Consider the following 144,179-nt stretch of genomic DNA (forward strand, 5'->3'; position numbering starts at 1 on the left):
TAATGAGCTGAGAACTATGACTAACACCTTTGTTAATAGGGATACCTTGGTTGGGAAGTTATCTTCTTTTGAGCTTGAGGAATTTGGACCTTTTGGAGCTATACAATCTGAACTTGCTTTTCATGCATCTATATCATCTACCGACAAGAGTGATTAGAAAACTTTATATACAAAGGAACTAGAGGATATGAAGAAAGAAGATGAAGAGTTTGAGCAACTTGAAGCCTTATTTGTTACAAGAGTACCTAGAGGACCCACAGGAAGTAAGTATGAAGGAGAATCACCTTTTAAATGCTTTGCATGTAATAAGATAGGCCATTTTGCATCTAGATGTCCTGAAAGGAATTAAAGATTTGAAGAAAGAGCTGGAAGATCTTTTAGGCCTAACCATGATTATCAGAACAAGCATAAGTACACGAGAAACAAAGACAAATCATGTTACTATGCGAATGAGGAAGGTGTGATTGATTCCGATGATGAACTGACACCAAATTCAACTAGTGGATTCGACAATGGAAAGGAATGGGTATTTTTGGCTATCAAAGAAGATGATTCAGTACCTGAAGAGAAGGCCCTTGCTGCTAAAATTGAAGACAAGGATGAATGGGTAATCGACAGTGGATGTTCACATCATATGACTGGAGATAAAAGGAAGTTCTTATCTATGCAAGAATTCGATGGTGGTTTGGTTAGATTTGGAGATGACAAAGCATGCATGATCAAGGGCAGAGGAACAATATCATTGGATGGTAAGCATAACACTGATAATGTTTATTATATCGAAGGTTTAAGGAATAATCTTTTGAGTGTAGGACAGTTGGTGGATAAGGGATTTTAGTTACAGTTCAAGGATGGAAAATGCAAGATTATCAACAGATCTAGATTGGAGATCACAACCGGTACACAGACTAAAGGTAATACCTTTCATTTGAACTCTTGTGAAAAGACATGTTTGATTGTAGAAATTGATGAGAGTTGGCTATGGCATAAGAGGTTGTGTCATGTGAATTTTGATTGCATTGTGAAGATCAGTTCTACTAAGGCAATTAGAGATATACCTAAGATTGTAAAGACCTATAATCCAATATGTAAGGAATGTCAAATGGGAAAGTAAATTCAGTTTTTCTTTTAAGAGTATTCAAGACAAATCTAATGATGTTCTTGATCTTATTCATACTGATTTGTGTGGTCTTGCTAGAATTAAAAGTTTTTCAGGGTGATAGATATTTCATGCTAATCATTGATGACTATTCAAGAATGATGTGAGTTACTTTTCTAAGAGAAGTCTGAAGCATTTGAAAAGTTTAAAATCTTTCAAGTTAAAGTTAAGACAGAGACGGGATTGAAGATCAAATATTTAAGGTCAGATCAGGGTGGAGAATTCACATCCGGTGAATTTAACAGCTATTGTGAGAAGAATGGGATAAGGAGACATTTGTCTGCACCCCAGACACCTTAGCAGATGGAGTTGTGGAAAGGAAGAACAAAACTATCTTGGATGCAGCTATAACTATGATGATGGAAGTTAATCTGCCTCATATCTACTGGAGAGAAGTTGTAAGCAAGGATGCCACTAGAACTATGATGATGGAAGTTAATCTGCCTCATATCTACTGGAGAGAAGTTGTCAGCAAAATGGTATACACATTCAACAGAGTTCGTATCAAAGGAGATACCAGTAAGACACCTTATGAGTTATGGTTTGGTCATACACCGACAGTTAAGTATTTCAGAATCTTTGGTAGTAAATGCTATATCAAAAGAGATGATTCCATTGGAAAGTTTGATGCTAGATGTGATGAAGGAATATTTCTTGGTTATTCTAATGAAAGCAAAGCATATAGATGTTATAAAAAAAGATTGTGGATAATTGTGGAGAGCACAAATGTCAAGATGGATGAGCAGAACAGAAGTCAAATCAGAACCTATGAAAGAACTGACAGTGGAAATTATCAGAACTAAACCGACAGCACCTATGCCAGAACATAAAGTTGAACCAGTTACTCTGACAGTATCATAAAATTCAACAGTAACTAAAGGTTAGGACAGAGGAACAAAAAATCAGAAGACTCCTAGGTATGTAAGGTTGAATCATTTAGAAGATCAGATCATTGGAGACAAAAACAAAGGAGTGATGACAAGAAGAAGGTTGGCAGCTGATAAGGTATGTTTTATTTCTCAAGTTGAACTGACATCAGTAATTGAAGCTTGTAAAGATGAAAGTTGGATGAAAGCTATGGAAGAAGAATTAGATCAGATAGAAAAGAATAACACATGGACTTTAGTTCCCCGACCTAAAAATAAGAATGTTATTGGAACTAAATGGGTTTTTAGGAATAAATTGAATGAAGATGGACAAGTTGTGAGGAATAAATCTAGATTGGTTTGTAAAGGATATTCTCAGAAGGAAGGAATTGATTATGGTGAAACCTTTGAATCGGTAGCTAGGATTGAAGTTGTGAGATTATTTCTTGCTTATGTTGCACATAAGAACTACAAGGTTTATCAGATGGATGTTAAGTGTGCATTTCTGAATGGAGATCTTAAAGAGGAAGTTTATATTGAGCAACGTCATGGATTTTCACTTTCAGATGAAAAAAACATGGTTTGCAAGTTAAAGAAGCTTTATATGGATTGAAACAAGCTCTTAGAGCTTGGTATGAAAGTCTGGATAAATATCTTTTGAAGCTTGATTTCACTAAAGGTAATGCTGACTGTAATTTATATTATAAGATCACTGATGATGACATATTGATTATTGAAGTCTTTGTTAATGGTATCATTTTTGGAGGTGAAGATAAGTTGTGTATGGAATTCTCTAACAATATGAAGAATGAATTTGAGATGTCTATGATTGGGGAGATGAAATTTTTCTTAGGTTTGCAGATTACTCAGATTGATAAAGGATTTTTCATCTATCAAACTAAGTATGCTAGAGAGCTGTTGAAGAAATCTGGTATGGAAAATTGTAAACCGGTTAGTACTCTGATGGTTACAAGTGAGAAATTGACTAATAATGATGCATCTACACCGGTAAATCCTACAAGGTACAAGTCTATGATTGGAGGTTTGTTATATCTGACTCGGACTAGATCAGATATAATGAATGCAATTTGTATTGTACCAAGATATTAGAGTGATCCTAGAGAAAATCATGAGAGTGTGGTGAAAAGGATTTTCATGTATTTGCAGGGAACAATTGAGTATGGTCTATGGTATCCTAGAAATGATGACTTTACATTATGTGCATATACAGATGCAGTTTGGGCTAGAGATGTTGATGACCGGAAGAGCATATCCAGTGGAGCTTTCTTTCTTGGAAAGAAACTTGTTTAATGGATCAGCAAGAAACAATCGTGTACTTCTTTATCTACTACTGAAGCTAAGTGTGTTGTTGTTGCTACTAACTATACACAAGTTCTATGGATGAAACAAATGTTGAAGGATATAAAGGTGGATTGTAATGAACCGATAGTTCTTCACTGTGATAACTCTGTTGCTATTGATATATGAAAGAATCTGGTATTTCATTCTAAGACAAAGCACATATCTATCAAGTATAACTTTTTGAAGGAAAAGGTGGAAGAAAAAGAAGTCAGACTGGTTTATGTGAACACTAAAGAGTAGATTGCAGACATCTTCACTAAACCTTTGCCTAAAGAATCATTTGAGTACTTCAGAGACAAATTAGGGGTTTCTGCCCCTCCGGTACAGACCTGAGTGATGTTTTTTGGCATCTGTTTGGTATGCATTATCAGAGCTATTACTCATTCCAGATTGATGTGGTGGTGCTACTACTCAGGGGGAGTAGTCAGCTGTAAGATTCAAAAGATTTATAATTTTTTATTGATGTTTATGTTAGATTTCTGACATTGATGTCAAAGGGGGAGATTTATTCTCGTGAAAAACATAAGGGAGAGATATATTCATTAGGGGAGTTTGGTTCAGAGCTTCATCGCTATATCATTTTGTGGGAGATTGTTGGTTGTCTTCCATAGGGGGAGACCTGTTTGCCATTTCTTAGCACTTGGATTTTTTTCACATCTAGTGTTGTCATCAATGCCAAAGGGGGAGATTGTTGGCAATTTGGAGGAATTGATTATGTGTTGCATTGATGGCAACACCAACTATTTTGGTTGTTTACTGGTTTTCGGTTGGTTCTGGTAGAGTGGTTGGATTATGATATTGATCTGGTATGCTTCGATATGTTTTGGTTTATGGAATTGGTTTGTATCTATCATTCATGCTATTCAGATGTGTATCATGATCAGTTGCTTCAGGATTTGATGACTCAGGAGATATCATTTGTTCTAGTAAGCCTTTTGGTCATCGTTAAGGGTTTTACCGGTAGAGCTTTGTTGAAGATCTTTTGATGCACATGATAAGTGGTGTTGGTGCGGCTTCTAAATGGCTTTTAGGATGTTGTTGGTTATCTTTTTCATGTTCCTGTTGATCGGTGGTGTTGAATTTGGTTTATGATGACCTATTTTGCATCTGGTGCTTTCTAGGTTATGGGTCGATTTATGTAACATGTTGAAGGATGTACCTGATGCATTATCGATGGGATTTAATCATTGGTTTACATTGTTTTTGACCTAAGACACCTTGGTTGATCATTGGATTGTAGGTTTATGTTATGAACTTATTGTATTATCTTTTAGGTGGCTCACCTAATTGTTTAGGTCCCGGGTTGGTATAAATATGGTGTAAGATCTCTTTGTAGATCATAGGTCAAGGTTATGGGATGATTTGTGTGCGAATAATGTTGTAATCATATGCAGAAGGTTTGGTCGATCATACGTGATTGAATTGGGTTTGTGTAAGAGGTTTAAGACCTCTGGTACTGAGCTTAATCAGAATTGTACTCAGGCATAAGAGATGCTATACTTGATTTTCATTCTTCTTTCCGGATTGTAGTATGGATTTATTTTGTAGTCAATGAGGCTCCTTTAGTGATGAGCAATGCGCTATAGGCTTTTGGCCTTCCTGCATGTGCAAGCCCCTCATATTGTAATCACACACTTACTGCAAAAGTATTATCTGACTGTGGGTAGGCTTCCCACCCTAGTTTTTCCATTTACCGTGTTTTCCACGTAAAAATCTTGGTGTCATGGGTTCTAGATGGATGGTAATTGTTCTGTGATTTATGTTTATGTTTAATTTCTACATCAGTTATTCCAGTATTTGGTTAATGCATTCTGGTATTGTGTTTATGTGTTCCAATAATAAGGTTTTGAATGCTTAAAGTTCTATAATCCGGTGACAACTGATTCACCCCCGCCCCCCTCAGTTGTCCTTTGGTTATCTGAGTTGTCTAACAGACTTGACTCTGAAACACACTCAGAGTTGACATTGAAAGGGGCCTATATTAGCCCAGATTTAATTCGTATTAACAGATAAAAAAAACTCTTTTGAAGCATGCATTCCCTAGGCTGGAAAGATGATTCTACTTGCTTAGTCCTCACTTGGATTTCTCCAAATATTGAAATAATGCAGATAGATAGATATTTTGGTAGCATTGGCTCTCCCTTACACAACGCATAATTTTTGGGCATACCAAAATCTTGTTGGTATTTTGGTATGGTTTTGTCATTGATGTCAACACCTACTAAACACTTATCAACTCTGGCACTTTGGAGAATCAACAACATTCACCGGCAAGCAAGTGACTCATGCACAGTCACCGGTATCTAGTACACCGGCAAGATATAATGATCACCGACACTTGGAATGATATGGAAAACATATGGTTATGTCGAAGACATCATTTGGACATCATGTCCTGGAGTTTTGTTTATAGGTATATTCATATTTGCATATTTGTTGTTACCGACAAATAGGTCCAGGGTTACACCGACAGATTTATCTTTTCCAGATTAGCATGAGCACGCTATGGAGATGATTAATTATTGTTGTAAATGCATTAATCTGACATGTTCAATCGGTTATTGCATCAGATATTATATTGTTTGTAAAATTTTTTTATTGTAATATCTTATAGAGTCGACCTACTAAAATTGGTCTTAGGTCATGGTATAAATGTAAGATCAAATGTGGAATGCAAAAAAGGATTGTGTGAGGGTATATGCGAGAATAAGCAGAGCTATACACGTAGACATCATTTGAAGATTGAAGGAGGGTTTTTGTGAAGACAATCAAAACTACATCGATACTGAATCCAGCATATGAAGATGCTATTTTGTGCAGTACATTCTTATTGGATTTAACCATCCAACTGTAGTTAGTGTGACTCCCATTTTGTGATTGAGCAGTGAGCTCTAGGCAGTTGGCCTTTCTGCATGTGCAGACCCCATTTATGTACACTTACTATCTGCAGTAGTATCATCTAATTGTGGGTAAGGTTTCCCACCGTGGTTTTTCCCCTTACAAATATTGGTGTTATGTGTTGTGGATGACTTTGTGTTTATATTTCATGCACTAATCCTTATCGGTATAGCAATTAACTATTAAAACTGTCTACCGACATATTGAACTGGTTTACCGGTATTAAGTATTAAGTTGGTTAAGTTGTTTTTGGTTTGAATTTATTTGACAATTGATTCACCCCCCCCCCTCTCAGTTGTCTCCGAGACCTAACAATTGGTATCAGAGCTTAGTCCTCTTTTGCAGAAGTTTAACAACTTGAGGAGATCCAATGTCTACTAATTATTTCAGGAAGGGCAGTCCTAAACTTGATGGAACCAACTATGGCATATGGAATATCAGAATGGAGACACATCTAAATTGCATTGGAAAAGACATCTGGGATGTTACAAAGAATGGTTATACTGCTGGTGTACAAGGTCAGCCTAGTCCAACTAACTTGACTAAAGATGAGGAAAATGATTGCAAAGCAAGAGAAGCACTTTTGAGCGCATTATCAGATCAACAAATCATGGGACTATCAGATAGGTCTACTGCTAAAGCTATTTGGGATCATTTGGAAACACTAAATGAAGGAGATTCCATAGTCAAAATTATAAAACTTGAAAGCTTCCAGGTCAAGTATGAACATCTGAAAAATGGAAGAAGATGAAAGGATTTTTGCTTTTATGGAAAGAGTAAATGAAATTGTTTTGGGTATTAAATGTTGTGGAGGAACCTTAAGTGAGGTTGAAATTGTTTCAAAAGTTTTGAGAGGATTGCCACTGGCATATAAAATGAAAGTCACTGCTATAAATGAGTTAAGAACAATGCCTAATACATCAGTTACTAGGGATACATTAATTGGGAAACTTTCAGCTTTTGAAATTGAAGAATTTGGTCCTATTGCTACTATAAAGACAGATTTGGCCTTTAAAGCATCAACATCATCTGCTCCATCATTTGACAAATCTGATTGGAAAGCCTTTTATGCAAGAGAACTTGAAGAAAGTAGGAAAGAAAATGAAGAACTTGAAGAACTTGAAGCACTATTTGCAAGGAAAATGCCTAAAGGTCCAATTGGAAGTAAGTATGAAGGTAAAGCACCCTTTAAATGTTTTAACTGCAATAAGATTGGTCATATGGCTTCAAGATGTCCTGATAGACACGCTAGACTAAAAGTTGAAGCTATAAGAACATACAAGCCTAACCCTGAATATCAGATATACAGATTTAAGAAGAATAAAGACAAATCTTGTTACATTGCTGATGAAGGTGTGACTGATGATTCTAATGAGGATCCAACAGACAATGGATGGGTTTTTGTTGCTATAACAGAAGATCAACCGACACCTACTGCTCAACCAATAGTATAGGCCTTGGCAGCTAAAGTTGAAGTAAAGGATGAATGGATCATTGATTCAGGATGCTCACATCATATGACAGGAGACAAAGGTAAATTCTTGAACTTTCAAGAATACAATGGAGGCTTAGTGAGATTTGGAGATGACAAAGCTTGTTCAATCAAAGGTAAGGGTACAATATCTCTTGATGGTAAGCATAACACTGACAATGTTTACTATGTTGAAGGATTAAAGCATAATCTTTTGAGTGTTGTTCAATTAGTTGAGAAAGGATTTCAATTACAATTCAAAAATGGAAAATGCAAAATCATGAATAGAATTGGATTGGAAATTGCAACCGATAATCAGACTAGAGGTAATATCTTTCATTTGAATAACAATGAAAAGATATGCTTAATTGCACATATAGATGAAAGTTGGTTATGGCATAAGAGACTCTGTCATGTAAACTTTGATTGCATGGTGAAGATCGGTACTACTAAGGCAGTTAGAGATTTACCTAAAATTGTCAAACCTCAGAATACAATATGTAAGGAATGTCAATTTGGAAAACAAGTTAGAGCTAGTTTCAAAAGTATTCCAGAAAAATCAAATAATGCTCTTGATTTGATTCACACGGATTTATGTGGTCAAGCTAGAACTAAAATCTTACAAGGTGATGATATTTCATGCTAATCATTGATGACTATTCTAGAATGTGTTGGGTTACTTTTCTCAGAGAAAAATCAGAAGCACTTGGAAAGTTCAAATTGTTCAAAGCAATGGTAGAAAATGAAACCAGTAAGAAAATCAAATGTTTAAGATCAGATCAAGGAGGTGAATTTACATCCAAGGAATTCAATACATTATGTGAAGTGAATGGAATCAGAAGACAGCTATCAGCACCTCGGACACCACAGCAGAATGGAGTTGTTGAAAGGAAAAACAAAACTATCTTGGATGCAGCAAGAAGTATGTTATCAAAATCAAACCTACCACATGTATATTGGAGAGAAGTAGTCAGTACAATGGTCTATACATTCAACAAAGTTCACATCAAAGGTGAAACTGGTAAGACCCCTCATGAACTATGGTTTGGTAATACTCCTACTCTTAAGTATTTCAGAATTTTTGGAAGTAAATGTTATATCAGAAGAGATGAGTACATTGGCAAATTTGATCCTAGAAGTGATGAATGAATATTTCTTGGTTATTCATCTAAGAGCAAGGCATATAGATGTTTTAACAAAAGATTGCAGAAAATTGTTGAAAGCACAAATGTAAAGATTGATGAACAATTCAGAGGAACTTCAAGGTATATAGACTATGAACCAGCAATAGAAATTTTGACAAATGAACCTACACTGAATCCACCGATGCAGAATAAAGATCCAGTTACCCCGGTATCATCTGAGAATTCCATAGTAATTGAGGAACAACAACAAACAAAGACACCCCGATATGTAAGACTGAATCATTCTGAAGATCAGATAATTGGAAACAAGTTTAAAGGAGTTATGACAAGAGGAAGATTAGCAAATGAAGAGGTATGTCTTATTTCTCAAATTAAACCATCATTTGTTAACGAGGCATGTGAAGATAAATTTTGGATTAAAGCTATGGAAGAAGAATTAGAACAAATTGAGAAAAACAACACTTGGACATTAGTTCCCCGACCTAAAGATAAAAATGTAATTGGAACCAAATGGGTATTTAGAAACAAACTCAATGAAGATGGTAAGGTTGTCAGAAATAAAGCAAAACTAGTGTGTAAGGGATATTCTCAGAAGGAAGGAGTTGGTTACAATGAAACCTTTGCACCGGTAGCTAGAATTGAAGCAGTCAGATTATTTTAGGCTTTTGCAGCACACAAGAACTACGAAGTTTATCAAATGGATATTAAATGTGCATTTTTAAATGGAGATCTTGAAGAGGAAGTATACATTGAACAACCTGATGGATTTTCTTTGACAGATGACAATGATATGGTTTGCAGGTTAATAAAAGCTTTGTATGGTTTAAAACAAGCTCCAAGAGCTTGGTATGCAAGATTGGATAAATATCTTTTAAAGATTGGTTTTACTAAAGGAAATGCAAACAACAACTTATATTATAAAATAACTAATGATGACATCTTGATTATAGAAGTATTTGTTGATGATATAATCTTTGGAGGAGAAGATGGATTATGTAAAGAATTTTCTATTAAAATGCAGCAAGAATTTGAAATGTCTATGATTGGAGAAATAAAATTCTTTTTAGGATTGCAGATCTCACAGATTGATAAAGGACCTAAATTCAGATTGCACTCCGGCCACAAGCAACCTTTTGGCAAAGCCTTTTATAGCAGCCCAAAGAGGGATGCAACTTGAAAATTGTTAAGAGGTGATGAAATCCCCAAAGCTATTCTTGTTTTGAAATACCCTTACGAGGTGATGAAATCCCCAATCAAAGATATCCCTCTACTAAAAAAGAAACATGGGTGTTGTTATCACCTTTTTCTTTCTCCCAAGACCCTGAAGGCGTGTTGAAAGATACTTGATGCAATAATGGGCCCACCCTTCAGAACGAGCAAGTGCTCAAAATATGAAAAACAAAGGTTCATTCCCTTTTAAAGAAAGAAGTTGTGAGCTAAACTAAACATAAGGCAATCCATGTCAATTCCCATTAAGAAAATTCAAATGTGAGTTATTCTAATGGAAAATAAATCACATAAATTTGTTTGAGCATTTAATCTTTGAAAATCGTCTCGCACCAAACAAATTAGTAGTTGGATTTGCTTTGATCTTCATCCCACAGATGCTAAGATGCTACACAAATTGATTAGTAACCCTTGAAATCTTATAACTAAATACAACTGAAAGCCTTGAAAATCAATAGACAAAACCCTAATCTATAAATTTTCAATACATGCCAACTACACAACTCCAGAGACCAACTGCACTATTTCCTTGACCAAGTGCATAGTTTCCTTGACCAACTGCACAGTTTCCTTGACCAACTGCACCGTTTCCTTGACCAACTGCACGACTTCCTTGACCAAGTGCATAGTTTCTGCAAATCAGAGATATTCCACTCAATTTCATAAATTGGTAAGATAAAACAACAAATTAAGCATGAAATAAGTGAAATTGGTGAAACATAAGTGTCAAATCTTATTAAGGAGGTGCAGGAGTTGGTTGAAAAGCTTGTTTTCATTCTTGTTCTTGTTGTCTTTGTTGTTCTTGTTCTTGTTCTTGTTCTCGTCCTCTGCGTAGGTCTTGTTTTTAAAGCTTAAAAAATGTTAACTTAAAATTGAAAGTTCAATTTAGCCTCCTAATTAGGACTAGATGAAGATTGTAACTAAAATGAAAGTTCAATTAGCTTCCTAATTAGGACTAGATGAAGACTGTAACTTGAATTGAAAGTTCAATTAGTCTCCTATTTAGGACTAGATGAAGATTGTGAATTGAAATTGAAATCAATTGACCTCCTAATTAGGATCTAGATGAATATTGTGAATTGAAAATGAAATCAATTGACCTCCTAATTAGGATCTAGATGAAGATTGTGAACTAAAATTGAAATCAATTAACCTGCACGCACAAGTTAGGTCTTCCAAAATATGCAAGTACAAACTAGATAATTAATAAAATTTCTACATGTGATACATCCAATTATCAAAAACCTTGCATGTTAGTCATCAATAATGAAAACCAAATAGTATGTCCTACTACATTGTTTTATTGACCAACTGCATTGTTTCCTTGACCAAGTGCGTAATTTCCTTGACCAAGTGTGTAGGTCTGGGTGCCAAGTGTGTAGGTCTTAACTCTAGAGGCACAAAAGATGAAAGTCTTGATTTTTAATGGAAAGTTGCTTCTTGGGTACCTCCAAATGATCAGAAACTCACAAAGATGTCATAAAATACCTATTGTTCACAAGATGTAGATCGGGAAAAATCGAGTTAAGTTAGAAAACCAAAACCAAAGCATGAATGTCCTATCTAAGCTAATCACAAACTCAAGTATATGTGCATTTACCCTATTCTAACCAACAAATATGTTGAAACAAAATGCAGAAAATGCAAAACGAAACATCATTACGAACACATTCTTTCAATGTGGCCTTGTTGTTTCTTCTTTAACTTTGATGGAGATTTGTCGCTCTCTGTATGCAAGGATACATGAATACAAAAAAAGAAAGTGTGATATGATATCAAGATTTACTTGAAGTATGTGATTATGATGTTAATGCTAAAATGGATGATTGCTAGGAAATTGGCCGAAATGAAATTACTCGAAAAGTTGATTCATTGGACAATTGGACAAAATAACTATGCTAAAGTTAGACTGCTAAGATATTTGGACAGAATAAAATTACTTGAAAGTTAGTTGATTTGACAAAGAAAGAGCTCTCAATTTATAGAAAACTAGGAATTTGATGGACGAACAAGATTGAAAAGATTTTTGATGAGATGGACGGACTTGATTGAGCGCACGACAAAGATGGCATTCGAAGAAGGATGAAGATGATGAAAAAAAAGTGGAGAAAAAGCAAAAAACTGATTTTTTGAGGATACATACCTCATTTTCAAATTTAAAATTAAGATATAATGAGATATTTTTAAAAAGTTGGATTTTTGAATATTAAGGAAAATATCATAAATATCCAAGATACTATTGCCATTCTCGAAAATTAGGAGGATAAATAGGACAAATAATTAAATAAATAAAAATATTTATGCAATTATGACATAAATTAGCTAATTGAATAATTTAAATAAATTATTCAATTATGGGAGATAGAAATTGAACATTTAATTAAAGTGTAAACTTGAAATTAATGAAATAATATAAATGATTTAATTAATATTAAAGGAGATGATTAAATGATGAATGATTCAGGAAGAATAATTAGTAAAGAAGCTTAATTAATTAAAGAATTAATTAAGTAGGTAAAAGGGCAAATTAGTCAAACTGATGCCCGAAGACCTTAAATGGGTCAAATTATGCCAATTTTGGTCAAATTAAGTGAAATTGGGAAGAATTGGGAAGGTTCAGATAAAAAATGGACATAATTGAGCGAAAATGGGGAAATTAGGCCAAATCGTGTAAAACTGAGTAAAAGCGGGCAAGCTAGGTCAAAGAAGGTCAATGGATATAAAAGGGATGAATGTGACACCATGGGGTGGGAGAAGAGGTAAAAATGAAACCATAAAACAAGAATAGGGAAAAAATGAAGCCAATGGGACAAATATTGGGAAGCGAGAACCGATTGGACTAAAAAGGAAGCAAAAAACCCTAATCAAGACAAAACTAGGTAAACTAACACTGCAGAAATGAAAAGGGAACGAACTAACGCCAAGGGGATGAAGATAAGGATAAAATGAAACCCCAAATTCAAAATGAGAAGAAAATGAAATGATCTAGACAAAAAATGAGAAAGGAGAAGCGGGACAAGATAACAAGAATAATGAAGATTACACATGTGATTAGGTTAAAAATGAAGAACTCAGGTGATACCAATTTTTAGTGTCTACACCCATAAATAAAATTGGTTAAATAATAGTTTTATTTGGGAAAAAAAAGTAAGAAAACATGTCCACCTCTTGTCAAAGCCCTATGTATCTTCTTCAAGATTATGCACTGTAATTTAGCAAAGGAAAAAACCAATAGTTTTGAAGAAAAAACATCTAAGTTTTGAGCAGATTATAGTTATTTTGAAGGCCACACTTGTACAAGCAAAGTTGGATGCCTTGGACAACAATACTTTGGAGCAATTTCCAGCACTTTCTTCTTACATCGTCAGCTCCTCATTGTTGTAAAACAATATGTATATGTATGTAGTTTTGTTTGATTTAGCATAATGCCCAAAAGCGAGGATTGTTATGTGTTTTTACCACATAAATTATGCACTTTAATTTGCTAACTCATGCATATGATAGTTGTAGCTTATCCTTGCAAATAAATGTGTTAAATATAAACTGACCTACCCTCTTTTATGTTAAAAAGCCATCCAATCTACAAATCTATGTGAATGTATCATGTCATTTATACGTGTGTGTGTGTGTGTGTGCATGCATATATGTATATATGTATATATGTATATATACATATATGTATATATGTATATATACATATATGTATATATGTATATATGTATATATACATATATGTACATATGTACATATATGTATATACATATACATACATATATATGTATGTATATGCATATATGTATGTATAAATAAATAAATAAATAAATGTGTGTGTGTGTGTGTGTGTGTGTGTGTGTGTGTGTGTGTGTGTGTGTGTGTGTGTGTTTGGCTAGTGTATATTCACTATCATACCAAAAGATTGTAAAAATTAGAATTTAAATTTGACTCATAATATGGATTTATGCATTACATATGTATGCATGTATACCAATATATTTATACATATGAATGACAAACTAACATATGTTAGAATACAAGATAAATGTTTTATTTAAAACATATAATGCATACTTAAATTTGCCATATAGTTATCATTCATAGTAATGTGCATTATATTTGTCATGAAAACTTAGCAAGAACTAAATTGCATTGAAAATTGTGCATTTATCATTGTTGTGTGAAAATAATAAGAAATATTTGTATTGGGCATATGCATGTTATGTCTTATTTTTCTATGTGCGTGATGGTTTACCTTCGAGAATGGGTGCTAAATATGGGTTCACAGAGGGAAAAATATTTGTTTTTCTAGATCTACCTACTATATTACAGTTTATATTCTTGTCCAAGCTATTGTACCATTCAAATAGATGAATGTTATTATGTTCTCACTAACATATCTTGTTGATATGGCATAAAATTTCAAATGCATGTAGATGTAACAGGTTCCATCGAATTCCATCATGCTTGTTGTTCTAGTTGCTATGATTCTTGTGAAAGGTTGGGTGTCCTTCAGGTAGGAAGAACTCTAGGGAAGCGCAAGCTTTGTGGTTGGGCAGAAAAGCACTTGAGCCATGTTTTTGTCTCTTGGCTTGTAGATGACCATTTGGTTAGTGGTAGCTGGAGAATTCATTGTTTATGATTACTTGTATATTTCATATCATTGCATGTATTGCAATGACTAATTGGACATGGAAGTCTAAGTCATTTTCTTGAATATTATTCTGGTACTCTACATTCTGGATAAGATATTGTTACATATGAGATGTTAGATGTTTTACATGCAAGATGCAATTTCATTATTTATACATATATTGATGACGTATTAGTTCATTTCCATATTTAAAGAAATTGAGTTGTTTAATTCTTTTGGTGAGATATTTAAAGATCAAAGCTTACAACGAGCCACTGCCAAATCTAGGGATTAAAGATTTATAGGGAGTGTAGTTGCTTGAACTAGTCCTCACCTTGCAGATGATGTAGCCCACAGAGTCTTATTTTTCTCATCCTTCATCGTTTTTGGAAATTATTTCACGTCCACATGTCTTAGGTCTGTATCTAAAATATCAATATCCTTGGAACCATCTTTTAAGGTGGCAAATACCCCTTAAACTGATACTTCATTAGTGACTCATTCAACTCCTTTTCCTTACTTTTCCTTTGACAATCTTTTTTGCAAAGAAATATGTTAAGTCAGTCAACATAATTTCATATTAGTTAACTATAATCAAATCATTGGCCATCATGATAATAATAAAAGTACATTTATTCCACTATGATAGTGCTTAGAGTTACCAAATTGACAATCTTGAAGTTCTGCACAAGTCTTGAAAAATGACCTTACTCAAAGTCCAATATCAAGGATCCCTTGGGCATTGTTACAATGAAATAGAACCCTCAATCCCTCAAGTTCTCCAAATAGTGGAATGCATTAAAGGTATGGTGGGATTGATGGTTGGGGTGACTAAGCTGAGTTTCTTCAAACTTTATTGAACCTTGGAAAGAAGATCACTAATGGCCAACTAGCAATGATCATTGCTTTATTTCTCTTTTGGGGTTGGGGGTATAGAGTAAGACTTTCCAAACTTTGGTGAATGTGGGAAAGGGCACCCCTAATCCCTGATGTGTGCAATACTTAGGTTTCATTCCTTTGTGAGGATCAGAGGTTGGAGCATCTGAGTTGAATTTCTTCAAACTTCAATGAACTCAATAAGGAGAACCCCCAATTCATAACTACTGATGACCATTTCTTTTCTTTATTCCGAGGTCAAGGATAGTGGTTTCAAGGTTCACGATCTTTTTTCTTTTTTTTATAGTGAAAAGATTATCCCCAATGTCCGATGTTTGTGAATTTAAAGTATAACCCCCTTTCAAGGATCAAGGATCGCAATTACTTTGGACATTACTTTACGCTAATTGAACAAGGAAAAACTTCAAAGTTTGATATTTGAAAGGCTGATGTTTTGCACTTATTTTCCTAAGTCTTGATTATCTCATTAAAACCTTAAGTACATGATTAACATAGTATCTTTATTATGGTTTATTTTGTTTTGGAAGGGTTTGCAAATCAAACCCTAAGTTTGTCCTACAAAGGGGACTAGGACACATGCGGGGTTAGTAGTCTTAGTTAGGTCAAAACGAAAAGGAAGACCAAATAACTATCACCTGATCTTGAGGGATTACTAAGATGACCACACTGAGATATTTGGTGAAAACAAGAAAACCAAAAAAAAGAAGCAAAATAACTCAAAGCCACCAAAAACTCTTAAGGACATCCTAAAGACAACACACAAATAAAACACAAAAGCAAAACACAAAAGCACCAACCTGCGAATATCAAAAAAAAGATCCCGCTCATTAACAGGGAGTAAGCATGAGCTAGAGCATAAGAATTCAATGATAGGGTAGCTAGAGCACAAGCTCGATTGCTAAAAATGCTTAGCTAAATTCGAACACAAACAATGACAAATGGACTTGTTCTCACACCTTTATATAGGTGGGTTGCTTACATAAGCAAGATACCCACCACATTAAATACATTCGGGGTTGGAAGTCGAAGGTTTGAAAGGTAGACAAACACTAAATAATACAATACACTAGAATCAAGTGTTGAGAATTTGGCGTTCACTTGTCACCAAGTGAACACTAAACACATGGCGTCTGATGTTCAAAGAGAAAACCAAGGGTGGGGGTCAGGGATTGAACCTTCTTAGTTCACTTGGCAATAACTGAACACTTAAAGCCTAACATCTAACACTAATAAGAAAGCAAAAGCCAAAGGGAAGAAAATGAAGAGAGAGGGTCGGGGTGTTACTACTTATCAAATTGTCGTTAGTTTCATATCCAAAGTCATACTATATATTCTAGTCGGTTAGTATTACCGAATCATGCAGTCGGTACACTCAGAGAAGTCGGTATGAACAGTCTAGTCAGTTATTGAAGAAAGCAGTCACATAATGCAGTATTCACCGAGCTGTTTACTGAGTAAAGTTTCATGGCTACCGAGTGGTAAAGTTAACTCACCGAGTGAAACGTTTTACCAAATACATTGAACCTGGACATGCACATGAAAACGTGTTACAACATCGAGGCACATCTAACCATTTTTGCATTGGGAATTGCACTATGAGATTGTGTATGATTACAAGGTCAATCTAACCAATGAGATATTTTGTTTAGTTATTCATTCAAAGAATATTTTGTAAGATTGAAGCAATGAATCAGATCATCGCTATAAGAGATCTATTTATACAACATGAGTCTAGGGTTAGATATATGAGATGCAATAAGAGATAACATAGTGTATGCATGAAGGAAGACTGTTACAGAGACACAGAGAGGTCACCGAGAAGGTTATCAGTGAACAGTCGAAGAACAGAGTAAACAGAAGGGTTTACCGAGTTTCATTATGGGTTATCGAGGTATGCTACAAGCTAGGTAATCTTATTCAGAGCACATAGAATCTGCTCTAGCATTTCAGATGTAAAGTTGCAGATATTTGTAATGATTTTATTTTAATATTTTGAAGTTGTAAGAGAAACCTTTAACAGGGTTAAAGACTCTAACCAAGTCTATAAATTCTAAATCCTTTAACTAGGTGCTACACTTATATAGTGTTGTAAAAAAATCCTTTAGTAAGGTAGATCTAACTGATCTTGATACTCCTAACAGGGTAAGCTATCAGAAATAGCTAAATGTAGCTCTAACCGAGCATTCTTTATTATTGCAGTAGTGAAGTTGTGGGTGCCATCCCCACCGCAGTTTTTCTCTCTAACCAAGAGTTTCTGCGTGACCAAAATATATGTGTTGTGGAGTGAATCATGTATGATTGTTATCTATTGATTTTAGTTTTATTTTATGTTATTGCACTATTCTATTTATGCATAACAGTAAGGTTATTATCAGAGAAAAGTTTTGGAGTACTGATTCACCCCTCCCCTCTTAGTACATTAGCTTTCTATATTGGGCCTAACAATTGGTATTAGAGCTTGAATCTTGGAAAACGGTTTAACTACCTAAAGAGAAAGATCTTAGCAATGGAAGGCTACAAACAATCTCGGAGGATTGTGCATCTTCAAGAAGAGCTGGATAATGCAAATCAAGTGATTGCAGACATGCAAAGGCAAATGCAAAAATCTCTAAAAGTAAGGAGAAGATTATCTGGTGACTTGCAGGATTCTCAAGAGCTAGTAGAACAAATCGAGACATCATCTGAGAACAGTATATCTGAAGAGACTAAAGAAATGATTGGAATGTTGAAAGAAAAGAACAAAGCATTGGCTGATCAACTAAAAGCAATGAAAAGAGAACATGAACATTTCAGTACACAAATGACTAAAAATCTAGATGCATTAAGGATAGCTGAGGATAAAGCAAGAAATCTACAAAGAGAGAAACAACAACTTGAAGCTCTAGTATCTAAAAAGGATGATGAAATCATAAGGTTAATTGGTATTCAACAAAATATGGCAGATCAACTAGGTTGTGCACATCATGAAGCAATTCTGAAGAATGATGAAAATCAATCATTGAAACTTGAAGTATCAAGGTTGACTGGTGAACTTGAAATAGAAAATAAATCCAAAGAATCATTAGAGAAAAGTTATGAAGCATCAAAGATGTTGGATGAACAACTGAATACAAGAAGACTCTACAAAAATGGAGGACTCGATTACAAAGGAAAAGACTCTACTGAGAAAGGAATTCATACTACCGAGAGAGGAGAATCATCAAAACAAGCCAAAAAAAGGAATAACATCAAAAGGAAGAAGCCTATTTGCTACTACTGTGGAAATCAAGGTCATACTGCCAACATATGCCAGATCAGAAAAGGTAAGCAACCAAATATCTCTAAGTCCAATGGATATTGTTATAATTGCAATAAATATGGTCACACACCTAATCAATGCAGGACAAAGTCTATTAACAACTATTAGAAGGCAAAATTCAAAGGGTTTTGTAAAAACTGCAATAGATATGGACATAGTAACGAGAAGTGCTGGTTTAAGCAAAAGAACTACATGAAGTATCCACATCGAGCAAACACTGGAGGTTACCGAACTCACACAGATCCTTACCGACAATATGCAGCAGTACCATGGGATTACAATACAAGGATATGGTGCGAATGTTGTGGAAGATATGGACATATAAGTGCCAATTGTTTTATAAGATTTGGAATGAACAACCGAAGATCGTGGAGAAATCCCGGTATGGCATGTTTTCATTGTCACAAAGCTGGACATTTAGCTGGAGATTGCAGAGATCAACCAAGAAGAGACACTGAAGAGATAAAAGAAAAATTCAAGATGATTTGGAAAAAGAAAGAAATTATGTCTGATGAAGAAAGCACCTTACCTACCGAGTTAGGTGCACCTATTTCAAATTAGTCAAGAAAAGGTATGAAGGGATTGCATTCTTTAAAAGTTGAATCATAACAGTTCCTATTCTATTATGTACAAAATTCAAAATCTGCATAGTTAAGATGCAATTAGTCAGTTTATATACTATACAGGAAACCTGTCAAGTCGGTTAATGAAGCTAAGTTGGGTACTCGATGAAAACAAAAAATGGAGTAAATCGGTAAAAGGTGAACCAAGTGCATTTAATATCTTGACCTAGCTTGCACGGAGCCCGATAAGGTATTTTTGAGTACTTAAAAATGTTTTCGCAGTCATTTTCATTCACCCAAGTTTTCGAGAAGCAGAGCAAAGCGAATCAAAGCGATCAAACTTCATTCAGAGTGAATTTCGAGGTATTTACATCAATCTATTCACACTGTTTAGTTGGTTTTTGATCTAGTCAAATTGCTATTGTCTACCGAGTGTGAAGAGTCAGTCACTTGTAAACCCTAAAGGATGACTTGTCGAATCTTACCCGAAATCTACCATGGCGCCCAAGATCCAAGACCCTGTAGTTGTCCAAAATGTGGAGAAGCCCTCGCTGAAATATTCCCTAACTCCTAAAGTTGCCTTAGAACCGGATGATAAAACTGCATTTTCACTCATCCCGGATCGAGTCTTGTTGATAGAAGATGTCAGATTCTTTACCAAATGTCATGTTGAGGAACTCGGTCATGTAGAGATTAGTGACCCATATGATGAACTGTGCACTGATGGCAAACTAGATAGCAAATTCGAGCATATCAGAATCAAGGGATTAACTGAAGCCCTAGTTTATCCCCGTGTGTTCAAACCCCAATGGGTTAAGTTTGTATTGAGCATAGTACATGATGATTTCATGTGGCTACAAGAGCAACCGTTCAATATCACGAAGGAAGTCATTCACCTGATCACCGGATATCCCATCTACGATCATGCTCGTGCACAGAAAATGATATCACAAAAGGAGCTAATCAGTCTAACCGGAGTAGAATCCGATTACCAAGGACTAAAATTGAATAATGTCATTGATGCTAAACTAAAATTTGCAATCAGAGTTATTGGTTACTGTTTCTTCCAATCTGCAAGGGAAAACAGTGTACCATGTGCTGCAGTGGACCTGGCCTACAAAATAGTAAAGAAGGGAATGAAAGTAGACTTATGTGAAGTGCTACTAAAGAACTTATTTGAGAACCTGAACACAATAAGGAAGCCAAAGAAGAAAAACTCGGCAAACACACTAAAGTTCGGTTCACTACTTGTATGTATGTTTTTCTATTTTGAGAAGTTCTTTCCCTTAGTCAGTAAAGTAGTATGGGAGCTACATCGACCTATCACCCATCAAATCAATGACTACATCAAGAAGTTAGGAGATAACTTTAATGATATCATGGATGATTACTTTAGCAAATTCCAAGAGAAAATGCACAACAGGTACAGGATCCCACCATAGCTGGTCGAAAAATACAAGGACAATATATGTTTTGAAGTTGACACTGATTATTGCTATGTAAATGTTGTTGAACCGAGGATTCAATCGTTGCAACTAATGGGTTATGAAATTGATTATGATATCACACAACAACAAATTGATGCCTATCTATCATTGCCAAGGCATGCAACTGAACTAAGGTATGGAACCTATGAAGAGGTGAAGGAGAAAGTAAAAATGAGCATTGTAGTTCCTAAGGCTACAAGAAAAGCTACAAAGATGATAAAGGCTTTATCTGAGAAATTCGAAGAAGAATCCTCCTCTACAACTGTCAAAGGCAATCTTGCCATTACCGAGGAAGAATCAGAAGCACAGGAGGCTGCAATAACATTGAGCATAGAGTTGCCAAAGGGAAAAGTTCTAAAAAGAAAGAAACAGGACATCACAAAGGCCCTACCAACTCCACCAACAAAGAGACCCAACACCAGAGCATCAACTGCATCATCGAGCAAGAAACAAAAGATTGTTGTCGTTCCTAAGGTAACTAAGACTTACAAGAAATCTACTCGAAGACTCATTTTGGCAAAAGAGTCGAGTGATACAGAGTCTGATGATGCAAACAAATTCCAGGTTGTGAAAAGCAAAAAGGTAAACATTCACAGTGTTGAAATTTTTTGTGCCAATCTCAAAGAATACGGTGGATTTGTAGTTTTCAGATATGTTAAGTATGAGTCTAGGAATAATGATGAGAAACGAAAGATTGAAGAAGCTGTCATATGTACACTTCTGAAGTTTTAGTTAGCACCATTAGAACTAGCAAAGTCACTTCCGAGTGAACTCTACTCACATATTGACAACAGATGGAAATATGCAATGGATTTGGAAAGACGAATAAGAGAAAGAAGTCTAGTCCATCTATTTCCTGACATGTCTGTAGCTGAAATCAAGGAGCATTTGTCCACATACAATTCAAAATTTCTTGTGAAACAGAGAGCCTTAAAATTGATGAATGGGCTATATATTGATGTGGAAAATGAGACTAAAGCCAAGTGGCACGAGATCTTCAAACAAAAGGATGTCGGTGAACAATCTCAAATTGAAATTGTTGATGTCACCGAGCAAGGTCTAGACCCGGTTGACACTATACAAATCGATGAAGATGTAATGGATGAAGCAACACCGAAGCAGGAAATGATTGAAGGCACCACTTATGCAAAACTTGTCTCTAGTGAATCTGTCTTAGAACAAGTTCAACCTTATCCGCCAGTGAAGCCACCGGTCTCAACTGAAGCTCCCAAGGACACCGAGCAAGCTATCGAAGGCAACAAATCTGAAGCTGCAGGTGACACAACCCAAGATCAAACATCTCAAGCACAGACAAACACTACAAATATTACAGCTGAGACCCCTAGCACCGAACCACCCAAAGACACTGCAACTACTACAGGTATAGACCAAAGTGTTGCATCTACCAAGGGTCAGCAAGCCTCACAAGCACTTGTCTTAGTGCCACTGACTAAAGGAAAAGAGAAGAAGGTGAGAAAGCATGGTTTTAAATTTGACTTATCTAAACCGATCGTGTTGCCCAATGTAGACATTTCCAAATTGAAAGGGCAAGCACTCACTGAATTCAGTGAACTATACAAAGCAAAGGCCGAACAGGAGAAGAAACTGGCCATACAGAAAAAGAACAAAGTACTTCAGAAGGTTAGGACACTACTCACAAAAATGCTACCATCAGCAATAGTGTCAACTAATGAAGCCATCCATATTCAGTTGGATGAACTCCTTAATCAGATTGAAACATCTCGAGTTGATGCATCTGAGTACTTAAGCAAGCTCAAGGATAAAGAGCTTACAACAAAAATGATAGAGGAAGTACAAAAATCAATTGCTGTTGGCAAGGTAAAACTTGTCAAATTCATTGCTGAGTTGTCCCCTCAACTCAAGCACATTCTTTATTTATTCTATAAATTATGTACATTTTCTTTATTTATTAAAGATATCAGAAATAAAATTGATGCAATTGAGAAAGAGATCACCAATCTGTCATCCAAGTTGACCACTGAGCCTAATTCAGTTCAGAATTTTTACAAAAAGCTACAACAGCTCATGGCTCAACAGTTAGAACTGAGGAATGAAGAGCATAAAATTAGGATGGATATAATGACCCTTCAAACATTATTCCTTCCTCATCTATCATCAGTACAGGAGCAACTCAACTGAGCTACAAGCTTATCAACTACACAAGAGGGAAGCACTCTTGATGGCTTGATATCACTCTTATCTGATATTCAAGCACAAAACTCCCTTATGGAAAGTCTCAAGGCCTCACTCTCAATCGCCCTCACCGACACCCGGACCAAGTATAAGACTATTTTTGATCAGTTACCGCCTCCGGATGGAAATTAAGTTTTTAATGTTTGTCAAAAAGGGGGAGTAATATTATGATACTACAAAGAGGAAAGCCCAGCAAAGGGGGAGTAATTCTACACTTGGAGAGTAGTACAGTTTTGATAACACAATTTTGAGTATTGTATACAAGGGGAGTATACCGAGCAGAATATATAGAGCATTCAGAGCACACAAGTACAGAACATAACCGAACATGCAAAATTCAGAGTTATGTATAGGATAATGATAAGGGGAGTATATCTGCATATACTATTTTATTGACTATTGTACATATTGTCAAGTATAGTCATTTTGTCAAGTATATAGTTTTTGAGTTATGACTTTGTAAGTAGTTTTTGTCAAACATCTCAACTAATGTCAAAAGGGGAGATTGTTACTATTTATCAAATTGCCATTAGTTTCATATCCAAAGTCATACTATATATTCTAGTCGATTAGTATTACCGAATCATGTAGTTGGTACACTCAGAGAAGTCGGTTACTGAAGAAAGCAATCATAGAACGTAGTATTCATCGAGCTGTTTACTGAGTAAAGTTTCATGGCTACCGAGTGGTAAAGTTAACTCACCGAGTGAAACGTTTTACCAGATACATTGAACCTGGACATGCACATGAAAACGTGTTACAACATCGAGGCACATCTAACCGTTTTTGCATTGGGAATTGCACTATGAGTTTGTGTATGATTACAAGGTCAATCTAACCAATGAGATATTTTGTTTAGTTATTCATTCGAAGAATCTTTTGTAAGATCGAAGCAATGAATCAGATCATCGCTATAAGAGATCTATTTATACAACATGATTCTAGGGTTAGATATATGAGAGGCAATAAGAGATAACAGAGTGTATGCATGAAGGAAGACTGTTACAGAGACACAGAGACGTCACTGAGAAGGTTATCAGTGAACAGTCGAAGAACAGAGTAAACAGAAGGGTTTACCGAGTTTCGTTATGGGTTACCGAGGTATGCTACAAGCCAGGTAATCTTATTCAGAGCACATAGAATCTGCTTTAGCATTTCAGATGTAAAGTTGCAGATATTTGTAATGATTTTATTTTAATATTTTGAAGTTGTAAGAGAAACCTTTAACAGGGTTAAAGACTCTAACCAAGTCTATAAATTCTAAATCCTTTAACCAGGTGCTACACTTATATAGTGTTGTAAAAAAATCCTTTAGTAAGGAAGATCTAACTGATCTTGATACTCCTAACAGGGTAAGCTATCAGAAATAGCTAAATGTAGCTCTAACCGAGCATTCTTTATTATTGCAGTAGTGAAGTTGTGGGTGCCATCCCCATTGCAATTTTTCTCTCTAACCAAGAGTTTCTGTGTGACCAAAATATATGTGTTATGGAGTGAATCATGTATGATTGTTATCTGTTGATTTTAGTTTTATTTTATGTTACTGCACTATTTTGTTTATGCATAACAGTAAGGTTATTATCAGAGAAAAGTTTTGGAGGGTCGGGGATCCAGTATCTCTAGGATAAAAAGGGAACAATGAAGGCTCAAAGCTTGAACTTTGACAATCCCCAAACAAGGAAAAAAGGAGGGAAACAAAAGGAAACACCAAGGAGTAGAATCTTTAGTGGAACTATAGAAAATTAAAAACTCGGGTCTCTACTTTACCATTTGGAATAGAGGGGCATGAGTGCGAGACACAACATGACACAAAGAGACTTTTCATTTGTAATAGAAAATTCATGGGTCTAAAGTTTAAGCATGAGAAAAGAGAAGAAGAAAAGCCATATAAACACTAGGAAGAATTGCTTAGGCATGACCAACATTCACAAAGTAAAAAAGGAAAAATCCTTTTGTAAGGTTTAGCATGACAACCAACTAAATCTTATATGGGGCTTGGATTTGCTAATCCATTTACAAATAACACTTTCATGGGGGACCTTGCCAAAATAATAACCAATTAGTGTGAAATGCTCAAGCCATTTACATGTTTCATCAAACTTAGGAATTGTAAGAACAACATCAAGTGGTGGTTCTCGAGACTTACCTTGTGAGACACTTTCAAAACAAATTTTTAAGGTTGTTTGGACAAAGGATCCATTAAATGTCATTGTTAAACTTTCAACTCTGAAAGTAGTAGTTGTGAAAGTATAAAAAGCGAAGACCATTTAAAAGAGCAACAAAAAAAACTCTTAATCCTAGCAAAACCAATAAGACTTCAATAAATACAAAAAATCACATAAAATAATAAGTATGACACATACACATGACAAGACCAAAAAAGTCCTAACAAAACCAGTTCATTTTTTTCCCCCTCAAAATATCAATTCCCTAATCCAACAAAGTGGGGAATCTATTGCATTCAACTTCCCTAGCGAAGGGAAAGTTTTTTTTGAAAGGTAGGCATAAATTTTCTAATCCAACAAGGCGGGGAATCTTTTATGCAAATAAATAATAATAAAAGTACAACCACCAAAAGTCATTAGCGTCTCTTCTTCTAAATATGTTTGGTAGGTTCTATCGTCTGTTTTTTGAAGCCAAATGCTTGCCAGGAAATAGAACTCGGTATCCGCTACCTCTTCAATTAAGCTGAAATGAACGAAAAACTGGTAAAAAAATAGACCATATCTTCTGAAATCGCCTGTATTGTCTCTGAATAGAGAGTCTTGTTGGTGGAATATGGAAAATACACCACCAGAAAAACCCATAAGAAAGGTAACCAAGGGTTCCATCAAGAGCAAATATGATGTCTATTCAAGAGCTGCCTCTGCAACATTCTCAGTGAATGTTGGAGATCTGAAATTGAAGACCACGTGCACTGATGCCACCTTTGTCAAAGGTCCCTGCTTGAATGGTATTGTTCTGGGCGTGGAGAAGCCTGGCTTCTTTATGATGGATTATGATCTGCCCCAAAAGGTAAGGTTCCCTTTTCAAAGTTTTCAATATTTAACGAAGAAACAGTTTGGGATAGATTGAAGAATCTGTATAGGTCTTACTCCTTTCAAAGTTTTCAATGTTTTAAGTAAAAAAATGTTTGGATCCAGGTTACAGAATTGCAAGATTTTTTACCCATGTCAAAACTTCAAGGGAAACAAAAAATGTTTGGTTTAGGTTAAATTTTTTGGTATAAGGTTTACTCGGGTGTTTTGAAAGTTATTAGGTGAGATGAGACTTTTCATGTGCTTTAGGTCAAATGGTCTGTATAAACCACTTCTATGTATCTTGTTATTTAGATGATTGATTTGTACATTTATTAGGTGAAATGAGACTTTCTATGTGCTTTATATCAAATTGGGTTGTAGAATTCATTAATGGGTATCTAGTTGTACAGATGACTGGTTTAGACAATTATTTGGTGAGATGAGAGTTATCGTGTGCTTTGAGTCAAATTTATCTGTAGAATTCAGATATGTGTATCCAGTTATATGATGACTGGTTTCGAAGACTATTTTGCGAGATGACTCTTTTCATGTGAGTTAGATCAAATTGATTTGTGGAATCCGTGATTGTGTTTTCATTTATATAGTTGACACATTCATTTATATAGTTGATTTTTAGTGATTTGTTTAGAAAATTATACTAGGTGAGATGGGACTTTTCATGTGCATTTGGTCAAATCTGCCTGTAGAATCCATGAATGTTTTTCTATTTATTTAGATGATTATTATCTATTATGCACTTAAACAGAGGAGATAGAGATAAGATTCACATAGTTTTTGGGAAGATATATGACATGGGAATCTCCCAAGGTCATCTCAATCTTTGTTCTCCTGCTTTCCTTGTTTGATCCTACTCCAAGGCTGGCCAGGTACGCTGCCACCTTAATACTGGCCCTTATAGTGCGTGCAAGAGAGCTCCTACATTCACTTCTAACATTGGCCTCTTGCCATCAGCCACAATCTTCATTAACCACCAATTCTCAAATTTTGACTTTACTTGCGCTTAATAAATTGCTTTGAGTTGCCTTCAAGTTCGATGCTTGCCCCTCCATTCTCTTTGGCAATCAAGAAACCTTTCCTCAGTGTCTTTGCCTCAACAATGTTATCGGTGGAGATTCCCAAGGCCTCATGGTAAGTTAGTATTAACTCTCCTTTCTCGTATCTGACTGTACCGGCCGGCCTCTGATTGCCTTTCGCAGGACTTTCAAAATTAATTTTTAAGATGCCTTTTTCGGAAGTCCATAGATTTTTCTTCCTCTTAGTAGTTTTCTTCCCAATGCCCTTATCAGGGATGCTCTCCAAGATTCTTTTCCAGTTAAGGATACTTACATCATTCGGGTTGACCTATATCAATTTCTGCACCACTTTCCAGAACTTTTTCCTAAACTCTATCCATACGAATCTACTCTGTGAAGATTCTTTTCTTTCTCTCTAACGATACATTCCAGCAGATTATAATAAGTTAACATATATGCTACAGAGATACATATTTTACATTCCTCTTCCAAGTTAAAAGTAGTGCTTCTCCAAATTCTGGGGATGTTAAAAATTTCTGGACTTTGGGGACAGCTGTTGGGGTGGGGTAGGGAGTGCTGTTTGAAATAATATACACAAATTAATGTTTGACTTAAAATAATTTAGCTGAAAATTAAAAAATTAAGTAATAAACCTCTATGAAATAGTTTCTTTTCAGCTGATTCAGCACAACCATCAGTTTTTCGAGCTTGGAATATTCATGCTTCTTGTTAGCATCTAGGTTTTACCCTTTGCTATGTCTTTCTTGCAATGCAATTTAAGGTAAATTAATCAAATAATTTTAAACTTATTTTTATCTGCTATGATTTGGCCAAATATTGAAGATGGTAATGGTTGCATGTAATTATAAGTCTAATAAAAATCTTAAATCTAGTTGTTTTGTTAAGCTTGGGAATGAAATGTAGAAAATATTGACAAATATATAGGACAAGAGTAAGACAAATATTCAATGAAGTTCATAACATTTATCCACTAGTATATCTATATTTAAAAAATATAGGTAAATAATGCCGAGAGATATCTTATAATAGAAGGAAATCTGACGATTGCAAGAATATTAGTAGTATATAAGAGTTTCAAAAATATGGATAATAATAGAGTTGCTTAAGTATGACACTCTTCCACTATCATTTGAATGTAACATTTTCATATAGTTGGAGACTAATAAAATAACACTTCCACAAAAACCAAATATGGCATATTTCATGCATTTAACCGTCATTTGCATGTCAAATTGTTTCAAAATTGAATTTTTGTTACGGACAATTTGATGTCATTGTAAATGCCTCTCGGCATAATTAGTACATTTATTGCATTCATTAATAAAAAATGTGTTACAATGTACATATTTAACAATATGAAAATGATTGTTTAGTTCATCTTCTGGATGACTTTTCAACTCATAGTGTAGCTAGGAAATCCAAAACATAAAATATTATCCTACTAATAGGATTATGTACATTAGTGTTACATGTCCTGCTTGATCCATAGGGAAAGTGGAAAAACCACTTTGTGTTGCATATTGGGCAATACGTTTATGATACTTCATTTGTTTGATACGAAGCTTCAGTGTTCTGCAAAAAGTATCGTTTGAGTGATAGCTTGTTCCCTTTGGTAGTTTTTCAAGAACCAAGGTATTGACTTGGTAAGACTTGAGTTTGTTTTCTCAAGTTGAGTCAACTTTCTATGATGCTATATTCTATTTGGAGAGAGTACCACCCCTGTTTGTTGTAAAATTTTTACCACCATTTGTAATGTCCCCTTTTTGAAATGGGATTTAATAATAAATAAAAATATAAAAAATAAAAATAAAATATAATATAATTAAAAGATAATAAGTTTAATGAATGGTCGAAAGGCACGAAATAAAGAGTTATGACTATTGAAGTGTTAAAGGTATAAAAGGAAGAAAGGAATCAACCAACCAAGGAATGATCCATCCATCAATCAATGAAGGAAGCTATAGCCAATCGATCAATTTGGAAATAAATGATTATTCTCGAAAGGAAGCAATTATGGGTGGTGACTCCTTCAAGGAATGAATATAAAAAGAATCATCCATTAGTCAAATCAACAATTCATTCAAGCATAAAATCATTCAAACATTAACTTGTCAATCCATCAAGAAATATCAATAAGCCAAAGCAATCAGCAATAATCTAGCAAACACATCAAGGAATCAGTTTTGAATTTGAGGAAGTGTCTTGCAAATGGGAAGGACGAGATCCCCTTCAAGTTCATGAGAGGATAAGGACGAAAACCCTTATTGCTCTTATCGAGTTTGGAGGAAAACCCAAATCTTGGTCAAAGAGGATGGAAACCTGTTGACGTGTATTTTGTACATAGCCAAACACAGAATAAAATACCTAAAGGGTACCTTATCCTCTCTTGAATAAAATCTCCGAATGCTGAAGATATCGCGAAAAGGATCAATCGGGATGACTTCAAGGTTCTTTGCTGTAGGATCTCTACGTGTGGATAAGCTCTTTGTGGTATGATGTGATTTTGCTGGAATCACAAGGGGACTTACACTTGATGACCTGAACGTTTGATTTGCTGGAATCACAGGATCTGATTTGTTGGAATCACAGGATCTGATTTGTTGGAATCACAAGTCCTACTAACTAACTGGAAGAAAAACAAATGGCAAAAGATGCAAGGTTCAGGAAGTCTACTCTACTACTTAGAATGCGAGAAGATGGATGAATGACTAGGTGGAGTCCTATTGGGCTGGGTCTCACCATCAGGCTTGATCAATTCGACACCAACTCAATGCGATCTTCTAATGGATGCTTCCAATATGTTTAAATTGTACACCATCTGACAATGATCACCATTCAAGAAAATGCATGAAACAATAGACGTGTAACGACTTATGATTAAGCTCATTTGTTCCAGTTGACCACGCAAGGCGCACTTACAATCAGTAAGAGGCTAGTGGTATGGATTAAACGGATTCCACACAGGTGCGTTCAACAATTTCCTTCACTCGATCTAATCATCTACCCTCTAGAATTGAAGATTCAACAAGAAACGATGCATATTTCAAGAAACGACACACTTCACCATTACTTTAATGAAAATGGAGTTTGTTTACAAATCAATGGCAACAATTTCTTGCCTTGTCCTCCCTTTCTACTCTAATTGCTATTCTATCAATTGACTAACTATTCACTAACTACCTTCTATTGACTCCCTATTTTCTATTCTCCTCTCTATTAGCCTTTACAAATGAAGAGCTGGGGCTTATATAGTGCCCTTAATACAATTCAATGGCTAAGATCAATTTGAGATCAATGGCCAAGATTCAATAATGAAAACCCTAATTAGGGTTTGTTACAACCATTACATAACATTTAATGCTTGACCAATGATAAAATTACATTTTTAGGACACATGTCTTCTCTGGAAAAATCGACCAATGGATAGCTGGGGTAGGTACATAGAAGTTTGTGCCACCTCCCATGAGTTAGGTACATTGAATCTGGACTTGCTGAGGTGGACCAATCTGACTGGAGGAGTGATGATTGGGATGCCAACTTGTCTGACACTTGGTTGATGCCAATTTGATGTTGCTGAGAAGCTAGCTTTAATTAACTCTTCTGAGACTATCTGCTTCTTCAACGAACCCTTGCTCTAACTTCTTTTGTCTTTGATGTGCAGGATGATGATGCACCTCGCCTTGGAATGCTAGATTGGAAGAGGTTATTCCTGATGATGCTTGACCGAAGAAGGTTGTCCTTGTCGATGCTAGACTGGAGGAGGTCGCCCTTATCCTTGCTTGATCTTCTTTGATGATACTGAGCAGGAGGAGATCATCTTTGTCCTGGATCGGATCTTCTTTGATGAGAACCTGTCGACTTGTAGATCCTCCGGGCTTTGGAGTCGCCATCTTGATACCTACACAACATTTCAAAATTAGTAATATATCTTGAAGTCTAGAAATTAAACTTAAAAGGAAGATTTAAGATTTTAATTAGGAAACTTCATGATAAATCTTGAGTTATCATATCCTTATTAACCATGCAATACTTAGATTTTTCCAAAACAAATGTTCAAAAATCAAATCTTCAACAAGGGTGTCAAGACGATTTTGCCATACCTCCTCTTGAGTATTAAACTCTAAGAGATGATGCAAAAAATGGATTTTGCTAGGCAAAATTTAAATCAAAATTCTCCCTTGGATGAATTGTGCCTCCTCTAGCTTCAAAAAGAATAGACTCCACCCTCTTTAACCTTCAACACTTAGAAGAAATTTGCTCCAAGCAAGCCAGATTTCGCTCCTCCAATTAGCCCTCCAATTTCGCACTTAAGGAAATGATTGAATGATTTGAAATGTGAAACAAAACCCCTCTCTTATAGAGCGCTCACCTTGATTCCTGTTGAGGCCGACTTGACAAAAAGGAAATGAAAATGAAATAAAATCCCCTTTAAAAGAAGGCCGACTTGCTTGTAAAAGCAAATAAATGTATTTGAGCGCTCACCTTCATTTAAAATTTGAAAATTAATTTTAATGCCTCCAAGGTGGATTTTTGATTATTTCAAGGCCTAAAAATTAATTTATTAAATTAAAATGCCTTTAATTTAGTGCAAATTTGATTTAGCCTTTCCAAAGGCCTCAAAGTTAGCAACTTGGTGAATTTTAAGGAATATCAACGCTCAATAATGTAAAAATGAAGGATATCACCAATTTCGCCCTGGACCTTTAGTGAAGGTCAGGAGCGATTTTTCAATCTTGCTCTTAATCCTTCATCTTTTGGATTCCAAATTGCTTCCAAGACATAAAATATCATCTCTTCTTCCTATCCACACAAGATTTGGTCTCAATTCTTCAAACAAAGGAGAGGATCCTGAAAAATCGCTATGGGCCCTCTCTGAGGGTCAGGAGCGACTTTTTGATTTTAAGCTTGATTATCCACCATTTTTCATTGAAACTTCATTCATCACTTGGCAATGTTCTTCCTTTATCCATCTCATCCAAACTCGCTTTGTTGTTGCAAGGTAAAATGAGGATTTTCAATAATTTTGCTCTGGGCCCTCTCTGAGGGTCAGGAGTGATTTTTCGCTGTGGGCCCTCTCTAAGGGTTAGGAGCGATTTTTTATTTTTTGACAAAAATCATCAAGTTTCAAAGGCAAAACAATATTCATCATGTTTTTGGAGGTCTCTTCTCCTTATCCTAACCTTGCCTTAGCACCATTTTGAAGAAAACATGCATTTTTTGAAAATCTCGCTGTGGACCTTTAGTGAGGATCAGGAGCGACTTTTTGGTTTTAGGCAAATTCCTTTATCTTTTAATCTTCAAATCACCTCCAAGGCATAACACATCACGTTCTCCTCCTGTCCAAGCAAGATTTTGTCTCAATTCTTCAAACAAAGGAGAGAAAATTGGAAAATCGCTATGGGCCCTCTCTGAGGGTCCGTAGCGATTTTTGTAATTGCCTTCAAAATTTTGATTCTCAACGATTTCTTTTCACTTCAAGGCTTTTCAAACATTGTTTCAAACCCATGCCTAGCCTTAGCCTTCCTCAAACTTGGATGAAAAATTCCCATTTTAGGTTTCTCGCTGTGGGCCCTCTCTGAGGGTTTGGAGCGATTTTTCGCTGTGGGCCTTCAGTGAGAGTCAGGAGCGATTTTTTCATTTTGGGTTGATTTCTTCTTGTGTTTATCCTCCAAATTATATTCAACGGATAGAACGTGCTTCCCTTCATCCCTTCCAATCATAAAATCACTTTGATCTTGTAAGAATAATGCATATTTGAAAATCTCGCTGTGGACCCTCTCTGAGGGTCAGGAGCGATTTTTGCTACCTGGACCAAAATGCTTCACTTTTCGTCTCAAAATCACTTTGCCAAGGAAGATATCATCTTGTTCTTTGCTATGAATAAAAATTCATGTCCAAGAAAGGTCCAAAAATGTGCACATGAAGAAAATCGCTGTGGGCCCTCTCTGAGGGTCAGGAGCGATTTTACCTTTCCTGGGCAAAAGTCCTTCAATTTATCATCTTTGATCAAGTCTAGATACCTCATTATGTTCATTCTATCCTTCACCATGCTTTTGACATCTTAAATCGACCAAATAAGGCTAGCAATGACCCTTATAAGATTTCTCGCTGTGGGCCCTCTCTAAGGGTCAGGAGCGATTTTTCTGTTTTCAACAAGGTCCTTCATTATTTCAAGTCAAAACTTCTTCAGGTGGGTGGAGAAAGTTATTCATTTCCCCTTCATGATCAAAACTTGGTCTCTTTTCATTGCAAAATGAAGGAAATCAAAATCTCGTTGTGGACCCTCTCTGAGGGTCAGGAGCGATTTTTCAGGAGCGATTTTTCGCTGTTGGCCCTCTCTGAGGGTCAGGAGCGAAATTTGACTTTTTGAACTCTCTGTTAGGATAATTTTATGGAATATAACATTGTATAAGTGACATTTCCTTCTATCTTTCTTCTTTCTTATACTTTAAGTTATATTCCATATATACTTTCAGGATGTTTGAGAGTGGTTTCAGACCTCCAGGAGTTATATTGCAAAATCTAGTTTTTGGAGGTTTTTCAGTTTCCAGACTTAGCCAAATTTCAGGATTAGGACTTTCAGAATTAGCCAAATTTCAGGATCAAGACTTTCGGACTTAGCCAAATTTCTGGATCAGGACTTCACTCCAGCAGGACCTGCTATCCTATTGATCTCCTCGACAGCACTCATCTTGCAAAGGCTAACAGACAAAACCATAAAAGACCTAAAGAACAAACCCTAGAAAGCAAAAAGCAGGGGTCCCCATTTGCAATGGGGCGATGTGTGAAATGGCCACAACAAAACCCTACATGGTGGACTAAGAGCTGGAAGGACGAAAACCCTTTCATGTTCTTGGCAAATGAAGGACATAAACCCTTGATATGGCCATTGTTGAGCTAGGGACATGTTGATGTGTTTTTTATGCACATGCGAACACAGAATAAAATACCTGAAGGTACCTTATCCTCTCTTGAATAAAGCTCTCGAATGCTAAAGATATCGCAAAAAGGATCAATCAGAGAAACTTCAAGGTTCTGTTATGTAGGTTCTCTACTCGTGGATAAGCTCTTCTTGGTGTGATGTGATTTTGCTGGAATCACAAGGGGATTTACATTTGATGACTTGAACGTCTGATTTGCTGGAATCACAAGTCCTATTTACTAACTGGAAGACAAACAAATGGCAAAAGATACAGGGTTCAGGAAGTCTACTCTACTACCTAGAATGCGAGAAGATGGATGAATGACTAGGTGGAGTCCTACTGGGCTGGGTCTCACCATCAGGTTGAACAATTCAACACCAACTCAGTGCGATGTTCTAAGGGATGTTTCAAATATATCCAAATCGTACACCATCAGATACTGATCACCATTCAAGATAATGCGTGAATAACAGAGGTGTTATGACTCGGGATTAAGCTCGTTCTATGCCAGTTGACCACACAAGGTGCTCTTACAGTCAGCAAAAGGCTAGTGGTTTGGACTAGGTAGATTCCACGCGAGTACATTCAATAAATTCTTTCATTCAATCTAATCATTTATCATCTACAATGAAGATTCAACAAGAGACCATGCGTATTGCAAAGAAACGACACATTTCACCATATCTTCAATGAAAGGAGGTTCATTTACAATCAAGGCAACAATTTCTTGCCTTCTCTTCCTACTTTACTCTAATTTCTATTCTATTCACTAGTGATCATTAGCTAGTCTAACCTCTGTGAACTAACTATTAACCAACTATCATCCCTTTACAAATGAGGAGCCAGGGCCTTTTATAATACTCTTAATACAATTCAATGGCTCAGATCAATTTGAGATCGATGGGCGAGATTTTACAATGAAAACCCTAATTAGGGTTTATTACAACAAACTCAATTCTGACCAATGAAATAATTGCATTATTTGGACACATGTCTTCTCTGGAATATTCGACCAATGGATAACCGAGGTAGGTACATCGAAGTTAGTGTCATCTTTGATGAGTTAGGTACATTGAATTTGGACACGCCGAGGTGGACCAATCCGATTGGAGGAGTGATGACTGGGATGCCACCTTGTCCGACACTTGTAACTTGGTAGATGTTCAATTTGATGATGCTGAGAAGCTAACTTTAATTAACTCTTCTGAAACTATCTGCTTCTTCAACAGACCCTTGCTTTGACCTCCTTTGTCTTTGATGTGCTGGATGGATGGTGTACCTTTCCTTGAAATGCTGGCATGGAGAAGGTCGTCCTTGATGATGTTGGACTGGAGGAGGTCGTCCTTGCCCTGGCCTGGTCTTCTTTCATCTGCAAGACAAACCAAAAGATGATTAAGGTCATATAACGAATTCATTTCAACATAGCATTTTCTACCTTAAATCATTAACAAGAAGATATAAAACTGAAGCTTGCTCAAGATTCTCCCCAGGGACAGGCCCTATAAGAATTTCGCCCTGGACACTTTGGAAGGGTCAGGAGTGAATTTTCCATTCCTGGCTCATTTAGACCTCACTTTGCGACTACGCTTGCTTAGATGCATGCCTAAGGATCCCTATATTCTCAACCAATACCAAGCTTGATGTAAATTTGTGGCAAAAGAGAGGTTTTAAGAATTTTGCTCTGGACCCTTTGGGAGGGTCAGGAGTGAAATTTACATTTTAGGACAAAATCTATCATGCCTCTACTCCAAAATGCCTTCCAAGGCAAGCATACTCTAGTCTTCTCTCCACCAAGGTCTGGGAATCCATCTCCTGATCTTCATCATGAGCAATTTAGGTGAAATTGGGAATTTCGCTCTGGACCCTTTGGAAGGGTCAGGAGCGAAATTCAAGTTTTAGGCTTATTCCTCCATCTTTCAACCTCAACCAACTTCAAAAGGGCAAGAACACCAATCCTTACACTCATCCAAGCTATAAAAACCCAAGTTTGACTTGACTTTGCAAGGAAAATAAGTGATTTTAGGAATTTCGCTCTGGACCCTTTGGAAGGGTCAAGAGCGAAATTCAATTTTTAGGCTAAAATCCTCGATTTCCTCTACCTCTAGTCATTCCCTTAGGCAAAAAACATGTCAAACACTTCCATACATGCCTTAGAGACCAACACTTAGCCAAAATTAGGAAGGAAATGAGGGTTATGAGGATTTTCGCTCTGGACCCTTTGGAAGGGTTAGGAGCGAAAATCTTGATTTATCCAATTCTCTCTCAAACTTGATCAATTTCAAGGTCCTTTCAAACTCTATTCATCATTTTAGGCAAGATAGAAGGTCAAATGGAAGATTTCGCTCTGGACCCTTTGGAAGGGTCAGGAGCGAAATTTCCATTCTAGGTTGATTTTCACCATTTTGTAGTCTTAAACCTTCTCTCCAAGGCAAACATGCATCCAAGTCTCCTCAACTATGCCTCAAAATCCAAAACTTGGCCATATGAAAGAGCAAAATAAAGGAAAAGGTGAATTTCGCTCTGGACCCTTTGGAAGGGCCAGGAGCGAAATTCATGCTTTAGACAAAATCCACACTTTCAAACATCTCAAATCACTTCCTAAGGCAAGAATATGTCAATTTGCCCTTACCATGCCCAAGGAATCAAGGTTTCCAGTGCAAACAAGGAGAAAAAAAGGTGTCTAGGAGAATTTCGCTTTGGACCCTTTGGAAGGGTCAGGAGCGAAATTCACATTTAGGCTTAAATCTTGATTTCATTTCTCACATTTCTTCATCCAAACAAGTGTTTTGCCCTCAATAATGCATGGGAATGAGTTAGTTCTAAGTTTGGGTCAAACTAGAATGTCTTATGGAGAATTTCGCTCTGGACCCTTTGGAAGGGTCAGGAGCGAAATTCGCTTTGGACGCTTTGGAAGGGTTAGGAGCGAAATTCGCCTTGGACCCTTTGGAAGGGTCAGGAGCGAAATTCGCTTTGGACGCTTTGGAAGGGTCAGGAGCGAAATTCGCCTTGGACCCTTTGGAAGGGTCAGGAGCGAAATTTGACATTTTGGTCTCTCCGTCAGGATTCATGTATGGAATATAACATTTAAGTATAAGTGACATTTCCTTATATCTTTCTTCTTTTTTATACTTTAAGTTATATTCCATATATACTGTTAGGATGTTTGAGAGTGGTTTCGGACCTCCAGGAGTTATATTGCAAAATCTAGTTTTTGGAGGATTCTTCAGTTTTCCAGACTTAGTCAAATTTCAGGATCAGGATGACATTCCAAACTTAGCCAAATTTCAGGACATTTGAAGATCAGGATGACATTCCAGACTTAGCCAAATTTCAAGACATTTGAAGATCAGGATGACATTCCAGACTTCATCACTCACCAACTCGACCTAACTCATACCTTCAAAGATGATATTCACCCACCAAGCAAGACACAATTAGCAACAAGAGTAGAACCAAGCCCTAAGGAAGACTCTCAAAGAAACCCTAATTTTGGGGCCCTGTGGACTCACCCTGGCTCAAGCAGAGCCTGCCATCCTAGTGGTCCCTCTAGCAACACTCAGCATGCAAAGGCTAACAGACAAACCCTAAAAACCTAGAAAGCAAACCCCATAAAGCAAAAAAGTAGGGGTCCCCATTTGCAATGGGGCGATGTGTGAATATGTCACAACAAGACAAAAACCTCTAATTCAGCAGATTTGTAAGTATATCCAAAGAATTCACGATATGATTGATTTTGAGAATTATTCTATGATTTATTGATTTGAATATTATAATAAATTATTAATCCTTGGCAAAGCTATTTTCATTTCGAGTAAATATTATTATTATAAGGCAAAATCATTAATATTCCAAAAAGGGTCATTACGCCATTTTGTTAGTGTGAATAGGGTTCTTTAGCCATCTAGTTCTTTATTAGCTAGTTCTCCACTGTAGCTCTCTTCACACTTAGTTAAGCTTACTTCGGGACTTTTTCACTTTATCCCACATTGTGTTTTTAGTCTCTTGGTTGGTAGGTGCTATACATACTCACCCATTGCTCTCATATGGGTATTCTCATTCATTGTATGCTTTGCATTCTCTTGAGTTGAATATAGTTTATTTAGCTCACATCTGATTTCTGTTTTCTCTTTCCTTCATTCATTTGCGTTCTTGGGTGGCTTTTCAGTCAAATCTTACATGGTATTAGAGCGGTTATGAGTTGTGGGTTAGCATTTTTCAAAGAAATCTGAGAGTGTAGGATTGTTGTTTTTTGAAGCACATGAGTATGCCCTTCTCTTGAATTGGAGAAACAAAAAAGTGTGGAGAAAACAATAGTTTCTAGGGGGCTTCTTGATCGAGTAATTCAGGGGGATTCTGTTGGTGTGATTGTGTTTTTTGTTTCTACTCATGTTCTCCTTTCCTTTCACAAATGGGTAATACTAAGTTTCCATTACCAACACCAAATAACTACTACACTTGGCAACAAAATGCATGGAACTTCTTAATGCAACAAGGTTATATGCCATATGTTGAACAAAAGATAACTGAACCCACAAATGCTAAGGATAAAATACTCCGGATGGTTGAACAAACAAAAGCTCTAGGTTGTCTTAGGAGTTTAGTGTCCCTTGATATAATGTTTCAACTTGATGGTTGTTATAATTCACATGATGCGTGGGACAATTGACATATACTTTGTATGGGACAACTGTTGATGTTACAGTAGCGATGGGAGATTCTTTGCATATCTCTCTTTACAAATAATAGACATTGCGTATGAGGCCGACACAAGGGAGTGACGCCTCTATGTAAATAAATGTGTGATTGCCGATTTGAGGGAAAAGTCACCTCAGTTCGTTTTTGAAAAGACATCTCTCTTGAGACTCTCTCTTCTCGAAAAGGCACCTCATTTTGTCTATGTATTAATGCGATTCTCCTTTCCTTGTAAATTATATACATTGTAGAAAGCCAGCGATTAAAGGAAGAGTCGATATCTTCAGCATAATAGCTATATCTTCTGCACATTGTCATATTACTTTTGATATTTCAGTTATAATATCAGTGAGGAGTCTTCACGCTATTATATTGGCCTTGGGATTAAGGCAAATTCTCTATATTAAGCAAATTATATCAGAGATATAATTCTCATCTTCATTCACACCTTCAAGAAGCAGTTCGATCTTTCAGCAGCAGATGGCCATCCTTGAGTAGCAGATCAGATTGCCAGGAGTTTTATACTCAATTGTATTAAGAAGAGTTTCTCCTCATTTATTGTATCAAGTTCGCCCTTGAGAAGGGTCTGTTTGTAAAGCAGATTTCTGCTCTTATTCATCTGATGTATATATATATATATGAGATATTTTTTCTGGGTTTTTCTCTCTCAAGTAGTAGGGTTTTCCCAGGGTAAAATACTGTGTTCATTGTTCATTGTGTTGCTTCTCTGATTGCTTACATTTCTGATCTTAAAATCAACAACAACTGATAAGTTAGGGGATATTTTTTAGTTGATAATCAACTAATGGCACTTGATCTTAAGTCTTTTGGCAACATCCAAGACTTGTGATTTGAGAGCACAATGTAAAGCATGTGGCATAGAGAAAAAGGACATTCAACTTGTTTTAAGTACTCTTAACAAACTTGGACCTGAATATGCGGCTTTTGTTTCTAGTTTTTATACTCATAGATTGACTGTGGGCTTTGCTTATACAATGCCTTATTTTGCTTCTTTTTCTGAATTGTTGATGCAAGAACAAGGCAAGCTTCTATCCATGGGTCTCTTAAAGCCATCTCAGACTCAGGCTTTATTGGCTAGTTAGTCAAAGGGACAAAAAGAGTTAGAGAAATTGGAGAAGTCGAAGAAGAAGTCACAAAAAGATCAAGCACATGCACAATTTGCCCCAAAAACAAACACCTATTCCTCTTCTCAACAAGGAGATTCTACATCCTCTCTTAAAAGGGAATCATATAAGAAGGAGAAACCTACTTGTGCATATTGCAAGAAGATAGGACATGAAGAACACTATTGTTATAAGGAGGACATTGATGAATTGAAGCATCTTCTTGAGAAGAATAGAATCAATTTGCCTTCTAGAATGTCTACTTCAGCTTCTTCTTCCAAACAAATAGAAATTGATAAAGAAAAGAGTTACACTTTTGGGACAAGTAAGAACAAAGGACAAGCTCTTTGTGCTACTACAAGTCATGATTCAGGGAGATGGCTTCTAGATTCAAGAGCTTCTCATCACATGGCATCTTTGCAGTCTATGTTCTCATTATTTGAGCCTTGCAACATGCCACCTATTTTGATGGGCAATCATACATATATGAATGTAATTGGGAAGGTATCTATTGATATTGGGGATGGCACCTTCAATGATGTCCCTAAATTTTGCCCTAGAATCACAAGTTTAATAAAAACAATGAACATAATATAGTTAGAAATATAATTTCACCCAAAGAATGTAATAGTAAGATAGATCTTGGTTGAGACCCCACAATCATGTTAGATAATTATTGAAGATACAATTGATAAAATCAATTACTACTAGGGTTAAAGAACATATATAACAATTATCTTAATCATACCATATCTATAATTCATTATTGGGGTTCAACCATAACAGGCTCGGATAAGGAGACATGATAGGGTGCCTGAAGTGATCCTCATGCTAGGCCCAAGAGTGGATATACCATCCCTATTGGCCTCGTGTGCCCTTCCTCCATCCATGCTTCATGAGGTGGTGTACCTAGTGAGGAAGCTTGTACCTGCCCTCCCTATTCATGCCACCTTATTCGCCCTCCTAGTATTGAGACTCCATTGAATCCATTCCAACAATCAGCCATTGTGGAGGTTGGTGGGGAGATTGTAATGGGGTGTCTGGAGTGTCCTTCCCATCTAAGCCCAAGGGCGGGATACACCTTGCTCCTCTTGGCCTCATGTGGCAGGCCACCAACCAGCCACCATGAAGTGGGGTGTACTTAGAAGAGGACCTCATAACAGTTTCTCCCTCCTTGCACTCCTTCACTAACCTCATCATGATTGATTGCAGCAATTTGTTGAATAGACTAGGAATCTAAATACTCCAAATTTTTGCTTATATTCAATATATTAGTTGTTATATAAAAGGTATTATTTGTTGCATGCACATTAAGGCCTATACAAATATGTGAGGAATTTTGTATTAAAACATATATACATATATATATATATATATATTTTGTAAAAGGGAAAATTTGATTTGGCAATTTGCAACATAGAAGGAGAAATCACCAAATCAATTTTCGCTTTGGGGGAGGAATTCTTTTACATTCAAAAGAGGGGAGGAATCCACTAGATTTATTCACAAATTAGATAAGGATTGAATACTAAGTGGATTGGTTGATTATGATGTGTTTTTACCTCTTTTGTAAGTTGAAATGTTGATTTAGGGCAAAGTGCTGAAATTGGAGACAAAACTGAGAAAATGGATTTGAGTAATATAAACCGAATCGAATCTGCCTTGCGAAAATGCCCTGAAAAAGCAGGGACCGTGATGCGGCAACACGATCCTCTAAATTTTCTGCACGCCAAAAAGGGTTTTTCTGTTTTTGTGTTTGAAGCTTATTCTGAGAAGCACAGTTGCACACTTGTTTTCTGCACATAGAAACAAAGGGAAATAGGTTGGGAATAGAGTCTTGCCTTAGGTCAAACCCCGGTTTTGGAATTAACCATGAAATTGAGATAAATGTAATTGAAATGACTGAAAGGAAATGTTCTCGTTTTGAGGGAAATGCTGAATTATGACTGAAAATTGAATGATTATACCTCCTTGTGAAGTTTTGCTTGCCTCCACATGGGATTAGGGTCTCATGAAATTGGATGTAGATCTCGACTTCAATGCTTGAATCTTGACTTTATTGTTGCTCCAAGGCTTGAAGGAAGACTGAAAATGTTCAGGTGCTCTTGAATGCTTGAATGCTTGATCTCTTGTATGCTTGAATGCTTCTCAATTCTTGTGGATGGATAGATAAATAGATGTTCAAACAAGAGGGGAAAACCTTTTTATATACTTGCTCGTTGAGAAAATTTACTAATTTTCCAACATGAGCCGACACGGAGAGGGAAATCCCACTCAAATTTGAAATGTGAAAAATGGGTAAAAGAGGGCCCATTTTAGGGAGGACCATGGCACCACGCCTTGGTCCTGCCCTATTTTGGGTTAGGATCAAGGTGCCCAAGGGGGTGGCAAGAAAGGTTTTTGATGTTTGTGATGTGTATGAGCATAATCAGGTCTTCAATCAGGCCAAGGGGCGCAAACACTAAGGTGAAGACCCAAATGCGGTCGAAATTGCAAGGGGTGCAATTTTAGGACGCTACATTTAGCCCCCACTTTAGCAGGAGTATGAAGTCAATCATACTCTCAATAAAGTACAAAGGGTTCACATTGAAAAACTTTCACCAAGTCGTCAAGGAGACAAGATACACCAAGCCCCCAATGGACTTTAGGATCTCACAACTTCGATGATAAGGTAAAAGGGGAAGATCATGAGAGAGAGAAAGAGAGAACCATGACTACAACTAGTAAGGTTCTCTTAGTATGAGTCATGAAAAGAAAAATACCAAAAATTACAAAGCAAAAAGACAAAGTTCGCTAAGTAACTTTAAGTATCAAGATATGCAAGAGAGAGAATCATTGAGCGGAGTGTATGCCCCCACGTTAAAGAGATTGCATACGCCTTATCGAGAGCAATTGCTTTAAGGTAGGATACACCCAAAAAGACAAGCACGCTATTAGAATAATTTAGCCCCCAAGAGAGGACAAATCAAAGGATAATGAACACAAAACACAAAGGGCGGGGTGGTTTCTCCTAACTTTGGAGTCAACATGTTTTTTATGATAACTCATGTATATCATGTGTATATATATGCATAGAATTGGCCTCATCCTCCAAAGAAAGGAAATCAACATGGAAGAAGGGAACACGTGCTTTTTGAGTCAACATGGAAGAGACCAAAAGAGATGTTAATGCTTTGCATCGTCCTCAAGTAGACAACACTAGGGACACCAAATAGAAGAATGGAGAGACAAATAGAAGAATGTCACAAATAAGCAAGATAAGAGAGAGAGAATCTACAGTGCTAATGAAGCTAATCAAGCACGTCATCCACCTCCCGACCTTGCTCATCATTGTTTCGAGAAGGTTGACAACATGCAAGAGGAGCGACATTGAGCACAATAGATGGAGCTATCACAAGTTCCAAACAAGGACCATGCTCTAATGATGAGTCACTTTGTTTGTTACTAGGAGCTAGGATTAATGCTTTTGAAAATTGTTTAGATAAATCATTGACAACATCAACATATTCATATTCATCATTAGAAATATTAGGATCGACATTTTCATCATTAACAACATACTCACCTATTTATTAATCAAGATTAACAAAAATAGGAGCTCTAATAGGAATAGAATTTGAACCATCATTTGTCTTAAGCATTTTGCGTCTTTGAACATCCTCATTAGGAGAAAATGGAATTATGTCAACAGTTGGTGTCTTGGGAGAAGAAATGGTTTGGGAAGCAAGTTCACAAGCTCTAGCACGACGTCTCCGTCGGCGTTATCTTGCAGAACGGTTCTGTTTAGTTTTGCTGAAGGTTGTGAAGGTTTAGGTTCATTAGGTATAGGCTTGTTTTCTTCTTTTAAGGAAGGATGCATAGGAGAAGGTCTTTTAGGTTGAACAGTAGGAGAGGACCGTCGCTTCCCTTTGTAAGATATAGGAGGCGGAACCACACCATATAAAGGAGGAATGGGAGGTGTAGGAAGGAGATCGGGTCCATCATGAGGAGGAGGAATAGGTCTACCCTTAGGAGGAATAGCTTGACACTTGGGAGGAGGAGAATTTCTATCCTTGGGAGGAAGAGTGGACTCATCCATAGGAGAAGGAATAGATTCTTTCTTAGGAAAAAGAAGATCGCTTTCCTTAGGGGGAAAGATAGTCTTATCCATCCTTAGGAGAAGAAATAGATTCTTCTTTGGGAAGAAGATTATTTCTTTCCTTAGGAGGAAGAATAATCTTGTTCTCAAGAAGAGGTATATGATCATCAAGAAGAAGGCAAAGTGTTGGATTTCTAGGTTTACTCAATGACAAAATCATCTCATTTTTCCATTTTTGATATGATCTAAAGAGAGCATCACTTCTAGGTTGAAGAGGTTGGAATTGTTCAGACCAAAATTAATCAAGACAAACATCTCCATGCCTCACCATAGGTTGATATATGCTATGATTAATTGGGGAATAGAGAGGCACCCGGTAAAGTACTTTCCTCCGGCCTTCTCGCGTGTTATGATTTCATCATTATGAGGAAATTTCAAACGTTGATGAATAGTAGAAGCGATCATTTTCATGGAAGAGAGCCAAGGATGTCCTAACTTCACATGAAATTGATCAGATGTAGGAATGATAGCAAAGATAACATCTAAGCACTTAGTGCCAACATCAATAGGAAGCGTGATAGAACCAATATCAGGACAAAAAAAACCATCAAAAACTTTAACTACCATATCAGTATCATCATATATCACTTGATGCAATTGCAAAGTATAAAAAAATTCTTCAGTTATCACATTGACCATGCAAGCTGGATCAATAAGAACTCCTCGAGAAAGTATGCCTTTGATTTTCGTAGTTATATATAATGGGCCATCAAGTGCTTCAATAGTCTCACTAGGATCAAATGTAATGCGCAAGTCCTTAGGAGGTTCTTTTTGATCTATAAGGTTCACCACATTATTAGACTCAAGGCCAACATCATTGGGAGAGAAGGCAAGATGATCGGTCTCAATCACATTAGTGGAATGGGAAGGTAAAGGATCAGTGAAAATTTTAAGGTTTTGATTAGGAGGAGCTATCGATTTGTTTCCTTTATCATTCACACCAACCACAAATATGGTATTGTTATCAATCAAGTCTTGAGTCTTCTCAAAGAATAACACTTTTCAGTGTCATGACCGGGTATTGGCAAAAGGCTTTAGAATCGAAGTAAGGTGAGGATGTCGTAGATGGATCAATTGGTTTGATAAGGGGAAGTTTCAATGCATTCCTTTGTAACAATTGAGACATAATACTATGCAAAGATTCATTAAGAGGAGTGAATTCTTTTCTAAAGTATTTGGACAAAGGAGGCACACTTGTTGCGGCTACTAGTTGGTGGTTGTTGTTGTTGTCATTGAATTTGATGAATCCCTTATTCTGTTTGAACTTCGCAAAAGGTTGTTGAGCACTTTCACTTTTAATATTCGGAGCCATTGAAGAGGATGATTGTTCCAATTGAGTCACGATAAGATGATAGTTGTGAAATACTGCGCACAATTGTGAAATGGTACTTTCCCTCTATGGTTAAATTAGATATTTGCAGCTAATTAAATAAAACAAATATTACAGTAAAACTTAATGTACTTAACCTTTTTACCAAAGAGAGATAATTTAAAAGTAAGAAAATTTTTATTATTTGTTATAATGCTTTTATACAATATTTAATACATTTAGAAAAGTAAATGTTATAATAGATGAATTAATTATAAATTTAGATCAAAGAAACATTTAAAACATAATCATATAACAATTGTACAACAAATACATTTAAGGAGGAGAGCTTTATAAACGTTAATATATATCAATAATCAATAATAAAACATTGAGATAATAATTACAGCAGTGAAACATTAGGGCAATGGCTAAATAAAATTGAATAATACATATCTATAAATCGTGGAGAGACTGCTTTCTCGCACGTAGAGGATTAGTTACAGGCCTAGGGTTTCTAGGCAAGGAAGCACTCCAGGAGGACACGATTCCTACATAGGACCCCACATGCCTTCACGACATGAAATAAACACAGCCCTGGCCAAGACACTCCCAGGTGTACGTTGTACCCCGAGTTGGTCGCACACTGTATGCTCCTTCTCCAATGCCCAATGCCCAACCACCAGACCTTAACTATCCCCTCTCTTGTGCTCCTTTCAATTTATCCTCTCCTCTATATTTCTCTGTGTATCCCCCTTCATTCTCTATTAAATTCATGGGTTTTAATGATACCCTAGGTGTTGTTACAAAAGTCGCACCCTTTCATTAGTATAATAATGTTTCTTAATTTTATTTGTTTATATATTCTTTTATTATAAATTCTTTTCACGGGAAAAAGTCCCATAACACAACTGCATAAAGGAAGTAAACTCAGAAAAGAGAAGTCTATCCCTAATATCTTTTTGCAAATTAGAAATGAAAATTCTTTGAATATCTTGATCAGGCACAGGAAAAGAAACTTGAGAATACAAATGCTTATATCTACCAATAAAATCAGTCACTTTTTCTTTCACACCTTATTTACAATGCATCAAATCAGTCAAAGTGATTTTAGGACCAGTATTATTGTGAAATTGTTGAATGAAAGCATTAGCCAATTGTTGAAAAGAAGTAATAGAATAAGGAGGCAAAGAACAATACCATTGCAAAGCTTTATCCCTTAATGTTCTAGTAAACAATTTAACCAACAATCTTTGGTCATGAGTAAAGTCACTACACAAAGTTTGAAATGTTTTCACATGAGTCAAGGGATCATCTTTTCCATTATAAGGAGGTGGTCAACTCAGACAATGTCATTGGATAATGGGCTTGCTACATCAAATGTGGGCACATTATACTTAGATTGATTCATAGAAGCTATTTGTTGTTGCAAAGAAGACATTGTTTGAGCTAGATTATTGATGGTAGCTTTGGTAGAAGGATTGAAATTGGACATGTTGTATCGAGAAGAAGGGGTAACATTGTTGATGAAGGAAGGGGTTGAGAATAATGAGGGATATTGTTATAGGAAGGCGGGGGTTGAGAATAAGGAGGTGGAACACTATGATAGGTAGGTATGGGAGAGGATTGGGTAACACATGGAAGACTCATGGTAGGAGGAATGAAAGAAGAGGAGTTGCCCCCTTGACTAACATTAAGAGGTATAGGAGAAGATTGGGTAACAAATGGAAGACTCGTGGTAGGAGGAATGAAAGAAGAGGAGTTGCCTTTGTTATCAGTAATTTGGGTGGTGTTTTAATTTTCCTGATATCTCTGAAATTTTCTGCATTTTTTTTCAGAATGTTCCTAGTCTGCAAGTCAATAGCTTCTAAGGGCTTTGGGTTTAATAATTTTAAATCATAAAAAAAACCTTTATGTCTCTTGTCCTAAGGGAAGGTCTTTTTAATCGTTACCTTTTTCGCCACTTAATCGGGAGGGTCATTATGTCGTTGAAAGGGGCCATTTAAGTCTTAAGCCTAGGCGGGTTTCATTTCTATTAAAGTTGGAGCGCTTTATTTTTCCCTAAGTCCTAAATAAGACCTTTAATGCATGTATCAGGTTCTTAAAAGTCGGGCAGATCAAAGAGATCCAACGACGGTCGTAAGACCGTGATGGGAAGTTGCACGTTGAATAGTCTTCGCGAGTTAGCAACAAGCCACTAGTGGCGGGGCCGGGTGGAGATCCAGCGGTGGAGTGGTGGTGGTCAAGCAGCGAAGGTATCTTAAAGTTCGAGTGATAGGGTAGAGATCCAACGGTAGTCGTGAGACCGCGATGGGAAGATGCAAGTCTTTTACCCATCGCGACTCAACGATTAAAGGCCGACAGATGCAGTATGGTGGGCACCCTTCGCAAGACCTAAGAGATTAAAGGGCATGTTAGATTTGAACGATCTAACGGTTGTCGCTGAACTGTGAACGAGAGTTGCAAGTTCTTTGCTCTTTGCGGATCAGCGACTAAAGGAAAAAGCGCACTAAAAGTCCCTTCTGTTCGTTGGAGCCAAAATTTTGAATTTTGAATTTCAAACGAATTAATTGCAGAGCGTGTGGCTTGATTAATGAGAATTAATGCCGATTTGCCGCCGAGGTTGCTTCATAAAATCTTGTTTTTTTTGAGATTTTGATTGTAAAAGGCTTTCACGAAGGGTTTGCGGAGACAAAGTTTGAAGCTTCTGTGAGTTTTCTGGTGACAAGTAAGTTGTTCTGTGACTGCTATATTTGCAATTTCTACTCATGTGTCGACATTGTCTGGTTCTTGGAAATTCGAAGGGTTTTTAGAATCAAAAGGTTAAAATAAGATAAACCCTAAATTATCAAAATGGCACCACGACGAGAATTCAAAGGGAAAATAGATTATCAGGAAAGGGCCATCCATGATGATTTTTTGAAACAGTTGGTTCAGTCTACGAATAGTTCTGCCAAATAGAAAGAACTTGTACCGATATCTTCTCGCATAAAAATTGGTGATGGTTTGTTCGACAAAGGACATTGGTTAAGAGATCCTCAGATAGGCATGTCTGGTCTAGGTCTGTTCAGGGTGGGGTTTAGTCAGCGAAATGCATCTGCTCCTACAAACAACATATGGCAATTAGATGTCGGGAAATTGGTCCCTGGAGTTTTTATGGATGTTGACTTGTTAACCCAAATTGCAAAGAATTATGACTCTGTTACCAAAATTGTAAGGAATGTAAGTGGAAACCCTTTGATTGAAGTTACAATTGATGAGATTAGAAAGGTTTTTCGGCTAAATAAATCTTCAAATTATCTAGAGCCGATTGATTTTGAAATGTTAAAGAAGGTCTATGATACTCAAAAAGATCATCTTAGGGGTGGACCAATGAGGGAATTCTTTGCAAAAATAGGAGGGCTAACATTGGTAGGGCCTAGTACAATTGAACCTTTCCCTATGAATTTTTTCACTTTGAGGGCTAAAGTAATATATTGGTCTCTCTGTCAGATTTTTGGAGAGGATGCAAAAAATGCTATGCCAACTCATTATATGCTCATGATGGCACAAATTCTCAATCCATCTATAGCAGTAGCTTATGAATTTGCACCTTATCTAGCAAATGTAATCCATGAGGGTTTGATTGGGATTAATAATGCCAAGGTGGATAGACCTTTTGGCTGGTATTCTTTGTTAATGCATATGTTCTTGTTCAAGGGTGTAGACTATTTTGCAAAGGGTATGGACTTACTGAGAGTCAAAGATGTTGAAGACATGCCAGTGTAGTTATGGAGTGTAGATCTATCCTAGGATAGAGAAGATGCCAACTACTTAAAGATTGACAAATGTTTTGCATCAAGGTTAAGAATTCTCGTGTCAAGAGAACCCCAGGATCCCAAAAGTTCTTCTTGAATTTTTCAGACCCAAGGAATTTGCAGAAGATATCAAAATTGTGCACAATTGGGGTGCTATAATTTTGTATCCTGGTTCTACTGTTTTTAGAGTGTATGGCTTTAGGGGAACTCCATATTTGCTCCCTTATCAGGTCCCCTTGAAAATAGGTATTGCTGAGATCATAAGGCAGGTTGGGGGTCTATAGGAAGCATAATTGACAAATAAGGGCAGAGGAACAATTTTTCCAACCATTACCATCGCACACCAATTTGTGATTACTAAAGGGGGTTGATTGCATTTTGATGAGTTCTTCAAGCCCTACAGATTGGGAACAGCAGTTGCAAGATTTGCTGACCCAGAAGATTTTTTCTATGTCATGTTTAGAAAGAAGGTCAGGTGTGGTGCTAAAATTCATCAATTCCACTTCCCTGAGGATTTAATAAGAAATGAGTTTAATCTGGCAGAGCAAGAGGTGAGGAAAGAAAAATGGTTGGTATATAAGAAAACTCTCGACTTTGTCTAGTATTTTGATAAAAGTTATGATCCACTGAAGAGCTTCCATCCATTTGGGGAAAAGGTAAAGTTTTTAATAGAGTATTTTGAGGACACCATGCAAACCCTAAATGAGAAAAAGGATGCAGTGATAAAGGCAGACCTTGAAAAGGCCAAACTCATCTTGAATAAGCCTATCTTTGCCAAGATCATTCCTCCTGGTGAATATGTAATGTATAAGAAATCAAGCTATAATGTGGTGATGCCTAGGAAGGATGATCCTTCTACATCAAAGGGCAAAAGGCCAATGGAGGATGCTCTTGAGTCCCAAACTTCCCCAAAGAGGTAGAGATTGGAGGAAGAGGCACAACCAAGTGAAGCTATGTATTCACCTTCCCAATCCCCATTACCTATAGGTGATGAGTAGGCCGTAGCTGAGCAACTAATGCAATTAGGAAGCTTGGGACAAAGCTCTTTTACTTATGGAGAATTGCAGGAGGGAGTGCCAGAGGAGCTAGCAGGTGCTAAAATGGATCTAACTGTTGAGGAATTTGCTGGGAGAGAATTGGATCCTGTCATAAAACAGGTCTGTGATGAATTTTTGGCCAATGACAATTTTGTGAAGTCAAGAGTCTTTTTGCAATTTGTTTGGAGAAAGCATATGGATCAATTTAAGGAGAGATGTGAAAAAAGAAAAGTTGAACAACCAAATAAAGATTCATCTGCTATTGAAGCAGAAATTAAATAGGAAATGCTAAAAGAATTTGAGTTGATTACCCCAGAGGAGGGGAGAAAATTAATTGAAATTGCTGGAGTGCTGATTCTCCTAGAGTGGGATATAGCAGATGCTGTGGTTTTTGATGTAGTAAGAAAATAAACTAAACCCTCGGAGGGGATAACCTATAGTAATGACCATTCAGCTCTTGTAATGTGGTCATTAAAAAGAGAAGAGAACAGAAAAGGGGGTGAATCCTCAAGGTCTGATTACTCAGGAGGGATGATAGTGAAGAGGGTTAAAGATATAGGTGCAAAAGAAGCTGCTAGCATGACTTTAGAGTCTGCTAAGTTTGGTATGGCAGTGGGCGAGAAGGAGGCAAAGGAGAAGGCGGATCTTCAGGCAAAGTTAGAAGTAGTTCTCAAGGCGTACAATGATGCAAAGCTTGAAATCACTTCTAAGGACAAAACAATTGCAGAATTGAAAGGTAGATTGGAAGGACAACAACAAAAGGGTAAGTCGTCTCAATTGATGATTGCCTCTTCTCCTACTAGGCCCCCTCCTTCCAATCCTATCATTGAATTTCCTCCTTCCCCCATGACTTCTGGTTTTCAGTCAACAGAGAGTGCTCAAGATGAAATTGAAAAGTTAAAACAGGCTCAGTCAATATTGGCAAAGAAGTATGAAGAAAAAGTCAGAGACACTATTTCGAAATTTGCCGATACTGTTCAAGTAGCAATTGTATATTTGAACATGAAAAGAATAATGAATCTCTTGGACTCTTTGAAGGAGGAAAAGGCTACTTTGGAGCTAGTCTTAGACAAGTGGATTGCAAGAGAAGTGACTTAGAGTCAATATATTCATTATCTCAGGAAGAAGTAGATGTTGATATTACAATTAAGTCTACTTATGAATTAGTTAAAGACTTGTCCAGGCTTGCAGCTGGAAGAATAGATATTGAAAGAAAGGCAGGTTTATTCTGAAAGGAATATGCCAAGGAAAAGTCCGAATTGTTTCCTGGAGGTTTCTTAGGTGCAAACAAGATGAAAGACAAGGAAGTGTGGATTGAGGAGCTAGGTCACAAGCTATCTCAAAGGATAAATAATATTATAAATATGGATAATACCTTTTTGTTTATTCAAACTATTGAGGAAATTGAAAAGTCAAAGTCATATTTTGGCTTTTTAGAAAAGGAAGTTAAAACAATTAAGGATAAAATGGAAAAGTTTGAACAAACAAAAGCGTAAAATTATCAGCTTTCCTTGGCCCAATGATGAGGAGTTTAAAGTATGGGAAAGCAAGTACATTTTGAAAGAGACAGAAGAACAAGAAGGTCCCATTGATGCTCCAGCATGTGACAGTTCACAGTTCACTGGCATCCTGAAGCAGTTGGTTTTTTGTAACAGATTTTGAGTAATTGGAACCTTGAAGAGTTGAGGACACCTAGCGCCTGATCCGTGAGTACAGGGAGGTTAGTTATCTAAAAGATGCTGCACGTTTGCTTTAAAAAGCTCACTAGTATCTCCACCATAATTAACAAATGGCTAATCAAAATATCTTAAGACAAAGGCGCCACATGTCAGGAACCTGCCCTTTTTGCCGTTTTCCAGCTGGATGACCAATCAGTTATAGAAGTACGCGTTCCAAAAAGCAGCTATGCTTCTCCCTCAAGTGCAGTCTTGTAACCAGTGTAACTTTGGGAGGGAATGATTGTTAGGATAGGAATATTCTTCTAGGGAAGTTCGAAGCTTGTTGCATCCTAAGTTCTGTAAAAGGATACCAGGACTACCTAGAAAGGGAGAACACAAAATTTTGTAGCGAAGCTCTGGCGAAATATATGCAAACTTTGTTTTTGGCATTTGGGATCATTCTTGTATCTCTGTAATCTTTGATAAAGGAATAATAATATATAGTCAAAATATTTCGAGCTCAAATTTGTGTGGTCTTTATGTTTGTATGTTGCTTTTCATTTTTTAATTAAATAATCAAGGATTGTTTAATTAGATGATTTGCAAGGCAATTAATGGGAATGTTTTAAGTCTTTTTCTCAAGGAGGAAAATTAAATATACTTAATTCATCTTCGTTGATATCGGTATATTCACATGAATTTGATGACTAGGTCTAGTACAGGTTAGAAGTCTGTATATGTCAGGCATATACAAATTTAATAGATCAAAAGTAAGTGATATGTATATGAATTCTGTTGTCAGATTCAGTCTGGTTTTTGATGACTCTGATGCCTGGATAAGGCACTGGTCTAAATTGCTAGTATTTGTGACATCTTTGTGGTCCCATATAATCAAAACAATGTTTCATTCATGTTTGGTTGACCTAAATTGAAGAAGTTTGCAGAAATTTGCACTGGTTTTTTGTAAACCATCTATTAGGTTGTGAGAAAGTAGTCACAATTAGGTTCACCCGCCTAAGGTTTGTAAAGCTTGAAGTGTAGGAGGTTTTTTCCTTGTGAACCTCGTTAATGTTGTCTTGTTTCCTATTCTTGTTGTTCTCGTCTTTTGTAAACAGAGGCATAATTTGTGGAGAGAAAACAAAGTAGTCAGAAATTGAGACTAACAACCCCTTTGACCAACATTTGTAGGTATGACATTTTGTGTAGAGGTAGCCATGATGTTTGATGTAAATGTGGGAACACTAGCCATAAGAGTAGTCAAAGGAATGAAATGATTAACTTGACTAGGAGGTTGTGTATAACCTAGGGCTTCAACACAACTCTTCATGGGCATAATATTAGAATCAACAATATGAGCAATACCACGCAAGATATCAACACCAAGTTTATCGCTTTGAACCATTTTTTTTAATCCTTCAATCGATGAGAGAGCTTCACTTTCCAGGTATTGTTGACTCATCCATTGTTGAAGATCTTCAAATTGGTTGTCAATCTTCTCCAATTGGTCAATGGAAACCCTAGTGAGTGATTCCTCCACATCATGAGAATTATTTAAAGAATGAGGATAAACATGGACATTTGTAGGATTAGAAGAACCACCAATATCCTCATTGAAAAAGTTATCCAAATTAGGCTCCATCTCCTCGGTAATTAAACCTTGGACGGCCTTAATTCTACAACTTCTCACGAGGATACTATAGGTTGGACTAATAGTAGTAAAACTCATGCACAAAGGGAGGGAATTTGGAAATTTGAAATTTGAAATTTGAATTTTGAATTTTGGAAACTAAGTTGCAAAATAATTGAATAATGCAAAATTCTAGGAAAAATGATTACTCAATTGAATGAACAAATTGATTGAAAAGATAGAGAATAATTGTGATGCAATCCCCTAGGAAATTGAAATTTAGAATTACGATTATGTAAAAATAACCTCTTAATTTAAATTTAAAATTACCCACTAGGAGATAAAAATTTAAATTTAAAATTAGGGCTAGCAATAACTTTTTAATTTTTAAATTTAAATTTGAATGGTCTAAAGAAAATTTAAAATTAGGGCCTTTTAAGAAAAGAACCTCTTAATTTTGAAATTTAAATTTAAAAAGTGATATTGGAATTTAAATCTAAAAATTAGGGCTCTTTTAATTAACGACCTAATTTTAAAATTTAAATTTGAAATTGTTCACAAGAAATTTAAAATTAGGGTCTTGTAAAAAGAACCTCTTAATTTTAAATTTAAAAATACAACCAAGGTTGAAATTGAAATGATGAATCCAAAATTGGGAAATGCACAAAGATTAATTTAAATTTAAAAATTAGGGCTTTTTTAGTTAACCACTTAATTTAAATTTAAATTTGGAATTTGATCCAAGATTGCAAATTTGAATTTGAAGCCAATTTAAAATGATAAATTCAAAATTTAAACAACCCACAAGCTCAATTTTAAATTTTTTGAAAATTAGTTTTTTTTGCAATTAACCACTTAATTTTAAAATTTAAATGTGAAATTTGACTTGCAAGTGAAAATTTGAATTTTGAAATTGAATAACACTTAGATCTGAAACAATTAACCCAAATTATGCAATTCACAAGCTCAATTTTGAAAATGAAAACTAGGGTTTTAATGAAATTAACCTCTAAATTTTTTTAAATTTGCAAGGAAATCAAACTTGTAAATAAAAATTGGAAATTTAGATTGCATACACACTCAGATCTGAAAACAAAAATCAGAAGTAAGCATAGGACATGTTGGGTTCACCAAAATGTAAAGGGGAGAATTTGATTTGGCAATTTGAAACATAGAAGGAGAAATCACCAAATCAATTTTTCGCTTTGGGGGAGGAATTCCTTTACATCCAAAAGAGGGGAGGAATCCACTAGATTTATTCACAAATCAGATAAGGACTGAATACTAAGTGGATTGGTTGATTATGATGTGTTTTTCCCTCTTTTGTAAGTTGAAATGCTGATTTAGGGTAAAGTGCTGAAATTGGAGACAAAACTGAGAAAATAATGAGCCTACAGGTTTGAGATTTTGTCGTGCACCTGGATCTGAGTAATATAAGCTGATTCAGATCTACTCTACGAAAATGCCTCGGAAAAGCAAGGATCGTGATGCGGCAACACGGTCCTCCGAATTTTCCGCACACCAAAAAGGCTTTTTCCGTCTTTGTGTTTGAAGCTTATTCTGAGAAGTACACTTGTGCACTTGTTTCCTGCACACAGAAAGAAAAGGAAATAGGTTGGGAATAGGGGCTTGCCTTAGGTCAAACCTCAGTTTTGGAATTAACCATGAAATTGATTAAATGTAATTGAAATGATTGAAAGGAAAGGTTCTCCTTTTGAGGGAGATGCTAATTTATGACTAAAAATTGAATGACTATGCCTCCTTGTGAAGTTTTGCTTGCCTTCACATGGGATTAGGGTTTCATGAAATAGGATGTAGATCTCCACTTCAATGCTTAAATATTGACTTTATTGCTGTCCCAAGGCTTGAAGGGAGACTGAAAATGCTCAATTGCTCTTGAATGCTTGAATGCATGATCTCTTGTATGTTTGAATGCTTCTCAATTCTTGTGGATGGATAGATAGATAGATGTTCAAATGAGAGGGCAAAACCTCTTTATATACTTACCCGATGAAAAAATTAACTAATTTTCCGACATGAGCCAACACGGAGAGGGAAATCTCGCTCAAATTTGAAATGTGAAAAAGGGGTTAAAGAGAGCCCATTTTAGGGAGGACCATGGTGCCACACCCTGGTCTTGCCCTATTTTGGGTTAGGATCAAGGTGCCCAAGGGGGTGCCAAGCAAGGTTTTTAATGTTTGTGATGTGTATGAGCATAATCAAGTCTTCAATCAAGCCAAGGGGCGCAAACACTAAGGTGAAGACCCAAATGCGGTCGAAATTGCAAGGGGTGCAATTTTAGGACTATATCTATATATCTATCTATATATATATATATATATATAGATATATCAGGTACTGATGACCTTTCACCTTCTCGAATCAGACCCTCCTAACGGAGTTCGGTCCACCTTACTATAGGGTCACGCACTTTCAGTTCACCCTCACCTTATCCCTTCTCCCATGGGTAGGATCTCTTTCGTACTTTCTCCCATGAGCAGGATCCGGTAGGACCTACCATGATGACCAACTCAACCGCGAAGTCGACAATAGATCGAAATCTCCCGATTCTCCCAAGGCCCATGACTACGACACTGAGACCCATGATAGATACTGATACAACTGTAGCTAGGTAAACGAGTTACACTCCACACCTCCTAGCTCTCGGAGATGACGACATAGGCAACACAGATTCAGACAGATCTCCCAACGATCCAGGACAACCACTGCCAACATTCGAGATAGGTGCACCTCCATTTGAGATAGGCACCATTTCAAGATAGGGCCCTTTGGCCCAATGAATTGATCAATTCGGAAAGCCCCAAAATTAGAATAAATAGAGTGCTACGGTTTGGATCCAAAGCTACTTTCTATGCGCCGCCATGACAAATAGCTCCTCAGAGTATAGAGAGGGGGACCCTCACCAGATAGATATATAGGGTCAATCTCAATCCCAATCTACATATGGGATCTCTATAGACTGTAGATGGGGTTAGGCGACCGGGCTACCAAGTGGCTATATCAGTTAGGGCCAACATCCTTCCTTAGGGGTTGATCTTGGTTGTGAGTAGACTTGATGGCCAACTTCTCCCCAAATTAGTTGTGGTCCCCCCCACCCCAATGAATTAGTCGGCCCATTGAACTAGAAGATAGTCATGTTTGCGATACTTTTGATTAAAAAAGAGCTAAATCCCCTCCCACAACTGCTTTATCTTCTTCTTGAGAGCCCGGAACGACTAGTTTCCCAACCACCCTTTCCTAAGATTCCCTCCCTCCCAACTATCTCCTCTCGTCCACCCTGAATGGGGGGTTAAATTCAGGTGGGTGGGGAATTATAGTTCTGAGAAGCAATAGTTGCCATGGAAAGAGAAGTGGCACAGGAGGCTTTCAACTAATTCCGTGCCTCCTATATTCCTTCCCTTGGATGTTGCAGAGGGGATGGCATTAAATATCGATACAAGTTGCAGTGGTGACCCAACAATCAGAAGGATAGGCCGGCTTGGAACCGAACAAAGGAATGGATCGATGGATGAATACCTACCAATGACTATCACTATGGATTGAATTAAGAAAGTGAGAAAGATAGGGCGTATCGATTTGGTATGGACCTATAGAGTTCACCCGAGGGGCGGTAGGTTCACTCGATGGAAGATTGTTGGATCGAGACAACCTCAGTGGGGGGCCCCTACCTATATAGCTAGGAGGCCCCACTATTCTAAAGGCGGTTGGTTGGTTGGTTCAGCAGGAAAAATCCACCCTTTCTCTTCATCGGTCGGGTCAAGCCATCCATCCATCCCCCAGAACTGTGTGGAATTGATTAGGAGCATCTATCCACTCCTACCCACCTGCAGGGAATGAATGCATTGATTGGCTTGTAGGAAGAAGGTCCATAACCAATATCTAAAAAGCCGGAAAAATAGATGATTCTTTTTTTGAGATGGCTCATTCATTGAGGAAGGGAACTCTAGGAAACCCTTACTAATTAGTATCAAGATCCAATCCACTTCCATTGCATATTTCTGGCCGATAAACTCCAACCATTCTTGACTCCATGTCCCCACCTGCCGCCTGTAGCTATTCCCAACCCACCTTGCTGGGGAATGGATCATATATCCACCCTGACCGGAATGGATTATCTGGAGATGAATCAACTGTCTCACTCGAGTACATGAAGTTCCAATGGTGGCATGCATTACAACTGGCATTAGGGCATTCATTCAAATGTTTTAATTGTAGGGGTACTACTATCCGTCCACTAGTTACCCCGATCTTCCAGAGTGAATGTTGGCATTTCAACCAAGGAGCTAGAAGTTTTCAGTGCCTAGGGCCTCACCCCTACTCTATAATGGGCCATCATCCCATAGGGCTTGTTTGATTCATACCTCTACCCGGGTCCACTTGTTCAATTCATGCCCATACTTTGAATCAATATCCCCCCTTTAGAATAGTAGGGCAACTAATCTACCTCACCTAACTTAGAATAGTTGGGGTGGGTGGGCCCCTACCGAGTCTATGGCCCCAACCTATTCCTATAGAATGGTGGAAGGGGGGGGGGGGTTGTGGGTGGATTTGTGCAGGGCTCTCAAGAGGGAGATAAAGTAACTTTCAACTTCTTATCCCTCTTCTCGATTCTATATGTAACATGGGTGGGTGGGAACTAATGGTTAGAATAGTAGGGGGGTTTAGATTCTATATGTAATATGCCTACTTACTCCCCCCTAGATTATAGCCCTTTCCTTCGCATTGCCCTTGGCTTCCCAACCATCTAGCTCATAACCCCAGCCACCACCTCCTCCCACCCACCCCAATTTGGCAATCCAATCCCTAGCTTTGTAGGGCTTGACTAGAGCTTGCTAGCCCCCCCTCCACTCGATAGTTGCTATCTCGAAGCTAGAATACACTAGCCCTCTCCCCATAGACTTAGTAGGTGAGCCCCCCTACCATTTGAAAGGGAATAGTAGGGGGCTAGAGTAACACTCGATACTTGTGAATAAGCTATCAAGAAGGGCTAGAATCGAGGTGGGGGGCCCTACTATTCTTAGCTAGGTAGCGAAAAGGGAAAAAAGAAAGAAAAAATAAAAAGATAGAATGTGCCACTGGGCTCCGTGAATCAATGGGAACAACCAGAGGGAAGAATGATTCCAGGTCTCTATAGTGCGCATTGCATCCAACCATATCCCCCCAACTATATCTCCCCATCCAACCTACTATCGAGTTCCCCCCACCCTTTCTTTAGCCCCCCACCCTGCAGGAACTATTGCTTCCTATTACCACCCTGCTTCCACTTCTACCACCCACCCACCCCTGCAGTGTGCATTCATGGGGATAGTTTCGGGTTGGGTGGGCCTCTACTATTCTATGGGCCGGGGTAATGGGTGGGATGAGTAGTTGGAGGAAGGGTTGGGTGGGAATTCTAGACCAACTGTAATTGGTTCTCCAATAAGGGTGGGAATAGTAAAGTTGTTTCAGGAGGAAGGGTTGGGTGGGAATAGAAGGTGTGGGTGGGAGTTCTAGCTGCATAGTTCCGGGTTGGGTGGGCCCTACTATTCTAAGGGCTCGTAGGGCCCCCTACTATTCTAATGGCGATTCTTAACTATCTAGTCGTTTAATGACTCAGTGGGGAGAGGGGCCATATATCTATAATCTAGATCGCCCCGACTCTACTCCATCTGAGTAGCTCTGGGGGTGGGTGGGAGGCCCTATCTACCTATCCGAGGATTGCCCTTTATATGTCTATGGCAACTGTTCCCACCTCTCCTATCCGTTGATCTATATCTATTCGAGGAGGTTGGGGAATCCGCACAGGGGGAGTGCCCCCTATTTCCTTAGTGCTAGGCTATCTTCCTTTCGGACCAGAGCCAGACAAAGCTTCGGATAATCTCCCTCTTCCGGTTCAACATTGAGGAACTTGTCCGCTATCCGCAATGGTTTAGTAGTGTTACAAGCTAGGGTTGTCGTTGCACCAAAAGATTGACCTGTCAATGCCCGATACAACCACTAGACTTATAGAATCCACAGGGGGTTGGTAAACCATGTCGCGAATCCCCGTGAGGGATACTGGCCCACTGCCAACAATCCCCCTCCCAACATCACTCGTTGCAGCCTGCGTGATTTGAACCTGTGACCAAGCTCTGATACCACTTGTTACAAGCTAGGGTTGCCGTTGCACCAAACAATCAACCTGTCATTGCCCGATACAACCACTAGACTTATAGAATCCATAGGAGGCTGTTAAACCGTGTCGCGAATCCTTGCGAGGGACGCTGGCCCACTGCCAACAAGTAGTCTGTTGATCTGTAGTTGACCTGCCCGAAGTTGGCCAACCAACTATCCATATAGCCGCCCTTCCTCAATCAAGTCGGAACTGGGTTATTTAATGTATAGGGATGGTCGCCCTACTATTCTAAGGGTAGACGTGTTTGACCTTAGATGAGATGAGACAACGACAACGACAACTCAACGCGATGAGATTAAGCAAAACTACTATAGGGAGGAAGCAACTTTACTCAATCGTAGCGGCACCCCTACAATTCTATGGGGCTTCGCCAATCTGTTGGCCTAATACAAGCTACTCTAATGACTGGGCACTGACCTACTTCATTCATCTCCTTGTGACAAATGGAGAAGAGAACTACCACCTAGATAGATATATAGGCTCGTGACAGATGGAGAAGAGAACTATGGGATTGGGCGAACTCAACACCCCATAGAATTGTAGGCGGTTGGAGAGATTGGGGTTAGATTTGGGTGCAGTTGGACAAAATACAACATAGCCACACTCACTAGATAGAATTTAGCCACTCTCAATTGATGGCTACATCTATCTTCCACAGTGACCATACCCCATATGAGTCTACCCTATTTGAAGTCAATTGGGCCCTATCTCAAAATACAACATCCCTATCTATCTATCTATCCATATAGGCACTCACCGGATGGACTACGGGGTGGCACTCACCAGATGAACAACCAATTTGGTCCTCTCCATACAATAGATGGGATAGGGCGACCACCTTCCTTTCCTCTAGAGTTCTTTTGGCCCTTCGACTATTCGCCACTCAAACTTGACTGTTATAACAACTGGTATACAAAACACTAAAGATTGGTATTCGCACTTACTAATGCCCCTCAATGCTTTAGATAGGGGTGTGAGGTAGTTGCTCCTCAAATTGGTAGTCCTCCCCTATCTATCTATCTATCTATGAGTGTGATTCAAGGTTCCTACTAGAATTATATATGTAACATGATTGATTGAAGATCTATCCAACCACGTCCCAATCTAGAGCTAGAGCACCACTTCCCATCCCCTCTTTCTGGATATGGGACCACTTCCCAATCTCACTAGATATAATAGATGTCCACAACATAGCATACAAAATCCAAAATACTAGTCAACTAAAGTCCCACCCATCCCTGCAGATCAGATTGGGAGAAAGATCAAAATAAAGCAGCCCCTTGATCTTGGGGGTGGATGGGAGGCTAATGTTGGTGGGTGGGAGGCCCTTTTGTAGGAGGTTCGACCGACGCTTGGGATCTTGTCATGATGCTAACCCTGGGGAAGATATTAGAGCAGATTGGGAGACAAAATACAACATGGCATACTGTTGTGACGTATTCACACATTGCCCCATTACAAATGGGGACCCCTACTTTTTTTGCTTTCTGGGGTTTGCTTTCTAGGTTTTTAGGGTTTGTCTGTTAGCCTTTGCATGATGAGTGTTGCTAGAGGGATCACTAGGATGGCAGGCTCTGCTTGAGCCAGGGTGAGTCCACTGGGCCCCAAAATTAGGGTTTCTTTGAGAGTCTTCCTTAGGGCTTGGTTCTGCTCTTGTTGCTAATTGAGTCTTGCTTGGTGAGTGAATATCATCTTTGAAGGTCTGAGTTAGATCGAGTTGGTGAGTGATGAAGTTTGGAATTTCATCCTGATCTTCAAATGTCCTGAAATTTGGCTAAGTTTGGAATGTCATCCTGATCCTGAAATTTGACTGTCTGGAAAACTGAAGAATCCTCCAAAAACTAGATTTTGCATTATAACTGCTGGAGGTCCGAAACCACTCTCGAACATCCTGACAGTATATATGGAATATAACTTAAAGTATAAGAAACTTAAATGTTATATTCCATACATGAATCCTGACGGAGAGACCAAAATGTCAAATTTCGCTCCTAACCCTTCCAAAGGGTCCAAAGCGAATTTCGCTCCTGACCCTTCCAGAGGGTCCAGAGCGAAATTCTCCATAAGACATTCTAGTTTGACCCAAACTTAGAACTAACTCATTCCTAGGCATTATTGAGGGCAAAACACTTGTTTGGATGAAGAAAAGTGAGAAATGAAATCAAGATTTGAGCCTAAATGTGAATTTCACTCTTGACCCTTCCAAAGGGTCCAAAGCGAAATTCTCCCTAGACACCTTTTTTCTCCTTGTTTGCACTGGAAACCTTGATTCCTTGGGCATGGTAAGGGCAAATTGACATATTCTTGCCTTAGGAAGTGATTTGAGGTGTTTGAAAGTGTGGATCTTGTCTAAAGCATGAATTTCGCTCCTGACCCTTCCAAAGGGTCCAGAGCGAAATTCACCTTTTCCTCTATTTTGCTCTTTCATATGGCCAAGTTTTGGATTTTGAGGCATAGTTGAGGAGACTTGGATGTATGTTTGTCTTGGAAAGAAGGTTTAAGACTACAAAATGGTGAAAATCAACCTAGAATGGAAATTTCGCTCCTGACCCTTCCAAAGGGTCTAAAGTGAAATCTTCCATTTGACCTTCTATCTTGCCTAAAATGATGAATAGAGTTTGAAAGAACCTTGAAATTGATCAAGTTTGAGAGAGAATCAGATAAATCAAGATTTTCGCTCTTGACCATTCCAAAGGGTCCAGAGCGAAAAATCCTCATAACCCTCATTTCCTTCCTAATTTTGGCTAAGTGTTGGTCTCTAAGGCATATATGGAAGTGTTAGACATGTTTTTTGCTTAAGGGAATGACTAGAGGTAGAGGAAATGGATGATTTTAGCCTAAAAATTGAATTTCGCTCTTGACCCTTCCAAAGGGTCTAGAGCAAAATTCTTGAAAACACTCATTTTCCCCTTAGACAAGATCAGGACCTTGGTGGAGATGCAAGAAGAATGGTCTATGTTTGCCTCCCAAAGAGGGATTGGAGTTGGAAGAATCAAGAATCAAGCTCAAAGCATGATTTTCGCTCCTGACCCTTCCAAAGGGTCCAGAGCGAAAATCCTTATAGCTCTTATTTTCTTCCTTGTTTTGGCTAGGCATTGGCATGTTGGAGGGTGAATTGGTATGTTCTTGCCTTGAGAGTTAGTTGGATGCTTTGAAAGATGAAGATTTTGCCTAAATTATGAATTTCGCTCCTGACCCTTCCAAAGGGTCCAGAGCGAAATTCTTTATTAACCTCATTTGATTCCATGCTTGGGCTTCAAACCTTGTTCCTTAGGTGAAGAGTGATGGATTTTTGCCTTGCAATCAAGATTGGGATTGAAAAGATGAGTGATCAAGCCTAAACCAAGATTTTCGCTCCTGACCCTTCCAAAGGATCCAGAGCGAAAATCTACCTAGACCTCATTTTCTTCCTTGATTGATCAAATTTTAATATCCAAGGCATTTTGAAAGGAAGAATGGACATGTTTTTGCCTTTGGGAATGTTTGAAAGAGATGAAAGGTGGAGATTTTGTCCTAGAAATGGAAATTTGCTCCTGACCCTTCCAAAGGGTCCAGGGCGAAATTTCAATAGAACCACCTTTTTTCTCAATCTTAGGCCAAGCCTAGTGCAGACTAAGGTGAATTGTGATGAGAGAAGTCCTTAGGTGTGACTTCAAGTTGCTAGTGATTATCAAATTTGAAGGAATTGAGCCAAATCATGAATTTCGCTCCTAATTTCGCTCCTGACCCTTCCAGAGTGAAATTCCTTAAAACTACCTTTTCCTTTCTTTTTTATGCCAAGCTAAGCCTAGACAAAGATGGTAGAAGCCCTTGAGATTGCCCTTGAATGGATTGTTGTCTCCAAAAATGATGATTTTGGGCTAGAGGAAGAAATTCGCTCCTGACCCTTCCAAAGGGTCCAGGGCGAAATCCATTATAGGTCCTGTCCTTGGCCATGATTTCTAGCGAAATTCTCTTTTCTGGTCATTTTGAAGTCAAACAAAATGTTGCAAACATGGGAGAAGGATCCAAGGATAAGAGTCCAAGTGTAGAAAGTGAAAAAGATAGACCATGGTGAAGGAAAACAAGCAAATCATGAATTTCGTTAATCATGAATTTCGCTCCTGACCCTTCCAAAGGGTCCAGGGCGAAATTCACCAAATGTCCTTTTTCTTCCAAATTTGTGCTAGACCAAGACAGTGATCAAGGTAGATTGGGCTTAAAGATTGCCACAAGCATGTCTTAGAAGGGGTTGTGAGTGAAAGTAGTGAGTGTCTTGCCCATGATCAAGAAATTCGCTCCTGACCCTTCCAAAGGATCTAGGGCGAAATTCTCAATTTCACCTAACTTGCTCATGATAAAGGTCAAAGCATGGATCCCTAGGCTTTGGAGGAAGGAAAGCTATCATATGTTTGCCTTGGGAGGAATTTTGGAGTAAACAAGTGATAGAATTATCCTGGAATGCAAAATTCGCTCTTGACCCTTCCAAAGGGTCCAGGGCGAAATCTTTTGAAACTCCTATTTTTCACCTTGTTTGGGCCAGGCGAAGAGCTAATTGTGAGATAATGTTGAAAAGAGGTCTAAATTGGGCAAAATAGCAAATTTCGCTCCTAACCCTTCCAAAGGGTCCAGGGCGAAATTCTTATAGGGCCTGTCCCTGGGAAGGATTTTGAGCGAACTTTATTTTGAAGTCTTCTTGTTGATGATTTAAGGTGGAAAATGCTTTGTTGAAATGAACATGTCATATGTACTTAATCACCTTTTGGTTTATTTTGCAAATGGAGAAAACCAGGCTAGGGCAAGGACGACCACTTCCAGTCCAACATCATCAAGGACGACCACTTCTAGTCCAGGATCATCAAGGACGACCAATTCCAGTCCATCATCATCAAGGACATTCCACAGGCAAAAGGGAAGACTCAAGGTGTTCAAGGTATTGCCATCTACCTCCAGAACCTTCACTTTGCCACACTAAGGAATCAAAAGATGACAATGAAAGGCGTTGCCAGCATTTCAAGGAAAGGTACACCACCCATCCATCACGTTAAAGACAGAGGAGAATCAAATAAGGTCAGTGCAAGGGTTCGTTGAAGAAGCAGATAGTCTCGGAAGAGTTAATCAAAGTTAGCTTCTCAGCATCATCAAATTCAACATCAACCAAGTTACAAGTGTCAGACAAGGTGGCATCCCAGTCATCACTCCTCCAGTCGGATTGGTCCACCTCAGCATGACCAGATTTAATGTACCTAATTTATCGAAGGCGGCACAAACTTCGATATACCTACCCTTGCTTCTTATTGGTCCTCACCCTTGGAATGTAATTTTCTAATTGGCTAAGGAAGTTTGTTGTAACAAACCCTAATTAGGGTTTCTATCTTGTAATCCTAGCCATTGATTCTAAATCAATCAGAGCCGTCTATTTGTAAAGAGTTTCTCTATATAAGCCCTGGCTCCTCATTTGTAAAGGTTAATGGTTGGTTAATAGAGAATAGATAGTAGTGAATCGTCAGAGAGTAGGAAATAGTTAGAGTAGAATAGAAGGAGAAGGCAAAGATTGTTGCCAAGATGTTGTTGTAAAGGACTTGTAAACTTCATTGAAGAAATGGTGAATTCTATGGGTCGATTCAACAATTTGCATGGTCTCTATACTTCTCAAATTTGATTTCATGTTATTAGATGAGTGGAAGAAATCTGTATGATCAATGGTGAAATTTGTATATCCATACTACTAGCAGTTTGTTGATTGTAGACTTGCCTTGTGTAGTCAACTGGAATCATTCAGCTTAAGCTTAACTTCAATTGTCGCTTCTTCATTGATATGCATCAGCCTGATGGTGTCCATGCTTGTAGCAGCAATCTGAACATCATAAAGCTTTCCTCAGAAGATCGCACTAACCTTGTGGAGATGGTCCTGGGATGTCAAAGCAAAACTTAGTTAGAATTTCATCAAAGGTCATTCATTGCTCTTACATTCTTAGTATTAGAAATAGATCTCGTTTCAACCTTTCTCCTTTTTCCTTTTTTTTGCAAAATCAACGGCCAGTAAAATCTCACGTTCCAGCAATATCCAAAGCAAATCAAACGTTCAGGTAGTCAAATGTAAGTCCCCTTGTGATTCCAGCAAAATCACATCATACCACGAGAAGCTTATCCACACGTAGAGAACCTACATACAAGAACCTTGGAGTTGCCTCGATTGATCCTTCGGCGAAATCTTCAGCAGTCAGGAAACTTTGTTCAAGAGAGGATAAGGTACCTTTAGGTATTTTATTCTGTGTTCGTATGTGTACAAAAGACACGTCAACACATACCAGATTGGGCACTCTCCCCATCTGGCTCCATCCCGAAGACAAGCACTTCTTGCCTATATACCTATTTGGCATTCTCGACCGAAGCAAATACCATTCGCCACTCAAAATTGACTACAGATGGAGAAAATAAATCTACCACCCAAATCTCTCTATAGGCTCGTGACAGATGGAGAAGAGACCGATGGAATCGAGACACTTGATCGACACCCTATCTTGCCAATGGTTTCGATGGCACTTGATCCATCGACTTCAATATATCTAGGTTGGCACCCATTAGAATAGTAGGGTGATGGTATTGCCTATATATCCATATGGCTTGATCGACACCCTATCTCACTCACCATACCCTACTATATATATATGGTAGGGCAAGAATCCTGACTCCCGACACTCACCATACAGCCATACAACCCCATAAGGCGGCCTATACATCTATCTGTCGAGGTGGTCCTCACCATACTGAATACAAAATACAGAATCCAGTATATCTATGTCTTGGCATGTTGGCATTTGCATGAAGATTGCATTAATGATATGTTATGTTGTCATTGATGTCAATTGAATCGGTAATGGTATTTATGATATTACTGATATTGTTATTGTCTTGTAACCTGTAGGAAGAGATTTGTGGAAGATGTTGTAAACCGGTATGTAAGTTTGTGAGTTGAACCGGTAAACCAGTGTATAAGGTTAAACCCTTTCTATGTTATGTAACTAGTAAACCCTACCAGTTGTCTTTGTTGAACCCTAATCGATTAAGTTTGCTGAAATGGTTATGATGGTTTATTATCTGATGATGAGCGGTAATGGCGCATTTGTTTGTTTGTCTCGGGAATGAGCAAAGTGGATTGCATCTAATGCAAAGCGCGTGATGAGTTACAAGTTCGATGAAGCGATTGGAATTTTCTTGAAGAATGCGTACAGATTGTTATGTAAATCCAACGGTCACACTTGTACAGACTTGTTTGTAATCTCTATGAGAGAATTAGGTTTTTGTTGTGTTACCGGCCTAATTGATTTGTATTTAAGGTCGATGAAGTTGTTTTGTAAAAGGTGTTGGCAGAAATCAGTTGAGTGTGTGGTTGCCTAATTGGATAATGAATCTGCAGTTTGAGTAAAGGCAGATTGAAGCTTAAAAGGATCTGATCAAGCAAATGTACTGCTATTCAGATAGATCAAGAAAAACCTATTGTCTTCTAACAATTACAACAAAATTGAAATCCCCTAACCGGGTAAGCTCTAACAAGCTTGATTACTTCTTAAATCCTCTAACAAGGTGGTCCATTAGCTTGGATTCTTAAATCCTCTATCGAGGTTACTCCTAACAGGGTATTTGCTTTTTATCAAGGCATTTGTAAAATCCCTTAACCGGGTGATTCCTAACAGGATCAGTTCTTAACAGGACTTATTGTAAAAGCTTTAACAAGCTTGGCTCCTAACAAGGCGAACTTAAGAAGAGTTCAGATAGCTATCTTGTGAGTCTCATCTCACCATGGTTTTTACCTATTTGGGTTTTCCACGTATAAACATTTGTGTCATGTGGTGAATGTTTTTGTGGTTATGATCTTATTTGTTGATTTGATTAACTACTTAACTATTCTGATAAGGCATGATAACCGGAAGCATTGAGAGATGAAATATGTTGATATATGATTAAGCATTTGGATGTTTACAAGTTGAATGATGTTTACTGTTAAGTTGCTGTAATAGTTAACCGGTTGATGTTGAGTATTCTTATGAGTATTGATCTTGACAGTGAAATTTTATTGATAAGTTTACTTTTTGTGATTGAGATTGAGTTTGGGAAGTTTGTATTAGTTTTTCAGTTTACCGATTCACCCCCCCCTCTCAGTAATCTACCGGATACTTATTCTTTCATCATACCATTATGGCATACCAGTCAGAGTGGGGTGGGTGGGCCCCTACTATTCTATGGGGTAGTTGATAGACGGTTCAGCATCAACAGGTGCAGGTTCAATGTCTACTGTATTGGTAGTAGAGTAGGGCGATCTTCTATCTATGGGGGGCATTCCTATGTTTGCCTAACTCAACCTGACCTAACCCAACCGACTGGGAGATGGAGATAGATGGCTGCGTTGACCGCGATAAATAGGGAGGTCGAGGTCCTATCACTCGACAGTCCAATCCCCAACCCCCAATCAATACGTGAAGTGGGCGGTTGAGGAGGCCAATGTTTCCGCTAGGCCGGGGGAGGAAGGCCCACTTCTATATATGGGGGATTAGGGGATTAGGCCCACTATTCCCATATCTATAGAGGGGGGTCAAATCAAACCTCGCTCTAGAGAATATCTAAGATCTTTGCCCAACTATTTGCTCCACCATAGAATAGTAGGGGCGCACCCCACGATATGGCTCCAACTCTCCTAAGTGTTTATATGCCCTACAAATCTATCTGGCAATAGTCCAGACTATCAGATCTAAGATCGCTAGATAGATATATGGGGCAGATCAAAGATCTACATTCTATATGTAATACAAATGTATAGCCTCTCCCCTATCTATTTCTATGGCAAGTCCCCCTATCTATGATCGAGTGGTTCGCTATGCTAACTCCAGTCAAGACCCCAACGCCAAGCCTAACCTGACCCTGGTTCAAACACCTCGGACCACCTTCATAAGATAGGCCTGCACAACTATCTATACCTATAGATATATATGGCTAGCCCATCCCATATAGAGATCCGCCCCCCTCTTTGAACCTCATCTCTCGGAACTATAGATTCCCACCCCTAAAAAGAGTAGGGCCCTTACAACAAATCTACCTCTTAATTAATCTGTGCCCTCCCTACCCCCTCTAAGCTATAGTTCTATGGTTCTATGGATGCGTTCATTAAAAATAAGTTCTAGAAAACTCCGTGCTCCCCTCTACTATTTTATTTTAAGGTCTCTATGGCGGCTCTAGAATCAACAACATATTATTAAGGGGAATATCTTCTTGATTTGCTTTACTCAAAAAGACTTTACTGGCAGAACCTTAATCTGCGGGTGGTACTAGTTATTTCTTTCAGAGGGATTCCCGGCGAGGTACTGGATTTGGACCTGTAAATGATACTGGAATTAGAGCTGAAATTGTCTTATTCTCCGATGGTGATGTATTTGTATTGGCTTGCTCTTCTGCTGCTGGCTTAAATACTGCCTAAACGATTGGTGTTGCTTTCATATACACCTTTCCTTTGCCTCCATTGATTGATGGCGGGTGACCGATCATCTTAATAAGATGATCTGGTTGTTAATCCATCAAAGGCATTATTATAAGCAGAAGTAGCGACAGGGACAGGTTGGACATTGCAAATAGTTTAAACGCCTTCACTGAACAATTCCCCTGGTGCATAAATCTTACAGCACCTTCTCATACCACCTTAGCATGGCGAGAATACTAACTCGGATGCTGGGTGATCCACTTCAATTGGTTCAACAATATCAACCGACCCCGCCTTTCTTCCTATTGCCTCTTTTAGTTTTGCTATTGGTGATGGGTGATCAACTGCTTTCACTGGGTAAACTTAATTTTGGACTAGGGAGTCCGTGACTCGAGGAACTAAAACAAGCTATGCCCCTACCATATATATATATATATATATATATAAAGCCATACATCCATGCATACCACAATAGTAACTAGATTAAGTAAGGCTGTATTCTGAATTGCAGATCCCTTCCTCAATTTATCAATCTTCCTTTTATCTTCTTTTTGATTTGATCAACTTGCTGGGTTATTTGAATGATTGATGAGTGATTGATTGATTGAATGAATCCCTTTGATAGTGTGATTTGAGGTATTGGTGAGTGATAATGTAATGAAGGTTGGCTTGATATATTGGTGAATGATGGTTGAATGAATGCTGATTTGATAGAATGATTTGCTGATTGATTGTTTGCTTGATTTGAATGATTGGGATGATGATTGATAAGTGATCCTTGAATGATTGGAATGATCTCTTTTATGCTTCATTGGTGAAAGGGTCACCACCCTTCATTAGAATTGAGCCACCACCCTTCATTGCTACCTTTGAAAATAATAAATTATTTTCCAAGTTCATCTTCCTTGGATGTACTCCTTAAATGAAACTTTCTCCCCTTTATATCTTACAATGTGAGAGAGAGTCACACCTCTTCATCATGTCTGCCCATTTGCAATGGTCACAACTTTTCACAATTACCACCCTTTGAAAGAGTCACCACGCTTCATCATTCCTGCCCTTTGAGAGAAAGACAACCTTTCATAATTATCCCTTTTGAAAGAGTCACTTCCTCATTTCCTTCCCATTCCTTCTTCCATTTATCCTTCCTTAACTTCTATGCTCCATTCTTTTTTTCCTTCCTCCATTCCATATCCTTTTATACTTTCATATTCTATTGAGGAGACACATCTCTTTGGAAAGAGACATCCATTTAAAGGGTCACGTCTCCTTATTGCTCTCTTTATTATTCAAATCAGATCTGCACTTCTCAATAGAGATTAAATTGCTACTTCAAATGAAGTTCTCTTCTCTCTTTTAGTTTTATACCTCATGTTTGAGGGAGTAACAACTTTTCATTTCATGCCTTTTGACCTTAATTAAATTTTAATTATTTTTCTTTTATATTTTAATTTACTATCAGTATTTATTATTAAAACCTATTTCAAAATGGGGACATTACAACTATAACCTGTGTCCATGAAGGTAGTTAAGGCATCCTAGCATATCTTTTTTCTTTGCCTTGAAGATGGGCCACACACACTGGTTGCTGTGAATTTCCTATCAGAAGAACTTGAGTTCAAGCTGCATTGTTTGCTAGTTTTCAATTTCATTTATAAGTTTTCCTCTGCAACTTTGCTGATTATAGACAATGTGCAGACCCACCTGCTGCCATGCAACACCTATAAAGTCAACAACAGATCGTTGAGTTGTTTTCCATATCCAGTTGATAATGTCATCAAAAGTCCTCCTATCTATTTTTGTTTCCTACAATATTATTATATCCAATTTATGTGTGTAATTAGCACTGCTTCAGCAACATATGTTTGGAAGGATGTTGAGGCCTCACCAATTCTATGATATTATAATCACGTGGAGGAATTTTGCCTGCTGCTGAGAATAAAAGGTTTATCTCCTCTTTTCAGATTTGTCTTCTTTGCCCCTCCTACATTATTTTCTTCTGTTCCAATTTCATATTCCAGGGCTATCTTTGGGATCTTTTCACTCACCTTTACTAGCTTTGTTGATTTGGCCTCTGCTTGCTTCTGCCCAGTCTCCATATGTCTTGTGTGTCCCTTGCTCTCAATTGCTCCTTCCCGCTTGATTCTTATATGTGTTCTTCTCCTGCTTGCTCCTCTGTTCTATCTGCTTTGAATTTATTAACCACAATATTCCTTAAGGTAAGGGCTGAGGCATGAATCCCTGATAAATGAAGGGCATCGGTTTTTAACTGCAGCCTTTTGGGGATTTTTGGATACCCTTAACACAATCTGCTACAGATTGATTATAAGTTTATTGCTTCAGAAGAACAGTATGAATAAACTACTTGTAAGTTGATTTTCAAATTTCAATAAAGATAATGCTTTTACTGTTTGACACAATCTAATTGCATTTCAATTGCAATTTAGGACATGCCATTTGACATAATCTATGTGCAATTTGATTTCAATTCAAGGCATGCCCTTTTTACATAATCTGCCTGCAATTTGGTTCTAGTTAAGCTACACTTTTACCTAAACTACTTGCAATTTGATTTCCAAGTAAGGCACACTTTTTAACATAATCTATTTGCAATTTGACTTTCAGGCTGCAAATTTCCAATTCATGAGCTCTGCAAAAATTTCAGGAAAACAATTGAAATTGACATACATACATGCTCAAAAGGCCAACAGGACCATGTTGGATGGCAGTTTGGTATTTGATCCATCTAACAAGCTCTCAGCTAACTATAGTTTCATGGCTGGGAGTGGGCAGCTGAAATACTCTTATATTCATCAAGGAGACAGGACATTTGAGCCAGCCTATGATTTTAAAACCAATTCTTGGAATTTTTCGATGTCCCAGAAGGTCTATGGAGCTGATACTCTTAAGACTTCATATGATACTTTTAACAAGCGGCTTGGGTTGGAATGGACTAGAGAATCAAAAGATGCAGGTTCTTTTAAGGTAAATTTTTTGATCTTTATTGTTTCATTGTAGAGGGGGGAATACTTCCACAAGCATAGAATAAAGTGGATTGAACAAAGTAATACGGAAATACATGTTAAAATATGAGAACCTGTGCAAATAATCTAAAAAGTCAAAGTATAGAATAATTGGCGAATCTTTCTGGTTCAGAAGAGAACATATACATGTTAATGTTCAAGGAAACATATTGAATTTAATTTTAGCATACGTAAATTGCTGCAAATCTAACAACTTTATATACCTTTCATATCAAATTTGTCTAATTTTTATAGAAAATTTGCTGATTGGCTAATCTTTTTTCTTCTGAAAAATTAGTCAGTTGACTCAAAAGTAGCTTAAAAGTTTTGCTGGATCCCACATGCAGGAGTTGCAAATCCACAACCATATAGTCCCTTAAGACAAATGTTTGAATGGAGAATATAAAATTTAAATCAACAAGCAAATAACTGTTAATTGTAGTTTTAGCTCACAAGCAAGTTTGCTTCATGAATTAGCTTCTTGGTATGTGGTTGGTGGCAACTGTTGTTTGATGATGAGTTTAAATGCCACTGAGGCAAGAGTCTGCAAATATCAGAAGCATGGCCTGAAGACCAGTATTATTTCTGAAAATGAGAATTCGAGGATTTATCATAGCCTAGCCTCTTTTTATTTTAATTTCTAGCGATGGTAAATTCATTTCATGTTACTCTTGATACCCCATCTTTCTCTTTAGCACTTATGTATTCTCTTGAATTTTTTTAAAGCTAAAGTGCTCATTAATACAGTTTTATCTATAATATTGTGTAGAGCTAAACTTAAAAAAATGAGCGTTCGACTGGAGACTTTGTAGCTTAATTTCATGTGTCCATAATATGGTAGAATTTAAGCATTCTATATGATCCATTTCCACATATCTCTATCAGTCTGCTAACGTAGATGAAAGTATGTATTTTCTTTTGAAGTACCTATTCAAATGTGTATGCCTTTCTACAAATGTCTATTGGCAGAAATTTAACTATGTTATGCTTGATTCCTCTGGGCTACATTGTGTAAGGTGTTTGGGGCATATTCTTGTGTTCTATGTTAGTCCATGGATCTTGAATTGCTGGAGGATGTGAACTGTGGCTGGCATATGCATCTTAATATATTATAAAATGAGGGAGCAAAGCAATGCATATAATTTCTCATCTGTCTCTAAAAGGTTAAGCCATTACTTTGTCAGAGGTTATGGAGAGTGAGAAGGTTACGTGAGAGTCTATAACTACAGTTTACTGTGGAATTTGCAACTTGGAAAAAATCAACTGTATATCAGCACAAATTTGTGGGTGTTTACTTTTTCTATTATAAACTTTGCTTTTAGAAATATAAAATATACAAAAAATTGGATTGTGAAACAGTATGCAAAAACTCAACTGAGAAGTTTTTGACAAAGGAATTATGGAGGAAACATCTTATAAATAAATAGAATAATAGGCATATACATATCCATACACATAAATGACAAATCTAATAGACATGAAGATAAATGTGTAAAAAAATAATCAATTGGAATGAATGTGCACACAATTTGTAGATTAGCATTGAGAATATCACACTATCATCTATCTTGAAATATGAACATTATGCAATACTTGTACAGTGCAGAGGCATTTTGTATTAAGAGGAGAATTTGTGGTGACCTTTGAGGAGTTTTTCTTTGTAATCATAAGAAGTGTAAAAATTAACTTATTTGATTCTGTAATTTGCTGCTAGAAATACGAAATGTTCAAAAGACATGAAATATGAAATGATATGCCGAATTTAACGGAGAAGTTCTCGACAAGGGAAACATGGAGGAAACTTTTCCTATATAAATATAATAGAAGGCATGCACATAACCATACCCACAAATCTGATAGACATAGTGAAGATAAATGGGAACAAAATTATTAATTGAAATGAATATATAAACCATTTGTAGATTAGCATAAAAATTTCTCATGTTATCAGTTATCTTGAAATATGGAAACTAGGAAACTTGTACAATGCAAAATCATCTCACATCAAGGGGACAATCTGTTTGACTGTTGAAGAATTTTCTTGGTAACAAAGGAAGTTTGAAAATTTAATTCAACATTGAAGAGTAGTCAAAGATTTAATTCTGTTGTGACAGATCATCTTTGGTCAACATTCTCATCTGTTTATTTGCTCATAAGAGCAATTTACCAATCCCTAGATAGTACAACCTTTGCATCTAACCAGAGGACACTTGAATTTTACGGTGAGCATTGATGGGATTTTTTTGGTAATCAACATAAGTGTGAAACTTATATTTCTACCTGGTCAGTGGTTGATGCAACCTTAGAAATATTGATGCATGGAGTTTTGTGTAGACTTGCTTCGGGAGTGTAACCATGATTAGTAAAGTGTATATTTATTATTATCAGTCGACATTGCATATAACAGATCAAAATACTTGTTGAGAAAAACACTATGGCAAGATCAACTACTAAACTTTAAATCATCGAGAAAATAAATAAATTAACAAATATATATAAATCTCACCACAACAAAGGGAAGAGAAGGTTTTTAAAGTGGGGGAAACTGTTTGACCGAAGAAAACCCCATATGCATTAATGAAGATGGCGACTCAAAATCTTACAATGCTCACAATCTCTCCACAATAAAAAAACATGAGTTTCAACATTAAAAGATAATTAAGTACTGCCATAAAGGAAAGGGATTGAGGACCTCTAGTTTATAGAGAATAAAAGAAGAGTTATGCTGGTAACTCCAAGCCTCAATTTTGCCACCTTTCTCTGGTGTGTGCTTCTGTGTCTTATTCCACATGACAAGACCCGTGCATGCACATATGTACAAAGTATAAGAGTTACACTCCAATCGTCTTTGCAAAGAATACAGTACTCCAATATTCCTTGTAATGAATATGGTAGAACATCTAAGAAAAGAGCTATACAACAAGGAATCTAAGCTAAAATACAAATGAGATGTAGGATATTCTAAGTTAATAATAATAATAATCTCATCCACCTAAGTAGAGACAAAACCCACTCAAATGTTGGAAAAATCTGTTTATGAAAGGACAAAAAGGTTGAATGGGAATTTTCCATAAAAAATAAAAAATAAAAAATAAAATCAATCTTTCCTGTTACCCTAGAAGCTAATAACTAGGACTCTAATGACCCGGGAAAGATTAATTCTAAGAATACTTCTGGTCATTCAATGATGGAGATGAGGACCTAGTTTCATGGTAAGGTATCAACTATCAAATTCACATTTTAATACTTGTCGAGAGAGTTTTACCAATTTGTAGAGTGCACATTATTTGCATGTAACTAGGTGACATTTGAGTTGCATGGTAACTATAGCTTTCTTGGAACAAAGCAAGGAAAAGGGAACTGCCATAAAAAATTGTGACATCAACTCATGGGAGGCACATGGACATCTTTTTGTACGATATATGATTACAAGATTTTTATCTTTTTGGGCATCAATAAAATCTGTTTTTCTCAAATCCTGCTTAGCTTACCAGATTTAATATGAACAATCTTGTCATCTGAAGGATCTTTGCCTCTGGTGATGAGAATCTGAGACAAGTTTTCTCATAGAACAATTAACACTACATAGTCACCAGAAGAGTCAATAACCGAAGAGTACTGACAGTTTCCATGCACAGGTTGAACAGGAACAGCTTAGTTCAGAAACATAATTATATAGAACTATATTATTACCACCTCTGTGCTGTTTCAAGGCTGGGCAGGAAAGGAGAGGAATTCAGATTGTACGTTGAACATTATTGTTTTCTTAATCAATATAAATTTAATGTCTTCACATTGACAGACAAAGTCCTGCTGGGAATCGAAAGATCTCTCTTTAAGTAAGAGCGTGGACACAAAATTGTAAATTTAACTGAGCAAAACAGATCTCAGATTTAGGGACCACAGTATCACCAAATTTGTTTGACCAGAATTACCAACAGAATAACCAGTTACCAAACAAGTAAATTAACACATACTAGGTGATATATCTCATTCAAAGCATAAATTAGCATGTCACTGTCTGCTTGGACAAATTTGATCTCCATCATCATTATCGAAGGGAACAATCTGGCCAAAGCATCAAGATTCTCTTTATTGTGAGCAGTATTGGAGTGAGGACTGTTGGGTCATTATCACCTCAACTAATAGTAGTGAGGGATTATAGTTGATGCAAATTATCCCAAGCTGGATAATCAGGACAGCATCTATTTGAGTTATTGAGGAAAGCAAACATTTGAACTCTTGGAAATTAGCCAAAAAACATCCATGCTTACTATACTGGACTAGATACATTTGCCATCCCTAATATCTCTCTAGTAACATCTCATGAGGGGTCATAAACTCGCTGTCTTCCTCTATCAACAAACTTCTACCTCAACCTCTTCAGAGGTGACCAGAAATCTTTGATGACCCTCCTCTGACACTTTTAACCTGCAAAGACACCTGCGAGATAACATAAAAAACACTGATTTGTATGATGAGGTATCTTCCTCTGGCTTGTTTCCTATAGGATATAGTGATCTCCCTATGATGCATTTTAAATTTTTTTAATTTTTCACTTTATATTTCACTACAGAATTCAAGTGGACATAATCAATCTAATTTTTTTCATTCATTTAGAGAAAGAAGCAATGGAAAACTGTCCTTCCAAATGTTAAAAAAAGATATCTTTTGAGGAAGGTCGACCATTTAACAACTGCTCTTCAAATAATTGCATCAAAAAAGATGAATTACTGGTTCAGGTAGGTTACATAGAATACTCAGGAACAGCTCACTAGTGAAGTCATACTTAACATGGAACCCCCTGGCAATTTATCCCATAACAATAACCATCAAAATTTTCTGGTTCCAAATAGGAAGATTGCATTATGTTACATGTATCTTCTTGACCAACTTTCTCATTAACATTAACTTAACTGTGTCCTCCATGTAATCTACCTGAACCAGTAATTCATTCTTTTGATGCAATAATTTCAAGGAGAGCAGTTGTTGACTGTTCAATTTTCCTCGAAGGATGTCACTTGTTCTGACATTTGGAAGGACAATTTTCCATTGCTCTTCTTCTAAATAAGTGAAAAAAAGATGGTTGAATTTATCCACTTAAATTCTGCAGTGACACATAAGGTGAGAAACAAGTACAACATTCACGAACATTTCCTACGTAGTTTCCCATCAGAATGGTCCATTTTGATATTCTGATGGTCCATTTTGATATGATGTTTGATTCAAAGAAGCATTATTCATTTGGGGAATTAATCGGCAAAACAGAAGTATAAGATTTTTTCTAAAAAATCGGCAAAAAATCGGATTAAAAAAAAAGGTAAAAAAATATAGAAAAAGAGACAGAATACTTTCTTTTTAAATTTAAGGGCATTGCCATAGCACAAAGATGTAGGTAGGTTGCCAAATTGGAATCAGAATCAGGGTAAGTGGGTACAATACATCGGTATGTCAAAATTTTTTGGAGGAACTCGGTACGTTCGGTACATCTGTACAAAAAACATATTAAAAAATAAATATATTTTTAAAATTAAATATAGTATAAATTAAATATATTAAAAATGATATAATATACATTATAAATTAAAAATAAATATTATTATATTTACATTTATTAATGGTCTATAAAGATACGAATTTATAATTTATAATTTTTAAATTATTTATATTTCTAATTTACAATTTTATTAAATTATATAATTATTGTATACAGTTTAATAAATGACTAATATAATATGTAATAATTTTAATTAACAAATTATTTTACATATATTAATTAATATTAAAAATTAAATAATATACATTATAAATTAAAAACAAATATTATTATATTTACATTTATTAATGGTCTATAAAGATACGAATTTATAATTTATAATTTTTAAATTATTTATATTTCTAATTTACAATTTTATTAAATAATATAATTATTCTATATAGTTTAATAAATGACACTAATATAATATATAATAATTTTAATTAACAAATAATTTTACATATATTAATTAATATTAAAAACTAAATAATATATATTATAAATTAAAAACAAATATTATTATATTTACATTTATTAATGGTCTATAAAGATATGAATTTATAATTTATAATCTTTAAATTATTTTTATTTCTAATTTACAATTTTATTAAATTATATACTTATTCTATATAGTTTAATAAATGACACTAATATGATATATAATAATTTTAATTTACAAATTATTTTATATATATTAATTATATATTAAAAATTAAATAATATACATTATAAATTAAAAATAAATATTATTATATTTACATTTATTAATGGTCTATAAAGATACTAATTTATAATTTTTAAATTATTTATATTTCTAATTTACAATTTTATTAAATTATATAATTATTCTATATAATTTAATAAATGACACACTAATATAATATACAATAATTTTAATTTACAAATTATTTAATAATGTTAATTATTAAATTATTTTTAATTATATATTAAATATATAGTAAATAATAATATAAATGAATGTAAGGATTGTCGCTTATAATTTTTTTATAAATATGTAAAATTTATGATCCCCCAAATTAGATGTCATAGTTTTTAATTTAGGGTTCAGATTTGAATTTAAAGTTCTCGATAATATAAAGTTACCAAAAATAAGGAACCACGGAAAGCTTATTCTCGTATTTCTCAAGCTTTATCAGTTGCAGAAACGTTATTTCCGATTTTTTATTCATAATTCCCAGGTGAAACAGTGAGACAAGGTGAGGCTCTTATTCAGAATGCGAACAAAAATATTTAAGGTTTCAATTTTCAGCGATACAGAAAGTCATTAAGGTTTTGTAGAGATCAAAACGTCCAGCAAAAAATTAAGGACAAAAATTTCGAACCCTAACTGATTCCATGCAAACTATACCCAGAATCGGTCTATTTTCACAGGTTATTTTTAGGGTTTATGTCATTTTTTTAGCCGAGCAGATATTTCGCAATTTTTAAACACGATTGTGCAGAGTTCTACCCGCAATTAATCGGCCAAAGTCGTTGACTGATAGCCAACGATTTTTTGGCCCGACTCTGGGGAAAAATCGGCATTTCTGACGATTCGCGATTATTCACGATTAATCGCAACTCAATGCCGACTTTTGCTTCTTTGGCCGACTCAAATTTGATTTTCTATGGTTCCTTGCTATGAATTGACTTAACTGTTCATTTAGCAGTTAATTCCAGTCCTCAAAAGTTCAAATTCTTCAAGCCAAGATCACCTGTATTTCCAAGGAATGTACACAAAAAGACCTCTTCGTCACATTTTGTTTTCTTTTTCCCACATAATTTGATTAAATATAGTCCCTGGTTCATTTATTCAATTGCTCAATACAAGAAATGAAAAACAAGCAAGAATTAGAATGAATAGAAAAAGAGAAAATAAAGATCCTGGCATGCTTGAAAGCAATAAGAAAGAGAGTGCATTTTATGCCATTTATTTATCTTTTTCATATGATCTTCTATTACCCAATTATATTTATATATAAATATGTATATGTATATATACCTACATATATATATGTATATGCATATATCTGTACATGCATATACACGTGTAAATAAATAATTTTACATAAATAATCTATCCAGGCTAATTAAAAATATGGAAATTAATAAGCACAAAGTAACTTAGTTAAATTAGAGCCAGCTCAATAAATAAACAGAAATGAATCTGATAATTAAATGAGAGGAATTATTTACTTAACTCCAAAATCGTTGTGGAAGAATGATGCTGATGATGCATAGAATTGATTTACCTCTATTTTGAAGTTTATGTTCTCTGTTTGATGGATTTCTTGGAATCTGAACAGGCATCAAAATTTTTGTGGTTCAATCCCATACACTGGGTTCGATCCCAATTACTGTGGGTTTGAACTCTGAAGTGTGGACACGAACTGGCGAAAAGCAGAATTCTGCAAACTGTTTGCTCTTATTTCTGATTAGCTATCAAGCATTGCAGTGTATATAAAATGTTAAGGGAATCTACTGGATCACTATGGCCAAGTTCTCCTAGGTCAAACCCTTGGATTGACTAGGTTTATGGCTCTGAGCAAAGATCTGAAGACAACATACAAAAGGGTGCAGGTAGCCTATATGTGGATGATGCAGATTCTGATTCTCTCTTCCTTGGAAAATTGAAGTTTGCTCTAGGTACTTTTTTCAGTTCTGAAGTCCCCTATGTGAATAATTGTTACATTGCATGTCTTTAAATCCCAAGCCATAGCAACATGTCACACAAACATGTGTCAAGTAAGCTCACAATCACTAATAGGAAGGGTTGGGAAAGTTGGAATCTGAATTTGAAAAATTAAACTTGAGGTTCGTTCTTGTATGTTTTGACATTGATCATGACTGACACAAAAATGAAATTGGGTAGTGAAATAATAAATCTTGAGGTAAAGTGTGACTAAGGTGTAAAAAATAAGGGATAAATGGTAAACGTGTGGTAATACGTGTAAAATAGTTCAAATGGAGATGTATAGGGATCAAGGCATGAGCCAAACCTAGCATGAGAGTGTGTCACCTGTTGATATGTTACTGCATTAAGGAAATCTCATCAAGGTGGACATAAAATAAATGGGAAATGTGTAATGTCCCTACTAGTTAGGGATCATTGTCCTGCAAAATAGATTGTTAGAAATACAACAAATATACATATATAACTAATTTAACTTGCAATTTAACCTTAAAATACTTAATTAACACTAATCACAATTCTTATCTAATACTTAATCAACATAATCATAATTTTAATCTAATACAAAAGGATACGAATGCCATACAAAGTATGTCCTTAGGTGGCCATGAAGCTCGCCTTCTTGGAACCCATCTTGGTTCCAAGCCCTCTAGGAAGTTGAAGGTGAATTCGACTCCTGTCTTGAATGTAATTTCTTGCATCCAAGCCCTCCAGGAAATTGAAGGTTATTTCGATTCCTGTCTTGGGTGTAACCTCTTACGCCCAAGCCCTCCAAGGAAGACTATGTGTCATTCCTTGCCTTGGGTGATGCATCCCATCACCCAAGTCCTCGGAGTGGACCGGCCAGATCCATCTCCTCTTGGTTGAACTTAATCAACCAAGCCCTACATATGCATATCAATAATCAATATTTATACTGCCCTAGGGATTTTCATAATCCCTCCCTTAGATTAAGGGAGTTTACTCCCTAAAGCCTCCAACATGTGTTTACATCTGCATTTATAATACACTTTGATGATTTAGTACTATTTTTATTTCCTAATCCACATTTTATGTTAACATGTATTCCTAATGTATTCTTTAACATATATACATATCAAACGTACCCTATCTTTGTTAACATATGCATTACACCTTCCTTGATAACATCTATATTCCTTAATCATTCCCTATGTGTAGATTAGTATATTAATTAATTGTATTCATTAATGCACACATTTTTAGCCTTAATATACTCTTACCAACGCTCAATGAAATATACATTAATTAATATTAATATATTAATTATCATACTTAGTAAATGGTAATTTTAATGCATATTACTACTGCCTTAACACATTCCTTATCTATGTTCAATAAACACTATAACTTTAATCAACATTAATATATTAGTTGTTTATAATATATTATACCTTACCTCTTACTTGCTGGTTACGAAAGTCTGCTCCCGAATGCTCTCCCGTGCCCCCTCCTCTCTTGCCTCTGCCTACGAAGCTATCCTTTCTAATCGATGGTGATCTCACTAGATGTTTTTGATTCCTTACCTTTATATCTCTCAATATGAGGGAGAGGTCACACCTCTTCATCATGTATGCCCTTTGGCAAGAGACATACCCTTTCACCATTAGCACCCTTTGAAAGAGTGCAACTCTTCATTATTTCTACCCTTTGAAAGGGACACAACCTTTCGTAATCAGATCTGCACTTATTATTTAAATCAGATCTGCACTTCTCATTTCCAATTTATCCTCCCTCTCAAATGAGGTTCTCTTATCTTTTTTATATCTCATTGTTGAGGGAGTCACAACTTTTCCTTTCATGTCTTTTGACTTTTCATTAACTTAATTAATTTTTAATTAGTCATATTTAATTATATTATTTTATATTTTAATTTAATTTTAATGTTTTAATTTTATTATTATCATTTATTATTAAATTCTATTTCGAAGTGGGGACATTACAAAATGGCATGGGTATATGCAAATTCAACATTACAATATGTATATGTATATGTATATGTGTGTGTGTATGTACATATATATACATAGATATTTGTACATATTTGTGTATGTATATATATGTGTGTGTACTGTGTACATATATATACATAGATATTTGTATATATTTGTGTATGTATATATGTGTGTGTGTATGCGCACATTCATCTACAAAGATCAGTCCGTCTGTATGCAAAATCTTTAATGGAATAACATGCAAATCCATACGATCTTTTGAAGGCATTAATCTACAAAGTTACTTCAGGATGGGTGTGGAAATCTTACATATTCACTTTCAAATTTAAAATTAACATCTCCAACGATCTTCTAATTTGAAAAAGAAATTTCTTATGCAAATAGGATAAAGAATTCCTTTATATTAGAAGTCTAAAACCCAGATAAACTCCAGATCATGTCTGGGGTGTGACACCTTGCCCATTAATGTAAATCTTGCTGGCTCATCTTTCCAGGTCTTTTCTTAAGACGCTGCTGTTACCCAGTCCAGCAGAAAAGACATGCTAGGGTTAAGAGAAAAAAATGCTTTCTTATCTTGTGCATTTTGTCAGGACTTCGGTTCAATCTGTCATGTATCCAATAAGGCAGCTGACAATTGAATAAAATCATGGATGGATTTCAATTCAGTGATCGCAGTCATTGATCTATCAAATGACAGAACTTCAGATCTGGAATATTCATACAGAAAAGGGAGGCAAATACCAGAAATAATAAAGATTAACACAGCCATAGTTCAAAAACTTGGATCTGCAAAAACTTGAGAAGTTTGAATTTTGACTTGGACTTGGGATTCAGGATTTGGAACTTGCCAAAATCTTGTCATATTTAAAAAAATCCATAATTTTGTAAAGTAAATTTAAATAATGCATGTGAACACAAAACCATAAAAATGAATTTAGAGGACACATAAGTTTATTTATATCATAATTTATAGTAGCATTACTCAGGAATCAGGATTGACTCAGCAAACCAAAATTATAAATCAAATTCAATTACTCAGGAAAAATTTGGGAAACTAAAAAAATGTTGAAATATTCATAAAAACAGGGACCAAAAACTTTTTGTATCTAAAAAATGCATATTTTCTAAAGTAAATTTAAATAATGCATGACAACATAAAATCATAAAAGACGAATTTAGAGAACACTTAAGTCTATTTTGGCCATAGTAGCATTACTTGAACATCAGGATTGACTCAAACCAAAATTATAAATGGAATTCACTTACTCAGGAAAAAATTGGGAAACTAAGAAATTGTTGAAATATTCATAAAACAGATAAGAAAAGCTGATTTGTTATTTAAAGCTAAATAAAGGGGAAAAGAACACTGCTTTTCCATTTGACACAACCCAAAACAATTTTTTTTTTTGATCGATAACCAGGATAATATATTGCTTAAAACAGGAAAGATTTACATCCAAAAAGCAGATAGACAGTCTGCCACAACATGGGGTCTCGCCCCTACTACAACAAAGGAACCCGAAAAAAACACCAACCCAACAGGGCCAACAGCCACAAAAAAACCACATACATACAAACCCCACAAAAAGAAGGACCCGATTGGCCTAGAGTACCTATCTACCGAAAACAACCCAAGGCCTCTTCCCTTGAGAAGCTAGGAATACCCCGGCTGGGCCCTGCATCATGCATCACACTCCCTCCACCTGGCACCGTTCCCGGCCTGCCACCACACAGTGAGCCGTGCTCCACCACCTTTGTCTTCTTCTGTGGAATTTGATGTCGAACCATAGGCCTCCCATCCTCATCCAGAGGAGCCTCAGACCGAATTGGGGTCACCTTCCCTCGAATCTTCACTCGCTCAGTCGGCCCCAACATACGCACATACTGCACAATCTCTCCCCATCCCTTCCTTGCGTTCTCCACCTGCAAATCAACTGGCCGGGAAGCCGACCAAATTACGAACGGTTGCAGCTCCCCCACATCCACACCGATCCTCCGCCACGGTCCTTCCATCGACTTCAGCCCCTCGCCAATAACAGCTCGAGCCACCACTTCCTACAAACCACCCGCCCATTTGGGTCTCAACACCAAAGATACGACTTGTTGCACTTCTTTCGTCGACTTTCCCACCAGCAAGGCCAAGGCAACGAACAACGACGAAATATCAAGATTAGTTCTAGGCCGACAGTCCGACGTCAAAAATTCCTCCCCAAACATCAACCTCGCTACCCTCCAAAAATCCTCTCCATCCACCCTGAAGACATTCATCAACCTGTTGCTCGAGATCAGGCTGCGAAAAGCATGCATTTGCCCGTCCATCATGAAGGAAAAATTTGCCTCCATCCTGACTCTCCTCTGCACCAAATCCTACACACACAACCTACCACCGAAAACCAGCCAATGCAAAATGCTAGGGATCATTAAACAACGGCCTTAAAAAGCCACCACCATCACATGTCATGATTGCTCCGCCCAAATTGCAAAAAAACCAAGCATTATCACCAAGCCTTCACACCGATTGCCTCCATCATCACCCATCACTGCTAGGCCACTTGCAATACACACACAACCTACCACCGAAAACCAGCCAATGCAAAATGCTAGGGATCATTAAACAACGGCCTTAAAAAGCCACCACCATCACATGTCATGATTGCTCCGCACAAATCGCAAAAAAACCAAGCATCATCACCAAGCCTTCACACCGATTGCCTCCATCATCACCCATCATTGCTAGGCCACTTGCAATAACCTCATAGATCACAATCCATGAGGATCATTACTTCCCACAAGTCCAGGGACACAAACGGTCATTTCAAAAACGAGCTCGGGTTCACTTTCCTAAGTTTAAGCAATACAACCAAAATCATGAGAACTAACATTTCTAAAGTCCTCGAACAATCTAAAGTTATTTTCCAAAGAGCCATTCGCTCCCACATTTGAAAGCTTGTCAGCTTCCAAATTTGCTTCCCTGAGGAGGTGAGTCATCTTAAAATCTTCAAACCCACACAAAAGAAGTTTCATTCTTCGAACGTGCTTGTCTAAGTGCCACGCCTCCATTCAGCCTCTAGCTATCCCGTTCACCACAATCTGAGAGTCTCCCTCCAAATGGAGTTTCTTCACTCCCAATTTCTTAGCCATGAGAATGGCTTCTAACGCCGCTTGACACTCAGCAATGTTGTTCGATCCATCCACCAATCTTTTAGCTCCTATGGCCAGAGTGTTGCCACAATCATCTCGGGCTATTACCCCAACTCCAGATACCCCTGGATTACCCTCGAAGCGCCATCAAAATTAACCTTAGTCCACCCTTTCTCTGGCGGAGTCCCCTCTTGTCTTGATTCACCCTTTCTCTGAGGATTAGCCCTCAAAAGCCCATTAGTAGGCACAACCCAAAACAATTTTTATGTGTTCCAATATATTTAATTTAAATAATGATTAAGTTATGAAGCTAAATTAAATATTTAACAGGCTGGTGGCCGGGCTCAATTGGCGAGAGCTTCTTTTTGTAGGCACGAGGTCACAAGATCCAGTTTCCTCCCAGCCCACGTGGTATCAGAAGGTGTGTCATGCCAACGTCAGCTGTCATGCTAACAAGTTTACCCTGTGCACTGCAGTTTATAAGAGGGCTAACCGATTCTTGCAGTCTTAAAAAAAAATTAAATATTTAACTTTATCATTATTTGTTTTATTTAATTTTTGACTAAATGGGCACAAAGTTAAAAATTAAAAGTGCAAGTGACAAATATCTAAGAAAGTGTCTTATTGGGGTGGGTGCCAACTTTGGGGAGATAAGGAGTTCTAATTAAATTAAAAATAACCTCTTGGCTGGGCGTGGGGTTTTGGGAGTTCTATAAAAGACTGTTTTTGAGCTCATTTGCATATGCTTGGATATGATATTTTGAGAATTGATTTAGCTGGTTGAACTTGTTCATCCTATGGCTTTGTGCGGATGGAAACCCTTGCAAGGAACATTTCTACGTTGGTGAAAGATCCACTCTGGAGGATTCATTAGTGATTTACACAGAAATCATAGCTAGGCTTCATTGTGAGAGATTTCAGTTAGTATGTTCAGAATTGAGCTACGAATAAGGGCAGATTTTGAGAAGATAGGGAGCAGATTTAGAGGTTTATTTGCAGACATAATTCCTTCACATTGCTGGCCGCTAGTCTCAAGCAGGCTGTACTCCCCCTTGGGAGGTGTGCAATTTATTCAGGCGTCAGGGTTTAGGGGGACTTTAGAGGCCACTAAATGAGGCATATGGGGTTTCTTATAGCTGCTGTAGATTAATTTTAAATCTGAAGTGGTTTATTCACTGTTTGGAATCCATATTCTGGTGCCAATTTGCTGGTTACTCTCAATACTGCTTTCATTTTGCATTTGCAGCAGATTGGTATGTTTGATATTACATTGTAATGCTATTTCACCATCTGGGTTTTTCAAAGTTTGATAATATTTTAAACTTTCAGTCTGTTATTAGTTGTGGGTGCTTTGAAATATTGTATTTGAAGAGTTTTCAGTTGTTTATTTGCTGCAATATATGTATTGTTATACCACTTCTGCATCTCCGTCTATTTCTATAAAACAACTCAAAACAGAAAACAGAAAAAATAAACAAAAAAAAAAAGGGTGTATGTTACAAATTTCTACAGGAGGTTGCTAGCAAAAATATGCCCCCTTCTGTCTCCCCACCCAACAAATAGAACCTTTTTGCTTAGAAAACCAGTAACTTTAGAAGATGAATCAACGAAATAGCCAAATTGACTTTAATACCATGTAGGATTTTAGGATCGCTCTAACTAGAATCTTGACAATTAAACTATTTACTACCACTAGCTCATTCAATACACAAAAGTAGAATTTGACAGTTGTATATAAATAGAAGTTGCCTCTCATTCTCATTTTTTTAAAGAGAGTTGTAATGCCCCCTACTAGGAGGCTACCTGTTTTCCAACAATCAACACCCATTACTTAATATTATCATGCCTTAAATTAATTTATTAAACTAGATAACCATATTTATTCATTGTACAATTGAAAGTGGCTATATTATAGCCCCAATTCTTACTTTCTAATCCTCAACCCTGGATGGGGATTTACTTGTCTAGAGTGCGATGACATCACCTCCATAATTGGGCCCAGGATTCAGGAACATCCGTCCAGACCACCCTTGGGGCTCACCTAATTTGGGATGGAACAACACCACGCCTCTCCCTATCAACACCACGCCTCTCCTTATGGGGGGGCTGGGCAATAGAAATGATTAAGTATTTGGGCTATGAGTATACTAACTTCTCATGTATTATGAATATATATGAATTTAAGTATTACTGTCATACATATTGCAGTCTATATTAATATTACTACTAAATTCTGCATAAGAAAGTTATCAGGCTTCATATATTAAGCATACATATTATGCACATCCCCATACATACCACCAAGAACAAAGATGTTACTCCCTGTAACTTAATAACAGTTCTGATCTGATCTGATTGATGATGATCACACTGGATGCTTTGGATTCCTTTCCTTTATATCTCTCAATGTGAGGGAGAGGTCACACCTCTTCATCATGTATTCCCTTTGGCAAGAGACACACCCTTTCCACCATTAGAATCCTTTGAAAGAGTGCAACTCTTCATTATTTCTGCCCTTTGAAAGGGACACAACCTTTCACAATCAGATCTACACTTCTTATTTAAATCAGATCTGCACTTATGATTCCCAAATTATCTCCCCTTCAAATGAGTTCTCCTCTCCCTTTTATACCTCATATTTGGGGGAGTCGCAGCTTATCATTTCATGTCTTTTGACCATTCATTAACTTTAATCAAATTTTAATTATATTCTTTTATATTTTATTTTTATTTTATTTCTTTTGTATTTTAATTTTATTATTATTATTTTTTATTAAATTATATTTCAAAGTGGGGACATTACAAGAGTACACACATATATATTACCTCTTGGTGCATAACTGATGGTAACTAGTGTTGAATAGGAGGTGAGATGACTGAACTAAAAGGGGTGTTAACTCAACATAGGAGGGTGCTAACTTGACAGCTAGAGTCGGTGGTGGCACACACGTTTTTATTAGCTACCCAGGATAAAATTCTTTGCCTAAGTAAACTTTAATAAAATAGATACCATATAAAATATTAAACTGAAGTAGACCAGTTCGAGATTAGGTCAAGAAAGCAACTAATGATGCTCTATATTCTTAGTATTATTCCATTATCTCTTGGTGCATAACTGATGGTAACTAGTGTTGAATAGGAGGTGAGATGACTGAACTAAAAGGGGTGTTAACTCAACATAGGAGGGTGCTAACTTGACAGCTAGAGTCAGTGGTGGCACACATGTTTTTATTAGCTACCCAGGGTAAAATTCTTTGCCTAAGTAAACTTTAATAAAATAGATACCATATAAAATATTAAACTGAAGTAGACCAGTTCGATATTAGGTCTAGAAAGCAACTAATGATGCTTTATATTCTTAGTATTATTCCATCACCCATCACTATACTTCTAAGGTTTTAGAGAAAAGTGTTAATTGTAGACCATCTAACCTCCAATACATCAAGACATTCAGTAGCATATAAGTCTTTGCCTTTGTTTGAGATCCTTCTAGAACAGCATAGACTACATCACAATTCACTCTTCCCACTAAAGCTCCCCAATGACACTGAACTAAGAGTTTCTTGGAATTTTCTAGGAGTTTCAAAAAATGTATCCACCACCTGTAAGACATTCATTTCATTTACTATCACCCCTACTTCTTGTTGTGACATTTTCACACATCGCCCCATTGCAAATGGGGACCCCCTACTTTTTAGGCCCTCCCGGTCTTTTGGCTTTCGTTTTTGGGGTCTTTTCGCAACAGTCTCGTCAGTCTCTCTCTAAGTTTGCGAGTGTTCGAGGGTCATTTGGAGTTAATTTGTTTTTTTGTTTGAGTGAATTTGGTTAAGTCTAAGACTTTTTTTGTTAGTTTTAGGGTTTTTGCCTTCAGTCCTAGATTTTAGGGGTTTTTGTTAGGGTTTTAGAAAAACTGAACATACGATTGGAATCAAGACCCTTCAAGGAGCCTCCCAGTAAAATTTGAGCGAATTTTGAGCACTTACTATTTTTAGTAAGTTTCACTGCCTCTCAGATTGGTCTAATTTTGCCAAAAATCAAAATTATTATTTTTAGTAATTTCCATTTTTAGTAAGTTTCTATTTTTAGTAAGTGCTTTTCTGATCTATTTTGTCCAAACCTTGACATTTTGAAACACTTACTATTTGGGAAAATCTATTTTTGGTAGGATCTTCATAGGAAAACACCGAAAGTTGAATATCTCTGAAGACATTGAAGACTGGACGTTCCTGAAGACCATTTCTAAATCTAGAAGAGTCATAAGGCGGACAAGTTGGATTAAAAAAAGGTTAAGTTTGGAACTCCTATTCCAGAAGAGGAAAGCATGCAAAATCATCCAAGTCTGGAAATTCACATCAATCCACCAATGTCATCCTGATTCGAAAATGGCCTGAAATTTGACTAAGTCTGAAAATTTGAAAGATCTTCCAAAATCCAGAATTTGCATTATGATTCCTAGGGCCCTGAAACCACTTTCAAACATCTTGACAATATATATGAAATATAACTTAAAGTATAAGAAATATGTCTTTTTCCTTTCTTATACTTAAATGTTGTATTTCATATATATCCTGATGAACAGAATGAGGAAAAAATCATGAAAATCCTTCCCCAAGTCAATTCAGCACCCAAGTTTGGCCAAGGGCACCAAACAAAGGAGTCCATGGAGAACACGGAGAATGTGAAAATCCTTGCCCAAGTGGTTTTAGCGCCCATACTTCACCAAGGGCGCCAAAGTGAAGTTGACATGGAAAGCATGGAAAATTGTGAATTACACCACTTAGTGAAAATTCTGCCCTACTCCAAGGGAGGGCGCCAAAGTGGAGTGCTCAAGGAGAATGGAGAAAGTTTAGAATTCCACGCCTAAAGGAGATTAGTGCCCAAGCCATGATGAAGGCGCCAAAGAGGTGTTATCTTGGAAAACCTTAAATGTGATGAAATTCCTTCTTCCTAGCAAAATTCCGCCCAAGCACTGAGCAGGGCGCCAAAACAGAGGTCTCATGGAGGATTCACAAATTGATGAATTCCTCCTCCACAACAAAATTCTGCCCCAGGTCAAGGACATGCGCCAAAATGGATGTCATGCAGGATTCACAAATTGACAAAATTCCTCCTCCAGTGCAAAATTCTGCCCAACACTTAGGTAGGGCGCTGAAGTAAAGAGGTCAAGGATGGAAGGAAAAGTTGTGAATTCCTTCCTCAGGTAAAATAGTGCCCAAGCCATGATCAAGGCGCCAAACAAGAGAGATGAAGGAAAATGAAAGAATAAGGAAAATCCATGACCCAAGCAAATTAGCGCCCAAGCACAAGATGGGGCACCAAATCCATGAAGGCAGGGAAGAATGCTCAAACTCATGAATTCCTCCTCCATGGAGAATTTGCGCCCAAGGGTTCATTAAGGCGTCAAAACACACAAGGCGTGGAAGATGGAGAAAATTCAAGATTCCAGGGAATGGAGGGATCAACGCCTTGGCCAAGGAAAGGATGTTGAAATGGCTAAGTCAAGAAAAGAAAATCAAAGGAAGGAAGAAATTCCATGGCAGAGTGAATTCCACGCCTTGGGAGAAATTGCACCCTACTCCTCAGGAGGTCGTTAAATTGGCCCAGGCATGGAAAATCCAAGAAGGTTCGAAATTCCATCACCAAGTGAGATTTGTGCATAAGGAAGGTACTAGGATGCCAAAACTTGATGGTCATGGAAAGCTTCAAAATCACAAAATTCCTTACCAATGTAGAATCATTGCCCAAGTTCAAAGGCAGGTGCCTAAGTCAAGGTATCAAGGTATCAAGGAAGAGCATGGAAAGGATGAATTTCCTCTATCAAAGTCAAAATCCCATACCCAGTTAGGAAGTTGAAAATTTTCTAAGGTGTGGAAATAATGAAACTCCTTCATCAAAGTGAATTCCACACCCAAGCTAGAAAATTGAGGAAATTGTCTAAGACATGAAAATCCAAGGATCAAGGAGTAATGGAAAAGTGAAAATCCCCTCAGGAAATTTTTTGAAATTTTCAATTTTGGACACCAAATCTTATCAGAATCCAAAAATTCTTGCAGATTTGGAATCATGAGAAAATTCTCTCTCTCGGACCCGGGTCCTAAATTTTAGGAAAGTTCCTAAAAAATAAGAGGTGGTTGAAAAGTGTTGGAAATCTCCTCTAGAGCAAGGAAAGTTCGACAAACTTCAAGAAAACTCTTCATGGATCAAATTCTTCTCTTCTGAAGTTTTCTCTCTCCAGGGTTTTTTCTCGCCAAGTGGTAGCTGAGTCAACAGACGCTGAATTAATGAAGCATCTCTTTGCATGCAGCCGTCACATTTATGGCGATATGGCAGATTCCTTTTGCATGCAGCCGTCACGTTTAGGTGATGATGGTGCATTTATGGCATCATGGGGCGTTTTTTGCATGAGGGTATATTCATTGCATATTGGGCACCTTTTGAATGTGATGGTTAATTAATGCTTTATGGGTGCCATTTTTGGTAGGATTGGAATTGATTGTATATGGGTTTCATGGGTATTAATTGCTGATTCCCCACCTTGTTGCATTTTGAGTGGAGAATCTTTTGGGGAAACCCTAATTAGGGTTTTGCATGTAATCATGGCCGAAGGCCTATATAAAGGGGTGACCCCCCTCATTTGAAAGGAGGGAGCCTTGTATGAATTGTTGCGATAAGTTTTGAGATAATAATAGTGAAACATTGTTCTCTGATGGTGTCCACTTAAGTTATTTTTTCAAAGCTTGCATGGTTTCACCTTCCTCACTTAGAGTAGAAATAGTGAAGTGCTTTGATTTCAATGGAGAATGTAATGGTGTCTGATGAATTTCCATGGTTCATACTTTTTGCATCTTGTTGATTGTAAGTTGCAGTGTAAAGTTTGTTTGAGCCCCTTGAATTTGTGCTAAGTTCGATTGTGGATAATCATTTGGATTGCGCCATTTTTGGGTATTCAAATGTACTTTCTCGATTTGAAAATCCTCTAGCATCCCCAGAAGATTGCACCGGTTCTTGCGGAGTTGTAGTTGATCTTGGCGAAGCAGAGCTTGGTTTATTTGGAATTTGTCCACCAGAGCACTATTCATTGTTATCACTGCCCTTAAGAGTAGATTTAGATCCTTCTAAACCCTTTCCCTTTTACTTTCAGTTCATTTTAGTCCATTCGAAGCAGATGTATCGCAAAATTGCCATATTTGATGATGGAGTTCCAGCCACAAGAAAGAAGTGAAAGAATGATGCAAACGTAAGGCCCCTTGGATTACCAGCAAACACATCAGTCAATTGAGTCACGTCCGTAGCATAAAGGAACCTTGGAGTCGATTGTTTGAACTTTCTGCAATCTTAGCATGCAATCGTACTTTGATCAAGAGAGAGTGAAGTGACCATTAGGCAACTTTATTCTGTGTTCGACACTGTCATAAAAAACACATCAACACTTCCGATGACAGGCCAAGAATTCCAAATCGTGCCCACCTTCATAAGACATTGAAGCAACATTCCCAATCATGAGAAACTGCGATAAGAATTGAGAATTTGAAAGGGGACTAATCTACACGCCTTAGGGTTTTGAGGCTCTTTGAATGTTTAATTTAACTGTCTCTTGCAATCCTGACTGGTATGAGGTCCATAATACTTTTGTTTATATAAATAGTCCATTCTCTTCTATGGCAAGGTTCATTCCATTACTAGCAAGGTGGGCTACCACCTTATTACCTACCCTCTGAGATGACTGGCATATTTGATAGAATGATTTAGCCATGATATTTTAGTTACTTGTCTAATTCAGTTTAGATGCCAATTTGGAGTAGTACTACTGTTTGGAATTATGTTACTATAGCTTATCTTAGTCTGTACATTCTCTTTTGCTATCTTAGTTGCTTAAGGGTTCATTTGTCTCTGCTAGATTATTTGAAGAGTTACCGAGGTCTTCAGAGTATATCAGCATACGTCTACCTTGGAAATTGCTGAAGATCCCATCTCCTCTCAATAGGCTTAGGTTGCCTTTTGCTGCTTTGTTGAAGTTCTGTTTTACCTATTCTTCTGGGGACTTTCAAGTTGAATCGGCTTGTTTGAAACTTCTACCAAATCACTTAATAAAAAAAGTAAATATAATTTAATATATCTCTAATCCTAATATTATATCACTATAGATTTATTTCCTTTCATGGTCATCAAGGAGTATGTTGTAGGTGTTGATGCCTACTTTTGTATGCTCTTTGATATTTCTACTGTGCATGAAGGGCGAGTGTGTATCTCGCCATGCATTTACCTGCAAGTTCTATGTCTTTATTGTTAATAAAGGAATACATATTATCTGTAAAAGCTTCTGGAAATGATTGTGTGCAAGTTTTTTGATCAACGTTTCGGATCACACTCCGTGATCCATCATCAGGATGAATGAGAGCACATTAAGCAAAATATGAGTGATTGCAGACTAGGATGATACTTAAAAAGAGGGGAGAGATGAAAGAGAAGACAATCTATGGATTGTGGAAATCTCATTTCATCGGAGGAATACATATGTTTAGGCCTATATTCTGTTAAAGAGGTTGTGGCAGAGATATTAAGTTTCAATTGTGAAAGTATATTTTTAAATATCAGGCATTCCCATATCCTGTCCTGTAGGCAAGACTGGAGGATATTTCATAGATTTAGATGAGTCTTGCTCAGGACTTAGAAGGTATTGTTTCGAATTAGCTGTATCATGCGCCTTGGAAAGGTACTGTTGACCTGTGCGTCTTAGTGTTTATGTGCAAAACCCTAGGTAACATTTAAAATTGTGCTTCCGTGAGGATTTGTATTGACACTATTCTACATTATTGCTTTAGCTAGATATTTATTCCTGACTATGTTGTAGTTGTTTCATATTTGTTGATTTTTTCATATAACATATACTCAAACTTTTGATGTTGATAGGTTGAAAGTCACATCAATATTTTGAGTTTTTAATTCAATAAAAGGAATTTAGGTCCCCAACAATTTTTTTTTTCTGTTGTATCTTGGTGATTTCTTTTCAGATAAGGGGCCAATGAATTCTGCGAGTGATTAAGTGGCTAATTCATTTCATTTTTCTTTCAACCTTTGTGGATCTTCTAAAGCCAAATCCATTCAATGCTGTATTGAAATTTGATCACTACGGATGTCTTCTTTTTTGGTGCTTCAGGTTTCAGCATCAGTGAATATCGACGCATTGAATAAATCACCAAAGTTAATTGCAGAGAGGACGTGGAATATTGAAATTTGATATATCATAATCACAGCATCCTGCTGCTGAATTGTATGTGTTTTAGGATACTGTTCACTGCCGCATGTCTTTTGCTGTTGGTATGTTTTTAAACAATTTTCCTCCCCAACATTCAAAATGTGCTGTTGAGATACCATTTCTTGAATAAGGCTCATTCTTTCTTGAGATTGATTTGATGATTGGGATGGAAGCATGGCTTCCAAATTGGGTCCCTCTGATTGATGAATTGTATTGGTCAGAAGTTATAGCTTCTTTAACTAAAATACATTGAGAATATTTGAATATCCATAGCCAAAATGTCATAACTTAATGGCACTAGTGTTCTGCCAATTTAAAAGTATTTGAATAAATTCTTAAATTAAGCATTTATGTGTTTTATTCATGATTAGTTTAGAGCTTATTTTTCACACAACTCAAGATTGAAGTCAAATTAATGAACCTGTAAATTTAAGATCACTCCACACTATCCTATTTCTCGCATGCATGTAATGTCATGTTACATGTCGCCATTGAATGTATTTGTCTGTCGAAGAGCTGGTTAAATTTCTTGCTTGTCTTATTTTAATCTTGTATAGGAAGTTAAATAATTTTTCTTACAAGACCACAGGCAAAAAAGCATTTGTATACTTGGATGTCTTTTTTACTCTTCAGAATATTATTCATGTCTCACCATAAGAAGTGGAACAAAGCTATGAATCTCTGGCTTGGGCAACTATTTCCTATTCAAAAAGACAGTTTAATTTGAGGCAACACAATGTAAGCTCGTGGCTTCCCCTTTTTGGCCACTTTAAAAGCTTTTCCCAAAGTGCAAATTGTAGGCTTTACTACAAACACCCTCACTAGGGAGTGTTTATATTTTATGAGTTATAAAGTGGTATTGTGGCTTCCCCTTTTTGGCCACTTTAAAAGCTTTTCCCAAAGTGCAAATTGTAGGCTTTACTACAAACATCCTCACTAGGGAGTGTTTATATTTTATGAGTTATAAAGTGGTATTGTGGCTTCCCCTTTTTGGCCACTTTAAAAGCTTTTCCCAAAGTGCAAATTGTAGGCTTTACTACAAACATCCTCACCAGGGAGTGTTTATATTTTATGAGTTATAAAGTGGTATTTTTTTTGGGTAAAATGCTCAAGGTGTATATATAAATAGTAGATTAATATTTAAACTAATACATAGATATGAGCATTTCTAAAACTGCAACAAGGAGTCCAATTTTAGGAGAGCATTGCTCAATCCAAAAATTAGACAGATATCAACAAGTGATTTGCAAAAAGATCCTAGACACAGACAAGACTGAGGAGCCGTGCTCAACCCACACATACTACTGACTAAAAACTGGGGAGCATTGCTCAACCTGCCTGGAGATTTGAAATGACACAACATTCTCAAAAAGTCTGCCAACCAAACAAAAATCTGAGGAGCATTGCTCAACCCAGAATTATCACATGTGATCGGTGTATACATCATTCAAAATAATGAGGGCCGCACTATATCTGTAGGCATTTAATTCATAATCTAATCACCTAGTTGCTTATATCTCCTCTGAAAGGATCTGGCACATGCATTTGGTGATTACTGCTTTCACAAAGATGAGAGGACCATCCAAAATCTTCAGGCATTTAGTTCATACTTTATTCACTTCATTCGGTTTGAATGAGCTTCTGCCATCGTACCGCCTGACAGGACATCCAAAGCATTTGCCGCGATGGAACATGATGCATCAATAAAGATTGTCCTGGCAAAGTACAATCATCTATGGTGGAATATGATGCAAGATGATGCTGCAAAAGATTTTAAACTGCCAGGGAACAATCATCCACAGAGGACGTTACACCAATGATATTTTAAACCTGCAAGAAAACAGACATGTTAGCAAAAAACAATAGTTATTTGCTCGATTACATCACAGGTTCGAGTTGTTTGCAGCCTTTGTTTGCCAACCAGTCAGCTAATTGATTGGCTTTTCTATAACAATGATGGACTTCATAGCTTTCAAAACTATCTAGCAGCTGCCACACTTGAAGAAGCACATACTGAATTTTCAATTTTTCAATTGTGAATTCTCCTCTGTCTACATGCATTTGCGATGATCAGGGAATCTCCTTCAATCTGGGTTTTTTTGGGTTTCTACCTCTCAAAAATATAAAATATTTTACACCACTGCTGCATCCCCTCATTAGGTTTGCCAGAAAGAAAACTTAAAATAGCAGAGGCAAACCAGACACTGCAAAAAAACTACAAAGATCATCTTCTTTTGTCTTAACGTCTGGGCCTATTACATATACAAAATGGGCTGTTGTCTCATGACCTCATAGACTCTGATTAGCTTGCTACCCTGAAGATCACAGGGAGATGAACACACTTTTGATAGAGTTAAAAAAAATTACTAGCCAAATAGAGGGAACAAGTCCAAAAATTACAATAAGAAATGTGACAAAAGCTACATACGTGGAGAAGATGCTAAAACAATTGCCGAAAATAATAGCCTATGGGCCTTCAAGTAGGAATTATGGAAATACAATGTCTGTGAAAGACAGCTTTTTTGTTTTCTGAAAAAGTTGGCTTTCAACCTTGCAGGTAGAAAAATCTGAGGGCCGTCATGTGCTTCTACACGCATGCAATGTGTCCATATACATGTATGCAAAAAAACATGAATGTATGATACATGCATGAAAAGGCATTCCATACTTGCATGCATGAAAGGCCAATGGGTGCATACAAAAGTCATGCATGCATGAAAAAGCAATCCTTGCATGTGAAAAAGCATACATGCATGTATGCAAAGAGCATGCATGAGTGAGGAAGTGCCTGATTTGTGTCCTTAGTTTCAAACTTTGTTTCATGTAGGAAAAAATCTGAGAAATAACTTGGCAGAAGATGCTGAAGAGATGGATTATGGAGGGGGGAGTTAAGTGCCCAATAGTTTCAAGAAATGAGTTTCATTGATTAACCTTGGAATTCATGGTGCCTATAGACACCCAAACTTGTCCATACCCAACCACACTCAACTTTACTCCATTCTAGTCAATTAAATAAATATCTATTATTATTTTAATTCATCCTTTATCTTTACTCTTTACCTTTTATTAAACATTATTAAATAAATTTACATTTATTTAATTAGATATAACCTTATCTCCCAAACTGTCTAACTAAATCAATTATGATTTATGCTAATTAATTTTCATTATCATTTTCACTTATATTTAACTCCACCTCACCTTCAGTCCTTGTCCACTCAATCCTTACCATTGAATCTATCTACATGGATCGAGATCTAAACTTACTATTATGTGACAAGTGTTCCTTCTCTCCTCTTACTTACATGTGTGAGCATGCAAAGGTCACCTCATAACCACCCTACCTCTTGCACATGTCATAGACATGTTTTTTCATGAGCTTCCCCATGTGTGCTCACACGTGTGAGCACATCTAGCTTTACACCAATGACACATGTCATTCTTATGCCTTCTCTTTGCGACATTTGTCACAATGCTAATACTTCAATCCATGCCAGTTCTTTCAATCAATCCTAGCCAATCATTTATCATCACGTCTTGGCCATTGATTTTCCTCATGGAAAAATTATAAATTGAGGTTTTTGCTTTCATTTTGAACATCTACCTTCCTATTATCTTGTTGGTCTTTTTCTTGATCAATGATCATACTAACATCTTGGTGCTACTATAAGCAACCACATTCCACCTAACTACACTATATCAAAGGAGCAAATCAAGTGAAGGGTGCTTGCCTCTACTTTCACTCAATTAGTGAGATGATGAGGTAAATTATATCTTTCATTTCTTTTATCTTTTTGTCTTTTATCATTTCTCCATTTCTATTTTGGCATGTTCGGTGAGACCTACGTCCCTAAATACTAATCAAAATCTAAGTTTTTGTGCAAGTTTTCATGTTCGAAGTTGTAGAATGGTGCTTGCACCCTATGTTTTAATGCTTCTGTAGATATGATCAACGCTTTTGCAACATCTCATTGCTTGCGACCTATTCTTCAATACTTGTGTGGCTTAGTGCTAGCGCCTTGCCCTTCAGTCTCCGAGCGGTTCAACACTTGTTCCCCCTTTCTTTTTTTTAATTGAGGTGCACCCCTAATCTTTTAGCATCTGTGTTTTTTATTGCTTGTGCTCTATCTTTCAATGCTTGGATTGATTTTAGTTTTTTGTATATTTGGTTTTTCTTTTTCTTTTTCTTTTTCCGTTTTTATTAACTTTTGTTTGATTTAGTTAACATATCTCTTCAAGAGTTGTTATAGTGTCATTTTTTGCAAGGAAGTGACTATTTTGTAGGAACTGCTCCTTGTGATTTTGTGCCTATGTAGTTTGATGCCTCTACTCTGAACATCAGCACCTCCAGAAATCATGTATAAAATTTTGTTTCTTTGTTCATGTGGTTTAGCGCCTTTGTTGGTTGCTTTAGTGCTTATGTTGGTTATCATAGTGGCTTAGCGAGCCAATTTAGTGGCTTCATAGTTTAGCGCAAGTGCTATGTCTTTTAGCACTTCTATTGGTCAAAACTTTTTCCTCCATGGGCTACAACCTCGAACCCATGCTAGTAGCCAATCGTTGTGTTGGTTGTTCCAATCCAAATCATGGAAAAGGTCCATTTTTTAATGCTTATTTCAATGCTAACAATCATTTTCATGGATCATTTTGGCATTTAACCCTTGTGCAACTCAAAATCGCTTGTCAAAAATAAATTCTTGAACCTAGTAACATTTTTTTGAAGTGATTGTCCAAGACTTTTTTTTTTCACCAATCTAGGTACATTTCATTTTCTTAAGGGGAATTAATCATTGTATGTTGTGTTTGTGACGCTTTGTTAAGTGTACACTCTCTCGCATCTTTGGGTGACCTTAGAGATCAAAAGCTTAAATCAGTCTCTCTCTCTCTCTCTCTCTCTCTCTCTCTCTCTCTCTCTCTCTCTCTCTCTCTCTCTCTCTTTGTTGCATCATTGTATCCCAAGGAACTCAACATGTGTATGCTCTTCCCTTGCGGCTTGTGTGAACTTGGGTGACCAAAAACACTTCGATGATTCCTTCTAAGGGGTCTACATAGGAATTTGATCACCATAAGGGATGATCTCAACTTCCATGTTCTAGTGAGTATAAAGAGCGAACCACCTCACTTGGAATTAGAATCTTGCCAATCTTTTCTTGAATTGAATATTGGTTTCAAATATTTTGCTCTTGAGATCTATCATTCCACTTTTGCTCGTATCTTGGTTGAGATAGATACTTCTAAAGGGCCGCCTGTCGAGATTTTGCTCAATACTTCTAAGGGTTGCTGGGTTCAACCCTTAGAGTGTGAGGGGATCCCCATCAAATGTAGGAGATGCTTCAAAACTGGTCATGTGGCTTCTCACTATGGTTCTAAGAAAAATCTTTTGCGGCGTGGTGGTGGAAAGGGGCGTCAGTTTAGCATTACATTGTTCATAAAAAATCTGAGCGTCATTTGGTTTCTCAGGAGGTTGTGCTGGATTCCCAACGTGATTCTTTGGTTGTGCAGGATTCCCAACGTGATTCTCCGATTGTCCATGAGCTTTATGCAGGGGTTGCTGGTCCTAATGGGCTTTAGATGGAGACTTTGTCTAAGTCTCCTATTGATCGGGGGAATGGGCCCCAGGCGTCCACTCCCCGCGTCAATGTTTTGGGTGATATTGGCTCGTCTATTGGGAGAGATTCTGTCAATGCGTTGGTGGGTGTTTTTCCTGCTATGGAATACCAAGAGTCACAACTTAGAATTCCACTTTTAGATGTTCTTATAGGGAATTGAACTTGGGCCTTTACAATGAGAACCCAACATTTTAACCAATTAAGCTCAACCCCTTGAACAATATTGGCAATGTTGGCTAAGCCCTCAAGAACTTTATACCTTTAGGGAAGTGAAGGTGGAGAGTGGGTTACCCTCTCCTCTGGGTTGTTTGACATATATCTATTTCATCTACAAATTTGGAACTCACGTACCTTGTGTATTTTTACATTTTAACAATCTTGTTTGTTCTAGTATAAGACCTTTAAACCATTATTCCTTTTGGTGCATCACTGTTGGGAAGAGAAAGTGCTCACATTTTGTCTCCATGTAGTGAGATAGAGTTTACTTTGGGCAAGGGTAGTCCTTCAAGGTAAGGGGTGTAAGGTGATATATGAGCTTGCGTTCCCTAGCTATTAATTTTATGTGGTAATACGACACTAAGGGGACGAATTTTGCCATTCCACTAGAGAGGGGTCAAATATTATCCTTGTGAGTCCACAAGCAATAACACTTCTATTTGAATAATTCTAGGCCTGGACAAGTGCTTGGTCTGTCTTCTTTTTCAAAAGTAGTGCTGCCTATCAATCCAAATCTCCCTCAATTCAATTTGTTTGTTTGTGTGTTTTTAAGTCAACTTGTTAGTCAAGCAAACAAACCTTCAATCCACCATTCAATATTTTCCTCCAAATATCTCATTCATCCTTCTAGTCCAATTCCCCATCCATCCAAACCTCCCCAAATCTCTTAAACCAATCTTAAATTCCAAAATAAAAGCTTTAACCAATCTAAATCCAATTTGATCCTTCATCTTCATCCTCAGATCCCATCCTTGTAATCCTCAATCTATCTCTAATCCATAATATCAATTTCCATCCTCCAAAATCAAAATCCATCATCTTTATGAACTTTTCATCCATCATCTTATTCTTTTGCTTTCAATCCTAAATCTATTTTTATCCCCCATCTTCAATTTTAATTTCCATTCTTCGAATCCCTCATTGTAATTTCCACCCTCCACCAAATCAAAATCTAACTCTCTTAACCAACCTTTCCTCCATTATCATATTCTTCTAATCCCGAGCGTCATGTAAAACCAATTCCAAAACCTCACCTTCCAAATCTCATCCATTTCCGATCCTAATCTCCATGCAAACCTTCATCTAACACTTATGCGAAACCCACATTCAAAGCATCATGAATTGGTTTGACAAATTTTTTAGAAATTTCAATCATATATGTCACCCATGCCTTGAACCTTACCTTCGAGCTACCAATCATACCAATTTGACTTATTCATGAGTTAAAGTTATCCAACCTTTACTTATTCATACATCTCACCCCAACCCACTTATCAAGTCAATCCCATATAACCTTGTATCCATCTACCATATCTTCATCCATTCCAACTTAACAAATTATATCCAATCCCAATCCATCTTCCATCTCTCATCCTTCCTCTACCTTCAACAAGGGAAATCTATCTTATCCCTCATGCATGTCTCCGTCTTATCCCTCATCTACGTATCCCTCCCATCCAACATCTATACCTCCATCTTCTCCCCTATCCACATCCCAATCCCCATTTTTGTACAACTCCTCCATCACCTCCACCCACAATCTACTATCCTCCAAACCATAATCTTAATAGTCCAAGCTAAAAGTCCAAATCCCCCAATCCATAATCCTAATCTTCCATATAATCCTAATCCTTCTAAATTCCAAATCAATCCATCAAAATCCACATTATCACCATCCTCCAAGTCCTTTTTTCTTAATTTTATCCAAGGACTATTAGGAAAGGAGACTAATTCCCCACCTCCAAACAAAGTTGTGCAAGATGTCATCCATCCACTTCCGTCCCCTCCAAATCAACGCAAACTCCAATCCCCTAAGCCTCATGAATTTCCCATCACTCCATCTATCCATGTTGAAGAGTTTATGTCCTCCATTACACCATCCACACAACTCCAAACATGCCAAGATATCGTTCCAATGCATGCTATTATAGATCCCATTGCATCTCAAGACCTTAACATCCCTCCCACCCCATCTCATGATTCTATTCCTTCCACTTCACTTCATGTTATCAAATAAATTCAAACCAAAACAACTTAACCAACTTTAATGCTTAATACCGGTAAACCAAACTTTTATGCTGGTAGACAGTTTTATCAGTTAATTACAGTACCGGTAAAGATTAATTCATGAAATAGAAAGACAATAACATCCACAACACATAACACCAATATTTGTAGGTGGAAACCCTGTAAGGGGAAAAACCACGGTGGGAAACTTTACCCACAATCAGATTATATTACTGCAGATAGTATGTGTATACAAATGGGGTTTGCACATGCAGAAAGGCCAAGCGCCTAGAGCTCACTGCTCAAACACAAATAGGAGTCACACTGACTACAATTGGATGGCTAAATCCAATAAGGATGTACTGCTCAAAATAGCATCTTACTATGCTGGATTCAGTACCGGTGTAGTTCTGGTTGTCTTCACAAAAACCTTGCTTCACCTTCAAATAATGTTTGCTTGTAAAGCTCTGCTTATTCTCGCATATACCGAATTGTTTCTTCCTTCGCATTCCACACTTGATCTTACAAATAAGATCTTACATTTATATCATAACCTAAGACCAATTTTAGTAGGTCGGCTCCAAAGGATATTACAATAAAATCAATTTACAAATAAAACAATATCCGATGCAATAACCGATTCAACATGTCGGCTTGATGCATTTACAACAATAATAAAACATCTCCATAGCGTGGCGTGTTGATCTGGAATAGATAAGCCCGCCGGTGTATATCCTGGACCTATTTGCCGGTAACAACAAATATGCAAATACGAATATATGCCAATGAACAAATCTCCAAGACAAAGTGTCCAAACGATGTCTTCAACATAATCAGGTGTTTTCCATATCATTCCAAGTGCCGGTGAACATTATATCCTGTCGGTGTACCAGATATTGGTGACTGTGCATAAGTCACTTGTTTGCCGGTGAACATTTCCGATTCTTCAAAGTGCTAGAGTTGATAAGTGATAGTAGGTGTTGACATCAATGACAAAACCATACCAAAATACCAACATGCACAACATCCATTAACTTTATATCAAAATCCACCATTCCATATCACCTCAAATCTCTAATAAAGATCAACAAGGGCACACATCCTTGAATTCCTTCCAACATTCTCTCTCCATAACCCAATCCATAAAATCTCAAAATCATTCATTCTCATTCACCCATGCCATTTCTATTGAAAGCAATTTGGATGTCAAATTTAAAATGACCAAAGCCAAAAATTGACAAAAACTCAAGGAACAACATGTCCCATCAAAAAGACATGCTAAAGCAAAGAAAAATATGATCCAAAAACAAGAAAAACCCAAAAGGCCACAAAGGCTCAAAAAGAGAAAAAAAAACAAAAAACTATGTGGATTTTTAAACTACTCATAGAAGTAATGGATCTCAAAGTGAAATCCATATTGACATCCAAACTTGCTAATCCAAAAGGTTCCTCTGGTCAAAAGTCCTCCAATTCTCCATCCAAAAGTATCTCACATTTTTACTCCATTTTAGGACATTATATCTCAAAATCCACATTTGACCCTGCATCTAATTCAAAATTCACCTCTTCCTCGACTCCACTATCCCTCAAGGTGTGTGCCAATGTTTATCTTTTCAAAATCCCCATCAATGTATCCACAAGTCTTCCAACATCCCATCCAATATCCAATATTCATTCCCCATCCTTCCATTCCTTTAATCCAATCCTTCGCATAAATCCTCATCCTTCATCTTCCCATCCATTTCATATGCCTTACTTTCCTTTTACCAACATCTATGAGCATACTCCCAATTGCCTTGGTCCATCGTAACACTTCTTTTAAGGGATACTATCCATGGACCTAGATGCTTAAGTCCCTCCACTATCTCTCCATCACTTGCATGCTATCATATTAATCCACTTATCAACATCCTTATCTTTATCCCTTTTCATCCAAACTATTCTAAAAATAAAAAAAATAATGAAAATAAAAAGTTAAAAACAAAAAAAATGTAAAAGAGAAATAATTTGCTTGATGGTAAAAACCACTTATTGTGATGCCTTGAACAAGTACCGTGTGTATTGAAATGTAATCCTATTGTAAACTCATCAAAGCCCAACCACAAGCCTGTAATCTATAAGCAAAATAATAACACCAATAGAGCTCTAAATCAAGTGTCTGTAAATAAAATAAATGAAGCATACCTTCACACACATGATAAACTTGACTTCATTGTTCTCCAATCCTTGAAGAACTTGTGGATAATAGTATTTTGCTTTTAACATTAAGCATTAGCACAAGATGTCATAAAAGGATGAAGTATGGTTGATTGATACTTGCAAGTACGATAAAATAAATAATGATAGATGGAACTATGAAGCCTTACAAAAGTACTCTATATATATACTATATGGATACTAGGTAGGTAAAAAATGGGGGAAAAAACATCTTTTATAGAAATATCAAAGAAAATCAAGGGCTTAGATTAAGAGGTTAAAAAATGAATGGCTATGATTAAGAGGTCAAAGGGGAATAAATGGGATTAAGATGTTAAAATGGATGGAGGCATAAGATTAGGATATGGAGGGAGAGTGAATAGGATTAAGAGGTTAATTTGAATGGAGGGATGAGATTAAGAGGTGGATTGACTTTTTGATTTTAAAAAAGTGTGTAGATTCAATGAATGAGCGATAAGTCATGTGAAAGGGAGACACTTGTCACATGATTACAAATTTAGATTATGATATATGTAAACAAGTTGGAGGACTAGGATTAGATAGAAGAGAATGAAGAATTAATTAATTAAAAAAAAGTATTTATTTAATTAATAGTTGAAAAGGTGGGGTTAGAATAATTAAATAAGTGATAAATATTTATTTGAATATAGGAAAGAAAAGGCTAATGAATTAGTTAAATTTATTTATTTAATTAATAGATGAAAATGCTAGAGAATTAATTAGTAGAATAATTAAATAAGTAATATAGATTTATTTAATTGAGGATATTTTTAGGTGTCTACATTTTGCCCCTTTTTGGGACAATGTAGTTTATTGCATTGTTTCCAAGAAAGAAAAATCAGGTGATACATGCCCTAGTATGCTTTCGATAGGGAGGTGATATGCCTGTTGGAAGTTTGGTGAGATAGTTGGAATAATGCTGCAAATATCTGCTTGAGATATATTTGAGAGATGTGTTGTCATTGATGTCAACATATTTCTCTGTCTATGATAGTGATGTAGTGAAGTTTAGTGAGTGAGTTTGTTCAGCATGATAAAGATCAAAGTTTGCGGATTAAAGGGTTTTTAGAGGGATGTCTATAGTCGATTGAGTTCTAGTTTCAGAGGTCCGCATGAAGATTTGATAATGTGTATCTGTGTTATGGCTGGTTTTTTTGTTGTTCAGTGATGACAAAGTGTTAGTATTTTGCTTCGCATTGTAATATCTTGTTCTGCAGATTTGGAATAATGTTTGGGACGTTGGTGTGTATCCTCAATTCAAGTGGTTCATGGTTTGGAGGCCCGCAAGTGATTTTTCAAGGTTGATAGTCATTGCAGTTAGTGTTCTTGAGGTTCAGTATGAAGATGATGGTGATTCTAGTAATTTGTGTTGGTGCGGATGTTGCTATGGTAATTCATGATTCTTGTGGATGTTTTCTGGATTGTGTGCCTTTTGTGTTGGTGGTCCGCATTGATCGTTGAGCTCGTAATTGATGATTTTCTTCCATATGTTGGTGTTTTTCATGTTCTTGGCCGACTAGATGCTTGTAGCGTGTTGCAGATGATCAAGGTGTAATTTTTGGAGGTGTAGCGTGTTGGAGGTGATTGATTTGGTTCCGTGCTATGTCTTAACCGATATTGCTTGGTCCACATATTATATTGTGTTGAGTATTGTTGGTAAACAGATTTGTCATTGTGAATTTTCCTTCAAACTTGACCCTATTCGCCCATAAAGCAGTGACAACCATCCCAACATTTGGAGAGATTGTGGTGAAACCACAATCTTCCTCTGCGTTTGAGAGAGGTAGCTCCCTTGTATGATGGGGATTTTAGGATTTTTGTGTACTTTTAACCCGAAAGTACATAAAGGAAAAAACACAAAACTAAAGAAAGGTAAAGAATAGAAACCTCAACAATAGACATACAAATACCAATTGAGATTTCACAATAGATAACGATTACAAAGGGGCATTTAAGCACAATATAAGCTCTGACTTGCAATGATGATGAAGAAGGGCTACAAATCTCAACATACGAAGAGCTAAACAACTCTATCCAAACCAGGATACCAAATCTTGATAATGTTTCATTACATCAATTACATAAATCATAAGCATTCCAATAGATGATAAATGATTTGCACATGGACAAAAGATACCACTAATTTGACACACGAAAAATCAGCAATAATAACTTAAGAAGAACATATATAACATACGAGCTAAATGAATCCTTTATTATCTTTATGAAATTGTACAATCTCAAGAACCCTTTTTTACAAAGTGCAAAACCAAAAGTCATCAAACTTGTTCTAAAAATTTCTCCATAGTCTCTCCCTTTTGAAGAAGTCCCCCCTGTTTACAATGCCAACGCCTTGTATTTATAGGCTTGAGAGAATAACTAGTAACTACCTAGCCTAACTACTTAGGATAACCAACTTAGGTTCCTAATTAGAATAACTACCAAAGACAACCATTTGCATAACTACCTTAGGTAGAAACTTAGGATAACTACCTACGATATTACCTCTCGTAACTACCTTTAAGAAGCAAGTTAGGATTTACAGAACTTTTACAAAAAAAAGTAAGACCAAAACTAACTTGTAGTTACAACAAGTAACATAAGCCACTTTTACAAAAAGATAACTTGAAACTTGTGACTTTCAACTCATTGGCATTATGCTGATGTATTTCTCCATCTTCCTCCACTTCATCTTTGATGCTTGTAACCATATCACCATCTAGGTAGTTGAGAATGTAAAAACTCTTTTTGTTGAAATGAATAGATAATCTTGGAGTCCTGTATAGAGATGAAAATGCTTAAGCCTTGCAACATGTCGATAGGTTGGTATGCTAACCATTGGCACATAAACTAGATACATTAACAAATAAGGATGTTACATGTCCGTCAAGCATGTAAGTGCACTTGATCACCATAAGTACGAAATCCACAATACACACATTCTACAATCATCTCATTTCATGAGACGACATTGTTAAACAATCCACATCCTTGTATATGCTTCTACATTTTGCAAGTTGTGAGGATCTTGAAAAATGTAGTGAATTTGGTTTTGTCGTTGCCAACTGCATTTGATTTCTAGTTTCAAGTCTTCATTTTGCGCATATCTTGCAATTATCGTATTCCCTCCCTTAAGATGACGTCTCTTTGAGGCATTTTATGAAACACTTTACATGCTAAGTTTGTGCATTCATCTTTCACATGTTTATCACAACATTCTAACCATAATACCTTACAGAATTTGCCTTATGCTTGTCTGTTGATTTTTGATGAAAGTTAATGAATGTTTTCAATAAAATCGATTTATGTATATCTTGGAACCGAAGCTTTCATCCAAACGATTCCCATGCCTCATTATACTTTCACATTCAGAATGAACGCCAACTAGAGTGAACCACAATAGTAACTACATTTGACAAAAATCCTTTGTTTTTCACATTTTGATGGTTACCAATGAGAGTTTATCTCTTTGAGACGTTTTTGACAAATAGTCCATGCGCCTTGTCTAAGCTTCATGTCTTGTATGTATGTGTTTCAAAGTATTTGATGAGGAGTTTCTAAAGTGTTTCAAATAGATCCGTTTAGTATGAATCAGGCACCAATAAAACAATCCACACAAACACCATAGTTTCAATTATGAGACTTGACTTTACACATGCAATTGCACTAGCTTCGAAGTTTCTAAAGCATCTCCAACAACTCCATTTTGTGGTATATCCTACAATCGTCGCGTTCCAGGAGAAGATATCTCTTTAATACATTTTATTAGACATTTCACGTGTCGTGAAGGTTATCTATTTTCTTTGAGTATTGCAATCGAGGTGTACTCGCTTTGATGCATGTCCATAGATGTTATGAAGCTTCCCATAATTCGGTCTTACATCTACCAGCTGCACTTGTTTGGGGGTCTCCAAAGCCGTTTTCAACACACCCTTTTTGTGCAAACACAACAATCATAGTAGTTAACGAGATGACATCTCTTTAGCATTATGTGAAACAATTCAAATACATTGTCTATGATTCCACATTTTGCATTCATGTGTATCTATCAAACCTTTGGTGCTTATAACATATTCCCATTATCAATTATGATTTGATGAATGTCCACACATTGTTTTGTTGCTCTCATTATTTTCAATAGTGAAAGAATTTGGTTGTACGCCTTGCACCTGCATATTCTTGAAAGTATGAAAATCCTTGTCAAGAAATCGGTTTTCTGTGACTCTCTTGATCATCGCGCTGTGAAGCAACATTTCTTTGAGGTATTCTATGAAACTATTTAGGAGCCTCAAGTCTCTGCTTGCACATTGCACATGCATATCTTCCATAACCGCAAAGATTTGGTGGGATTCGGTTTTACGGCTAACAATGGTGTCAACTTAGAGTTATGGTGTTAGCTTAGAGTTTCTTCATATTTCATGCCTTTCCCATTTGAGAACTTCAAATGCATTTGTAATAAGTCAGTTATAATAACTAACTTACATATCGGTTGCTTCTTTTCTAACACAAACATGCTGATTTCTAACAACTCCTCATTCCGTGGATGAATGATCACCCGCAAGTCCATCGACATTTTGTTCAACTTTCACAACTTGCCACTATACGAGATGCTTTGATGGATATCCATAACCTCTCTACCATTACATTCACCGAGACAACATCTGTTTAACGAGAACCTGTGAAACAATATGGGTCTGTTCTCTATGACAAAGATGAGGCACAAGAATGAGCTTGACACCATAGAGATTCATAATGATATCGAGTTAGTTATGATAACTAACGTTTTCTCAAACGCGTCGGTACTTTCACAAACTTTGCCAACTTTTATAATTCACTGATGCATGGTTTCTTCCACAAGAACATATCGACTCTTTAATACTTTACCAAGTTGGTCAATTTGTCGATGATGTTAACTGATGTAGCCTTACGGTAACTTTTATGCCTTGAATAACTTACTGATGAGTTAAAGCATGGAGCTTTTTACAAACTAAAACAATTGTCATTGAGTTATGAGTTGATCATATCGGTCACTTTGGAAACTAGAGAAATTTGCCGAATAATAAGTGAAACTTTGAAATCATGCCACATGCAAATATATTGACCTCTTTTGAAAGTAAACAAAATTTCGATGATGTTAACTAATGTATTGACTTGAAACTCATTATTTTCCTTGTTGGCATTTTGAACAACTAAATAAGCTTATCAAAATAGCCGATGAACCAAATCTTATATGGTGAGAATGTATCGGTGTTTTAATAACTTTTCAAAATTGGGTAAATTGCCAATGATGGGCAAATAGAATCAACTTTCCAGCTTAACACAAATACTTATTGGCCCCTTCATCCTTCACTTTAAATTTTGAATGTTTTCTTCTATAGCCGAAGGCTCCCACATAGGCATTTTCATGTATGCTTGTTAGTTTATTGAATCAACTTCTTTTATAGTTTGTTCAACTCATAAATGGACCGATTGGAGTTAAACTTCTCTTTCTAATTAGCCCATGTCTAGAATTGACTCTGCAAGTACTTGGAGTGGAATGTTATCTTGAACAAGATGGATATTCATCACTTCAATGTCTATCAAAGTAAAAGCTTTTGTTTTTGGCAATTCTTTATATCAACATGATTCCACTCTTGGATGCTAGGAAAATAAGCATTTTTGGATGATAGGAAACCTTCTAAACCAACAATTATCACATGCAAGATTTCAAAGGCCAAAATTTCAAAATTTTCCAAGTTTAAAATTGGGGTTGACAAGTATGATTATATATTTTTTTAATTAGATGATATGTGTTGAGCTGACCTTGTTGATCTTTCCAAGGTTGATGTCATGTTAAATAAATGTAACAATCTTATGTGAGATATGGATGACTGGACGAGTTTGAGTATGTGAGTGAATAATGTATTGATCTTTCGGAAGCAGAGAATAAGTGTGAGGAAGAAAATGAAAGTTGGTATGTGTTCAACCGAAACTGTAATCAGTCATTAAGGATGCTATTTCTCAATTGATGATTTCCGAAAGTAATCTGTGATTGTTTGTAAGGCCACCCTTCCCTACGTTGTAGCCCTTTTTCTTTTGAGCAGTGAGCTCTAGGTAGTGTGCCTGAATGTATGTGCATTTCCCATTGTAATACTTCTAACAGAGTATACCTATTTTATGGGCTCATCCCCACTGTGGTTTTTTTCCTTAATCAGGTTTCCATGTCAAAAATCTTGGTTTTAGGTGTGTTTATGATGTGTTTGCTGATTTATGCTTTCATGTTTATTTATCAGATCTGAGAATAAGTTCAAGTTGTGTAGGTTTTTGGTGACAACTGATTCACCCCCCCCCCACTCTCAGTTGTTTACCCTATTTCATCCATAGCTATTTCATTAATTGGTATCAGAGAAGGTTCCTTCGAAGAAGCTTGAGCGCTTGAGGTGATCTAGGATGACAACCTACAAGAAGGATAGTCTGAGATTTGATGGCACTAACTACTCTCTTTGAAAGAATCACATGAAGTGTCACTTGAGATGCATTGGTGAATCTTATTGAACAATTACCAAAGACAAGTATACCATTCCTGCAAATGGTCCTTCAACTCCAGATGAGATAAAGGAAGCTGAATACAATATCAGGGCTAATGAAGCATTGTTGAATGCTCTGACTGATTTTGAGATGACAAATGTTATGGAGCTGAAGACTACTCATGAGATATGGAAGAAGTTGGAAACTTTGTATGAAGGTGACAATTATGTAAATATTTCCAAGCTGTAGAGCTTTAAGGGTAAATATGAGATGTTGAAGATGAGAATATCACTTCCTTCATGCAGAAAGTGATGAACTTATGTGCAATATCAGATGTGCTGGCGGAACATTGGAAGAATCAAAGATTGTTTCTAAAGTGCTCAGATCCCTACCTGCATCATACAAACACAAAGTTTCTGCTATTGAGGAGATCCAGACTATGACTAATGTGACTAGGGACATGTTGATTGGTAAGCTTTTAGCCTTTGACTTGAGTGAGTTTGGTGACTCTCTTCCTAAGACAAAATCAACATGCAAGGCTAGTATTTTTGAAAAGGGTAAGAAAAGATATGGTCCGAGAGAGTTCTTCAAGGGGGATATCTAGATATGAGAAGGATATGAAGTAAATTGAAGAAGAAGAGAGAGAGAGCCTGAGGAGCTTGAAGAGCTTATTGCCAAGAGATTACCCAAAGGAGCCGATAAGTATGAAGGAAAATTGCCTCTTAAATGCTTTTCTTGTAATAAGATAGGTCATTTTGCCTCAAGGTGTCCAGACAGAGTTCCTAAGCCAAGACCTAAGAAACCTAGATTTCAGAAGAGATGTTATTATGCTGCTGATGAAGGTGTGACAAATGATGAATCTGATAAAGGAGGTTCAAGTGATAATGAATGGGTGTTTATTGCTATCAAGGAAGATGATCCAAAGCCTACTGATTCTGCTAGCTGCATGAATGTGGAAAGTGCCTTGGCTACACAAGTTGAAGAGAAAGATGAATGGGTGATTGACAACAGATGCTCTCATCATATGACAGGTGATAGGGGTAAGTTTGTGAGTTTGGAAAAGTATTAAGGTGGCATTGTAAGGTTTGGTGACGATAAAGTTGGTATAATCCATGAGAGATGATGCATTTCTCTTGATGGTAAGCACAATACTGATGATGTCTTATATGTAAAAGGTCTAAAGCATAATCTTTTGAGTGTTGGATAGATGGTTGACAAGGGATATGATTTGCAATTCAAGAATGTCAAATGTAGAATCTTGGGTAGCTTCGGAATTGAGATTGCATCAGGTACAAAGACAAAAGGTAATATCTTTCACCTAAATGCTGTTGGTAAAAGCTGTTTGATTGCTCAGATTGATGAAAGTTGTTTGTGGCATAGAAGGATGTGTCATGTGAATTTTGATAACATTATCAAGATAAGTTCTACTCAGGCTGTGAGAGATCTTCCTAAGTTGATGAAACTTGCTAACCCTATGTGCAAAGAATGCGAGTTAGGGAAACAAACCGGAATTACTTTCAAAAGTAAGAATCATTGTTGAAATGGATTGTTGGATCTTGTGCATACTGATTTATGTGGTCCTTGTAGAGACAGAAGCTTGCATAGAGATAGATATTTCATGTTGATGATTATTCTAGGATGATGTGGGTTAATTTCTTGAGGGAGAGGTCTGAAGCTCTAGATAAGTTCAAGATTTTCAAAGCTATGGTTGAGACAAAAACATGTTTGAAGCTGAAGTGTCTGAGATCTGATAGAGGTGGTGAATTCGCTTCCAGTGAGTTTAATACATTTTGTGAAGATCATGGGGTAAAGAGACATTTGTCTGCTCCTAGAACTCCTTAGCAGAATGAAGTTGTGGAGAAGAAGAGCATAACCATTCAAGAGGCTACTAGAACCATGATGTTGGAGGGAAATGTTCTTCATGTCTACTGGAGAGAAGTTGTGAGTACTGCCGTTTACACTCTTGACTGAGTGCATATCAAAGTGATACCAGCAAGACTCCTTATGAACTGTGGTTTGGTCATGCTCCTACTGTTAAATATTTTAGAATTTTTGGAAGTAAATGCTATATCAAGAGGGATGAAGATCTAGAAAAGTTTGATGCCAGATGTGATGAAGGAATATTTCTTGGTTATTCTACCAAAAGCAAGGCCTACAAGTGTTATAACAAGAGTCTGAGAAAGATAGTTGAGAGTGCAAATGTTAGGGTTGATGAAGGCAATGAAAGACAACCTAGATCCTTCGGATATGATTCAGATGATCAGAATGACAGTTCAGATAAAGGGAAGCAAGTTCAAACTCAGAACCAAGTGCAGATCGTTCCGAAAGAAGGAACAACTGCAAGTGTTGAAGTAAGAACAAAAGAGTCTGAAATTTAAGAAAATCCTAAAACTCCCAGGTATGTAAGGTTGAATCATTCAAAAAATTAGATCATAGGAGATAGAAATAAAGGTGTTCTAACAAGAAGAAGAGTTTTTGAAGATAAAGTTGAGTATTGTTTGATTTCAAAGCTTGAACCTAAGGATGTGAATGAAGCATGTAAAGATGAACATTGGGTAAAAACTATGGAAGAAGGATTGAATCAAATTGAAAAGAATAATACATGGGATCTTGTTCCCAAACCTAAGGACAAAAATGGAATTGGAACCAAATGGGTCTTTTAGAACAAGTTGAATGAGCAAGGTGAAGTTGTTAGAAACAAAGCAAGACCTGTATGCAAAGGATATTCACAAATGGAAGGAATTGATTTTGAAGAGACTTTTGCACCTCTAGCAAGAATTGAAGCTGTAAGATTGTTTCTTTCTTATGCTGCTTACACGAATTTGAAAGTCTATCAGATGGATGTCAAGTCAACATTCCTAAATGGTGAATTAGAAGAAGAGATGTGTATTGAACAACTAGATGGATTTCAATTGTCTGATCAAGGTGATATGGTTTGTTGGTTGAATAAAACATTGTATGGAATCAAGCAAGCCCCAAGAGCATAGTTTGCCAAATTGGATAAGTATTTGCTGAAGCTAGGATTTAACAAAGGTATTGCTGATAGTAATCTGTAATATAAGATTGATCATGATAGCATTTTGATTGTTGAAGTTTTTGTTGATTGTATTATTTTTGGTGGAAATGAGAGCCTATATAAAAAGTTTGTAGATGAGACGCATAATGAATTATAAATGTCTATGATTGGAGAGATGAAATTATTTTTGGGATTGCAAATTATTCAGTTAGATAAACACATTTTTATATCTCAGTCCAAGTATGTGAAAGAACTGTTGAAGAAGTTTGGTTTGGAAGATTCAAAGCTAGTTGGTACTCCTCCTAAGGCAAATCTGACTAGATACAAATCTATGATTGGTGGATTTCTCTATTTGACTTAGACTAGACCCGATATCATGAATACCATTTGTCTTGTTGCTAGATATTAAGCCAATCCTAAAGAATCTCATGTTGTAGTTGTTAAAAGAATTTTTAGATATTTGAAGGGAACGGTTGATTTTGGTCTATGGTATCCTAAAGATGATGATTTTACTTTGAGTGCTTTTACTGATGCTGATTGGGCAGGAGATTTGGATGACAAAAAGAGTACTAGTGGTGGTGCATTTTTCTTGGGAAGAAGATTGGTTTCATGGTTGAGCAAAAAACAGAACTCTATTTCTCTATCTACCGTGGAGGCTGCATATATTGCTGCTGCTAACAATTGTACTCAGGTGATATGGATGAAACAGATGTTGAAAGATATCAGAGTTGTGTATGATGAGCCTACTGCTATCTACTGTGACAATTGAAGTGCAATTAACATTTCTAAGAATCCATTGTTGCATTCAAAGACTAAACATATATCAATCAAGTTTCACTTTTTGAGAGAGAAGGTGAATGCAAAGGAAGTCAGATTGGAGTATGTGTCGACTAAGAAATAAATTGTAGGCATTTTCATGAATCCTTTGCCTAAGGATGCTTTTGAGTATGTCAAAGGGAAGTTAGGGGTGATTGCCCCTCCTGATCAGAATTAAGATGCATTTGGTATGCATTAGTCAGGTGCATTTCACAGTCATCTTGTGATCTAGATTAATTATTGGTGGCTTCTACTCAGGGGGAATAGTCAATTTTGTGGTTTGACTGCAAACATGTGACTTTGCCATTGATGTCAAAGGGGGAGAGAGTCATGTGAAAAACTGTGAAGAGTTTAGGGGGAGTAAGTCATGTGAGCTGTTGATTCTTTTTCTTTGTCGTTGATTGTTTTTCACATCGTATGTTTCCATCAATGCCAAAGGGGAAGATTGTTGGAAGTTTGGTGAGACTGTTGGAATAATGCTATAAATATGTGCTTGAGAGATATTTGAGAGATGTGTTGTCATTGAAGTCAACATATTTCTTTGTTTGTGACAATGATGCAGTGAAGTTCAATGAGTGAGTTTGTTCTACATGATAAAGACCAAAGTTTGCAAAATAAAGAGTTTTTAGAGGGATGTATATAGTTTATTAAGTTCTAGTTTCAAAGGTTCACATGGAGATTTGTTTGAGTTATGGTATCTGTGTTGTTGCTGGTTTTTCTGTTGTTGAGTGATGACAAATTGTCAGTATTATGCTCCACATTGTAATATCTTGTGCTATGGATTTGAAAGTATGTTTGAGACATTGGTGTGTATCCTCAATTCAAGTGGTTCGTGGTTTGGAGGTCCGCAAGTGATTTTTCAAGGTTGACAATCATTGTAGTTAGTGTTCTTGATGTTCGGTATGAAGATGCCGGTGATTCTAGTAATTCGTGTTAGTGTGGATGTTGCTATGCTAATTCATGATGCTTGTGGATGTTTCTGGATCATGTGCCTTTTGTGTTGGTGGTTTGCATTGATCGTTGAGCTCGTTATTGAGGATTTTCTTTCGTATGTTGGTGCTTTTTATGTTCTTGGCCGACCAGATGCTTGTAGTGTGTTGTAGATGATTGATGTTTAATTTTTGGAGGTGTAGTGTGTTCGTGGCAATTGATTTGGGTCTGTTCTATGTCTTGACCAACATTGCTTGGTCTGCATATTATATTGTGTTGAGTGTGATTATTTTTTGTTGTAATTAGGTGATGTGTGTTGAGTCGACCTTGTTGATCTTTGCAAGGTTGATGTCATGTATAAATAAGTGTAATAATCTTGTGTGAGATATGGAAGAGTGGATGAGTGTGAGCATGTGAGCGAATAATCTATTGATCTTTTGGAAGTAGAGAAGAAGTGTGAGGAAGAAAATGAAAGTTGGTATGTGCTTAACCGGAACTGTAATCAGGCATCAAGGATTCTATTTCTCAGTTCATGATTTCCGGAAGTAATCCATGATTGTTTATAAGACAGTGAGCCTTCCCTGGGTTGTAGCCCTTTTTATTTTGAGCAGTGAGCTCTAGGTAGTGTGCTTGAATACTTATGCATTCCCCATTGTAATACTTCTAACAGAGTATACCTATTTTGTGGGCTCATCCCCACGGTGGTTTTTACTTTAACCAAGTTTCTACATCAAAAATCTTGGTGTTATGTGTGTTTATGATGTGTTGCTGATTTATGATTTCATGTTTATTTATTAGATCTGAGAATAAGTTCAAGTTGTGTAGGTTTTTGGTGACAACTGATTCATCCCCCCCTCTTAGTTGTTTGCCCTATTTCATCATTTGGTATCAAAGCTATTTCATCAATGCCCTCTCGAGAGATTGAGAAAAAAATTTCAAGGTTCAAGCAATATCTCAATAAGGAGGAGAAGGAATAGTAGGCTAGGTGGTAGAAAACCTGGAAAACAAGAAGAAAATGGGACTAGGATGGGCAAGGCAAGTTTAGGGGAGACCACGATGAAAAGACACAAGTGGATTAGGGATATGGTAGGAGGGTTGGGGTAGATTTAGGTTCATTTGCAGCCTCCACATTCAAGAGCAAATAGTCTTAGAGTGAAGAGAGAGTGAACAATAGAAATGGCATGAATTCTAGCAGTGAATCATTAGTTTGAGTGGGTTGGATGATTTGAGTGACTTGAGTATGACGAACCAATATGTGTCTAACCTTTAGCTCCCTAGGAGGTCATTAATGTTCCATAAATTTCCTAGGAAAGTAGATATAGTAAATAGTGCATCAAGATAGTTTTGACACAATTAACGCATGGATCGATGCAATTGCTTTGATTTTACAAAATTGCTCTACAACTATGTAATTGAAGGGATTTTGTGCAATTGATAAAATCATGCAATCGATCAGTGTTTTTGTGTCATTGATAAATCTACACAAATGAGTGGTGAATCAACATTATTGAAATTCAGTGGAGCCATTGATGAAACTACACAACTAATAGGGGATTTTGCAACTGATAAAGTTGCACAATTGACCAAGTTTAAAGTTTTGCTAGGGTTTTTGGGCCAAGTCTACTAGATGTTTGACCATTAAGAGATTGGTTGGCTAGATAGCAGGATGACCTAGATATGATGATGTTGCGGGAGAGGCACCCTCTAACTTAGAGTATGTATCGACTATTATTAGATATTGATCATTTGACACTAGTATCAAGTGGATTATGACATGTTCTATTTATGCATGAGATTCGGGCTAAGCTCAGATTATTGATTGCTTTGGTTGAGAGACCGCATAACAAGCATAACCTTTTCCACCTACCAATAGGTGAGATATCTTTGACACTTGAGGACATTTGGAGGATTCTAGGAATCTCTATCTATGGGCAGGAGGTGACCTATTACATGACAAGAGGCAAGGATGCTCTTGGATGTGCATTTGGTGATGAGGACATAAAGACATGTGATGGGGACTAATGGTATCCATCTATGTTTTTCTACCATTGGTGCTAGCAGGGGTGATCTAGGGACTAATATGTCTCAACAAGAGGTCAAATAGTTTATCTATTGGTTGAGGGCACATGTTGGAGCACAAGGCTATGGATGGTACTAGGTTTTCTTGGCTCATTTGTACATTGTTACCTCATATACTGTAGTGGTGCAAGCTTGGAAACAAGGGTGACTTTATTGCACATTTGGGTTTGGGAGTACATGTAGTCACATGGACAATGTGCATGAGGTTTAGAGGCGTAGGACAATCATATGTCCATTTATATTAAGGTATCATGACCTAACTTAAGATGGATAAGATAGAGTACTAGCAATGAGTGTTAGATGACTTGGACACATTCATATGGAGACCATACCTGAACTATGAGCATTTAGAGGATGATGATGCAAAGTTACCATATGTGTTTCAACTTCATTAGGAGGACTCCCTACATTATAGAGAGACATGTATCAGGCCGCGATATGAGATAATTTAGCAAGATACAAGGGATACGCCAAGGGACAACCATGTTTGTATAGACTCACAAGGAGTGGCCATGTTGGGGGACCTAGTTTAGAATATAGATGTGGCTATTGCAGAATTTAGGGCCCTCCTCCCCCAACCTTGAGACTTGAGGGATGTAGTGGATGCAGGTATGACGACTGATTTCAAGGCTTGGTTTGCAGCTCATAGACCATTGCGATTGACAGGACGAGGAGAGCCTTGTAAGGGAGGAGATTTTCCCCCTCCAAGATGATGAATCTTATAAGGCAAATTAGTCCACCGTTACCTCTTCGAATTGGCGCTAAGATGATCTAGGGGATAACAAATAACTACACTAACTATGCTATAATAGATAAATAATAGAGTTATAACGCAAAAATAGTAAATGCATAGAAATTGAATTTACAGGATGGTACAATGTTAAAAGCAGATTATACCTTCCAGTCGGGGAGCTCTTGGGTTTCGGACACTAGCGCGTCGCGCTGTCATCTATATGACATGTGGACAGAGAAAGTCCCAAAATCCGACTTTGTACACAGTTTCCTGTACGTCACTTGCACACACTGAGACAGGGAAAACTATTTGGGCTGTATAGGGGCTTGCCTCAGTCAGACCCCCATTTAGGTGTTTCCACTGCCACAGACAACCGGATAGATAGATTGGAAAGATAATTTGGAAACTTGGTAAATTGGAAACTTGGAAATATGCAAGTAGAAACTATGCTACGCTTAATGGAAGCAAACCCCTATTGCATGCATTAAATATTGGAAATATTGGAAATGTAGACCGAGATGATAAATACAATCAACAATGCAAAGGACTCATTGCATGTAAGTAAAATAGATAAAAGAGAAGACGAGGTATGAAGCCAAAACCCCTCCTTGTTGATGGTATGAGCATGAAGAAGCTCACAATATTACTTGTTGATAATAGCCACCACAAGATAGTTGCAACTTGATGCTGGTAGAGTGTGTATCCAAGAGCATGAAGAGAGCAGGAGAGTGTGAGAGTGCAACCAAAGTCCAAGGGCCAAGAACCCAAATTGAGAACCCTTCAAAATGAGCTAGGAAGGGTTTTTAAACTCAGAAGAGGCGCGAAGAGCCATTATGGTGAAACACAAGCCAAAGGACATGCGTCAACCAACGTCCAACTCTCTGCCAGATTCGAGATTCCACCAGCTTTTCGGGACGTTAGCGCGGTGCACAGACGTCCGCACGTTGCTCTTTCATCCATTAAAAAGTAGGCCCAAAGGGGCTTTCAAGGCATTCCGAGGCACTTTGTCTTTCAAGCCCATGATGCAAAAATAATATGATTTTGATCATAGAATCGTTATAAATGCACTAGGCGTCATGCGTAAGTGTCATAAATGCACTAGGTGCAATTTAGGACACTACATTTTGCCCCCACTTTAGTGGACTAATCGACTCTAGGGATCAGTCACACTAAAGTAGTTTGGAAAGATATGTTAATTAAGCTCATGTAGTGCAATAAATACTTAGCCAAAAAGGATATTGTAGAAACCGCAGAGGCTGAGTCAACGATCATGAGAAATGCCACCAAGTATCCACGAGGAAACCCAATATTTGGTATGATGAATTCCATACTGCAAGATTAGAAAAGTTGCCAACATGGAAAATGGAGGAAGCTAATTTGGCGAGAAGAATGCTTAAGGAGTGTTAGTATGGATAGAAGAGAAAAATCAGATGAAGGTGAGTATATGCCCCCTCGTGTTTTGCCCCTAGTAAGGCGGGGAAAACAGGAAGGAAAACAAGCCAAAATTATCCAAAAATGGGCACAAGCCATTTCAGGCAAAAAATAGGCTATATACTCGAAAGTGGGCCCCTATAAGGATCATTACTACTGTTCATTGTGGGCATTCTAGTTGAGATTTGCATAGAGTCTGAGCAAAAATGCCATGTAGACTGGTGCAGGAGGACCTATGAAGCACCTATGAAGACCTATGAAGACAAGGTGCACTAGGGTCACTGATAGGCCCTCGTCGGGAATCAATGAGTAATGAATTCCAAAAGGCCTTTAAGGTCTTAAAACAATGTAATCATGCCCATTAGATCCAATAGATGCAATGAAATGTGATGAGAAGGTCAAAAAGTGTAAAATTGTCAAAATTGGCAATTAGGCCTATAAAGGGCTAAAATTGGGTTTTGAAGGGTAGAATAGGTTTGTGAAGAATAAAAAATGTCTGAAATGTTTGTAAGGTCATTTTGAGACCACTTTTGTGTGTTGGTAGAGTTAGGGGTCCAAGTTGTTCATGTTGACAACTTTGTTTGTCAAATGACAACTTTTTGAGCAACTTTTATTGTCAAAATTGCAAAAATGACAAAAAATAGGTGATTAGAGGTAGTTGGGTGGTTATGGTTCGGTCTTGAAGGCCACAGTTACTATAAAATATTGTAAAACAATGATATTTAGGGATATTGAGAGTGTTTGATCGAAAACAATCATTTGGAGCAATACAAACCATATTTTTATGTGTATTTTCTTAGTTTCAACATGGACAGTCAGATTCCTTATTGATTTTGATGCATTTTGTGTTTTCATCTTGAAAGATTCTTGTTTAGGGATGATGAAGGATTTATTTAACCTTTCTTTGGAAGTGGTAGCACTTATTTTCATTGTGTTTTATCAAAGCTCTTTGTATTTTTGTGAAAACTACCAGAACCCTGGCTTAGGGTAACCATTGGCTGCATAAATGTGATATCTTTTATTTTAATGATTAATCAAATCTCATTTTGGGAAGGGATGAGGCCAAGGATGTATATTACCTATCCCAGGTGTGTGTAGGGTTCCATGAAGGAGATGGCACGTGCATGCATGATGGTTTTATGACTGTTGCAATCATAGTGGGGCAGATTGACTGTCACAGTCAAGTGAAGGAGCTTTGTTTGATATGACAAAGCATGTTAAGGCCAAGAGGGCTTAGAGGAGAGTTGGTTGGTGTGTCTAATACCTTCCCAAGGTGTTGGAGCAAATGGAGTTCCCAAGGGAGGGCCTAAACCAGTGGGTTAGCAAAGATAGCAACAAACTGTCATAGTTAGGACAATATGAGATAAGGAGGGGTTTTTGTCAAAAAAAGTTGATATCTAATATGTCATGGAGTGTGGATAGAGTCTATTTTCTTTTTAAAGTGCCTTGAGTGTTGGGAGTGGGTGTATACCATTGTTTGGTGACCATCTTGAGGAGATATTAGTTGACTGTCAAACAACTGGTATTAGGACAATGTTAAGCATTTTTGTTTTGAGAACCTAGTTTGGAGTTTTAGTTGGATTGTAATACTTTCAAATGTAGTATGGGAAGAGTCTACCTTTGTGTTGGGGTATGGAGAAGACTGGGAGCCAAGCGTTGATCCTAGAGTAGGGTCCAAAGGTGTGAGTAGGTTATCCAAACATTGAAAGTGCAGTCTTAGACAAATTGATGAGATGATCAATCATGATCAATAGGAGTTGGAATAGGGAGTTGGTTTCACCTAGCATGTAGAAGGATCCTCTGGAGTGTCACCTTGAGAGGTCTAGAGAAGAAGATCCCTTTGCATCATATATGATAGCTTAGAGCTAGCAGGATCGAGGAGTTGCGAACAGCGGTTGAGCAGGGCAGTGAGCTCGACCATGTATGACTCGAAACATGCCTTGTTTTGCATTTTTAGTGTTTTTTGGAGCATTTTATTCAGATGGTTGTGGAGGCGTCCCTGGGACACACTGTCCTCCAATTTGCGCACCTGCATCTTAGACGTGCGCGTTCGTCTGGACGATGCACTATTGTCCTAAAAGGGCGCTAGCATCCAAAAGACACAATGACATCTTCCGGGCACACATGTGTCAGAGGATAAAGAAGAACCAAAACTAATGTAAAATTATTTACATGCAGATATTGCCCGAGATGTAGGAGCATACATCGGGGCACCAGTTGCAGATGTTGCAGAGTCAAGCATATGAGTTATCAGCTGCTAATAGACGACTTCTCTATAGAGTGGGCTTATGGTGGACATACATGTTTCCCGAGTTTCAGTTCCATGCCCCCATGCTATGGGCATTGATGGAGCGGTGGGATGCAGACACCATGTCGTTCTAACTTCCTAGAGGAGAAATGACGGTGACATTAATCGATGTCTACCACATCCTACGACTTCCTATTCGGGGGGAGCGAGTGTCACTAGTGATCCTTTCTACAGTGGAGTTGGGCAGACAGCAGGAGTGGGCCCTGGGGTGGAGGGTATATGCCTCATGACACATATACCTACGAGTGTTGGGCCAGGGACGAGTGACAATTCCCTTGGTACGATGCATCATGATAGCGACCGTCGCATGACGGGCATTGATAGACGACCGTGGTTCAAAGCTGTCTACATGTTTTGTCCCGTTGATCTGGGAGATGGAGGAGAGGCAGATGGTGTATGCATGGGGTCGCAATATGCTGGCCCATTTATATTATGAGCTCTCTCAGTACGTGCACCATGAGTACCACAACCTCACAACATGCACTCTCCTATAGGTCTGGGCCTTTGAATACATCACTTGCACATGACCAATTGGATCCCGTGCCAATGCCCCTAGACATGCCAAGGGCACACACGTATCCACTAGGACGTAGAGGATGGAAGATGGGAGACCTCACCTACTGGAGGGTCACCTTCGACCAACACAGGATTGGAGATGTGATCTGGCAGCCATACTAAGACATGGGGGCCTAGACCACATAGCGCACATAGCTCCCATAGATGTAGTGGGATTGTTTGCTACTTGACTACCAGGATCACGTGGTGATGTTGTACTACTGGCGGCGATGCATGCAGTAATTCGGGTAGGTGCAAACTATTCCAACTACTACCCCTACCTATGCATGATTAGCTAGGAGTGTGTTACGACCTCAGGACTTGCCCCGTCCTACCCTCGGAGATGTACAAGACAGTCCACAAGGAGTGATGACGACAACATCGCTCCACAACTTGATATAGGCGATGTCAGAATCACACCAGGGTTTTCGCAGGCTAGTGGGGTAGAGTAAGTCAGACATCGATCTTCCCACTAGGTACACAGGGAGGAGATGCCAAATATCTAGGTGGAGAATGATGACGAGGCCTCTATGAGCGATGAGGGCGAGAGGCCACAACAGAGACAATGGATGAGGAGTCTGGTTCCACACCGAGCTGTATCGACGACTAGGGCTCTTCCATCGTCACCAGCTGCAATACCAGCCGCGCCATGAGTGCAACCAACAACAGCAGCGACTGCAGAGGGATCCTCTAGTAGGGTGCCTCCATAGGATCTATATTGGCAGAGGAGTGATCCTGATACATACTTGTAGTTTCAGTTGATATACTTTAGGCTTTTCTTTGTATATGCATAGATGTAGAGATTTTTGGATATGATGGATACTGATGTGACATGTTTTGTGCCTGAAGATAGCATAGTCGAGTGGTTGAGCTTCATCCACCAGGCACCTGCAGAGGTCGTCCTTGATGTGCAGACGCAGGGTCCTGTGCTGGACACCTATAGACCCCTCTAGTCAGCAGGGAGACATATGCAACTATTCAAGCCTATAACACAACTATAGACAACATATGAGGAGGGTTGAGTGGAGCTGGTGCAGGGAGCAACACAACTAGCCACTGTGACTGGGCAATGAGATCAAGCCTTGCAAGAGGTCCACACTTTCCTCGGAGAGGAGACCAGGAAAGGATGCGAGTTGAGAGTGTCGAGAGGGGACGTGACGCTTTGTAGAGCTAGGTTGATAACTTTCGACAACAGGGCGCCGTAGGTCACTTAGAACACCCTTGAGTGCGCCAGTTGATGGAAGACCTCGAGGCATCACACCAACGAGAGATGGCAGCATGAGAGGAGTTGATGACATAGCGGGAGATTGTTGCTGAGATACAAGGAGAGCCGAGGGGCCTGCGATCGCAGAGCACTACGACTGCGGGATCATAGTCGAACGTAGTTAGACAACTTCCTCGCTGAGACCAGGATTCTGCATCGCCATCGACTTCAGGGACTCGCCTACCAGGGAAGTCATGGCACATTTTTGATTCATTCCATGTACAACATTGTTTTGTTTTGGTATATACACACAGATGTATTCATGTATATTGGAGACACATATGACAACATCACATGTTTTTGTATTGATGCGGTACATGTACATTGATATCACACACACACATATATGAGATGCAATATTGTGGTTCTATCTTGTGTTCTCATTGATGGATGTTGTTGTTATTTTATATGCTCATGTGATAGATTATTTAGAGTTAGATGCTTATTGTAGACACCTAAAAATGTCTCATTGATCATGTACTAATTATTCGTCTAATTGATTAAATAATTCTTTAATTCTTTAATTAAGCTAATTAATCTTATTCTTCTAATTTCATATTTCCTCATCATCTTACTAATTAATTCTATTTCTTATTCTTTCATCATTTTATCATTTAACCATTTTCTAATGTTAATTAAATATTTATTATTTAATTAATTATGTTTAATTTCTCAATTTAAATAATATTTATTATTTAAATAAATTAATTCTCAATTTCCTATTCTAATCATTTCATCATTCAACCCTTTTCTAAATATTAATTAAATATTATTATTATTTAATTAATTGTGATTTGAATCCTTTAATTTAAATAATCTTTATTATTTAATTAAAGTCCATTTCTAAATAATTAAATAGTTTCTTTAAATTGTTTAATTAACTAATTAATTCTTCCAAATCTCCATATTCTAATTTCATTTAATTTCATATTTCTTCTAATTGCATTAATTTCTAGTTTTCTCCAATTTCAATTACATGTGCATGATTTCAAAAACCAAATTGAAAATGAAAGTCAAGTTCTAAATATATTCAAATACTAAATTGAATTTTTAAAATAAATTCAATTATTTGAATTAAATCTCATGCAAAGATTAAATCGAAAATCTAAGTTAAAGTGCAAACACATGCTAAATTAATTAATTCAATCAATTAATTAATTAAATCATTTATCTCTCCAATCTCTATTTCCATCTTTTGGTTAGTTTTTTCTAAATAAAGCTTTCTTTGTCATCAATTAATTTTCCTCTAATCACCCTTTTTCTTCCCTCAGTTAGCTTTTTCTCAATCAGTTATCTCAATAAATCTATTCAATCTATTCTATTTCACCTCTAAATCAACAATTCAACTATTAATTTTCATTTGAGCTCACCTGAGTTCCACCTCTTGATCAATCTATTCCTCCTTTCAATCAATTCTCATCCAATAATCTATAAATTGAGCATTCAATCTCCATTTTCAACAATCACAAACTTTGAATCTTTGTGTCAATTGTAGGTTGTCAGCACAATATCTGAGAGCCATCATACCACAAAGAAGATAAGAGCAATGGAAGCTATATGCGATAGGGAGTCTTGATTAATATATTTTACATTCCTATTTCTTAATTGCATTATTTCATTGTCAGGTTGTTTGAATTCTATGATTTGATCGGGATTCGTGATTTCCCTTTGAATTCTAATTAATATTTTAAAGATGAATTTTACATGCGACACTTATCATGATTTAATTTACATATGTTCGTATGAATGATTAAATCATATGATGATCTATATATATGAAACATGTACATGCGCGCACACACACACACATGCAACAATGCATAGTCACTTCATAACACAAAGATGAATGTGGTGTCAATGAAGGATATGTGTTAGGGCGTGACCCCCCTGTAGGCATCTAGGTATCACGTGCAATGCACATACTGCACATCTTCTATGCATAGTATCTACGCAAGTGTGCGACATTGATCGACTCTTTAACAGGAGTGCCATCTATGGAGGATAAACCATAGGCACCAGAACCATAACAGAGGTGACAATGTACAAACCTAATCAATTCGGGCTAAATTTCCCTTTTTGGTCAAGTGGTGCATTAAAATTTCTCTGGTTCTCATAGAGAACCAAGTCACCTATCTTAAAGGTCAAAGGTAGCACATTTTGGTTATATTGTTTGGATAGAGACTTTTGGTAAGTTTGAAGATGTTGAAGGGCCTTTAAGCAACGCTCATCCAACAATTCAAGTTGATTTAAACGAAGAGTGCGATATGAATCATCATCAATAACCCCTTTTAAAGAAACCCGCAAAGAGGGAATCTCCAATTCAAGAGGCATAATAGAGTCGACACCATACACGAGGTTGTAGGGCGTCGTTCTTGTAGTCGTATGAACACTCATGCGATAGGCCCATAACACTTATATTAACTACAAATAACAATCTTTACCATGTTTAGTGATGGTCTTGCGTAAGATTTATTCAATGGTTTTGTTAGATGCTTCTGCTTGACCATTAGATTGCGGGTAGTAAGGTGTAGAAAAGCAGTGTTGAATGTGAAAATTTTCAAGTAACTGCTTAACCTCCTTGTTCTTAAAAGGCATACCATTATCAAAAACAAGAGTAGTAGGAAAGCCAAATCAAGAAATGATGTTATCTATGATGAAGCCACAAATCATATCAGCGGTAGTCAATTTGAGCGGCACTGCCTCGACCCACTTAGTGAAGTAATCTATAGCGGTGATGTTGAAGAAATGATCCTTAGACAAAGCGGGAGATATCTTGCCAATGATTTCCAATCCCCAAGTCTAGAAAGGCGACATAGAGACCTAACTACGAAGCTCCTGCGGAGGGGCCTGAATCAGGTTGCCATGATGTTGACATTGAGGGTACTTTTTGAAAAAAGAAAAGGAATCTTGTTCCATCATTTTCCAATAGTACCCCATGTGGATCAATTTGTGTATCAATGATTTGCCTCCAAAATACCCACCTCCAGAGCCTAAATGTGCTTCCTAAAGGGCAAGGGGGATCTCATCTTTTGTAAGACATCGCAAAAGAAGACTGTTGTATGATCTCCTATAAAGCATGTTAGATAGGAGAATGTAACGATTAGCCAATTTCCGAATCTGCATGTGCAAAATTTTGCTGGCATCATTAAGAAAAATTCTGGTTTTTTGATAATTGAAAATGTGTGCGAACCATTCTCCCGAATCGACATGGGCACACATAAGATCATCGAAGTGAGTTTGATCAGATATGGCTGGAGAGTAGAGAACTTGTACCACAAAGCGGTATTCTTCCTGACCAAAGTCGGGGCCTACAAGAGAAGAAACACTTGCCATTGCATCCACATGACGATTTTCCCTTCATGAGATGCTATCAATCGTGTAAGTAGCGAATTTATTTAGTATGGTAAATACCAAATCCTTATACTGAGACAACTTGAACTTCTTAACACGATAGGCACTCGTCACTTGTTTACAATAAGTTCAGGATCTCCATGGATGTGGATGTTCTTTACTCCCATGGAAATCATGGCACAGAGTCCTGCTATTAGGGCCTCGTACTCGATAATGTTATTAGTACAATGAAATTCTAAATGGAATGAGTGAGGAACTATCTTTCCTTTGGGTGAGATGAAAACCACACCTGGGCCTGAGCTAGTTTGACACCTCAAACCGTCAAAATACATGTCCCACACGGAGTCCTGGTCAATGATCAAAACATCCTCGTTGGGGAAGAGGTCTAAGGTTGGAAAAGACTTGTTTGAGGGAGCGTCAACTAACTGATCGGAAATGACCTACCCTTTGATCGACTTTTGAGTTATGAAGTGCAGGTCTAATTCAGAGAGCAACATCACCCACTTGGCTAGGATTTTTGAGAGATCAGACTTTGCAAAGAGGTTCTTGAGGATATCATTCTTAGCAATGACCCATGTTTCTGCATGGAGGATTTAGTGTCTTAGCTTTTGAGTCGCGAAGACAAGAGCTAAGCACTGTTTTTCCACAACAGAATATCGGGTTTCATATCCTATTAAAGTGCGGCTAATGTAATAGTGATGCAACCATAACCGGTAAATGTCACAAACCATATTTATCTATAATTATTTTATTAGGAAGATAATGCTTATTTTTCATTTATGAAATTGAAATGAAATGGAAATGGAATTTTTAGTTAAATAAGATAATAATGAAATAGAAGATTCAAATGCAATGAAATGAATTAAATGTGATTAAATGACCAGTATTATTTTTATTATGAAATTGGGATTGTCATTTCTAATGAGCAATTGAGTGCAAGTGAATGCAGGAATAGGTGAACACGGATGAAGGCAAGAACATGGTTCAGGTAGAGTTGTTTTAGCTCATGGATTTCACTAGAATAGATGAAATCTCACACACCACTTTAGAATGCGTAATTGCATCTTGTAAAGAAAGATGGTTTAAATGACTTTATTTGTGTGTTTCTTCAACTTCAAATGATGAATTTCATATGACTAATACTAAATAATATCTATTTAAAAGTACGATTTATTCTGACATTGTATGTACTTGTGTACATATATGTGTAAATTGGATAAAATATTATACTTATGTGTTCACTTTTGTATTTTGATAATAGTACATATATATTTATATAACTATATGTGTGTGTGTGTGTGTGTGTGTGTGTGTGAGTTAAAATATTGATTCAATCATTTACAAGTATATATGTATATAATTATAATATATATAGATATCTAATTATCATGAAAATGAATTACTTTACTTCATGAATATTAAAATAATTGAGAGTACACACACACACACACACACACACACACATATATATCGACTTGCAAACTATATGCATTTATTACACTGAATAAGGAATGCAAAGTGGGAATCGATGTTGATATTGACTATTCCATGTAGCACTCAATTTGGTAGACTTATTAAATAGCACGTAATTAATATCAAAGCATATCATATTACAAGGAGGAGTCGATAATATATTGACTATGTTAAGTAACAAGCTCTTTTGTTTAGAACAAAAGGAAATCGATAGTAATATCGACAACCCCCTTTAATGATAGGAAGGGAGTCAGTATTTCTACCAATTACCCACTTTAACCTCCACTTTCACATGCATTGAGATTACCATATAAGGTGGCATGAATGAACAATTACGTGGATGACCAACCCAAATAATAATAATGAACTCAAACAGTATGCCACATGCACGCAATATAAAAAATTTCAAATTCTATTGGGACTGTTATCATAACTATAACAATTAGAAGTGTCAAATGTAAACTTAGATAAAATTCCACCACTTAGAGAGATTGGTTCAAAAATAGGAAGAAATAAAGATTAGATCAGTATTTATATAGATGGTTGTTTTGGTAAAAAGAAGGGTGGAAGAGAACAACATTATAGAAAATAGTAAGAAATATGCAGAGAATAGTAATGATAGAACAAATAATAGAGAATGAAATGAAGAATAGCGAATAGAGAAGGAATATTAGAGCATAGTGATGATAGAAAAAAGGATTTGAACAACATAGAGGAAGAAAAGCGTTGGAAATAAAGGAGTATTGTAGTCAGAATTGGAAGAAGATTAGCATTGATCATATCATAATTGGCTTAAATTTCAGAGATAGGCTCTTAAACGAGCAATAATTTGTTTTGTTATAGAGAATAAGAATAGAATTATCTTGAGATATGATTGTTTTAGATCTTTAGTGAAGAAAATTGTTCTATTTCTGAGTAGTTTATTGCTTTAGAAGTCACAATGATTATATGAAATTTTGTTCGAAAAAGCCATATAGGTATGTGCAATTTAGAATGATCATTTTAGATCATGGAAAATATCTGTTATTATCTAATTAGAGAAAAGAAGTAGATAGTCAAAAACATGTGGAAAGATAGAGAACTTATGCATTCTAAACTTAGAAATTTGAAACCATAAGATGTATGATTATGCTATTTGGATTTTATGAGAAAATATAAAAGAATGTGTACTCATAATTTCTATTTCTGAATATTACTTTTATCTATATGCTAAATATGCATACATGTGTTACACCACCTTATTTTTAATTCTTGCTCTTGAGTTACTTGAAAAGATAGAAGCAAAAGTTTGTATTCTTATTATATGTAATTGGTTGTAAATGAAAGATTGTTTGTTCTATATCTCTTAAATGGAAGATTGTTTCTTTAAATATTGTAATTTTATTATGCGACAAAAGAGAAGTTAAAATTGAGAAAACAAAGATTGTTTTCTATGTACTTCTCATGATTTCATATGAATACTAGAAAAGATAGACATGTTTGTGTTTGTGGGAAAGTTACCTTCCGGGATGGGTGTCGAATGTGGAATTATAAAGAGAATAGTTTGCTTTTCTAAACTATATTTTTTGCTATGCATGACATTATACTTGGCCGAGTAACTTATTGACCATTGAAATAGATGGATATATTTTATACTCTCTACCATATCCTTGATTGATCTTGCTTGTTTCTTAATGGAATTAGAAAATTGAAAATGCATGTATCATTCTAGGCACGCACTAGATTCCATCTTGTCTATCGAATTCTTTTTGCTAAGAAATTCGTGCTGGGTTGGGTATTCTTGATTGACCAAGAATTCAGGGTAAGTGTAAGCTTCAAGGTTGGGTGGAAAAAGTACCCGAATCTTAATTTCGTCTTCATTCTAAAGATTGCATTGAAGATGGATTTGGATTGCAGATCAATGGACACATCTCATCCTTTACTTTATATTTTTCTTGTTATTTGAACTTAAGACATTGAAAATTCCTAAGTTTTGTATGTAGATATGAGTGAGATACTACTTACATATTCTTATTGAATAAAGAATCTTTATCTCTTTATAGAAATCTCGTGTTTATTATGATATCAATGGAATGATCATTTAGAGCTAAGGATGGAATTTAGGAAGAAAATAGACTTATTAAAAGAATTAAGAGTTTATTTAAACATAAAGAGTATTTCATTTTATAATTGAATTTAGAACTTTTTACGTATTTACAGTAAATCCTCAAGGAGAGTTGACCGACTTATGCAAAAAGAGAAACACAACGAAAACAACAAGAAAACATAACCTGATTACATAAATAAATCATATTATTACTTTAGAACTTCTGACAATCATTTGACTATCATCATATAATCATCAAAGAACATCTGGTATTTAACCGGTTACATGTAGGCTATCAGCCAAATACAATCAAATCCGGGACTCTAAGAATCAACCGGATCACAAAATGCGAATCTCAATCCTTGTTCTCCATTCTACTTTCTCTGCCCCTACAAATGATTACATAACATCATATTCATACCCACCAAAAAATGTCCAGGTCGACCTCATATGATTACATTTACCAATGCAAGAAAATGAAACGTGTAACTAGGTTGGCCCTAAAAATTAAGAAATCTTTCCAGAAAATAACAACCACGAAGTGGGGTTCAGCAGGAAGGTCGACCACATGCCAAAGAACTGTTGGTATTATGGACGTGTTGCATTACTTTTGTCATTAATGTTAACACTTATCCTTCTGGAGGTCTATGGTTATGTTCACCGACACATTGTGTTCACCGGCAAGGTTAGTGACTTATGCACAGTCACCAGTATATTATTCATCGACAGGTTATATGGTTCATCGACACAAAGGATGACTTGTTATCATCTGGAGATCTCTTGATTATGTTGAAGACATGGTTTGGATACTTGGTTTTAGTATTTTGGTTATTGGTCTAATCGGGTTGACATATTTGCTGTTACCAACAAATTGGTCTAAGTTATGGACCGGTATGCCTTATCTATTCCAGATCAGCATGACACGTTATGGAGATAATTTATTAATTGGATATTGTTGTAATTATATCAAGATGACATGATGCATCGCATCAAGACTTATTTATAATTGATTTAATTGTAATATTCTTAGTGAGCCGACCTACACATTTGGTCTTAGGTTTTGTATATATGTAAGATCTCATTTGTGAGATGAGATATGGTATGTAAGGTTATGGTATGGTATTGTAACATGGTATGTGTGAATATTGAAGATCATATGAGTAGACCATAAGAGAAGGTTCAAGGAAGGTTTGAAGGTGTTTGTCAGATCTTAACCGGTACTGAATCCAACATTGGAGATGCTATTTTGAGCAGTACATTATTCTAGGATTTAACCATCCTACTGTAATCATCACGACTCCCATTTGAGCAGTGTGCTCTAGGCGATTGGCCTTTCTGCATGTGTAGACCCCATTTGTATACACATACTATCTGAAGTAGTATCATCTTATTGTGGGTAAAGTTTCCCACTGTGGTTTTTCCCCTTACAGGGTTTCCACGTCAAAATCTCCGTGTTATGTATTGTGGATGTTGTTTCTCTTTCTGTTTCATGCATTAAGTTTCACCGGTATTGATATTAATTGTTAATCCGTTAACCGACAATAAGTTTGGTTTACCGATATTAAGTATCAAGTTTGATTAAGTTATAATTGGGTTGAAATTCATTGACAACTGATTCACCCCCCCTCTTAGTTGTCCTTCTGGTTCCTAACAATTGGTATCAAAGCTAAGTCCTCTTTTGCAGAAGCCTAACAACTTGAGGAGATCCTATGGCAACTAACATTTTTAGGAAGGACAGTCCGAAACTTGATGGAACTAACTACGATATATGGAAGATCAGAATGGAGACACATCTGAATTGCATTGGAAGAGACCTATGAGAAGTTACAAACAATGGCTATGTTGGTCCTCCTCTGAATCAACCTAATCCACCAACATTGGGTAAAGATCAAGAAAATGATTGTAAATCAAGAGAAGCACTTTTGAGCGCATTATCAGATCAACAAATCATGGGATTATAAGACCAATCTGCTGCTAAAGCTATTTGGGATAAATTGGAGACATTGAATGAAGGAGATACCATGGTCAAATTTGAAAAACTGGAATGTTACCGGGTTAGGTATGAAAATTTGAAAATGGAAGAAGATCAAAGAATTTCTGCTTTTATGGAGAGAGTTAATGAAATTGTTTTAGGAATACAATGTTGTGGAGGATCCTTAAGTGAAGATGAAATTGTTTCTAAAGTTTTAAGAGCTTTGCCACCGGCATACAAAATGAAAGTATCTACTATTAATGAGTTGAGAACAATGCCTAATACATCAGTATCTAGAGATACCTTGGTTAGAAAACTTTAAGCATTTGAGCTTGAGAAATTTGGTCCTGTTGCTACTATTAAGACCGATTTAGCCTTCAGAGCATCATCATCATCATCATCATCATCATCATCATCATCATCATCATCATCATCATCTAACAAATCTGATTGGAAAACACTGTATGCAAAAGAACTTGAAGATATCAGAAGGGAAAATGAAGAACTGGAAGAACTTGAAGCACTATTTGCAAGGAAAATGCCTAAAGGTCTAGTTGGAAGTAAGTATGAAGGTAAAACACCATTTAAATGTTTTAACTGCAATAAATTTGGTCATATGGCATCTAGATGTCACGATAGACATGCAAGATTTAGAGAGGAAGCTAAAAGAACATATAAGCCTAACCCTGAATATCAGAGATATAGATTTAAGAAGAATAGAGACAAATCTTGTTACTATGCTGATGAAGGAGTTACTGATGATTCTGATGAAGAACCGACAGATAATGAATCGACTTTTGTTGCAATAAAAGAAGTTCCACTGACACTTACTGTTCCACTGGTAGAGCAGGCCCTGACAGCTAAAATTGAAGAAAAAGATGAATGGATCATAGATTCCAGATGTTCACGTCATATGACTAGTGATAAGAGTAAATTCTTATCTTTTCAGGAATACAATGGAGGTCTAGTAAGATTTGGCGATGATAAAGCTTGTTTAATCAAAGGAAAAGGCACTATATCTTTGGATAGTAAGCACAATACTGACAATGTTTATTATGTTGAAGGTTTGAAGCATAATCTTTTGAGTGTTGGTCAATTAGTTGAAAAGGGATTTCAGTTACAATTCAAGAATGAAAAATGCAAAATCAGAAACAAAACTGGATTGGAGATTGCAACCGGTAATTAGACTAAAGGTAATATTTTTCATTTGAATAACAGTGATAAGACATGCTTGTGATAATAGATTCTGTCATGTAAATTTTTATTGTATTGTAAAGATCAGTTCAACTAAGGCAGTAAGGGATTTACCTAAGATTGTGAAACCTCATAATCCGGTATGTAAGGAATGTCAAATGGGAAAGCAAGTTAGAACAACCTTTAAGAGTATTTATGAGAAATCTAGTAATGTTCTTGATTTAATTCATATTGACTTGTGTGGTCCGGTATGAACAAGAAGTCTACAGGGAGATAGATATTTTATGCTAATAATTGATGATTATTCTAGAATGTGTTGGGTTACTTTTCTTAGGGAGAAATCAAAAGCTTTTGTTTGGAAAATTCAAATTATTCAAGGCAATGGTAGAAAATGAAACCGGTAAGAAAATCAAATGTTTGAGATCTGATCAAGGAGGTGAATTTACATGTAAGGAATTTACTACATTCTGTGAGAGAATGGAATCAAAAGACAACTATCAACACCCTAGACACCTCAGTAGAATGGAACTATGGAAAGGAAGAACAAAACTATTCTGGAAGCAGCTAGAAGCATGATATTGGAAGCAAATCTACCTCATGTGTACTGGAAAGAAGTAGTGAATAAAACGGTTTACACTTTCAACAGAGTTCACATCAAAGGTGAAATTAGTAGACCCCTTATGAACTATGGTTTGGTAATACTCATAGTCTTAAATATTTCAGAATATTTGGAGGCAAATGTTATATTAGGAGACATGAGTATGTTGGTAAATTTAATCCTAGAAGTGATGAAGGAATATTTCTTGGTTATTTGTCTAAGAGAAAGGCATATAGATGTTTTAATAAAATATTGCAGAAGATCATTGAGAGTGCTAATGTGAAGATAGATGAACACTTTAGAGGAAATTCAAGGTCTGTAGATTCTGAACTGACAATTGAGATAATCATAAATGAACCAATACAAAGTGCACTGGTACAAAATGTGGATCGTCACACCGACATCATCAGAGAATTCCACAGTGACTGAAGAACAACATCATATGAATAAACCCAGGTATGTAAGACTGAATCACTTTGAAAATCAAATAATTGGGAATAAGTATCAAGGTGTTATGACAAGAGGAAGACTGGAAAATGAAGAGCTATGCTTAATTTCTCAAATTGAACCAACATCTTTTATTGAAGCATGTCAAGATAAACATTGGATAAAAACAATGGAAGATGAATTAGAACAAATTGAAAAGAACAATACATGGACATTAGTTCCCTTATCTAAAGACAAAAATGTAATTGGAACTAAATGGGTATTTAGAAATAAACTTAATGAAGATGGTAAGGTAATCAGGAACAAAGCAATATTAGTTTGTAAAGGTTATTCATAGAAAGAGGGAATTGATTATAATGAAACCTTTGCACCGGTAGCTAGAATTGAGGCAGTTAGATTATCTCTTGCATTTGTAGCTCATAAGAACTATAAAGTATATCAAATGGATATAAAATGTGTATTTCTGAATGGTGATATTGAAGAGGAAGTTTACATTGAACAACCTAATGGATTTTCATTGACAAAAGATAAAGATATGGTTTATAGATTAAGAAAAGCTTTGTATGGATTGAAGCAAGCTCCTAGAGCTTGGTATGATAGATTGGACAAATATCTTTTGAAGCTTGGTTACACTAAAGGTAATGTTGACAACAACTTATATTTCAAAGTGACTAATGATGACATCTTGGTTATTGAAGTTTTTGTTGATGATATCATTTTTGGAGGAGAAGATGGATTGTGTAAAGACTTTGCTAACAAGATGTAGGAAGAATTTGAAATGTCTATGATTGGGGAGATAAAATTCTTTTTAGGATTGCAGATTTCACAAACTAATAAAGGTATATTCATATGTCAAACAAAATACTTGAAGGAATTACTAAAGAAATTTGGTATGGAAAACTCTAAACCGGTAAGTACTCGTATGACTACAACGAATAAATTGACATTGAAGGATGATTCAACTCCTATTAATCCGACAAGATACAAATCTATGATTGGAGGTTTACTGTATTTGACACAAAAATGACCTGATATAATGAATGCAGTATGAATTGTCTCAAGATTTCAGAGTAATCCTAAAGAAAATCATGAATCAACACTAAAAAGGATTTTTCGGTATCTACAAGGCACAACAAATTTTGGTTTATGCTACCCTAAAGATGAAAATTTTGATTTATATGCATACACAGATGCAAATTGGGCAGGAGATGTAGATGACAGAAAGAGCACCATTGAGAGAGCATTCTTTCTTGGTAGGAGATTGATTTCATGGATAAGCAAGAAGTAGAGTTGTACATCATTATCAATAGTAGAATCAGAATATGTTGCAACAACAACTAATTGTACTCAGGTATTATGGATTAAGCAAATGTTGAAGGATATAAAGGTGAAATGCACAGAACCTATAATCATTTATTGTGATAGTTCAACAACAATTGATATATCAAAGAATTCGGTATTTCACTCTAAGATTAAGCATGTTTCTATCAAATATAATTTTCTGAAAGAAAATGTTGAAGCAAAAGAAGTGAGATTGGTTTATGTGAATACTAAAGAGCAAATTGCAGATATCTTTACAAAGCCTTTGCCTAAGGAAACTTTGAATATCTGAAAGAGCAGCTTGGGGTAATACCTTCACCGACAGAGACTTAGATGATTGAAGATTGGCATCAAACCGACATAAACTAACAGAGAAACCTTTTTCCGGCTTTGATGGAGGAGAGCTACTTCTTAGGGGGAGTAGCTGGTTGTATGTTCTGGTATTTATTCTTAAATTCTTTGGCATTTGATGTCAAAGGGGGAGAGATATCTATGGACAAATATGATCCTAGGGGGAGAGATAACATTATTCTCTTGGAGAGATTATTCATTGGGGGAGAGATATATATTGAGGGAGAGATATATACTCTCTGTTGGGACTCAGAAATTTGAGTCAATTTGAGAGGCCCATTTCAAAATTTTGCTCTGCATTTCCAAATGATCACCTAATGAGTCAACTTGAATGGTTTAGTTTGAAAAGGGATAAAATGGAGCTAGTTAATTATCAAAGGGTAAGGATTGGAAACTTGTTGTACACCTTTCATTTAGCATATGCAGTGTTCTAAAACTTTCATAATTCAGTTTAAATCAATTTATCAAGTACCCATTTCAAGGGGTGAGCTGAAAGTCCTTCATAGGTACACATGCAAATTTTTTTAATTGGCCTACTTTTAGGCTTTGCATCTTTTGACCAGTGGATCGTCATGTTGAAATTAAAAGTGTATTGAATTCTCTGCATATAGGTGAGTCCACATGACAAGTTTTAGGTCTTTATGAATCCGTTTGATTAGTTTTCCAAGATGATTTTGTGAGCCACTTTATTTAGTTTTCTGCACTTTCATGGTTGCACCTGTTAAAGTGGCTATTTTCATGAGCGCACTATTTGCACCCTATCAGCTTCCCAGTCAAACTAAATATTTCACGATCTTCCTTGTACTTCAAAGTATCTATGCCCCAGATTTGGGGGTCTATGAAGATCGTTTGATATTTTTAGTAAAAGCAGTTTGAGGTCCCAACACATTGATTTTATCAGGTTCATAGTGCTGACAGAGCCATTTGGTCATCTTTGACCGTTAATATTCCTGTACCCGGGATTCGTCTTGAGAAATGGTTTGGCAGAGTGAATTCCAATATATCGGACAATATGCCTATCAGTTTGTGAAGTCCAGAAAGGTGTTTTGACCAGTTTCAAAATTGCATCTTTGGGTTTAAATGCGAAAATGGGACACAAGCGCCTGAAAGTTGCAAGTTGAGTTTTAATGATCAGAAAATTTTGCTGATCAACTCCAGAGGTATGTTCAAAGGTCAGTTGTATGAAAACAATTTTTTTTTTTAGCCGGACCCACTTTGGGGCCCGATCTGGCTCGTGCCCGTGCATTAAGTTTATGGTAAAGTGTTATTCATGCATGCTAATGCATATCACCATAAGCTCGGTCCTCATTATGATCCTTTATGTCTGGTTACAATGGTCAAGGAAGCAAGGTACTATGATATTCTAGGAGTGGAAACCTTCAGGTTTAATAAACTCGAGGCAAATGCTACTAGCAGGCATAGTGCTCAATCCTCTTGGCAGATGGTGTGGAATGGATAAGAGTTTAGAAGTTTCAGCAAATTGATTGCCAATCCACCTTAGAATCGGATGTTAATTATGGATATAATTAACATGTACAACTTTTATTGACTTTGGTGTAAGCCAAATTCCACAACCTTTGTCCATCTTTCCTGCGTGGAATGACGTTGAAGGCCATAAGAAAGTTCCAGCAAATGTAAATAGCAGGTGTATTGCCAGCCATCTCCCCTCCCACGTGTATGCAAACATTTGAAACTCCAACCAAATGCATTTGGCAGGCATAAAGCCCAGCCAACATCCTCCTTCCTGCCACATGATGGCTGGAAAAGCTTCAGAAACTTTTAATAAAATGTAGCACCAGGAGTAAAGCATGGTGCTTGGTGTTGAAAAGGCTTTATAAACTCTTAGGTAAATGCAATTGGAAGGTGCAGACCAAAACCCACAACCTTTCCAGTATCCTCCCCTGCTGTGAGCTATGGGTATGGAGTGGTGAACAATGGGTAAATCATTTTAAATCCTCAGGCAAAATGCTATTGGTAGGCATAAAGCCAATTTAATGCATCAAACCTTGCCCAAATCCTCTCTTCTGCGTGGGCCTATGAGAAAAGGCAACAATATAAATCTTCAAGAAAATCACATTGGTAGGTGTATTGCCAACATTCCCCTGTGGAGCATTGACATGAAACATGAAAAGTAAAGAAAGGCATTTAAAACTCCAAGCAAATGCATATCTGCAACATGGCCATCAAAAAATTTCAAAGAAAATGCAATTTCCAGGCATAAAGCCATATATCCCACATTGGCTATGTGTTTGGAGGTTTTAGTATTTAAAAGAAAAGACACACATATCTATAGTGTCAAAGCCTTGAGGCTTTTGACACAAGAGATAGCTGGCGACTAGATGGACCCCACGCATGCATGATTCCCGAGGTAAGCAAGTTTTGCAGTAAGAGGACGAGTTAACGAGCTTGCAGGTTCAAGGATGATCAACGGTGGTCGCTGTGTCGCTATGCGAAGGTGCTCGACCGCTACCCTTCGCGGATCAGCGACAAGGCACATGCAGAAAATGCAGATTAAAGATCGAGCATCTTGGGGATGATCGGACGACTGTCGTTGATTCACTATGCGAAGGTTCACGAAAGTTACCCTTTGTGAACCAACAACCGATGAGCTGGAAGGTCCCGATCAGGTGGCAGATGAGGTGTCCTCCTAGTGGACCTACAAACGAATCACAAGATGCCACGTGGCAGGGCACAGGTCAAGAGTCAGGCAAAAAATCAAAGTTAAATATATAGTCCCAGTTATAGGTAAAAAATAAAAAAATTAAATGATGGATCCTAATCATTGATTAATTCGCCCGAGGGGTTATTTTTACCCAAATATAGATATATTGTATACCATTGGAAAGATCTCAAAATGAGGAATTCAGTTCTGCAGTTAGTTTCAATAGGTCTCAGATATTTTGAGAGAAGTTTCCATGGGAAGGATGCAAGGAAATATTTTTCAGTTGGGGAAAGATGACACTTGGCAATTTCTGATGAAATCTGGTCTTTTCCCTCTTCTTCATATTCTCATTTCTTCTCATTTGTAAGGGTTCCAGAATTTTGGAGAAATGCTCCAGATTTCATGGTTTCCAGTTCTGAATTTCTTGACCCAAGTTTGTAAAACTCTTTGGTTTTTTCAGGGTATAGAGCTGCATTTCAATATTGCAGATTGTTTTCTAGTTGCAGGTTTTACTTATGTTAGGCATGATTATATTTCACACAAGATTGTCTTTAGGCATGTATTTCATTGTTACAAATTGAATCCTCAAGGAGGTTGGAATTTGTCATCTCTAGGAGATTGTTGTGATTGTTTGTAGGTACCCTTCAGTGAAGGTTTTAAATTCTGTAATCAGTCATAAATAATGGAATATGTATCCAAGATCTGATAATTTTGTGAATGAATCAAGTATTGCATTGGTATAAGGTATTGATGTAGGAATATTCTATAAGGAAAAGAAGTTTGCAACTAAGATTTGCATTTGCAGTTCTGTGTGTGACTCCATGCCCAATGAACAAGGCACTGGTCTTTGAAGAATTTGGGGATATTTTCAAATTCATTCAAATTTAAAGAAAATCTATTTCCCTTCATGCTTAGGGGTTGTGTTCTATTCATTCCAAGCTCTTATTCATCTATTGCTTATACAGATCCAACCAATATGTAGTGTTTTTCTAACTTGTTGAGCTTGTGGAATGATCTATTTGCTTATTGTTTGATGCTACCATATGTTTGTAATTGGTTGTATTTAATGTATCAAAGGGTGTCCCCCCTAGGTCTAGCACAACCTGAAGTGCAGGAGGATCATAGGGTCCTATGTTATGTTGTCCAAGTCCTGATGCATTTCATAGATTGAAATTGGCCATTTCATAGAAAGTAGGTGAACTTGGGTTAACCAATTTTGGTGAACAACACTCTCTGCATTTTGGTTTTGATCTCTGGCATTGATCTATTTTGGAGATTGTTTTTTTTTTTTGGCATTCTATTTTGGCACTTAGATATTTTTCCATCTAGTGTTGCCATCAATGCCAAAGGGGGAGATTGTTGGTATTATGGATGTGCTGCATTAGTTTTGTCATTGATGTCAACACTTATCCTTCTAGAGATCTATGACTATGTTCACCAACACATTGTGTTCGGTCGTAAGGTCAGTGACTTATGCACAGTCACTGGTATATTGTTCACCGACACCAAGGATGACTTGTTATCATTTGGAGATCACTTGATTATGTTGAAGACATGGTTTGGATGCTTGGTTTTGGTATTTTGGTTATTGGTCTAATCAGGTTGACATATTTGCTATTACCGACAGATTGGTCTAAGTTATGGACCGGTATGCGTTATCTATTCCAGATCAACATGACACATTATGGAGATAATTTATTGATTGGATATTGTTGTAATTGTATCAAGCTGACATGATGCATAGCATCAAGACTTATTTGTGAGATGAGATATGGTATTGTAACATGGTATTTGTGATTATTGAAAATCATATGAGCAGACCATAAGAGAAGGTTCAAGGAAGGTTTGAAGGTGTTTGTCAGAGCTTAACCAGTACTGAATCCAACATTGGAGATTCTATTTTGAGTAGTACATTATTCTAGGATTTAGCCATCCTACCGTAGTCATTGCGACTCCCATTTTAGAAGTGTGCTTTAGGCGGTTGGCCTTTCTGCATGTGCAGATCCCATTTGTATACACATACTATTTGCAGTAGTATCATCTAATTGTGGGTAAGGTTTCCCACAGTGGTTTTTCCCCTTATAGGGTTTCTACGTCAAAATTTCTATGTTATGTGTTGTGGATGTTGTTTCTCTTTCTATTTCATGCATTAAGTTTCACCGCTATTGATATTAACTATTAATCTATTAATCGACAATAAGTTTGGTTTACCGACATTAAGTATCAAGTTTGATTAATTTATAATTGGGTTGAAATTCATTGACAATTGATTCACCCCCCCTCTTAGTTGTCATTCCGGTTCCTAACAAAAATATTGGACAAGACCCAAGATAGACCCACACCCCATGAATCATGCTAGTAATGAAGGAAAGCCAACCGGTAAGCATAAGATCTGTCTCGGAACCCAAAAACAGTTAACCAGAAGCAATAACTGACCAGAAAAGAACCCAAATGAACTATAAATCTGGAATTAAGCACACAAACTAATCTGGAAACCAAAAATAAGATCTGCCACAAAGAACAAGCAACTAGCGGTACCAATTGGTAAGAAAACAAAAAACACCATAAAGAACTAGACAAGAACAAAACTGAAAGGAAATATTTTTAGTTGATGCAAGATTTCTCATCGACTGGGGATGCTCCTGCATCAGACAACTCTGGTAGAAAAAGATGTTCTATGAGAGGCAACTCATAAACATCTAAAAGGATTCAAAATAAAGACCCCATGCTCATTTATGATCCAAACATCTTCTTTATCTGCCAACCTCTTCTTTAGCTCCTCCGGTGCCTAAACCAACTTCTTTAACCCCTGACTCTCTTTGTTTCTCTTCCTTTGCTTCAGATCTACACATTGTCTCTATTTACTGTTCTCTTTCTTCTGCAACTTTGATATTTTTTTCTGCCAAAAGAATTCATCCGATTTGTAACCATAAGCTCTCTGTTATCTGGTTCCATGTGCCCATCAGGCTCAATTGTCAGATCCTTCTACAAACTCAAGTCACCCTCCGGTATAACCTCTGCAACTAGTTCTATCAGATCTTTCCTCAAGTCACCTTTCGGTATAACCTCAACCACTATTTTCTCAATACTGCAAATTTTCTTAGGACTCAGATTCTTCACCTCCTTCTCTTTCTCCTTCAAATAAATCAATGGGGACTTCTCCTCATCCTTCTCAATAGTGACTAGGTTTCTTCTATAGTCATAAATATCTCCTCTATCATACTACCAAGGTTTTCCCGATAGGACATGACAAGCACTCATAGATACAACATCACACAAAACTTCATCTCTGAAAGACCCAATGTTGAAATTCACCAAACACTGCTCCTTTATCTCTATCTTTTGATCATCTTGTAACCAACTCACCTCATAAAGATAAGGATGCTCAAGCCTTTTCAATCCAAGCTTCACAACCATCTCCTCAGATACCAAATTGTTATTTTTTCCATTATCTACAATAACCTTGCAACACTTACCACCTGATTGATAACTCAATAATGAACAGATAGTACTAACCTGGTACTGAGAGGGGGGGTGAATCAGTACAGACAAAAATACAGTCCTAAACTGGTTTGACAATAGACACTTCAAATGACTGGCAAGGAATGACACCAGTTTGAAACAGAGTGCAATTGGTAAAGCTAAGAATGACTGAGACAAGCATTAACCAGTTACTCACTTAGCTTTTCACTCAACTCAAGACTACACTACCATTTCACCCTTATGCATAAACAGATAATCTATCATCAGATCATAATAACAGCTAGTTCAACATGTTTTATTGACATGCATAAAACACAGAACAATCATATGCTTGACAGACAATAGGAAAGCATCACAAGATAAAAGCATCACACATGACACATATATTTTTCATGTGGAAACCCAACTGGGAAAAACCATAGTGGGGATGAATACCCATAAGCTGTGTTTGAACTCTTTAGAAGTCCGCTTTGTTAGGAGCCTTGTCTGGTTAGAGACATTACAAAAGGTTCTGCTAGGAACCGATCCTGTTAGGGATCACCCGGTTAAGGGATGGCTAGAATACTCGGTTAAGGGTTAAACCTTGTTAAAGGTTACCTTGTTAGAGAATTTCAAGAACTCAATAGCTTTGAATTACCCTGTTAAAGGATTTACAACAAGTTGGTTAAGGCTACCCTATTAAGGGATTTTCCAACTGTTGAGGTGGTTAGATA

General features: G+C 36.9%; 1 protein-coding gene across 2 annotated transcripts; it reads left to right on the forward strand.

Annotated features, from left to right (window-relative positions):
- Nucleotides 1–25,789: 25,789 nt before the first annotated feature.
- LOC131064216 (outer envelope pore protein 24A, chloroplastic) lies at nucleotides 25,790–95,188 on the forward strand. 2 transcript variants are annotated; one of them, XM_057998297.2, is made up of 3 exons: nucleotides 25,790–26,229; nucleotides 71,846–72,205; nucleotides 72,591–72,906. In XM_057998297.2, exons 1-3 carry the CDS (start codon nucleotides 25,993–25,995, stop codon nucleotides 72,621–72,623), a joined length of 630 nt encoding a protein of 209 aa, XP_057854280.1. In that variant the 5' UTR covers nucleotides 25,790–25,992; the 3' UTR covers nucleotides 72,624–72,906. The 2 variants fall into 2 exon arrangements, with proteins under 2 accessions (XP_057854280.1, XP_057854279.1); XM_057998296.2 differs by lacking the exon at nucleotides 72,591–72,906 and adding an exon at nucleotides 94,743–95,188 and having other exon boundaries at nucleotides 25,792–26,229.
- The last annotated feature ends 48,991 nt before the right edge of the window (nucleotides 95,189–144,179 follow it).

Source organism: Cryptomeria japonica, chromosome 6 (genome assembly GCF_030272615.1).
Source record: "Cryptomeria japonica chromosome 6, Sugi_1.0, whole genome shotgun sequence".
Lineage (NCBI taxonomy): Eukaryota > Viridiplantae > Streptophyta > Pinopsida > Cupressales > Cupressaceae > Cryptomeria > Cryptomeria japonica.

Bases quoted from the DNA above. Each gene is read 5' to 3' on its own strand.
- LOC131064216 (XM_057998296.2), top strand. From the start codon at position 25,993: ATGGAAAATACACCACCAGAAAAACCCATAAGAAAGGTAACCAAGGGT. The intron at 26,230-71,845 runs GTAAGGTTCCCT...TTTGACTTTCAG, and splicing joins ATTATGATCTGCCCCAAAAG to GCTGCAAATTTCCAATTCAT. The intron at 72,206-94,742 runs GTAAATTTTTTG...TTGGTGCTTCAG, and splicing joins AAGATGCAGGTTCTTTTAAG to GTTTCAGCATCAGTGAATAT.